This window comes from Oncorhynchus keta, chromosome 28, assembly GCF_023373465.1.
Source record: "Oncorhynchus keta strain PuntledgeMale-10-30-2019 chromosome 28, Oket_V2, whole genome shotgun sequence".
Classification (NCBI taxonomy): Eukaryota; Metazoa; Chordata; class Actinopteri; order Salmoniformes; family Salmonidae; genus Oncorhynchus; species Oncorhynchus keta.
This window is the reverse complement of record NC_068448.1, coordinates 17,173,307-17,317,485: the sequence shown is the minus strand read 5'-3', so window position 1 is coordinate 17,317,485 and position 144,179 is coordinate 17,173,307. Positions and strand designations below refer to the sequence as shown.

The window sequence follows — 144,179 nt, the reverse complement described above, 5'->3', positions numbered from 1 at the left end:
AGTACTAATGATGCCCTGAGTTTGTCAATTCACATACAGCGCTGTTTGACCAGGTAGCAGATAAATGCCCCACCATTGAACCCCTCTCCTACCACTCTTCAGCACTTAGTGATCCCAGACATGAAGAGGTACCAGGGAAACTGTGAGCCTTGACTGATCTGTCAGTTTCAGCCTGTCTGTCTGTCAGCCTCTAATAGTGCTCTCTTGGTGAAGTATGAAAGTCACAAAACTGAAAAAGGCAGATATTTTATGAATGTCCATGTAGATGCAGTACAAACAAATTCTCTTGACAGAACATCTTTGTGGGCCATGGTACAGTGTGAAACCACAAAGTGTAAGGTTTACATATACTGTATATACACATTTCTAGGTTATGCAATTTGCATACCAACTGTACTGTTCATGCTCCCCATAACCTTCCTTAAACAAACGGGGGAGCAACTCAGAGAGCTTTTATGGATGTAATTATAGCATCTAGATGCTGTTAGGGGGAGATTGACAGCCAGGCTAATGATCTTTCACAAAGTGGCATGGATGCAGACGAGCGGCCCTCTTCAAATGTGAGGGTGATCCCTGCTGACACAGGGGATGATAGCCCAACCACAGCGATCATTGTCTGAGCCACCCACACCAAGGCATTTGGAATTGAGAAGCTCCTATCCCCCTTGAGAAATAATCCACACATCATATCACACCTTCCAGTTCATTCCATTGAAGGGTGTAAGTTGACGCAGTTTCTCTTAACCCTGGTATTTATGTATAATTAGATTGATGAATCTCTATGTACCCCCTCCCCCATCTCTCTCTCTATCTCTTCCCCTATGTATCTCCCTATTTATCTCTCTCATTCTCTCTCCCCCTATGTATCTCCCTATTTCTCTCTCTCTCTCTCTTTTCCTCTCTTCTCTTCCCTTTCCTTTAATTTCCCTTCCCTTCCCTTCCCTTCCCTTCCCTTCCCTTCCCTTCATTTCTATTTCCCTTCCAATCCTTTCCTTCCCCTCACCATTTCCTTTCCACCTCTTTCCCTTCCCTTCCCTTTTCTTTCTTTTCCCTTCCCCTTTCCTTTCCCTTACTTTCCCTTCCTTTACGTTCTTTTCGGTCCCTTCCCTTCTCTTCCTTTCCTTTAATTTCCTTTCTCTTCCTTTCTGTTCTCTTCCTTTCCCTTCCCTTCTTCCCTTCCCCTTTCCTTTCAACCCCTTTCCCTTCCTTTCTCTTCCCTTCCTTTCTGTTCCATTCCCTTCCTTTCCATTCCTTTCTGTTACTTTCCCCTCCGTTCCCCCTCCTTCCTTTACTTTATCTTCCCTTCCTTCCCTTCCCTTGCCATGCCTTTCCCTTCTCTTCTTCCTTCTCTTCCTTCCCTTCCCCCTTCCCTCTACCTTCCCTTCCCGCTTCACGACTGTCTTGATAGGTTTCCCTTTACTTTACATTTCCCTTCCCTTCCCTTCTCTTTCCTTCCTACCTTCCTTCCCTTCCTTTCCTCCCCTTTAATTTCCTTTCCCTTCCCTTTCCTTTCCCTTAATTTCTGTAACCCTTTCCTTTCCACCCGTTCCCCTCCATTCCCTTCCTTTCCTTTCCTTTCCTTTCCTTTCCTTTCCCTTCCTTCCCTTCCCTTCCTCCCATTTCCTTCTCTTTACCATTTCCCTTCCCTTTCATTCCCTTTCATTCCCTTCCCTTCCTTTCTGTTCCATTCCCTTCCCTTCCCTTCCTTTATCTTTCCTTTCCCCTTTCCCTTCCCCTTCCCTTTCTGTTCTCTTCCTTTCCCTTCCCTTCCTTCCCTTTCCTTCTCCTTACCCTTTCCCTTCCCTTTCATTCCCTTTCATTCCCTTCCCTTCCTTTCTGTTCCATTTCATTCCCTTCCTCCCCTTTCCTTCTCCTTACCCTTTCCCTTCCCTTCCCTTCCTTCCTTCCCCTTCCTTTCCCTTTCTGTTCTCTTCCTTTCCCTTCCCTTCCTTCCCTTCCCTTTCCCTTCCCCTTCCTTTCCCTTCCCTTTCATTCCCTTCCTTCCTTCCCCTTCCTTTCCCTTTCTGTTCTCTTCCTTTCCCTTCCCTTTCCTTCTCCTTACCCTTTCCCTTCCCTTTCATTCCCTTCCTTTCCATTCCCTTTCTGTTATCTTCCTTTCCCTTCCCTTCCTCCCCTTTCCTTCTCCTTACCCTTTCCCTTCCCTTTCATTCCCTTTCATTCCATTCCCTTCCTTTCTGTTCCATTCCATTCCCTTCCCTTCCTTTCCTTTCTCTTTCCTTTCTCCTTTCCCTTCCCCTTCCCTTTCTGTTCTCTTCCTTTCCCTTCCCTTCCTTCCCTTTCATTCCCTTTCATTCCCTTCCCTTCCTTTCTGTTCCATTCCATTCCCTTCCCTTCCTTTCCTTTCTCTTTCCTTTCCCCTTTCCCTTCCCCTTCCTTTCCCTTCCCTTTCTGTTCTCTTCCTTTCCCTTCCCTTCCTTCCCTTTCATTCCCTTTCATTCCCTTCCCTTCCTTTCTGTTCCATTCCATTCCCTTCCCTTCCCTTCCTTTCCTTTCTCTTTCCTTTCCCCTCTCCTCCATTCACTTCCCTTCCCTTTTCTTCCCTTCCTTTCCTTTCCCTTCCCTTCCATTCTCTTCCCTTTCCCACCCTTTCTCTTTCCTTTCATTTGCCTTCCTTTCCGTTCCCTTCCCTTCACTTCCTTTCGCTTCCCTTCCTTTCTCTTCCTTTCCTTTTCATTCCCTTGTCTTCCCTTCCTTTCCTTTCTATTCCCTTCCTTTAATTTTCATTCACTTCCTTTCCTTTCCATTCCCTTCATTTAATCTTCCCTTCATTTCATCTTCCCTTCCCATCCCTTCATTTCCTTTCTCTTCCCTTCCTTTAATTTCCCTTAATTTCACATATCTTTCCCTTCCTTTAATTTCCCTTCCCTTTCCATTCCCTTCCTTTCCATTCCCTTCCTTTCCTTTCCTTTCCTTTCCTTTCCCTTCCCTTCCCTTCCCTTCCCTTCCCTTCCCTTCCCTTCCCTTCCCTTCCCTACCCTTCCTTTATCTTCTCTACCTTTCCTTTATCTTCCCTTCCTTTCCTTTCCGTTTCCTTCCTTTCACCTTTCCCTCTTCCTTTCCCTTTCTTGCCCTTCCCCTCATTCCCTTTGCTTCCCTTAATTTCCCTTCCCCAAATCCTGCAGGCAACAGGACACTCTTGTATAATAAATAAGAACTGTCACCCTGGGCAACTTGCAGCAGTGAAGTATTTATTCTGCCTCACATTTCCTGGCAATTAGAATTATTTCCTTCATGCCTGATAACCAAATTACAATATGGCAGGTTTCCCCGGAGTCACGGGATTGTTAGTGCCAGCTCACAACATACTTTCAACTGATGTGGCATTGCATGTACAGCTGCCAATCAAAGATGCGGCAGAAGGGAGAGATGTAAATGAGGGCGGGCCCGGCTGTGTTCAATTACCGCTCTGAGCCCTGCATAATCCCCCCATCCCTGCTACTGACTGACTGACTGACTGACTGACGGACGGACGGACAGCTGCACGTTTCCTAGGATTCCCAGTTTCTGCACCCAATTTCAATACCAATATTTTCACTTAGATAAAGACCAGGATTAGAAACAGCCACTGGAAGGACCTTGGAACACTGTGTCAATTTGGCATTTACTGTTGTAAAAATCTCACATTTATCCAAGTGTATCCACATTTATCCATTCATATTGCATTGTAATGTCCACACAACATAATAAGGTTCAGAAAAAGACTAGTCCATTTACTTGAATCATTCAAAATGACACAAGAGAAAACATGTTGTAATAATTCCAGAGTCTTTCACATTTTGGGTGAATATTTTGTGTATTCTGCATAATAGAAAAGGAGAGGTGCTGGATGATTGCAAGACATTGACATATTTAAAACCCCTATTTCAGTCTCAAGTAGGGGATGTCTTCTGAGCTGTCTGTTCAGCATCACCCTTTAGTAAATATTCAGATTTAGAAGATACATTAATAGAGTTGATCTTCCTTTATCTTGTGAAATGAAGCTTTTGAGTTTTCCCACTAATCGTTCTCTGAAAGGTAAGCCAGCTGAATGGCTTAAGCAATGTCCAGCAAGTGTGATTAAATGACTACGAAAATGTGTCAGCTAGAATTAAATATTCAAAAGACAACATACAGTACCAGTCAAAAGTTTGGACACACCTACTCATTCCAGCGTTTTTCTTTATTTTTTTACTATTTTCTACATTGTAGAATAATAGTGAAGACATCAAAACAATGAAATAACACACATGGAATCATGTAGTAACCAAAAAATTGTTAAACAAATCAAAATATATTTTATATTTGAAATTCTTCAAAGTAGCCACCGTTTGCCATGATGACAGCTTTGCATACTCTTGGCATTCTCTCAACCAGCTTCATGAGGAATGCTTTTCCAACAAAAAATAAAGAAAAAGCCTTGAGTGAGTAGTGTGTCCAAACTTTGGACTGGTACTGTATGTCACCAAGGAATGATTTTATAACATAATATATCACTGATGGACACAGTTTCAGGTTGCCTGACATTATTCCATTTTAATGAATGTGTTTTTTTTTCCATCTCTCCTGTCACCTAATTTCATGTCTGGTGTCTCCATTGTCTTACTTTCCTCCAACCGTCTCTTTTTTCTGTATGAAATTGCTGCTTTTGTTGCAATCCAAGAGGTTGATAAATCAATCCATCAAAAAATTCTGTGCGGTGAAACTCAATCAAGAAAAGGTCATGTCTGCGGGAAAAGAACAGATTAAATTAGCATTGAATTAGACATGGAAAGTGAGCTCTGTCAAAACCATCACTGTGCTCAGCACAATTAGAATATGTTAATTATGCATTTCATTAAGGGCCTATGCGCTCTTTGAATGTGAGATGAAATGTCACTGGTGTAGGCAGCCGAAAAATGGAAGAATGCCAGGCACAACTTTCTTTGTGCAATGTGTGACACCTTCATTAACATCAGGGATTGCTCGTCTGATTAGATTTTTTGTATTATTTTAAGCCTTTAGGCTTTCTGCGTTTTGATGTGGCAGTCTGTAAAAATCTGTCTCAGTTTCCTTGCAGATATTGTCTATTGGTTTGATTCTTTGTTGAAACATTTTCAAACGTAATGCCTTGGCACTGGATGGGTGTTCGATTAGCCTATGTGAGTAAGACCTTTAAACATGTTAACATTTACAAGGCCGCAGGGCCAGACGGATTACAAGAACGTGTACTCAGAGCATGAGCTAACCAGCTGGCAAGTGTCTTCACTGACATTTTCAACCTCTCCCTGACCTAGTCTGTAATACCTGCATGTTTCAAGCAGACCACCATAGTCCCTGTGCCCAAGAATGCCAAGATAACATGTCTAAATGACTATTGCCCCATAGCACACATCTGTAGCCATGAAAAATGCTTTGAAAGGCTGGGTATGGCTCACATCAACATCATCATCCCAGACACCCTGGACCCACTCCAATTATCATACCACCCCAAAAGATCCACAGATGATGCAGTCTCTATTGCACTCCACACTGCCCTTTCTCACTGGGACAAAAGGAACACCTACGTGAGAATGCTGTTCATTGACTACAGCTCAGTGTTCAACACAATAGTGCCCTTGAATCTCATCACTAAGCTAGGGTCACTGGGACTGAACACCTCCCTCTGCAACAGGATCCTGGACATCCTGTCATGCAGCCCTCATGTGGTGAGGGTAGGCAACACCACATCTGCCACTCTGACCCTCAACAAGGGGTGCGTGCTTAGTCCCCTACTATACTCCCTGTTCACCCACGACTGCGTGGCCGCGTACGACTCCAACACCATCATTAAGTTTGCCTGACAAGAAGCTGATTAAACAGCATGATCATTACACAGGCGCACCTTGTGCTGGGGACAATAAAGGCAACTCTAAAATGTGCAGTTTTGCCACAGATGTGTCAAGTTTTGAAGGAGAGTGCAATTTGCATGCTGACTGCAGGAATGTCCACCAGAGCTGTTTCCAGAGAATTTAAAGTTTCTCTACCATTGTCATTTTAATGTCATTTTAGAGAATTTGGCAGTACGTCCAACCATCCACACAACTGCAGACCAAGTGTCACCACGCCAGCCCGTGGCCTCCACATCCGGCTTCTTCACCTGCAGGATTGTCTGAGACAAGCCACCCAAACAGCTGATGAAACTGAGGAGTATTTCTGTCTGTAATAAAGCCCCTTTGTGGGGGAAAAACAATCCTGATTGGCTGGGCCTGGCTCCCAAGTGGGTGTGCCTGGCTCCCAAGTGGGTGGGCCTATGCCCTCCCAGCCCCCCCCATGGCTGCGTCCCTGCCCAGTTATGTGAAACCCATAGTGTTGGACCTAATGAATTTATTTCAATTGACTTATTTCCTTACATGAACTGTAACTCAGTAAAATCGTTGAAATTGTTGCATGTTGCATTTTTATTTTTGTTCAGTATATACAGTATGTAAAGTGCATAGCTACCTCAATTACCTCGTACCCCTGCACATCGACTCAGTATACAGCCATGTTATTTCCTCCTCCCTATATATAGCCATGTTATTTTTTACAAGTTATTTGTAGTTCACTGTGCCACTATTTCTGTTAGTCTATACCTATTGTCTATGAAACATGTTACAAATAGAGTGTGATTACATTTTTTTGTTGTTGATTTTGCATGGCTGACGACATCTGCCATGTCTTTGATGTTTATCGGATCAATTTCACTGCTTTCAATATCATTTCAGTAAGTAGCATTTGGTATACTATAGCCTATTAATTTATGAGTGGTTATTGAGTACATGCAGTTGTATCATGCTTGTTAGCATGAGCTCATGATAATGCATTTCAAGGTTTTTGGAAATGTGTCTGTTATAGTGATGATATGGCAATTTTATGAGGACATTCTGGGAGCATTATGGTTATGTTTTGGGTACTTTATGATGTTTTGGGGACAATATAGAAACATTATAGTAATGTTATGGGGACATTATAGGAACATTATGGGAACATTATGAGGATATTACGGGTACCTTATGGGAATGTTGTGATTTTATGGGAACATCAGTGACATTATGGTAATGTTATTGGAACATTATGGGGTCTTTATGGGAACATCCGTGACATTATGGTAATGTTATTGGAACATTATGGGGTCTTTAGGGGAACATCAGGGACATTATGGTAATGTTATTGGAACATTATGGGGTCTTTATGGGAACATCAGGGACATTATGGTAATGTTATTGGAACATTATGGGGTCTTTATGGGAACATCAGGGACATTATGGTAATGTTATTGGAACATTATGGGGTCTTTATGGGAACATCAGGGACATTATGGTAATGTTATTGGAACATTATGGGGTCTTTATGGGAACATCAGGGACATTATGGTAATGTTATTGGAACATTATGGGGTCTTTATGGGAACATCAGGGACATTATGGTAATGTTATTGGAACATTATGGGGTCTTTATGGGAATGTTATAGTGATGTTATGGGTACGTAATGAGAATGTTTTGCTGATGTTATGGGGTAGGCTTTGGAGAGGTTATGGGAAAGTTATGGAGATGTTATGGGGCAGTCTTGCTATATTTAAAATATGTTGTTGAGGTCTGTATGATGATGCATTGTTGCTAAGTCTACCTTTACATTAAATATTCAACACTTTCTTTTAATAGGAGAAAAGTCCCGTATATGAGAGTCACACAAAGAAGATAGAAAGAAAAACTTGGACTGGAACAGCTTACATTACAGATCAGTCAACTTCAGAAACGTCATTAAAACAAAACGCATGTACTTCCCAGAACACTTAAATTAAATAGAAATGCTTGGGAGAAGGATGATGAGAGCTCAGAGTGGGAGCTGTCTGACAAGTTGAGTGTTCACATTATTTTATGACATAAGATGATTATTTGTGCCGAAAGTGAAGCAAAGACATTATTGTATTTGGAGGCCTGCATCTCACAGTTATCATATAGGTGTCTTGAATGAGTGACTATACCAACAGGTCAGGTTATGTAGCTATTAGCTATAGTAGCTATTTACAGTAGCACAAATAGCATCTATTGTAGCAAGATCAAGGGTGTGGGGTTTCCATGTCACCAATTCACTAACAAGGAACCAGGAACCAGTAGCACAAATAAAATGCAAAGGGGAAGTTTATCAGGGATTTTCATACACGGGGAAAGAGGGGAGAATTCACCAATCACAATTCTCTTTTCCAGGGGTAATCCTCACACTCGGGTCCTCAGCCAATCCGGTCCGGTACACGGGGGGGGCTTAACTCCCTGGCTTAACGACTCACAGCCTTTCCTCGTTGGGGCAGGAAGTCCATATAAGGCTTGGGGGTGGAGCCAGCTACCTGCAAGATATCTCTCCTCAATTACCACTCCCCTCACCTCTAACTGCCGTCTGCCAGGCATAATAGTAGCCATGTAGCCGTAATAGTAAGTAATGTAGCCACCATTGTAGCTACAGTGCATTGAGAAAGTATTCAGAACCCTTGACGTTTTCCACATGACAGCCTTATTCTAAAATGTATTAAATAAAAAAACTCATCAATCTACACACAATACCCCATAATGTATTAAGAACAAAAAACAGAAATACCTTATTTGCATAAGTTTTCAGACCCTTTGCAACAGTATGAGATACAAAATTGATCTCAGTTGCATCCTGTTTCCATTGTTCATCATTGAGATGACTTGGACATGACTTGGAAGGACACACACCTGTCTACGTTGACAGTGCATGTCAGAGCAAAAGAAACAAGCCGTGAGTTCAAAGGAATAATCCGTAGAGCTCTGAGGCAGGATTGTGTCAAGGCACAGATCTGGGAAATGGTCAAAAAAAATCTGCAGGATTGAAGGTCCCCAAGAAATGAAAGAAGTTCGAAACCACCAAGACTCTTCCTAGAGCTGTCTGCCTGGCCAAACTGAGCAATCGGGGGAGAAGGGCCTTGGTCAGGGAGGTGACCAAGAACCCAAAGGTCACTCTCACAGAGCTCCAGAGTTCCTCTGTGGAGAAGGAAGAACCTTCCAGAAGGACAACCATCTCTGCAGCACTCCACCAATCAGGCGTTTATGATAGAGTAGCCAGACGAAAGCCACTTCTCAGTAAAAGGTACATGACAGCCCACTTGGAGTTTGCCAAAAGGCACCTAAAGAACTCTCAGACCATGAGAAACAAGATTCTCAGTCTGATGAAACCGAAATTGAACTCTTTGACCTGAATGCCAAGAGTCACCTCTGGGGGAATCCTGGCACCATCCCTACGGTGAAGCATGGTGGTGGCAGAATCATGCTGTGGGGATGTTCATCAGCAATAGGGACTGGGACACTAGTCAGGATCGAGGGAAAGATGAATTTAGCAAAGTCCAGAGAGATCCTTGATGAAAACCTGCTCTAGAGTGCTCAGGACTTCAGACTAGGGCAAAGGTTCACCTTCCAACAGGACAATAACCCTAAGCACATAGCCAAGACAATGCAGGAGTGGCTTCATCACAAGTCTCTGAATGTTCTTGAGAGGTCCAGCCAGAGCCCGAACATCACTGGAGAGACCTGAAAATAGCTGTGCAGCAATGCTCCCCATCCAACCTGACAGAGCTTGAGAGGATTTGCAGAGAATAATGGGAGAAACTCCCCAAACACAGGTGTGCCAAGCTTGTAGCGTCATACCCAAGAAGACTCGAGGGTGTAATTGCAACCAAAGGTGCTTCAACAAAGTACTGAGTAAAGGGTCTGAATAGTTATGTAAATGTAATATTTCACAAATCTATTTTTGCTTTGTCATTATGGGATAGTGTGTGTATATTGATAAAAAGAAAAATAATTTCATAAATTTTAGAATAAGGCAGTAACATATCAAACTGTCGAAAAAGTCAAGGGGTCTGAATATTTCCGAATGCACTGTATAATATATTTTTTTCACCTTTATTTAACCAGTTGAGAACAAGTTCTCATTTACAACTGCGACCTGGCCAAGATAAACCAAAGCAGTGCGACAAAAACAACAACACATAGTTACACATGGGATAAACAAACATACGGTCAAAAACACAATAGAGAAATCTGTATACAGTGTGTGCAAATTAAGTAAGGAGCTAAGGCAATGAATGGGCCATAGTGGCGAAGTAATTACAATTTAGCAATTAACACTGGAGTGATATATGTGCAGATGAGGATGTCCAAGTAGACATAACGGTGTGCAAAAGAGCAGAAAAACAAAAACAATTATGGGGATGAGGTAGGTAGCTGGTTGGATGGGCGATTTACAGATGGGATGTGTACAGCTGCAGCTGTAAGCTGCTCTGACAGCCGATGCTTAAAGTTAGTTAGGGAGATGTAATTCTCCAACTTCAGTGATTTTTGCAATTCGTTCCAGTCTTTGGCAGCAGAGAACTGGAAGGAAAGGCGTCCAAAGGAGGTGTTGGCTTTGGGCATGACCAGTGAAATGTACCTGCTGGAGCGCGTGCTATGGGTGGGTGCTGCTATGGTGACCAGTGAGCTGAGATAAGGCGGAGTTTTACCTAGCAGGGTCTTGTAGATGATCTGGAGCCGGTGAGTTTGGCGATGAATATGTAGCGAGGACCAGCCAACGAAAACATACAGGTCACAGTGGTGGGTAGTATATGGGGCTTTGGTGATAAAACGGATGGCACTGTGATAGACTACATCCAGTTTGCTGAGTACATCCAGTTTGCTGAGTAGAGTGTTGGGGGCTATGATGTAACTGACATGGCCAGAGGCTTTGTTGCCAAATAGGAAGACGATTCTATATTTAATTTTGGATTGGAGATGCTTAATGTGAGCTTGGAAGGACAGTTTACAGTCTAACCAGATACCTAGGTATTTGGAGTATTCCACATATTCTAGGTCAGAACTGTCCAGTGTAGTGATGGTAGTCGGGCGAGAGGGTGCGGGCAGCAATTGTTTGAAGAGCATGCACTTGGTTTTACTAGCATTTAAAAGTAGTTGGCCATGGAAGGAGTGTTGTATGGCGTTGAAGCTCATTTGGAGGTTTGTTAGCACAGTGTCCAAAGAAGGGTCAGATATATACAGAATGGTGTCATCTGCGTGGAGGTGGATCAGAGAGTCACCAGCAACAAGAGCGACATCATTGATATATACAGAGAAAAGAGTCGGCCCAAGAATTGAACCCTGTGGCACCCTCATAGATACTGCCAGAGGTCCGTACCACAGGCCCTCCGATTTGACACACTGAACTCTGTCTGAGAAGTAGTTGGTGAACGAGGCGAGGCAGTCATTTGAGAAGCCAAGTTTATTGAGTCTGCCAAAAAGAATGAGGTGATTGATAGAGTCAAAAGCATTGGCCAGGTCGATGAAGACGGCGCACAGTACTGTCTTTTATCGATGGCGTTTATGATATCGTTTAGGACCTTGAGCGTGGCTGAGGTGTACCCATGACCAACTCAGAATCCAGATTGCATATTGGAGAAGGTATGGTGGGATTCAAAATTGTCGGTGATCTGTTTATTAAAAACTTCTCAAGGATCGGGGTCCCGCTAGCGGGACAACTTCCGGTGAATCTGGAGGGCGCGCAATTCAAATAAATTATAATATATATATTAGATTTTAAACATTTAGGTACACATAAGTGTCCTATAAATCGGCTGAAAGCTTAAATTCATGTTAATCTAACTGCACTGTCTGATTTTCAGTAACTATTACATTTAAACATGCCATGTAATTGTTTGAGGACGGCGCCCCACATCAAAATATTTTTACACCGGCACAGGTTTCATACATTCACATATAAAGATGACATTTTCACTTACTTTTTGAAAATCTTCCTCTGATTTGTTGTCCAAATTGTCCCAGCCATAACATGTAGTGTCGTTTTGTTAGATAAAATCCTTCTTTATATCCTAAAAAGTCTGTTTAGTTCAACTTTCTATTGTGTTATTGACTGTACGCTTGTTTATTCCATGTGTAACTCTGTGTTGTTGTTTGTGTCGCACTGCTTTGCTTTATCTTGGCCAGGTCGCAGTTGTAAATGAGAACTTGTTCTCAACTAACCTACCTGGTTAAAAAAATATTAAATAAAAAAAATAAAAACATGCAGAGAAAGGAATCTGAAAATCTACCCCTAAACCTTGTTTTAACAAGTCAAAATATGTTCTATATACTCCTCAGATACCTTAAAATGTAATCAAACTATAATATTTCTTTCTGAAAGAAGTATGTTCAATAGGAAACCGATTTTAGCAGGTGAGCAATTTCTTCATGGCGTGCGCAAACACGGATTTCCAGGACTGGTGTCCTTCTACAAAAACTGTTATTTCTTATTAGTTTTTGAAGTTACAAGCCTGAAACCTTGAACATAGACTACTGACACCCTATGGAAGCCATATTTTATAATATGACCTTTCTCTTGCATTGCTAAGAAGATGATCTCTCAATTTTTTAAAAACCTGTTTTGCTTTTCTCAATATCTATTGTGTTATATTCTCCTCCTACAAACGTCAAAGTGTTAACTTCCAATGGCACCAATTATATGCATATCCTGGCTTCAGGGCCTGAGCTATTGGCAGTTTACTTTGGGCACGTCATTCAGGCGGAAATGGAGAAAAAAGGGGCCTAGCCCTAAGAAGTTGGCGTTCAAAGAGTTTAGAGAGGCAGGGCAGGATGGATATAGGTCTATAACAGTTTGGGTCCAGAGTGTCTCCCCCTTTGAAGAGGGGGATGGACTGCGGCAGCTTTCCAATCTTTCCAATTTCATTATAGTACAACGGTTTGATTTGTCTAATCTTAGCAATTTCTTCTTAGCTAGCTACATAGCCGTCTTTGTATCAAAGATAATTGCGTAATTATCGTATTTCGTCGTCCTAACGTAGTCTTCACTGCTCTGCCCAGCAGCTAGCCAGCTAGCAAACGTCCACCGATTAGCAGCACTGTAGAAACTATTACACTCAACTGAACGACTTGATTAGTGTAGTGTTAGCTAGCTACATAGCTGTCTTTGCTGTCTTCGTATCCAAGATAATTGTGTAGTCTTAGAGTGATTATCTTAATTTACCGAGGTTAGCTAGCCAGCTATTTGTCGTCCTTAACGTAGGAGACACTGCTAGCTAGCCAACAGCTAGCCAACGTCTTCCGAATAGAACTCAACAACCCGGTCGCATTCCGCTTCGCTCCACAGGTAGTATCACATTTTCATTTAATTTCATTACAGTACAACGGTTTGATTTGTTTGATCGTAGCTAGCTACATAGCTAGCTACATAGCAGTCTTTGTATCAAAGATAATTGTGTAGTCTAGAGCAATCTTCTAGGTTAGCTAGCCAGCTATTGTCGTTCTTTTAACGCAACGTAACGTAATCAACACTGCTAGCTAGCCAGCTAGCCCCCGAATAGCAGCACTGTAGAAACTATTACACTCAACGGAACGACTTGATTAGTGTAGTGTCAACAACGCAGCCACTGCCAGCTAGCCTACAAAGTCAACAACGCAGCCACTGCCAGCTAGCCTACTTCAGCAGTACTGTATCATTTTAATCATTTTAGTCAATAAGATTCTTGCTACGTAAGCTTAACTTTCTGAACATTCGAGACGTGTAGTCCACTTGTCATTCCAATCTCCTTTGCATTAGCGTAGCCTCTTCTGTAGCCTGTCAACTATGTGTCTGTCTATCCCTGTTCTCTCCTCTCTGCACAGACCATACAAATGCTCCACACCGCGTGGCCGCGGCCACCCTAATCTGGTGGTCCCAGCGCGCACGACCCACGTGGAGTTCCAGGTCTCCGGTAGCCTCTGGAACTGCCGATCTGCGGCCAACAAGGCAGAGTTCATCTCAGCCTATGCCTCCCTCCAGTCCCTCGACTTCTTGGCACTGACGGAAACATGGATCACCACAGATAACACTGCCACTCCTACTGCTCTCTCTTCGTCCGCCCACGTGTTCTCGCCCACCCCGAGAGCTTCTGGTCAGCGGGGTGGTGGCACCGGGATCCTCATCTCTCCCAAGTGGTCATTCTCTTTCTCCCTTACCCATCTGTCTATCGCCTCCTTTGAATTCCATGCTGTCACAGTTACCAGCCCTTTCAAGCTTAACATCCTTATCATTTATCGCCCTCCAGGTTCCTCGGAGAGTTCATCAATGAGCTTGATGCCTTGATAAGCTCCTTTCCTGAGGACGGCTCACCTCTCACAGTTCTGGGCGACTTTAACCTCCCCACGTCTACCTTTGACTCATTCCTCTCTGCCTCCTTCTTTCCACTCCTCTCCTCTTTTGACCTCACCCTCTCACCTTCCCCCTACTCACAAGGCAGGCAATACGCTCGACCTCATCTTTACTAGATGCTGTTCTTCCACTAACCTCATTGCAACTCCTCCAAGTCTCCGACCACTACCTTGTATCCTTTTCCCTCTCGCTCTCATCCAACACTTCCCACACTGCCCCTACTCGGATGGTATCGCGCCGTCCCAACCTTTGCTCTCTCTCCCCGCTACTCTCTCCTCTTCCATCCTATCATCTCTTCCCTCTGCTCAAACCTTCTCCAACCTATCTCCTGATTCTGCCTCCTCAACCCTCCTCTCCTCCCTTTCTGCATCCTTTGACTCTCTATGCCCCCTATCCTCCAGGCCGGCTCGGTCCTCCCCTCCCGCTCCGTGGCTCGACGACTCATTGCGAGCTCACAGAACAGGGCTCCGGGCAGCCGAGCGGAAATGGAGGAAAACTCGCCTCCCTGCGGACCTGGCATCCTTTCGCTCCCTCCTCTCTACATTTTCCTCTTCTGTCTCTGCTGCTAAAGCCACTTTCTACCACTCTAAATTCCAAGCTTCTGCCTCTAACCCTAGGAAGCTCTTTGCCACTTTCTCCTCCCTCCTGAATCCTCCTCCCTCTCCCCCCCTCCTCCCTCTCTGCAGATGACTTCGTCAACCATTTTGAAAAGAAGGTCGACGACATCCGATCCTCGTTTGCTAAGTCAAATGACACCGCTGGTTCTGCTCACACTGCCCTACCCTGTGCTCTGACCTCTTTCTCCCCTCTCTCTCCAGATGAAATCTTGCGTCTTGTGACGGCCGGCCGCCCATCAACCTGCCCGCTTGACCCTATCCCCTCCTCTCTTCTCCAGACCATTTCCGGAGACCTTCTCCCTTACCTCACCTCGCTCATCAACTCATCCCTGACCGCTGGCTACGTCCCTTCCGTCTTCAAGAGAGCGAGAGTTGCACCCCTTCTGAAAAAACCTACACTCGATCCCTCCGATGTCAACAACTACAGACCAGTATCCCTTCTTTCTTTTCTCTCCAAAACTCTTGAACGTGCCGTCCTTGGCCAGCTCTCCCGCTATCTCTCTCAGAATGACCTTCTTGATCCAAATCAGTCAGGTTTCAAGACTAGTCATTCAACTGAGACTGCTCTTCTCTGTATCACGGAGGTGCTCCGCACCGCTAAAGCTAACTCTCTCCTCTGCTCTCATCCTTCTAGACCTATCGGCTGCCTTCGATATTGTGAACCATCAGATCCTCCTCTCCACCCTCTCCGAGTTGGGCATCTCCGGCGCGGCCCACGCTTGATTGCGTCCTACCTGACAGGTCGCTCCTACCAGGTGGCGTGGCGAGAATCTGTCTCCTCACCACGCGCTCTCACCACTGGTGTCCCCCAGGGCTCTGTTCTAGGCCCTCTCCTATTCTCGCTATACACCAAGTCACTTGGCTCTGTCATAACCTCACATGGTCTCTCCTATCATTGCTATGCAGACGACACACAATTAATCTTCTCCTTTCCCCTTCTGATGACCAGGTGGCGAATCGCATCTCTGCATGTCTGGCAGACATATCAGTGTGGATGACGGATCACCACCTCAAGCTGAACCTCGGCAAGACGGAGCTGCTCTTCCTCCCGGGAAGGACTGCCCGTTCCATGATCTCGCCATCACGGTTGACAACTCCATTGTGTCCTCCTCCCAGAGCGCTAAGAACCTTGGCGTGATCCTGGACAACACCCTGTCGTTCTCAACTAACATCAAGGCGGTGGCCCGTTCCTGTAGGTTCATGCTCTACAACATCCGCAGAGTACGACCCTGCCTCACACAGGAAGCGGCGCAGGTCCTAATCCAGGCACTTGTCATCTCCCGTCTGGATTAGTGCAACTCGCTGTTGGCTGGGCTCCCTGCCTGTGCCATTAAACCCCTACAACTCATCCAGAACGCCGCAGCCCGTCTGGTGTTCAACCTTCCCAAGTTCTCTCACGTCACCCCGCTCCTCCGCTCCCTCCACTGGCTTCCAGTTGAAGCTCGCATCCGCTACAAGACCATGGTGCTTGCCTACGGAGCTGTGAGGGGAATGGCACCTCAGTACCTCCAGGCTCTGATCAGGCCCTACACCCAAACAAGGGCACTGCGTTCATCCACCTCTGGCCTGCTCGCCTCCCTACCACTGAGGAAGTACAGTTCCCGCTCAGCCCAGTCAAAACTGTTCGCTGCTCTGGCCCCCCAATGGTGGAACAAACTCCCTCACGACGCCAGGACAGCGGAGTCAACCACCACCTTCCGGAGACACCTGAAACCCCACCTCTTTAAGGAATACCTAGGATAGGATAAGTAATCCTTCTCACCCCCCTTTTAAGATTTAGATGCACTATTGTAAAGTGACTGTTCCACTGGATGTCATAAGGTGAATGCACCAATTTGTAAGTCGCTCTGGATAAGAGCGTCTGCTAAATGACTTAAATGTAATGTTAAATGTAAAATGTAAATGTCAGACGACACGAAAGAGAGGTTGAATAGGCTACTAATAAGGGTAGCAACAATTTCCACGGATACTTTTAGAAAGAGAGGGTCCAGATTGTCTAGCCCAGATGATTTTTAGGGATCCAGATGTTGCAGTTCTTTCAGATCATCAGCTATCTGGATTTGGGTGAATAAGAAGCAGCAGGGGGGGGCAAGTTGCTGCAGGGGGTGCTGAGATGTTGGCCAGGGTAGGGGTAGTCAGGTGGAAAGCATGGCCAGCTGTGGAAATATGCTTATTGAAATTATCGATTATCGTAGATTTAAAATCAAATCAAAGTTTATTTGTCACATGCGCCGAATACAACAGGTGTAAACCTTAGAGTGAAATGCTTACTTACAGGCTCTAACCAATGGTGTGGAAAAAAGGTATGTGTGTGTGTGTAGGTAAGTAAAGAAATAAAACAACAGTAAAAAGACATTTGAAAAAAGAGTAGCAAGGCTATAAACAGACACCTGTTAGTCAGGCTTATTGAGGTAGTATGTACATGTAGGTATCGTTAAAGTGATTATGCATATATGATGAACAGAGAGTAGCAGAAGCATAAAATGAGGGGTTGGCGGGTGGTGGGACACAATGCAGACAGCCCGGTTAGCCAATGTGCGGGAGCACTGGTTGGTCGGGCCAATTTAGGTAATATGTACATGAATGTATAGTTAAAGTGACTATGCATATAAGATAAACAGAGAGTAGCAGCAGCGTAAAATAGGGGTTGGGGTGAGTACACAATGCAAATAGTCCGGGTAACCATTTGGTTACCTGTTCAGGAGTCTTATGGCTTGGGGGTAAAAACTGTTGAGAAGCCTTTTTGTCCTAGACTTGGCACTCCGGTACCTCTTTCCATGCGGTAGTAGAGAGAACAGTCTATGACTGGGGTGGCTGGGGTCTTTGCCAATTCTTAGGGCCTTCCTCTGACACCGCCTGGTGTAGAGGTCCTGGATGGCAGGCAGCTTTGCCCCAGTGATGTACTGGGCCGTACGCACTACTCTCTGAAGTGCCTTGCGGTCGCAGGACGAGCAATTGCCGTACCAGGCAGTGATGCAACCGATCAGGATGCTCTCGATGTTGCAGCTGGTGACAGTGTTTCCTATCCTCAGTGCAGTGGGCAGCTGGGAGGAGGTGCTCTTATTCTCCATGGGCTTTACAGTGTCCTGATTTAAGACAGCAGAGGTGTATTTAGAGGGCAGGTTGGTCAGGATGATATCTAAGAGGGTGCCCATGGTTACGGATTTAGGGTTGTACCTGGTCGGTTCCTTGATGATTTGTGGGAGTTTGAGGGCATTTATCTTAGATTGTAGGACGGCCATGGCGTTAAGCATGTCCCAGTTTAGGTCACCTAACAGTACGATCAATTCACATATGGTGTCCAGGGCACAGCTGGGGGCCGAGTGGGGTCTATAACAAGCATAAACGGTATGAGACTTGTTTCTGGGAAGGTGGATTTTTAAAAGTAGAAGCTCGAATTGTTTTGGCACAGACCTGGATAGTATAACAGAACTCTGCAGGCTATCTCTGTGGTAGATTGCAACATTGCCCCCTTTGGCAGTTCTATCTTGTCGGAAAATGTTATAGTTAGGGATGGAATGCCAGGATTCAGACACGGCTAGGACATCCGGGTTGGCAGAGTGTGCTAAAGCAGTGAATAGAACAAACTTAGGGAGGAGGCTTCTAATGTTAACATGCATGAAACCAATTATTTTACGGTTCCAGAAGTCAACAAATGAGAGTGCCTGGGGAATGGGACTGGTTTAACTTCTACATCACCAGAGGAACAAAGGAGGAGTAGGATAAGGGTACGGCTAAAGACTAAAAGAACTGGTTGTGCTCGGAACAGAGAGTAAAAGGAGCAGGTATCTGGGCGCGAAATAATAGATTCAAGGCATAATGTACAGACAAGGTTATGGTAGGATATGAGTACAGTGGAGGTAAGCCTAGGCATTGAGTGACGATGAGAGAGGTTTTGTCTCTGGAGGCACCATTTAAGCCAGGTGCAGTCACCGCATGTGTGGGGGTGGAACATAAGGCATAGCTAAGGCTAGCTAAGGCATATTGAGCAGGGCTGGAGGCTCTACAGTGAAATAAGGCAAAAATTACTAACCAAAACAGCAATAGGCAAGGCATATTGACATTAGGGAGAGGCATGTGTAGCCGAGTGATCCTAGGACCCAGTAAGTAGCTAGGCGAGCTGGAGGCATGGCGATTCAGACAACTTGCAGGCCGGGGCTAGCAGATGGGCCTCAGGGGACATCGCAACAAGAGTCTGTTGAAACCCCTTCGGACAGTTACGTTGGCAGACCCGTCGTGATGGATCGGCTGGGCTCTGTTTCGGCAGCAAAGGGTCCAGGCCAATTGGCAGGAGATGTATTGAAGCCCAGGAATGATCTGATGGAATTCTTTGGCTAGCCTAGAGAAGGGCCTAGCTCGAGGCTAGCTCCAGGCTAACTGGTTCTTGCTTCGGGACAGAAACCCCCTCGGACGGTTACGTCGGTAGACCAGTCGTGATGGATCGGCGAGGCTCTGTGTTGGCAGCAAAGGGTCCAGGCCAATTGGCAAAAGAAGAAGAAGAAGAAGCCCAGGGATTGCTTGATGGAATCTCTTCAGCTAGCTGGCAGATGGGTCTAGAATGAGGCTAGCTCCAGGCTAACTACTAGCTAGTTAGCTGGCTAGCTTCAGAAGTGGGTTCGGGTTCAAAAGTGTAAAAATAGAAAGATCCATACCACATTGGGTGAGGCGGGTTGCAGGAGAGTATGTTTTGTCCGTAGATGAAAAATTTGATTTAAAAGAAATATATATATATACCAATATACATGAAATATTGTATATACGAAGAAAATCTATATATACAAGGGACGGGACAAGACAATCAAAACAGACATCCCCACTGCTACTCGATCTTGGTTGACAGTGAAGAGGCGACTTTGGGATGCTGGCCTTCTAGGCAGAGTTCCTCTGTCCAGTGTCGGACCAGTGTCTGTGTTCTTTTGCCCATCTTAATCTTAATCTTTTTATTGGCCAGTCTAATATATTGATTTGCAACTCTGCCTAGAAGACCAGCATCCCGGAGTCGCCTCTTCACTGTTGACGTTGAGACTGCTGTTTTGTGGGTACTATTTAATGAAGCTGCCAGTTGAAGACTAGTGAATTAAGCCCACATAATTATACCTACGGAGGTGCGGTTTCTTATAAAGGAACTTTGAATGTCTTTAAACTTCAGAGAGTTGGCTTAACTAACGTTTGACTGGAGCTAGCCCTTGATCATGACTCTCAGTTCCATTACATTACAAATAATGCTGCCTTTTCACGAGCAGAGCTAGCGAACAAGCTTGTGTGTGCAGAGCAGCACCAGAATTAAAATAAAAACACATCTTTACTTTTTGAAGTTAATCCAATGTGAAAGTGATAACTATAGTATCCTTAACTATAATTTAAAAAGTGAATCCGGTGTTCTCTAATTAAAAATCTCTCCCTAATTTCTGAATCACACCTATAACGTCAGTAGCTGCAGTAGACTATGCATGCTTTGGAGGGAGGGGAGGTGCAGGTAGCCTACACACATACACACTCGCAAAGTTTTTCAGCTGGCAGGCAGACAGACACTAGAATACGTTTCTTAGTGACAGTGAAGGCTTTGCATAGGCGCTCTGTTGCGTTTTTTGTGGGACTGGAAAAAAATGCTCAGAACATGAAAAGAAGTGTATTTACCAGTTCATGCTTTTAAAATAACGGTTCTGTTGGGGAAAAGAATAGATCACGTTCCTTCTCAATTCTGGTTCTGTTCCTTGAAAAATGTATTTATTTTCCAGTATTTGGTTCTGTTTCCTGAACCGTTTCAAACCCGTGCTCTAAATGTAAAACTGCTCTTGTGGGTCATGCACCTGTCCTGAGGCCAGTGGTTTCAGGCCATGGTGTGGTTAGTGAAGGCTGTTCTTTCGATTTGGGCCTGCTATGTGAACTCTGCCTGTGTTTACAGACTGAGAGAAATGGCTTAAATCTGCTGGCGTCAACCCTGATTCATGTCACTGTGAGTGATGGGTGACCTAGTAGCTGCTCGTCTGACAGTGAGACGGATTACAAGTGAGCACAACGCCAACAACCTCTGGCCTGCTGTGGGGCAACAGATGACAGGAGAGGAGGGCAGGAGGTGGAGAGAAAACACAGGGCCTGCATTCATCCTCCCATCCTTTTTATTTATCTCTGCATGCTCTTAGACAGCTTAGGCCTAATGTACAGAAGAGCGGTTGAAAAGCATCCTAAGGCCAAACCTTAATCTTTCTGTTTTTCATCAATCTAATAATAGACATATAATCATCAAGCATAAATAATTTGCTACAAATTATATATTTTGCTGAATAATTTCTGAAAAATCCATATAGTCGGAAGTTTACATACACTTAGGTTGGAGTCATTAAAACTTGTTTTTCAACCACTCCACAAATTTCTTGAAAACAAATTATAGTTTTGGCAAGCCGGTTAGGACATCTACTTTGTGCATGACACAAGTAATTTTTCCAACAATTGTTTACAGACAGATTATTTCACTGTATCACAATTCCAGTGGGTCAGAAGTTTACGTACACTAAGTTGACTGTGTGTCACGGTTTTCATATGGTGAAGGAGAGTCGGACCAAGCTGCAGCGTGTCGATTGCGATCCATGTTTATTTAAACAACGTAAACACGAATAAACACAAACTCAACAAAACAATAAACGTAGTGAAAACCGAAAACAGCCTATACTTGTGTCAACTAACACAGCACAAGGACATCAAGACACTCAGGACAATCACCCACGACAAACTCAAAGAATATGGCTGCCTAAATATGGTTCCCAATCAGAGACAACGATAAGCACCTGCCTCTGATTGAGAACCACTCCAGACAGCCATAGACTTTGCTAGATAACCCCACTAGCTACAATCCCAAATACATACACACCAAAACCCCAAGACAAAACACACCACAATACAAAAACTCCATGCCACACCCTGGCCTGACCCAATACATGAAGAAAAACACAAAATACTTAGACCAGGGCGTGACACTGTGCCTTTAAACAGCTTGGAAAATACCAGAAAATGATGTCATGGCTTCAGAAGCTTCTAATAGGCTAATTGACATCATTTGAGTCAATTGGAGGTGTACCTGTGGATGTATTTCAAAGCCTACCTTCAAATCAGTGCATCTTTGCTTGACATCATGGGAAAATCAAAAGAAATCAGCCAAGACCTCATAATTTTTGTAGACCTCCACAAGTCTGGTTCATCCTTGGGAGCAATTTCCAAATGCCTGAAGGTACCACATTCCTCTGTACGAACAATAGTATGCAAGTATAAACACCATGGGACCACGCAGCCGTCATACTGCTCAGGAATGAGACGCGTTGTCTCCTAGAGATGAACGTACTTTGGTGCAAAAAGTGCAAATCAATCCCAGAGCAATAGCAAAGGACCTTGTGAAGATGCTGGAGGAAACAGGTGCAAAAGTATCTATATCCACAGTAAAATGAGTCCTTTATCGACAACCTGGAAGGCTGCTCAACAAGGAAGAAGCCACTGCTCCAATACCGCCATAAAAAAGCCAGACTATGGTTTGCAACTGCACATGGGGACAAATATCATACTTTTTGGAAAAATGTCCTCTGGTCTGATGAAACAAAAATATAACTGTTTGGCCATAATGACCATCATTATGTTTGGAGGAAAAAGGGGGAGGCTTGCAAGCCTAAAAGCACCATCCCAACCATGAAGCACGAGGGTGGCAGCATTATGATGTGGGGGTGCTTTGCTGCAGGAGGGGCTGGTGCACTTCACAAAATAGATTGCCTCACGGGGAAAGAACATTATGTGGATATATTGAAGCAACATCTCAAGACATCAGTCAGGAAGTTAAAGCTTGGTCGCAAATGGGTCTTCCAAATGGACAATGACCCCAAGCATACTTCCAAAGTTGTGGCAAAATGGCTTAAGGACAACAAAGTCAAGGTATTGGAGTGGCCATCACAAATCCCTGACCTCAATCCTATCGAAAATGTTTGGGCAGAACTGAAAAAGCGTGTGCGAGCAAGGAGGCCTACAAACCTGACTCAGTTACACCAGCTCTGTCAGGAGGAATGGGCCAAAATTAACCCAATTTATTGTGGGAAGCTTGTGGAAGGCTACATGAAATGTTTGACCAAAGTTAAACAACTTCTGACCCATTGGGAATGTGATGAAAGAAATAAAAACTTAAATTAAATAATTCTCTCTTATATTATTCTGACATTTCACATTCCTAAAATAAAGTGGTGATCCTAACTGACCTAAGACATGGATTTTTTACTAGGATTAAATGTCAGGTATTGTGAAGAACTGAGTTTAAATGTATTTGGTGTATGTAAACTTCCGACTTCAACTGTAGGCTTTATAAAGTGTTTATAAAGACTTCATTAATGCATTGACAATTATATTTAGTTTAATGCTTTTGACCAAATACCATACAGACAATATAGCTACATTCAGAGTTGGTTTAGCACCCACACTGTCTTCCATCAAACAACCACATTTGATTTGACTGAACACAGACATTGTTGCAGATGTAAGCTCAATTTACATTTCAACCATGTATTTACCGAGGCAGAATCCTCCTCTCTCCCCTTACACATCTTTACAACTGTATTAAAGTCATCTGATAAGCATAGGTGTCACCCTCATCTCTGGCGTCCAGCCATTAGTGTTTGGTCTGTGAGTCTGAAGATGCTTGGGAGGCACAAGCAGCCAGTCGGCAGGAATTAGAGAGGCGTCCGTGATTGTGCTGATGTCTGCAAGGGGGCTAGGCTGCAGATTAGGCTCCAATAAAAATGTGTGATTTGTTGTGTTCATATTTGGGACATGTCAGCTTCAATTTGAGCCAGCATGGTGCCTTGTGTCAGGCTGGGTGACACATTTGAAGGATGCACTGATGAACTGCTGGCAATCAAGTGTTTGTTTTCTCCTCCAGTAAATGATGGCAATGAAAATGTTGGCCATGCATTCCTACGCTGAAATTCGTCCACATTTCTCTGTGGCAAACTCATCCTGTTTAAAAATAAACTTTGGAAGGGGAATACAGAAATGCTAAATGTGGACCTTAAACAATATTTGAATTAAGAGGATTTGAATAGATGGTCTATGTCTGGCTAAAAATAATCACACTATCCAAAGCAAATAGGAGAATATTGGATAAACGGGGGGGACTGTTTCACCTTAGCTACCTTATTGTCCTCTGAACTACTCAATTACCCCATGTCAGATATATATTTTTTAGATTGCCAAGTAAGTTAGTTTAACCACTACCTTGTAGTCATTATGGCCGAATTACTGACCGTGCACAGTGGCCCCTGACCTTCAGGGGGCCCCCATTAATTTTGTCAGTTACTCTCACTCAGATATCATCTGAAGATGGCTTAAGTCATGGAAAAATGTGTAGAACTGAAGGGCATTAGCTTTAAAACGGCTAAATGTTATCTCCATCCCATTGTAAAATGAGTAGAATCAGATGAAATTAGTTTTGATCACACTTTATTTGAATAGTCTGGGTGTTCCATCTGTAGATGCTCTACAGATGATCATACTATCAAAAAACTATATTTTAATAAGCAACTGCTTGCTAAGGTCAGGGTTAGTTTTAGTATAAGGGTAAGGGTTAAGTTTAGGGTTAGGATATTAATTAAGGTTATAGCTAGAGATAGGGTTAGTAGATAGGTAGTTGAAATGGTACTGATTGTCTGTAGAGCATCTACAGATGGACTATCCAAATAAAGTGTTGCCTTAGTTAACACTGCAACATTTTGTCTCTGACCCATGGACAAATGTGTAGAATTTGCAGAAAATGTGCTTTAAAACAGCAACATTTGATCTACGAACCATGGCAAAATGCAGGACATTCACATTCAAGCTGCACATTTTTCTCTACGCAGCTAAAATGCTTTTTTGTTGCTTTGGGGGTGTTTTTCTGCTAAGGGGACAGGGCAACTTCACCGCATCAAAGGGACGATGGACGGGGCCATGTACCGTCAAATCTTGGATGAGAACCTCCTTCCCTCAGCCAGGGCATTGAAAATGGGTCGTGGATGGGTATTCAAGCATGACAATGGCCCAAAACACACAGCCAAGGCAACAAAGGAGTGGCTCAAGAAGAAGGACATAAAGGTCCTGGAGTGGCCTAGCCAGTCTCCAGACCTTAATCCCATAGAAAATCTGTGGAGGGAGCTGAAGGTTTGAATTGCCAAACGTCAGCCTCGAAACCTTAATGACTTGGAGAAGATCTGCAAAGAGGAGTGGGACAAAAACCCTCCTGAGATGTGTGCAAACCTGGTGGCCAACTATATGAAACGTCTGATCTCTACTTGCCACCAAGTACTAAGTCAAATACTTATTTATAACATTTTTGACATGTGTTTTTCTGGATTTTTTTGTTATTGTTTTTGTTATTCTGTCTCTCACTGTTGAAATAAACCGACAATTAAAATTATAGACTGATAATTTGTTTGTCAGTGGGCAAACGTACAAAATCAGAAAATCAGAAATCTCTGTTTCCCTCACTGTAAGTGTTCATGATTCTTTATTTACTCAGAACACCAAACAAAACAACAAAAGAATAACGAACGTCACGTTCTGCAGGCTTCACAGAGCTAACCAAAAACAAGATCCCACAAACGCCAATAGGAGAATGACAACTTATATGTGATCCCCAATCAGAGACAATGATAAACAGCTGCCTCTGATTTGGAACCACACTCGGAAAAAAACTAAGAAATAGAAAACATAGAAATAAAGGAACTAGAATGCCCACCCTAGTCACACCCTGGCCTAACCAAAATAGAGAATAAAGACTCTCTATGGCCAGGGCGTGACAGAGTGAGGCCTAAGAGGGTTTTATAAATAAGAATCAACCAGAGATGACCATGGCCGAAAGGAAAATAACATCTAGCCGCTCGAGAGCACCCTTACCTGCCGATCTATAAATTATGTCTCCGTAATCGAGCAGGGGTAGGATGGTAATCTGAATCAGGGTTCGTTTGGCAGCTGGAGTGAAAGAGGAGCGATTACGATAGAGGAAACCAAGTCTAGATTTAACTTGAGCCTTCAGATTTGATATGTTCTGAGAGAAGGACAGTGTACCATCTAGCCATATCCCCCAAAGACTTGTATGAGGTGACTACCTCAAGCTCTAAACCCTCAGAGGTAGTAATCACACCTGTGGGAAGAGGGGCATTCTTATTACATGACCTTTGTTTGAGGTGTTCAGAACAAGGTTAAGGGTAGAGAAGGCTTTTTGGACACTAAGAAAGCTTTGTTGTAGAGCATTTAACACAAAATCCGGGGGAGGGGCCAGCTGAGTATAAGACTGTATCAGTGCAGTGGCTGTGACAGCAGATGTTCTGACTTTATACACTGCACTCTTTGAGAGAAGTACTTAGCAAACCAGGCCAAATACCCCTCAGAGACACCAATACTTAGCCGGCCCACAAGAATGGAATGGTCTACCGTATCAAAAGTCAATAAAAATAGCAGCACAATATTGCTTAGAATCAAGGGCAATGGTGACATCATTGAGGACCTTTAAGGTTGCAGTGACATATCCATAACCTGAGCGGAAACCAGGTTGCATACCCGAGAGAATACTATAGACATTAAGAAAGCCAGTCAGTTGATTATTGACAAGTTTTTCCAACAATTTTTTTATTAACAGGGCAAAATAGAAATAGGCCTATAACAGTTAGGATCAGCTTGATCTCCCCCTTTAAATAATGGACAAACCGTGGCTGCCTTCCAAGCAATGGGAACCTCCCCAGAAAGGAGAGACAGGTTAAAAGGTTGGAGATAGGCTTGGTGATGATAGGGCAGCAACTTTAAAGACAAAAGGGTCTAAACCTTCTGACCCAGATGTTTTTTGGGGGTCAAGTTTCAGGTGCTCCTTTAGCACCTCGGACTCAGTGACTCTCCCTGCAGGGAGAAACTTTGTAGCGGGGCAGGGGGAAAAAAGGGAGAAGCATCGGGGATAGTCGTATTAGAAAGGGTGGTAGATGAGGATATGTTGGATGGGCAAGGAGTCATGACTTAGTCAAATAGGAATCCTGACTTAATGAAGTGGTGAGTAAAGAGCTCAGCCATGTGCTTCTTGTCAGTAACAACCAAATCATCAACTTTAAGGGACATGGGCAGCTGTGTGGAGGAGGGTTTATTCTCCAGGTCTTTAACCATTTTCCAGAATATCTTGGGGTTAGACACACAGAGGGAGAACTGCTCCTTAAAGTAAATAACTTTGGCCTTCCAGATAGCCTGAGTGTACTTATTTCTCATTTGCCTGAACAATAGCCAGTCAGCCTGAGTATGCGTGTGCCGAGCCTTTCTCCAAATGCAATTCTTGAGGTGGAGTAACTCTGCAAGATCACGGTCAAACCAGGGGCTGAACCTGTTTTTAATTCTCATTTTGTTTATGGGGGTGTGTTTGGTAACAATACCACTGGTCCTAGCGTCTTCGACAGAGGGGATCAAGCTGATTCTATACCATTTTACAGAGGCCAGTTCATGAAGGAAGGCTTGCTCTTTAAAGTTTTTTAGCAAGCATCTATGACAATTCAGGACAGGTCATTTCAGTGAACAGCCATTACGAACACAGGCTGTAAAACAGTGATCACTAAGGTCATTACAGAAAACACCAGACTGATACATATCAGGATTATTTGTGAGGATTACATCAAGAAGAGTAGCCTTTTCTGGGTGTTTGGAGTTATACCTTGTGGGGTTGGTAATAATCAGATAAATATTTAGGGAGTCCCATTGCTTTAGGACTTGGTCAGGTGGTTTAAGCATGTATCAGTTTAGGTCACCTAGCAGGACAAATTCAGACTTGAAACGCCAATACCATCCTCCTCTCTTTCACGTTGACGAAATGGTCTATCACTACCACTATCTATCACTATCATACAGTACACATTTTCCTTTTTGTTGTCCTTGGCTACATGGCTAAATAGTTGTTCGCTAGCCTAACTTCCATACATGGGCAACATTAGCTAGTTAACATTAGCCTTCTACATCTAGCTACAAATTGAACTTCCATCCTCTCAGGCCAAGGGCACAACAATGTATGAATTAATGATTGGATCAAAATCGCCATTTTAATCATTGGCTAGTATGGCGAATAAATAAATAAAACCACAAGTCCAAATCCCGATCTCCATCCATGGCTAAATTAGGAAAGTGCCAATTTTATCTAGCTAGCCACCGGAGGACAACAACACAACGAGATGCAGCAATTCAAGTTTTTCTGTCAATGACGGATGCTCTCAATGGGATGTACAGTTGAGCTCGCTCAGTTTAGCTCAACGCAGATTGGCAAATTTTGTGTACTTTTTTTATCAAGGGAGCCCAAATGCTCTCTGGCTTCCCTTGCCTTCAATGCTACAGGTGGCAACAATGTCACACTCGTTTCGACAAGACAGCATCAGATAGATGGCCAAGATGTAGAGAGACAGAGGAGCACAGTTTCGCTTGCTCAGATGCTTTCTCCTGTGAGATACATTCAGCTCCTTGCAAATTGAAGGAAAATGATGAAATACAGAGATATGGAATATCTTTTTTTTATGACATTGGTACATTTTTGGCGGGAAACCTGGCCTCCCTTGGCATCCATGAATACATCCATGAATACATGAATACACCCCACTGCGTTGATAGTGCAACATACATCACTTCAAGAGGGAGGGAGACTCTTCAAATCTCCCTGACATCAGATTACTGACTGACACAATGGTGAACCCTTTCAAATGTTATTCTCCTCACAGAGAAGTAATGATATGACTCAATCATTGACTGGCCTATGTATTTCGCATTGAACAAGAAATGAAACAAAATTAATAATTAAGGACGACTATTATAAATTAAACCATAAGAGACAGACAGAGAAAGCACAAGGAAGAGAGGATGATTAGAAGAAAAGAGGGCAGAAATCATGAGTCGGCCTAAATTATGAAACAATGTTTGAACTATTATGATAGAACATTTTGTAGACTTCTAATGGAATACAGCACTGTTCCTGAGTTTTCACCTGTTCTCAACTACTTTATCAACCCTTATCTTTTCTTTTTAGAATCAGGTATCAGGTTACATGATTGATAAGACATGCATGTGCCATAATTGCTAAATAACAAGGAGTTTATAATGTATGATGCAAGATGAATATGCAGTATCATGCCACTTGATTGATGAAATGTTTTGAAGTATATTAATCAAGTGTTTGATATGATTAGCACATTTGTAACAACACAACAATCTAACGTAAATAACATGACAGATAGGCCAATTGAAGGAGGCGTAAAGGAGATGGCTACTAATTTTGACTACATCTATAGGTAAAATCTGTGCAATGAGCACTTTTATGTGAAAATTGCAATCCATTCTTAGCTCATGCAATACGTCATGTATATACAGTATTGGGACTGAAAATGGAGGCCTAGAAGTAAATGAGGTGTAATGGTATAAAATGGACATTACAAATCATAAAGATTTTAGGGAAGAAGAAATGATACTCAAGGGCTCGGTCTCTGTCCCTTATCTCTAACAGTTAATTATTTTCATGGTAATTCATTAAACAAATGAGATTCACTTATTATGATGATGTTGTGTGACAACCGTCTTTCAACCCTCTTTTCCTCTGTGATTCACAGAACATGCAGAAAACACATCCCTGTCTAACCCATAGAAAGAAACAAAGTCAGGCATATAGTTCATGTTTTGTGTGTATCCAAGCAGGCAAATTCCAATGTCCCATTACAGCACATCAACATCATAGCGGACCAAGCAATGGGCGTACACTTATCATTATTTGATATGTTTAATGGCAGATTGACAAAGGATTTGCAAATATGAGCTGGCATCAATTTTGCTAAGTTCGGTTTTCACGGCTGTGTCTGCAATGCTAGCATAGTTATGTGGATAATTCAATTTTTCTACTAAGCCTCTGGTACAGTTTTAAAAAGAATCTCCAAGCCCTAGCCTGTGTGGAGAGAGTAAGCTGTTTTGATGTTTCGGATCAATCAGACTGTGAATAATCAGAATCATGACATTTATAAACCTTAATAAGACAGTTTAAATGTTTCAAAAACAATTTTACAGCTAGACAAACCGCATCATGGTATAGGCAGGCTGTTACTTTTCATTGACTGCAAAACATTAGGCAATAATAATTTCTTAAACCCGATATGACTAAGACAGAGAATTTCACATCAGTACTAATATTTTTCCAAAGTTTATTTCATTTACTTTTCCTTCATTCAATTTCCATGGATGAGAGGAAATGTGATGACACATAACACAATCTAGCTTTAACAATTCACCACAACTGCTGGATTTACAGTACTGTGTATACTACGGTCTCTGCTAACCAGGGGTGTAACCCCCCAGTTGTATTATTTTATATAACCTTTATTTAACTAGGCAAGTCAGTAAAGAACAAATTCTTATTTGCAATGACGGCCTACACCAGTCAAACCCGGACCACGCTGGGCCAATTGTGTGCTGCTCTATGGGACTCCCAGGGTATGGTTCAATTCCAGACCCTGGAATCAAACCAGGGTCTGTAGTGACGCATCTAGCACAGAGATGCAGTGCAGCACCACTCGGGAGCCCAATTTTCTAATTGGAATGTGATACAAAACAAGGCAACGGTGTGCTTTAGGACCATACTGACACATCTGAGCGGTCGGGTAGGGTGTTTGGAGTGTTCATCGGACTGGATCAAAAAATGTACATAAAAAAAATAAAAAATCATGTCCCCCCCACCAAAGTTGCGCCCCTGCTGCTAACCATATATTTCAGTCCATGAAGTGCAGTAGAGATACAATACTACTACCTTCAGCCATTGCGGATGTGCCCAGTTATTTTGCAAATGAAAATCAAAAATCTGAATAATCATGCCAGGTGTACAAAGATTAACTGTATGGAAATGGCAACATTCCATATGAAAAATCATGAAGCCTGGATTGTTTAGCAACTCACTTACCAGAATCTGTGTTTTGTTTGATAAAATAGAATTTGAACCTTGTGGAATATTTGTTTTAGCTCATGGTCACATATACAGTACATATATTTTACTTATAGATTATACACTGAGTGCACAAAACATTAGGAACACCTTCCTAATATTGAGTTGCATCCCCTTTTGCCTTCAGAACAGCCTCAGTTCGTTGGGACATGGACTCTACAAGGTGTCAAAAGTGTTCCACAGGGATGCTGGCCCACGTTGCCGCCAATGCTTTCCACAGTTGTCTTAAGTTGGCTGGATGTCCTTTGGGTGGTGGACCATTCTTGATACACACGGGAAACGGTTGAGGGTGTAAAGCCGAGCAGCGTTACAGTTCTTGACACACTCAAACCGGTGCACATGGCACCTACTGCCATACCCTGTTCAAAGGCACTTAAATATTTTGACTTGCCTATTCATTCCCCCTCTGAATGGCACACACAATCCATGTCTCAATTGTCTCCAGGCTTAAAAATCCTTCTCTAACCTGTCTCCACCGCTTCATCTACAATGATTTAAGTGGATTTAACAAATGACATCAATAAGGGATCATAGCCTTGGATTTATCTGGTCAGTCTATGTGATGGAAAGAGCACATGTTCCGAAGTGTATCACTTCCCTGTACAGTAACAATAAATCACGAATGTGACTGACTTATTAGACCAAATTAAGGAACAATCCAGTTGATTGCATTGATGACAGCATTTTATCAATGGTAAGCCTTAACCTAATGTTGATCACTTGCATGCTATGCTGATAGAGCCAGACTACTATGTACGCTTGTTGTCCCACATCCAATACTGCAGTGAATTTCTACAGTAATTTCAAAGGATAAAGGAACTTAAGCAAAATTGTGACATTTTGAATGCTTACAACTTCAGCAGTACTGAGGCATATCTCCTCTTTAAGACAATTCAATCTCACATTTTAATTTCCATGAATAAACACAAATGATCTGAATATTGCAATCAGTTTTCCCACTATAATCTTCCCATATCTTAGATCATTTGTGCTGGTCTCAATTTAAAATAAGTTGCTGCTCTACAACATAATGGCTCTACAGACGAATTAGGGGAACCATTGGTGAGGCGAGGCATTACATAATTTATAGCTTTAATCTGCTCACTGAGGTGTGTGGTATATGACAGTAATTATAAATGCAAGAAGAAATTATAGCTGAATACTTTAACTGCATTAGGAGTCATCTGATGAACAATTGTGATTGCCTGCTCATTTCCAGCAGAGGGCAAGTTGGTGTCACAGTATTCAAATCACCATAGAGCCCATGTGCTTTTCTCCATTTGCCATCAAATGTCAGCCGCCTGGTATTAAACAGAGATTTGATGGTGGTGGTAATTGAGGGACTTGATTGCTGGAAAGAAGAGAGATTCATTGTGTAAAATGTATATGAATTTAGCAGGCAATTATATTTTATAGCTGTGAAATAAAAGAGCTGAAGAAAATGTCTATTTGTTATGAAGAACACAGTCATTCCCAACCACACATTGATCTACGCATATATTGTTAAGTTACAATATTTCAGAAGACGTACAGGAGACTCATGAAAACTTAAAATGAACACAGTCTGGTATCAAATGTTAATTCTTTATTTAAATTGGTAAAAAAAAGAAGGTGCAGGTATCATTTGTCTCACTGTCATCCTTTTAAAATGAAACACATTTATATTTGATTTTTCCTCGTTTCCAACCTGTCTATATTTGTTGGGTTCATGTACATAATCTGACTCTAAACTGGTGATTTAACATTTATTAAAGTGCTTTTCTGTTCTATCAATGAAACAAAACATTTTTACATAGCAATTCACTGTACAGTTCAATGTACAGTGCAATAGATGTGTTAACGTGTCTGGCTACCTGTTTAAAACAGCTGCATATTTTACAAAGGTGTAGCATTGGAGATGAACATTACAATTGATCCATTACATTGTCTTTGAAATAATACAATTGAAACTTGACATATTATTACAAATAAATAGTAGTCATAGCCAGAGCTATTGCATGCAAACGTTAGCAGTTATATTTCAAGCAGTAATACATTTCATTACTGGTGATGCATTTGAGAAGGGTGCAAAGGTATAAGTTGGTGTATTCTTTAACATTTTAGGGTTTAGTCTAGCCAGTGTGTCCATGTCATATTCAATTAAATGTTTTCAATGTCTTTATTCATACTACACAATGCTACTGGAAACATGGCTGAAATATCTAACCAGTGTTTCAAAAATGAACAACAACAAAAAAGGTAGCAAAAATGAGCAACTCCTACTCTTTATCCATTTCCACATATTGTGAATGGTTATCAGGTGATTTGCTGTGAGTTTTACTCAAGTGGAGTTTAACTGCATGGTTACTAGCAAATGTCCTACAACACAGCTTACATTTGAACTTAGTGTCAACATCCTCCTCTGTGACTAGCGTCTCTGTCGCACGGACACTGAGAGCCTTTAACAGTTCTGGCTCCTCTACCTTCGTCTGATGCTCAATAGGCAATTTGCGCATATCTTTGATTTGGAACCCTAGGTGTGATTCCAGGTGAGAGATGAATGCTGGTGGTGTCCTGAACTGGGAAGCACAGTCATTGCAGTAGAAGATCGGATGGCCAGTGTCCATGCTCTTCAGAAACTTGGTCCCCCCTGTTTTCCTAAGTTGGTATTTCACATTGGCCAACCAGTGGCTGATGGTTGTCATGGACAGTCCAGTAAACTTAGAGATGTGCATTCGTTCCTGAGGACCAAGATCTGAGAGTAAGTACTTGCCCTCAGAAGTCAGAAAGAGGCTGGAGACGAACTGGGCTTGGAGGATGATAAGATGTCGGGGGTTCCAGTTCGAATGCCTTCCCTTGCGCTTGTGAACCGAGTATACCTCAGCCGACACGTCCTCAGAGCGTCTCACGTCTGATTCCAGTTTCATGGTGGGTATCCTTGATGACATAGAGGCTTTTGGTGTGGTGGCTTTAGGAAGAACCTTGACCATGTCAGCAATGTCAGACAGAGCGTGTTTCTGTGGCATTGGGGCAAAGGTTTGTAGATGGGAGGAACTTTGCTTGTTAGGTTTATATTTTGTCAGGTCTATTGGCTGATCATTGCTAGAAAACAGGAAGGCAATGTTAGCGCTGTTCCTAGCAGGGGTAGCATGCACCACTGCTGGTTTATCCATACTCTGGTTGAGTTCAGCTAATATAGATTGAGAGCGAGCAGATGGTTTACTATTTTCAGATCTTGAATTGGTGGGCTTATTTGCTTTACCCAAATGGCTGTTCAGAACTGACTGCAGTGCACTTAGAGGGTTTATGCCAAGTATTTCCGGGGTGTCATTGACAAGCTCTGAAGTAGTGCTTCGTCCACTGGTGGCAGGAGGGCTTGGTGTCTTGCCTCTGTCTGAGAAATCTGGGCTCAACTTCCCTCTGATCACATCACTCCCTTCATTCAGACAGTCTGCATTGAGCTTTGAAGAGGTAGAGGAATCGTCCTGACAATCGCTGTCATTATTCTCCACCAGATCAAACTTAATATTCAGACGTTCTTTACCATCGCTAATGCCAATCTTTTCTTTCTTGGTGTCCGCTTTTCGATACGGTTGCTGTGGAGTGTCAACTCCCCCAGCACCCTGAAGAAACTTCCCCTTTGGGGCGATCGGTCTCAGCTTGTGGTTGAATGTGTGCTTTATCTGAATGGGGGGAGACGCTGAGAGATGAGTGCTGCTCTTGATGATCCCAGAGAGTTGATAGGAAGCATGGATACTGGGGTAGGCACTCCAGCTGGGGGTCCCAGTCTGAGCCTTGTTGATTGCAGAGGCGACCGTGTTGGCTAAAGACTTGAGGATATCCCCCCCACCACCTGACAATCCCTGTTGCTCCAGATCCTCCTCACGAAGATAGCGATATTTAATCACCCTGTTCCCTGCCTTTTGATCCTCACTGTCTGCCTTGTCATCTTTCACTTCACTTTCTTCCATTTTGTCCAATGTGTCATCCCTCTGGCTATCTTTCTCACTGACCCTTGGGGAATATGTTTTTGGAGACACTTTATCGCCATCAGTTTCGTTAGCAAGCGGCTCAGCTAATACCTGCATCTTCTCTATAACCAAGGGATCCAGAGCTAACTGTTTCCCTTTCTTAGAGGCTGAGTTTGTAACTTTCATGAAATGTCCAGTGACCATCATATGAGTGGTGAGTTGTTGCAGGGTATCGTGTGAGCTTCCACACTCCATGCATTTTAGAATCTGAGATTTGCATGTCTCAAACTGCCAAGTGTAGCTAGCCCCATTCTGATAACCATAGCGATTACTGTTAGCATTTGAAATAGCAGCGGACCGTTGGGCCTCGCTGTAGCCAGCTAACCCTGTGGTAGAATCAGGAGAACAAGGTCTGTTGGCCTCATAGGTCCGTTTCTTTCCTGGTGGCAGTAATTTCGGTGAGAGTACTGGAATAGGTTCTTTCAAAGGTACTTTTTGGTAATGCTTAGTTTTTATCATATGGACACTCAAGTCCTGGAGGGACTCAAAAGAATGGCCACAGAACATACACTTCAAAACTTTCTGTGCATCCTCTTTCCCTTCCATGTCTTGCAAATTTCGTTTCCTTGATTTGGAAGAGGATGTGGAGGCATTGCTTGGTTTGCCATGATTGTTGTCCTGGTAATGTCCACTCTTGTTCATGTGCACTGTCAAATCCACAATACTGTCATAGGATGCAATGCAGTCCTTACACTTGAAACGGCTGGCCCCTGTAAACACCGTCCCACCTGCTTTGCTGCTTTGTCTGTAGAGGTGGACCGAGCTGAAGAGGTTGGGTTTGGACACAGGCTTTGGGGAGTGTGTTTGCTGGAAGGTTTTGGATAGTGCATCCTGATGCCAGTCAAATTCACTCTTGGTGCTAACATTGGTGCTGTCACAGTTAGCCTCGCTGGGAGTTTTGCTAATTTTCAAGTCCATTCCGATCCCTGTGCAGTAGGAATCTGAGAGGAAGTTAGCATAGGCGGCCCTCATTTTTTCCAGGCTGCTGTGCATGTCATCCTTGTATTTCAAACCGCTGCTCCCCTCGTCCTTCTGGCTTTCAGGTGGTGAGGAACTTTTGAAGTCTGAGAGTGATAGTCTATCGCTGGCGTCGCTAAGGCGCGACTCCAACTCGGCTTCTTGATGGGAAAGGACACTGACGGGGGAGTCCTGGTAGCTGTAGCTGCTTTTGTTGTCCATCTCTTTGTCCTCTGAGGCCTTGGGACTCGTCTTTTCTTCAGATGGAGTGTCATTCTCTCCGTCATCCTCAGGGATGGTCTCTCGCATGACGCCATGTTCATCAGGCTCGTATACTGAAAAAGAAGGAGAGATACAATTTAGAGGCCTTTGTTATTACGCTTCACATAATCTCGTTCCCAGACACTTCCGTCCAATGAAAATCTGGTGGACCAACGCTTCAAACTGTGTCTTCGTTAGACAATAAAGAAAGACCGGGAGAAACTCCCGGTGCATAGGCATTGGCTTAATCTACAACATCTTCCTTGTAACCCTCCCCACGCCTCACAGTCATGATGACAAATACTTGACTCAGTAGGCAACTCCCATAGTGGGAGTGACCATAGAATTCTAAGGCCAAGTTTGAATCGTTGATATCCCAGGCTTATATGCCCAATAGCCTGGGGACGAGGTTATTCATTACAAGACCCCTATCTCTGTTTAGACTACATAATAGTAAGAAATCACCATAGGAGAGGGAAATTAGTTGAGTTGCAATCACTTCTGAGCATTTGAAATATTTCCAAGAGTGGAAAAATATGCAAAGTATGTCAAAACAAGAGGTTTTGTTTGTTCTGTTTTCAGAGAAACTGTGAAATCCACACAAGGCTACATGCACAATGCAGGCCTGAGCTACATGAGAGGATCAACAGTGTGGATGTCACATGCCTTTTTTAACAAACTACTAGAGGTCAAGCAGCTCCTTGTGATTCACGGCGGGCCATTGACTTCTTCCTCTGTGTCAAAGGTTTCCCTGCCTCATGTTGAAATGTTTACAACAATCGTTGGCCAATGACAGGCAAAATGCAATTGATTTCTTTGTAGGGTTTTACTAAGTGTTATTGCAAGTGGCCTATTCCAAAGTGATTATGATTATCTCCAAACTGCAATGAACTTGCAATGAAAAAACTGAAGCTTTCTCAGTTGGATAATATCTTCCCATGCTTGGATCCACCAGATTGTGTTGCACCAAATTACAAAGACTGAGCGATATTCTAATATTCCACAAGTGTTCTATGAATAAATGAAAAAGCCTGAGCCTTGCAAGATGAGAGGGGTTTACTTACATTTCAGATTTCAAAATGAGATTAAATGTATCCTGTCTCCATTAAGTGGTTACAGAGTGAGACAGTCTTTCTTGACAGTGAAATTTTAATTCTTTATGAAAATGTAAACCTAAATCTGGATAATTATTAACACATGAATCACAGCACAACCAAGAACCAGTAAATTGTTGAAAATATATGTATTTATCATAAGATCATTAACTAACATTTCTAGAAGTTGTTGGCAATCTGTCACATTGTTATATTGTCCTTGACAGTCTCATAAACAGCAATTATCCATTTCATTATTCACTTGTTTGTTCACACTCATAGGGCTCAATGTTATTGCATCAATTAACTGATAATGAAACAACCATTTTTCTAATTGACATATTTAACATAATCTAATTTGCATTACTTGTGATACAGCATATTAAGCCATTTTGAACAGGGCTGGAGGATCAGATATTCATACAGTAAATGAATCAGGAAAACTATTATCAATACAAAACAATAAAACTCTTCTCTGTTGAATTAAGGTCCCTCTCAAATTTAGCCAGTCTACAATATGAAAACAAACTACTTAAAAAAATACTTTTGAAGAGACATCTTGCAGTATGTTCTCTTATTCATGTTGGAAAATTTGCATTTTGGGAGAAGTTATGGCAGATGTGCTTTTAGATAAACATGAGAAGGACACAATGGCCTTGTTTAGGAACCTATGGATCTAATGTGGGTAATATTTCACCTTTGATTTAGGGGCAATCTATGGAATGAGGAATGTAAGGAGCACTCCAAGTACTACAGAACACTGGGTCAGCCCATAGAATGAAGAATGTCATCCTCCTTCGCATTTGGAAAAAAAGTGTTTTTTTAAATCAGTATTTCACAAGTGCCCCAGGACACGCTCTAGAGGTTGCCAGCTAATGGATGAAGATGGTCATGGGACACAAAACTTCAAAAAAAACATGGAGAACAAGGAGCCACACAGCACACCAGAGATTCCCGAATGTGCTATGACCCTCAACCACAAGAGAAACTTCTGGATTGGGCAACTGAGATCATTGATGGCCTTCAAAACACCCTCTTTCCCCCCATGCAAGAGAGGGAGTGTTGTCAGAGTACAGAGACATGTTTTATTGATTGTTTTATACATACAGTTGGAGTCAGAAGTTTACATACACTTAGGTTGGAACCATTAAAACCATTTTTTCAACAACTCCACAAATTTCTTGTTTAAGTTGGTTAGGACATCTACTTTGTGCATGACAAGTAATTTTTCCAACAATTGTTTACAGACAGATTATTTCACTTATAATTCACTGTATCACAATTCCAGTGGGTCAGACGTTTACGTACACTAAGTTGACTGTGCCTTTAAACAGCTTGGAAAATACCAGAAAATGATGTCATGGCTTCAGAAGCTTCTAATAGGCTAATTGACATCCTTTGAGTCAATTGGAGGTGTACCCGTGGATGTATTTCAAAGCCTACCTTCAAATCAGTGCATCTTTGCTTGACATCATGGGAAAATCAAAAGAAATCAGCCAAGACCTCAGAATTTTTGTAGACCTCCACAAGTCTGGTTCATCCTTGGGAGCAATTTCCAAATGCCTGAAAGTACCACATTCCTCTGTACGAACAATAGTATGCAAGTATAAACACCATGGGACCACGCAGCCGTCATACTGCTCAGGAATGAGACGCGTTGTCTCCTAGAGATGAACGTACTTTGGTGCAAAAAGTGCAAATCAATCCCAGAGCAATAGCAAAGGACCTTGTGAAGATGCTGGAGGAAACAGGTGCAAAAGTATCTATATCCACAGTAAAACTAGTCCTTTATCGACAACCTGGAAGGCTGCTCAACAAGGAAGAAGCCACTGCTCCAATACCGCCATAAAAAAGCCAGACTATGGTTTGCAACTGCACATGGGGACAAATATCGTACTTTTTGGAGAAATGTCCTCTGGTCTGATGAAACAAAAATATAACTGTTTGGCCATAATGACCATCATTATGTTTGGAGGAAAAAGGGGGAGGCTTGCAAGCCTAAAAGCACCATCCCAACCATGAAGCACGAGGGTGGCAGCATTATGATGTGGGGGTGCTTTGCTGCAGGAGGGGCTGGTGCACTTCACAAAATAGATTGCCTCACGGGGAAAGAACATTATGTGGATATATTGAAGCAACATCTCAAGACATCAGTCAGGAAGTTAAAGCTTGGTCGCAAATGGGTCTTCCAAATGGACAATGACCCCAAGCATACTTCCAAAGTTGTGGCAAAATGGCTTAAGGACAACAAAGTCAAGGTATTGGAGTGGCCATCACAAAGCCCTGACCTCAATCCTATAGAAAATATGTGGGCAGAACTGAAAAAGTGTGTGCGAGCAAGGAGGCCTACAAACCTGACTCAGGTACACCAGCTCTGTCAGGAGGAATGGGCCAAAATTCACCCAACTTACTGTGGGATGCTTATGGAAAGCTACCCAAAACATTTGACCCAAGTCAAGCAATTTAAATGCAATGCTACCAAATACTCATTGAGTGTATGTAAACTTCTGACCCACTGGGAATGTGATGAAAGTAATAAACGCTGAAATTAAATCATTCTCTCTACTATTATTCTGACATTTCACATTCTTAAAATAAAGTGGTGATCCTAACTGACCTAAAACAGGGAATTTTTACTAGGATTAAATGTCAGGAATTGTGAAAAACTGAGTTTAAATGTATTTGGCTAAGGTGTATGTAAACTTCCAACTTCAACTGTAGTTATCACAGATAAACAAGAACACTATCACCTATGACAAGCTTCTAGTTAATGTCTTCTAGTTTGAAAGTCTTGATAGAGACTATGGACAGAATTATAGCACATTGCTTTTTTGGCAAATTCAAATTACCGTAGAACCTTTCACTTATATCGACCATCACCAAATATTGATTGATAAAAGAGCCTTTTCAAGTAGAAGTTTCAAGGATTGTCTGGTGACATATTGCAGATATAGCAAAACAGCTTTACTTAGCCTACTTCATGCAGATAGTGAACCTTCTAACTAATTCATGGATTAGGAATTAGCATTAATAAATATTTCACTAAGACATTTAGCAATCATACCGCAATGGAGCTGACATGCATCCAATAAATTGTTATTTCATGGCAATTAGATGATACAATTTACTATGTTCAAGTAGCTTTATCTACACTGCCATAGAGCACTATCACACTCAGCATGGCTATTTAATGAAACAAAAACGTATTAAGATAACTTAATTATAAGGAATTAAAATCCTAAAGTAAGAGAATGTGAGAACAGTCTACATTCAGTATATTTTGTATTTCCAGACGAAATTGAGAGAAATTATCAGCAGCATTTCCTGCCCATTTGGTCAGAAGTAATATCAGTCAAAAAGATGTGACGCGAGAAGTTCCACTCCCGTCCATGCGGGAATACAGACCGCCTGCCTTCCCACATTTGCGACAACCACTCCCATAGTTAGGGCGGAGACAAGACCATCTCGTCATTATATACAGTATCTTTGGTTATCAACATCCAAAGGCACCAGGCAGGGGTGACGCCAAGATGACCAGGGGTGACCCACATGTCTACTTCCACTTCTCACACTCTTTGTAACTCCATTTTTCCAACCCTTGGTTGATGCCAATTAGCAATATCAAATGCAAGGGCAGAGCCTTCTCTGATGCTACTTAGGGACATTGTAGTCTACATCTCCGATACAAATGTATGATCATAATTTGATCACCTGTTGCAGAATAACTTTCCAGGGAGGCAGGAAATGTAACACTTGTAGTCTATTTGAGGCTTGAAAAGGCTTCTGAAGATTGTAATTTCCACTCATTTTCAAATTTCAGACTTGAATTTCTCTTACAAAAAATGTAGAAACTCCTACATCGATGTCCATTAAGCATAATCCACATAATAATTCACATTTCCTGGATTATTTTCCTGCTGTAGCAAACAGTCTCAAATTAAGATCCTAAAACTTTAAGATGACAAAATGTGTCAATGCGATACTGGAACACTCCACCCTAGTAGTAAATTGTCAACTGAATACCTGTAGTTTACAATTGCTACAACTGTCAAAATACAGTACAAGATTAAACAAGATGCAATAATACTGAGGATGTAATCATTTCAGTGATCATCAACTTTTATGAATGTTTCCTAAATTACAAAGTAGACCTTCTGAGGAAATGTTGTGCCTTTTAGTCTGGTATAGGCAGCATTCAGTCTAACTAGGCTTGTAAAATGAGAGGGTTGGCATGCCAGGGCTGAGATTTATCATGTCATAAACCCCTGCAAAGCCTCAAATCTGTGTCACTACAAATGTCTATCTTCAGACAGGGATATGCAAAGGTAAAAAAACCTACGGTGTCCATCATAAAACAGCTACTTGAGGTGTTTATAACATGAATCCGTTAGAACAGACCCCTGGCACAACAATGCCTGAATATCCAGGAGAAGCAGTCACTTTCTGAGCCAAGGCAATTTTAGAACACAGCCTAGTGAATGTGTAGTGGTAGACGTAGTATAAGAAATCATATTCTCACACTTACAGGAATTATTTCCCCCCCCAGTTAAAACAATACTGAATGGGTATTAAACACATCAGAATACAGAAATACAAACATTTAAAAATGTATGACAATCTTGGCATTTTCCAAGTTAGCATGCTGAAATTAGTCTGTTTTTCCCCAGTAACAGTATTGAACTTCCACTATTAGCCTGTTAGTATTAACTTTGTAATGGTAAAGATATCAACATTTATCCCATGGAAGGTCAACATTTCCCTCATTAAAGTGACAAGGCAGTCAGTGAGCAGCCTGACAGGGTTAGCTAATGGACAGCTGCCTGCAATATCCCAGGTAATACTATCTTCACAGAAAATTGGGTAATTCATAGGTGCCAGTGACAGGTCTGCATGTCTGTGCCACTTTCCTGAACTGCTCTCCGGTTGTCTCAAGCTACAGTTTTCGCAGCTCACAAATCAATATCCCTTTTTACTTCACATTGATTGCCTGGAAGTGGGACCGACCTAAGCAGGACTGTTATGACATTTCTAGATTTCCCCCTGTCCTTGGAACAATCAATTACACACTCATAGCAATCAAAACCTCTTTGAAAAATGATCCTGCTCCATGACATTTTCATCTCCCGGATTTATGGCACGCTAAATAGAAAAAAATAAAACAGCAGGCCCGTCCGTCCGTCCGTCCGTCTAGGCTGTCCGTTCGTCTAGGCTGTCCGTCGGTCTAGGCTGTCCGTCCGTCTAGGCTGTCCGTCCGTCTATGGTGTCCCACATAAGAATACAGCTTCTAGAGTCTACATGTTAATAAAACAGGTCTGGCAAATAAAGCAATCTACAGACTGTCTTCTGGAGTCAAATTTTCTCCCTAACTTCTGCAAGACTTTTGTTGATATATTGTTGTAAATGAGCAGTTTCATGTTGTCGTCACTATAGATTTCAGTTCTATAATAAGGTAAGTGAGATAGATATGTTGTAGGTTCCTCTCCAGAGCCCTCTATGGAGTTGGAGTCCTTGTAGTGTGAAGGGAGACATCTCAAAGAGGCTGTGGGGGGCTGACGCACTGTACTGTAATTTTGATCAAATATCTACTAAAACTATACTTTTGTTGTTGACTTCATAGTGTCTGCAAGATGGCTACACATTTTATAGTGGTTAGTCATCATTATGTACAGTATTAACTTACGCTTAATGCACAAGCCTGTCATAAGACCGAGAGACATACCAGCTATGTAATATTTGACAGAGATGCACTATCTGACAGACGTCAGTCAGTTGAAGTCAGGTTACAGTATGCTGTTTATCTAGATCAATCTGAGACTGGATACATGGCTGACATTGCATGAGTTAATTTTTAATCCGGGCCAATAGTTTACTGTAAACTCAATAATCATTGCTTTATTTTACAGATAGTATAAAAGACAAACCAGTCTAATATACTGTCTCGAAGAAATGAAGGGACATGTTTACAGGGTTCACAAACTGCCTAGCCTATGTGATCCAGTTAACTATTCCTGGAAGGTAATAGACAAGACACAAAATATCTGTATTTTTAAAAATGGTAAATTAAGTAGGCCTAAATAACTTTGACAATCTTTCTCACACTCCACCTATAGCCTAGATGGTTTATTTGGCTTGATACAGTACATCACCCCCACAGTCATAAATATACCCAGAACACTTGTTACCAGCAACAATAAGATGAACTCAGAATGCAGTGGTTGCAGAAATCAAATTTCAAATAGTTCGCCTAATTTCAGTTTATGTAACAAAACAAGCAAGTATAGTGTAGAGAATCATTGTACCATCTAAACCGCTGTGAAATATATTTTTCATAACCAAACATTTTATTTTCAGCTGTTTGAAACTGGTATACTAAACCGAAAGTAAAAGATGCAAAAACAAAAAACTTAAGCATGGGAATCATAGAAATAATGCACACAGAACAGATCTTCTGCTTCTTAGACTTGCTTTCAACGAGAATGACATATCTATAACTCACATTTCTATGTCGCCCAAAAAGTTACATATTGCAGCTTTAAGATCTGAGGGTTCTGCTGCAGTGTGAAACCATGTGACAGAGTTTAGTGTACATTTTTGTATGCATGAATGGGATGATACTTAAAGCGCATTACCTACTTCACTAAACAGGGGCTATTCATGCAGATAAATGCCTTGCTTTCATACACCGGCACATTCAATATTTCATAGTCTAATATGATCAAATAAAGAACATCAACATTTCAAAGCAGACAATGTGGACAATGTGAAGAAAGGCAGATTGTGAATTGTGCTAAATGCAGCACAATGTAGCTACTGGGATGGACAGATTTATATGATCACAAATATGACGCCAGACCATACCCTACCATCTGATGGTTGATTTGGGCAAAAATCACAATAATTTTGGCAATCAAAACAATATTTCCACATTCACAACCAACATGTTGGTTAGTGAATGAAGGTAAAACATTGAAAACCTTACTAACCTACACCATTGACACTTGATCTTGAAACAGCTACAATATGTTTCAAGACTAAGACTAAAAAGGAGCTGAATCTATTTGGAGATTTTAATCTTTCCGATTTGGGGATTTTCATGTTCAAAATAAAAATGCTGTCAATCGTCAGTGTCCCTGTTTCTTCATCAATACTAATCACAATTCTCACCTAGTCACATTAAGCTGTGGCTGCCATCCTACTGTAGCTCCAGGAGTTCCTTCCCCTCCCTCCCTCAATGATGTCACTGAGCGACATTGCTCTTTTTGATGCCTGGCTGCTAGAAGATCCTGCTCTGAGACGCATCACTCGGCCCGCTGCCTAATTGGAAGTGAATAGCAGGAGAGCAATGCAATTTGCACTCTAGCACCCAAGTCATCACGTAAGCGTGCCACCGTGCTAACGCCAGCCGCCATGACGCCTGCCTGCCACCGCCTCACTTGCAGTACTGTTGCCTCGTGTTGCATCTCACCAGAAGAGGAGGGCACTGCTTTTAGGGCTGGCCGGGAACATTCTACACACCCTTCCAAAAAATATGGATGGAACCACGAGAATATTGCCTCACTGTAAGTGGCACTACAGTCCATTGTTAAGTTCAAGGATTTTGTTTCTGGCAAATGCAACAAATACTTTCTTAGAAAAAGGAAAACAGTACATTTAAATCATGAACAGCAAATACTACTGTCAATATAATTTAAAAACATTTTTATCTGAGAGAGACACACAGCGAGAGGGCGAGAGACACACAGCGAGAGGGCGAGAGGCACACAGCGAGAGGGCGAGAGGCACACAGCGAGAGGGCGAGAGGCACACAGCGAGAGGGCGAGAGACACACAGCGAGAGGGCGAGAGACACACAGCGAGAGGGCGAGAGACACACAGCGAGAGGACACACAGCGAGAGACACACAGCGAGAGGGCGAGAGACACACAGCGAGAGGGCGAGACACACAGCAGGGCGAGAGGGCGAGAGACACACAGCGAGAGGGCGAGAGACACACAGCGAGAGGGCGAGAGACACACAGCGAGAGGGCGAGAGACACACAGCGAGAGGGAGAGACACACAGCGAGAGGGCGAGACACACAGCGAGAGGGCGAGAGACACACAGCGAGAGGGCGAGAGACACACAGCGAGAGGGCGAGAGGCGAGGGCGAGAGACACACAGCGAGAGGGCGAGAGACACACAGCGAGAGGGCGAGAGACACACAGCGAGAGGGCGAGAGACACACAGCGAGAGGGCGAGAGAGACACACAGCGAGAGGGCGAGAGACACACAGCGAGAGGGCGAGAGACACACAGCGAGAGGGCGAGAGACACACAGCGAGAGGGCGAGAGACACACAGCGAGAGGGCGAGAGACACACAGCGAGAGGGCGAGAGACACACAGCGAGAGGGGAGAGACACACAGCGAGAGGGCGAGAGACACACAGCGAGAGGGCGAGAGACACACAGCGAGAGGGCGAGAGACACACAGCGAGAGGGCGAGAGACACACAGCGAGAGGGCGAGAGACACACAGCGAGAGGGCGAGAGACACACAGCGAGAGGGCGAGAGACACACAGCGAGAGGGCGAGAGACACACAGCGAGAGGGCGAGAGACACACAGCGAGAGGGCGAGAGACACACAGCGAGAGGGCGAGAGACACACAGCGAGAGGGCGAGAGACACACAGCGAGAGGGCGAGAGACACACAGCGAGAGGGCGAGAGACACACAGGAGGCGAGAGACACACAGAGGGCGAGAGACACACAGAGGGCGAGAGACACACAGAGAGAGGGCGAGAGACACACAGAGAGAGAGACACACAGAGAGAGAGAGACACACAGAGAGAGAGGGAGAGAGACACACAGAGAGAGAGGGAGAGAGACACACAGAGAGAGAGGGAGAGAGACACACAGAGAGAGAGGGAGAGAGACACACAGAGAGAGAGGGAGAGAGACACACAGAGAGAGAGGGAGAGAGACACACAGAGAGAGAGGGAGAGAGACACACAGAGAGAGAGGGAGAGAGACACACAGAGAGAGGGAGAGAGACACACAGAGAGAGGGAGAGAGACACACAGAGAGAGGGAGAGAGACACACAGAGAGAGGGAGAGAGACACACAGAGAGAGGGAGAGAGACACACAGAGAGAGGGAGAGAGACACACAGAGAGAGGGAGAGAGACACACAGAGAGAGGGAGAGAGACACACAGAGAGAGGGAGAGAGACACACAGAGAGAGGGAGAGACACACAGAGAGAGGGAGAGAGACACACAGAGAGAGGGAGACAGAGAGACATAGAGAGAGAGAGACAGAGAGACATAGAGAGAGAGAGACAGACATAGACAGAGACAAGGGGACAGAGAGACAGAGCTGCTACTCAGTACAGCCCAGCGTGCTGCTGCTTGCTCCTGTCTGTCACTTGGTTTTTGAAGAGCTTGTGACATGGCTCTCCAGGAGCGACGTGATGAGGTCTGATGATTCCTTTCTGCAGAATAGCAGTTTACCCCTCATTCACCCTTATCAGAGAGAACCCATCATCTTACTGTACGCCACCCATCCAAACTGTGCATATTGGAGCTGACCAGTCAAGCAAACAGAGGTACTATTAAAAGACCATCTTGCTTCGGTTCAAATTTCTCTGATTGAATGTCAGTCAGGAATGTTTGCGTGGTTTGGCAGGCAGGGTAGGGGAAAGTGGGCCATCATTTAAAGGACCACTGCCTCGCACAGATTAGGTCTTTGTTCAAAGCTTTTATGAGCCACAGGCTGGGAAGAGGAGGATGGGACAATTATTCTACACTTGTCTGACCGGACTGGGATTTTATGATGCCTAGTAGTTCTGCCACATACAGACTAATAAAACAAATGCATTATACATTTACCAGGTAATTTGATTGCAAATAGAGATTTTTATTTAATTAGATTTTGCTATATTCTTATTTTACAAAGTGAAAGTGGTTGAATTGAATCTTTTAGAGAAAATTCCTAAATGAATTAAAAAACCTATACATTATATTTTGGTATAACACATTGTGTTGTGACAATAAGCTATTACACATCATAGTGTATTTGATGTAATATACACTGAACATAAATATAAACGCAACATACTACAATTTCAAAGATTTTACTGAGTTACAGTTCATATAAGGAAATCAGTCATTTGAAATAAATTCATTAGGCCATAATTTCACATGACTGGGAATACAGATATGCATCAGTTGGTCACAGATAGATTTTTTGTTAAAGTAGGGGCGTGGATCAGAAAACCAGCCAGTATCTGGTATGACAACCATTTACCTCATGCAGTGTATAGAGTTGATAAGGCTTTTGAAACATGAGGTGATGGTAGTGGATGAATGGTATGACAATGGGCCTCAGGATCTCTTCACGGTATCTCTGTACATTAAAATAAAAATATAATGCAATTGTGTTCATTGTCTGTAGCTTATGCCTGACCATACCATAACTCCACTGCCCCATGGGGCACTCCGTTCACAACATTGACATCAGCAAACCGCTCGCTCACAGAGTGCCATACACGCCATCTGCCCGGTACAGTTGAAACCAGTATTCATTAGTGAAGAGCACACTTCTCCAGCGTGCCAGTGGCCATCGAAGGTGAGCATTTACCCACTGAAGTCGGTTACGACAATGAACTGCAGTCAGGGCAAGACCCTGATGAGGACAACGAGCACGCAGATGAGCTTCCCTGAGACATTTTCTGACGGTTTGCTCAAATCTTCAGTTGTGCAACCTCACAGTTTCATCAGCTGTCCAGGTGGCTGGTCTCAGATGATTCCGCAGGTGAAGACGCCAGATGTGGAGGTCCTGGGCTGGCATGGTTACACGTATTCTGCAGTTGTGAGGCCCGTTGGACGTACTGCCAAATTCTCTAGGCGTCTTATTCTTGGAGGCGGCTTATGGTAGAGAAACTAACATCCAATTCTCTGGCAACAGCTCTGGTGGACATTCCTGCAGTCAGCATGACAATTGCATGCTCCCTCGAAACTGTACATTTTAGAGTGGCCTTTTATTGTCCCCAGCACAAGTTGCACCTGTATAATGATCATGCTGTTTAATCAACTTCTTGATATGCCGCACCGGTCAGGTGGATGGATTATCTTGGCAAAGGAGAAATAATCACTAACAGATTCAGAAAACTTTAATGTCTTCAGAGGCAATTCATAAAACATAGCACATATAAAAAATAAAAATAAAATAGCAAAGGATGTTTACAAGCATTTAGGCAGGGTAGTGCAATTTCAGTGCAAGTGCTAATGTGCAATTAGTCCAACATTTTGTTAAGTTGCATAATTGCATTTGGAATAAAAGAGTACTCCCTTTGACCTGCGGCCAGAGGGAAGGAGCTGGAATTTGGAGTGGAGTGGGTTGGAAGAGTCAACCTCTATTTTATTTGCCTTCTGTAGGGCTCTGCCCAGGGATGTAAACAAATTTGTGCACAACATGAGCACATTAGTCTTCTATTTCAACTCATGAAACATGGGATCAACACTTTACATGGTGCATTTATATTTTTGTTCAGTGTACAACATGAAATATAAAGGCTGCTGGTGGTCCACCTCTGTCACTACATGGTTCACTGTTTCACTTACATTTCCTCTTCTCCGAGATAAGTGAATGTATATAGTCACAGCATCATGAACTTCACAAAAATGCTGGCCATCATGAATCTGATACTGCAGCTGCCTGGTGAAGTGTGTATTCTATTAAAACAATCTGCATTTCACTAACTCTCCCTCCCTCTTCTGGCTCTATGGATCTTTCATTCGAATCTGGACGGGAATCCAGAAGAGGCTTTCCCTATATAAGCAGTTTTGTGCCATTTTCAGCAAAGGAGGGCATTTTTTATATTCCAAATTCATTAATAGTAGATTGCTGCTTTTTCCCTTCATTAAATACAACAGAGGTGTGGTACTGTCAGATGGTTTCTTGTGGGACCAAAGGCTGTTTCATGGCAAGTGTAGAGCGGAGAAGCAGACCCGCCAAACCTGCAGCAGCTTTGGGGGACGAGACAAGCTAAAAAGTAAGAAAGGCAGAAATGCTTCAAAACAACCCAGCCTCCCTCCCATTTATTTTAATGGCAAATTTGCTGTCAAATTTCCTTCTGCAAAAATGATTAGGGCTCGCAGTTTTTCTGAAAAGCGCAAACTTCTGTATTTGCCTGGCGCTGCATTGTCACTGACAGCCCGTTCTGAGAACAATGGTTGCCCAAATAGTGAAATGTGTTGGCACCAAATTTCTGAAAGTTGCCCCTCAATACTGTGGCTCATGGCTTCTTTCCGCTGTTCGTGGATATTCTGTAGCGTTGATACCTAGATGTGGATTAGAATGATAAAAGAAAGAAGCTAGTGAATTGAAGCTTCCTGCGGCGGCGCATCATCTTTTGTTAACAGATTGACATTCACTCTATTGAGTCAATGTTTCAGTTCATAAAAACCTTTTTCTATAAGATCTGGTTAAAGTGTACAGTCATTGTGTCATTGTAAGCCTCTGTTTGTAAAGCATTAACGTTTCCAGTAAAGCAATATAATTTAGTGGAAGGGCCCACCACAAATACTGGTTTGAAAGTACAGAGTAACTTTATAACCCTGGCTACAAATAACAAAATCCTTGTGATGATATTCCTTTAGTTTGTTAGGTTATTCAATCCATAGATTTACATAGTATATGTATGTAACGGAGTAAAACAATTATGTTTTCTATGTGCTACTACCTCAATTACGCTGAGCTTTTCAGCAGTGACATTTCTGTGGTGTTATGCTGCATTCGTAACCAAGTATGAGGTGGGAACTTACCCATTGTAAATACCAGTTGGATGCATTCATGTGCTTTGAACTTGTTGAGAAACACAAATTATAGCATTCAAAAACCATATTAATAAATTGCTTTTTTATAAATAAAGTTTTGATGTTGCATTTAACTGCTGAAAATGCTGTTATCAAGGTAATTTCCTTAGTAGGCAATGTCAGAGGTCACCATGTAGGAGAAGTGGGGGCTTAGGATGATATGCTGTGTTCATATACTAGTCGGAACTAGGAAACTAAAATGTCTGACTTGTTAATTGGTTGTAGTTATACAGGTGCTGCGTTCAACCAATTAGGAAGTTGGACATTTGAGTTTCCTAGTCCCGACTAGCGCGTGAACGTGGCAATAGACCGGTTTCCAACTAGTAATTATCAGGTGGAGGGCTGCTTATGTGGATTTGTCCCAGTCATATGTGGTAAATTCCCACTTCCCACTTGGTTATGAAAGCAGTATTAATGTAATGGAGGAGTAGGAGCTGCCTGCCTGCCTGACGAGTAAAGGGCCTTTTTATTCATTTGTAAAGAAGGTAGGCGGACGGACGGGGCAGCGAAACGGAACTGATACCCTGTAGGTTGTGCATTAAGGGGGAGGAAAAGGAGGGAGGGAAGGAGGAAAAAAAAAAAGAGAGGTTGAGGAAGCCGCAGACCAGAGCGACAGAGGAGGGGTTAATGGTAATGAGTGACAGGCTTTCAGAATGATTTACAACGGGTGGCGCGGCGGCAGAGCCGGAACTTGATGGATGATCCTGAAAGACTGAGACAAACCATAAATCATGTCTTTGAATCATTGACAGAGATAAAGGAGGGGGAGCAGAAGCAATGGCATTGACGTTCATTCTTCCAATAATGTACATTGACGAGTTACACTACGGAGCCTTAATTAAAAAGTGAACATGGCGGGTCCTCGCTTTCTATCCCCTCCCTCCTTCTGCTCCTCTATCCTCTCCTCTTGCCTCTCTCTCGCTGTGGCAATATCAACGATAATTAAATATGCAGTAGCATCCACAGCCCGTCCCTGTCCCCTCTCTCTGCTTCTGTCCCGTAGCCGCTTCCTCTGGCTTCCCAAAGCACAGCAGACGGATTAGATAAGTGCACTGCTTAAAGATAGTCACTCCTCAACAATATCAATGAGGGCCTAGTCTGCAAACAGACCCGACAGCACAAACTGATAAAAGCATACAGCGGGCCTACACACAAGTGATAACATAGCCATGCAAATAGTAAACCATGTTTGAATGAGGCCTATTCAATAGAGTAACACATCAGTTCAGTTTTTTGATAACAGAAGTTGGTTGTATTTAAGATAACAGTCTATTTAACCTTTTTCTTTGGATACAAATCCCACTTGTGGAGATTATGGCCTGAGAAGTGGGTTAGAGCTACTCTGTCCAGTACAAATGGCTCTATGGAAAAAAGGCTAGAAAAGCCCTGGGGTAGCAAGGAGGCTGAATGAGTGGCATTCCACATCAGCTAAGCTCTGTTAAAGTGCAAACAAGGTGAAAGTAATCCTAAACATCTGTCTTATGTGTCCTACACACGCTGTTTGTTCAAGTTCTAGGAAAGACATTAGCAAGCAGAGGAAGAAGAGGGAGAGAGAAAGAGGGATATGTCATTTCATGTCCTAGCTTTCCAAAGAGATTTGGCATGCAAAAGGTTATTTTGTTGTGTGTTGCGTCACTGCTCAGTCAAACAAAATGGAAATGACTGCTCTAATGGTAACACTGATTTTTCAATATTAAAAGCCTATGGGGTGCTCTACATCTCTGTTTGCATATGGATGCTTTGACATATTGTGACATTAAGCAGCCTACAGAATGGACTGCACCCAGGGGCATTAGTGGGTGGGCTGTTTAAGCAATAAGGCATGAGAACCTGGGAATTATCATGCGATAACTCACGACTAGGGGCAGTTATTAGGCCAGAGGCAAAGCCAAGGGCTGGTGAAACAGCCCTTAGGATGGAGTTATCACACAATAATTCCTGGGTTTGAGGAACTTATTGCTTTCATGAACCGGTTGCCAACATATAAAAAAAAGATTAATGACATGTTTTCAGTAGCCTTTTACACTCGTTCCCGTATACAGGTTGAAAATGGCTGATTTGGGCACTAATAAGCACCTAAATTGGCTCTACAGTAACATGCTATACATGATGTGAGAGCTCTGGCTCTGCACTTCACAGCACTCTATGGGTTTTGACTGAACTGAAGCGTGTGACAAGTTGCCCCCATTCTTCCCAGTAATTGGTCAACTTGCAACAAAAAATAAAAATGTCTGAGTGAGGGAAACGCTATAAATTAAGATGACTCACTGTACTTTCAAAGGTGAGACGTTAAGGATTATAATAAATACTGCTTTGATTTCAAACAAGCAAACGTGCACTTTCCAAATCATATACAGTGTCACTATGTTTGATGTAGAGTTACAAGATGACATGGCATCATACCCTGGGTTGTTCTGAACAGAATGAGCCGGTCTCTGTTAATTGTGAAGAAAATTTGCCGGGGCACAAGCACCTGAACGCACTCAAGTTCTTTCTATGCTCACCAAAATTACAAAAACGGTTTCACTGAATTGCATTGTGAAAGCCTAAGAGTAAGATTATATTTTATAATTTATGTTGCCAATAGAACAAGCTTTCAAATTATGCCCACCTAACCCAGATTTATAATGGACCGTTTATTTTATTGTATAAACAGCAACAGTAATTGTGTGATGGCGGGGATGCAAGGTTGTGTTTCAAATGAAACAACAAGTGTGCTTGCTCTAGACCCTCAATGGCACAGCTAGAAGAGCTACAAAAATACCTTATAAGACAGTCATAAAAGTGCATTGAAATTGCTTAGGAATTGTGCACACTTTGGAGAGGTGTGTGGCCTCTTGAAGACACCAGTTAGTCCTCTCACTGAGACCCGTGTCATGTTTTTGTCTTATGTTGCAGCTACCCCACATTTTCCAGGATTAGTTTTACATTACTGAATGTATCCAGATTTTCAGATTTCAATGTAAAATGCACATAATGTAAACATTTTTTGGATACAGTACTGTGTCAGGTGAACTGTTGTGTACTCACATTTGGTCTAATAATTTTCCCATTATCTCCAAACTGTTCCCTTTAAATTCCTACCGTTGTTATGCATACTGTATGCTTTTCAATTTAGCCTTATCCATATAGGCCAATTCCCACGAGTGTAAAGGGTTAAAAACAAGTATATTGAGTAAATTCCACCATACAAAATAATCTGTGCAAAAAACAATCGTTAGTTTGGAGATTCTGATGTTGATATCCAAATGGGCTGGTTGTTCTCATGTTTTGACCCAGTTGTTAATTATATTTATTCCATGTTGCTATGCTAAACAAATCACTGGCATGAAGCTTGTTAGCTAGCTATACAGTTTGCTAGCGAGCAGAGATAAAATTATGAGAGACAAGAACTTAAATAATTAATGACTTAAAGACATGTTCCCAGAACTTTGGCAACTAGCAAGTATTTTTTAAACCTCAGACTTTGGGCTGGATTTATCAATGTGTAGTTCATACATGCTTAATGAGCAGAATTACTGTCTTACCTCAATTAGTCACGAAATCCCTAGTTTTAAAGCAACTGTTTTCCAGAAGCTGTGAGCTTCAGTGCCTCACCATTTGACTGACAGCTAGCCATATGCAGAGGCAGAGAGGCAGAGAGGCACAGAGAAGACGTGCACATATGTGATATAGTACACAATCAATTTTTGGGGACCACTTTTGTCTTGTGAGCACTACTTTCAGAACTCCTGACTAAAAAGTATACAATAGTAACAAAGAATCACTTTAATAAATTAATAAATAAATACATATAGTAAATGGTTGGCCAGTCCATATTATAGCAAGCTAGTAGTTGGTGATGTTGATATGAACAGCAACTTGTTAGCTAGCTAGCCAACTTGTGCTAATTTAGTCACATCAAACATTGCACTGGAATGACAGTACACTAGCTGGATTTATTTGTTTTAGCTTTTTCTATTGGTATTTAATTGGATATATCCATGATAATGATGTTGATGTGTGATTTCGCTTGGCTCAGAAAAATGTCTCGTCTGGGCACCGTTCACTCGTAGAGGGCAGATTGGAACTTAAAAGTGAAACGTTGTTTCCGAGGTCAGATAGTCAGACAGTGAGGCTTACATTAACCCCCACTGTACCAAACCAAATGCTAGGTAAGAAGCATGGGGAAATAATTTCTAGACGCCCCCCTCCCGAGGGCATTTGAAGTTTAATTGCCTGGCTGGGGTGCGGGACAGTGGATACATATTGATACTTGAAAAGAAGTTATGCCATTACAGCATCTTTGCATTTTTCAGGAATTATTGTGTGTTATCTCCCTGCTATCAACCAATCAGCATCCAGGATCCAAGGAACCAGGTTTTATAATGTCCTAACTGTCCTATATTCGATGGCCGTAGAGGGAGACTGGGGACATCTGAGACACAAACAGCGTTTTGTGGGATATTCTCCGTTGTTGCTGAACGACAGCAAAAGCACACTCATTCCAGCTGGGAAAATACATTTTGTCAGTCTAAAATGCAACTGAAGACACAATGGCCATCTAGAATTGAAACTCTGTGGCAGTGGAATACCATGGATATTGAATGCAGAAGCTCACATGCACACTGACATAAACAGCTTTTCAAATACAGTAGTAATCATTTTCAGGTGAGATTTGATGCTGTATATCAATCATCTTTGATTCAACAATGGATCAAAACAGTTTGATGGACAACTGAAGTAATTGCTTGCCATTCATCTGTTTCAGTTTTTATTTCTCCGTTTTCTTATTGTTGTCACAACTCGTATAATTATTTTTCAAATTCAAACCGAGGGAGATCTCAGAAGTAACACAAATAGCATATCCGCTTTAAATGAAAATAAGAATTTGTCATAACACCGGTGGTATGTTTATTCTGTACAGAAATAAACAAAAAAAGACAAGCATGTCAAAGAAGAAGTGCTCCTCAAGTTGAATGAATGAGCTTAATGAACATCTGAGTCTGTTGAAGTAGTCATTACTTGACTGTGACTCTGGGCACTGTGATCTTAAATGGTCTTAAAATATGATCCATACAGTAACGAAGCGAGTGCTCATGTTGGCTCCAAGCCCAAAGTGGAACATTATCAAAGTAGAATCACAGGGATACTACTGTAGCTTTGACTACTAAACAGTGTTCCTAGTAGTGTTGCTCTTCCAATTGACGAAAATGGACAAAACAACATGCATATTTATATTCAACATATCCTGAATATTTGTATTTAAACAGGCAAATGCATTCCAAGTCCATAGACCAGCAGACTGCAGTCAAGTGTACTGCGCCTACGCATATGCAGCATCTAACTATTGCTCAGCTCGGACCACCCTGTTCGCTGTGTGGTTGCAGCTGCACATGACACGACGATGCTACTCAGTCCTTGGATCCATCACATACTTTTTCTTGGATAGTGGTGAAAGCAAATAGAAGCTAAAAGGACCCAGCACTTGCAGTAAAAAAAAAAAAAACCTGTGGAGTCATTCATCAAAGCATCAGACAATTCGCTATTTCCCAAACTCCTTACCTCCCACCCCTCCAAGGCATGCCATCTCCCCCCACTCTGGGCTTTTAACTAGGACTCCACATAACTATAGAAATGACCAATTATACTTATAAACACTACCGTTCAAAAGTTTGGGGTCACTTAGAGATGTCCTTGTTTTAGAAAGAAAAGCATTTTTTTTGTCCATTAAAATAACATCAAATTGATCAGAAATACAGTGTAGACATTGTTAATGTTGTTGTAGCTGGAAACGGCAGACTTGTTAAGGAATATCTACATAGATGTACAGAGGCCCAATATCAGCAACCATCACTCCTGTGTTCCAATGGCACGTTGTGTTAACTAATCCAAGTTTATCATTTTAAAAGGCTAATTGATCATTAGAAAACCCTTTTGCAATTATGTTAGCACAGTTGAAAACTGTCGTGCTGACTAAAGAAGCAATAAAACTGGCCTTATTTAGACTAGTTGAGTATCTGGAGCGTCAGCATTTGGGGGTATGATTACAGGCTCAAAAGGGCTAGAAACAAAGACCTTTCTTCTGAAACTCGTCAGTCTATTCTTGTTCTGAGAAATGCGCAAACTGGCCCTAACCAGAATAGAAAGAGTGGGAGGCCCCGGTGCACAACTGAGCAAGAGGACAAGTACATTAGAGTGTCAAGTCCTCAACTGGCAGCTTCATTAAAAACTACCCGCAAAACACCATTCTCAACAGTGAAAAGGCGACTCCGGGATGCTGGCCTTCTAGACAGGGTTCGTCCAGTGACTGTTTTTTTGCCCATCTTAATATTTTTATTGGCCAGTCTGAGATATGGCTTTTTCTTTGCATTTCTGCCTAGAAGTTCATCACAGAAGTGATGGTTGCTGATAATGGGCCTCTGTACGCCTCTATAGATAGACCATAAAAATCATCAGTTTCCAGCTACAATACTCATTTACAACATTAACAATGTCTACACTGTATTTCTGATCAATTTGATGTTATTTTAATAGACAAAACAATAAAAACAAAGACATTTCTAAGTGCCCCAAAACTTTTGAACGGTAGTATATATATCTTCCCAGTGCCGAATAAACAAGCATGCAAAACAACTATCCATCTTGAGAGGTATTGACAGTAGTGGTTCAGTAGAGAAGATCTTCGTGGATTTATTCAAAAGTAAGATGTAGAGGGAGCGAGACAGTACACACTGTACATTCCCTTATAAATTACAAATATTGAATGGTAGTTTAAAACCAGCCGTTGATGCCAACAGAAAAACAACGGCAGCAGTCTATCTAGAAGAGCCAGGATGTAAAACATACCAATGCAACGTGTCCTCCTTCATCCCACTAAACAAGGATGACCGACTATCCATCCATTTGTGGAAATATGTGTGACCTGCTGAACTGGGATAGGGGTTATTTTGACAGGAGCACTTGTACGTGTTTACATGGCATTTTGGAATATGAGCTGATGGCTGCTGTAAGGGCCCCTCTCCTCTCCGGGCCTGTATCAGAGAAGCAGCTGACAGATAGCACTTCAGCCCAGCTTTAGCTGCAGCTCCCCTTGAGGGCCTGTGATTGATGATCACACGGCCACCTAGATCCACTTTTCTGCACAATCTGGCTACTCTACCTCAGCTAGCCTAGCTAGCGGATACAAATAGTCTGTTTTTTCCTCTTTTCCCTTGTGTCAACATTCTTACTTGTTAGATATTACTACACTGTTGGAGCTAGAAACACAAGCATTTTGCTACACCCACAATAACATCTGATAAACACTTGTATGTGACCAATAAAATTTGATCTGAAGACGGGTTGTTTTAGTTTTACAAATACCGTCACTGGAAAAGATCTAGGTTGAACACATTAAGTAGGTGGAGTTTAGGAGGACTTATTTCAAATCATGATCTCAAACAGCACTGCAGGATGTTAAGAACAACAACAATACCATTAGTACTTAAAATGTTTGGACCTCAGACCCCTGCAGGTCTAAAGGCATTTAAGAACACTTCGCTTAGCCATCTGGTAGACAATTACACAGGAACAAACACTCCGCCTCAGCAAATAAGGCTTGGGTCATCAATCACGTTGGATACAGAAGTTCAGCTGCTATTGCTCTACTGATTTTAATAACCACATGAACTGCAGTGCTCTCCTCGTCTCTCCTCTCCCTATCTATCTACAACTAAATTTCACTCAGCTGAAGAGGAACACAAAAATAAAAAATAAACATTTAATGGGGGTTTGATTTTAAAAGAAAGCTGTAAATTACAGTTTCTTAATTTTTCTATTATGATACCATAGTATCAGCTATCCTTAACATAATTATGTTTAATAGCAATATTTTTCAAAATGAAGCCATTTGTTTTAGACACAGGGACTATAATGAGTATGCCAGTGAAATAAAGCTCTATTATTATCTTAATGGGCAACAGGCAACAAAGATAAAATGGAAGTTAAATTGTAGCACAGAGTCAAGGAATTTCAAGCATTCATTGTTTCCCGTTTCAAGTAGTTTACTTAATTAAAATTTGGCCCATGCTTTTTAATTGCAATCATGGTTCCCTTAGGGACTCATATAGGGGCTGTTCAGTAATTGTGAATGCTGATATGAGTTCGTGACAGTATCAACCCTCCATGGTGAATTTTCAGAGTAGAAAACAGATAGGCCAGCAGGTTGATTAGTCATGCCTGTCTACGGAACATCACTACACTGGATGACAGGAAGAATATGCTCTGTGTTTCCATTCTTTCCACTGCAATAATGCTAAGTTAATATGCACAAGAACAATAGAACATATTGTTATAGAAACATTTTACCCAGGATACCACATATAGGTTACTGTAGTAAGATGCCTTTTATCATCATACTGTACACTCTTAGAAAAAAGGGTTCTTCGGGTGTCCTCATAGGATAACAGTGAGTTCCAGGTAGAACCCTTTTGTGTTCAATGTAGAACCCTTTCCACAGATGGTTCTACCTGGAAACAAAAAGGGTTCTACCTTGAACCAAAAAGGGTTTTCCTATGGGGGACAGCCAAAGAACCCTTTTGGAACCCTTTTTACGAAGAGTGTAAGTTAGATAATGGTTTAATGCTGTAAAGACTGTGGCAAAATGTTGCATAAACCCTTTAAAACCCCCTAGATTCAATGTCTGCACCCTGAGGAAATCTAATTAGCATATTAACAAAGCTAGCGACATTGATTTTTTTTTGCATTGGATGTGTCTTAATCCACCAATGTTGTACTTCCGCATCTGCGGTAAAAAGGTGAGAGCGGTATATGTCAGACCATGAGCCCCCCCCCCCCCCCAAAAAAAAGGTCTTCTCACAAAATTGTCTGTAGCGTCGGAGCGGTTTGGCCTAAAACCTATTATGACCACTCTATGGAAAGATGAGACTTGAACACGATGGTGTTCTCAGTTCTGCCCCCCCCCTCCCAGTTTAGACAGGGCCTAGTCTGTAGAAGATTAACCCACCTCAATGCATGCAGGTCATGCTTTATACAGGTGTGTTTCTGAAACAAGACAAATGGATTCATTGGGTTGTGGCACTGGCCTGCATGGAGACAGAAGAAGAAGTAGGCCACCACCACGGTACAGTCTCTAGTGTAGATCTCCTCTCCTCTGGTACATGTGCCACCTGCCTGCTTGCTCGCCTGCCTGCCCATGTGGCCCAGTTGAGACATGACTTGAGCAGGTCTGGCAAGAACCAAATGTTTTCATTTACCTCAGGGGCAGCTACACTCTCCTTCAGCAGGCAGTGGCAGCCTTACATGTCAAGATACTGGCTCCAGACTCTATTGCTACTGAAAAAGGTCATGCACTCCGAGTTGGGTTTAGAAAACACCCCAACACACCTCTGCTCTACCATGCACTCAGTGAGAGTGAAGGAGAAATGGGGGAGGCTTGGGCGAGTTGTGTGGGGGGTGCAGGGTGGAAGGGTAGCCAGGTGGAAAGCATGGCCAGCCGTAGAAAAATGCATATTGAAATTGTCTATCATCGTGGATTTATCGGTGGTGACAGTGTTTCCTAGCCTCAGTGCAGTGGGCAGCTGGGAGGAGGTGCTCTTATTCTCCCTGGACTTTACAGTGTCCCAGATCGTTTTTGAGTTTTTGCTACAGGATGCAAATTTGTGTTTGACTTGCCTAGTTAAATAAAGGTTAAACAAAATATTACAGCTGGTAGTTAATGATTATGTTAATGAATACTCAATGGTTGCCATGTGTCAATTAAACAAAATACACCACAGAAACCACTGGATATCAACACAGGTTACAGATATCAGTTAAAGTAATAAAAAAAAAATAGCTCTATTTGATCACTAATCAGAATTCAACACACCTGGACGTTTTCACACTCAACAAGGTACTTCAACGATAGCTTCAATTATAAGCAGTTATAAGCAAATGTTACTAAATTATTAATGACACACACACACATTTGGGAGAACAAGTATTTGATACACTGCCGAAAATCATACAATGTGATTTTCTGGATTTTTGTTTTAGATTCCATCTCTCACAGTTGAAGTGTACCTATGATAACAATTACAGACCTCTACATGCTTTGTAAGTAGGGAAACCTGCAAAATCGGCAGTGTATCAAATACTTGTTCTCCCCACTGTATATGCATGTGTTTGTGTGTATATGTACACACACATACATATACACACATACACACACACGTACAGTTGTGACCAAAAGTTTTGAGAATGACAAATATTAATTTTCAGTCTGCTGCCTCAGTTTCTATGACGGCAAATTTGCATATACTCCAGAATGTTATGAAGAGTGATCAGATGATTTGCAATTAATTGCAAAGACCCTCTTTGCCATGCAAATGAACTGAATCCCATAAAAACATTTCCACTGCATTTCAGCACTGCTACAAAAGGACCATTGACATCATGTCAGTGATTCTCTTGTTAACACAGGTGTGAGTGTTGACGAGGACAAGGCTGGAGATCACTCTGTCATGCTGATTGACTTCAGATTAGACTGGAAGCTTCAAAAAGGAGGGTGGTGCTTGGAATCATTGTTCATCTTCTGGCAACCATGGTTACCTGCAAGGAAACACGTGCCGTCATCATTGCTTTGCACAAAAAGGGCTTCACAGGCAAGGATATTGCTCCCAGTAAGATTGTACCTAAATCAACCATTTATCCGATCATCAAGACCTTCAAGGAGAGCGGTTCAATTGTTGTGAAGTAGGCTTCAGGACACCAAAGAAAATCCAGCAAGCGCCAGGACCGTCTCCTCTAGTTGATTCGGCTGCGGGATCGAGTAACCACCTGTACAGAGCTTGCTCAGGAATGGCAGCAGGCAGGTGTGAGTGCATCTGCACGCACAGTGAGGCGAATACTTTGAGGATGGCCTGGTGTCAAGAAGGGCAGCAAAGAAGCCACTTATCTTCAGGAAAAACATCAGGGACAAACTGATATTCTGCAAAAGTTACAGGGATTGGACTGCTGAGGACTGGGGTAAAGTCATTTTCTCTGAAGACTCCCCTATCCGATTGTTTGGGGCATCCGGAAAAAAGCTTGTCCGGAGAAGGTGAGCGCGACCATCAGTCCTGTGTCATGCCAACAGTAAAGCATCCTGAGACCATTCATGTGTGGGGTTGCTTCACATCCAAGGGAGTGGGCACTCCACAATTTCAACACATCCTCCGAGGGCAACTTCTCCCAACCATCCAGGAACCGTTTGGTGACGAACAATGCCTTTTCCAGCATGATGGAGCACTTTGCCATAAGGCAAAAGTGATAACTAAGTGGCTCGGGGAACAAAACATTGATATTTTGGGTCCATGGCCAGGGAACTCCCCAGAACTTAATCCCATTCAGAACTTGTGGTCAATCCTCAAGAGGCAGGTGGACAAACAAAACCCCACAAATTCTGACAAACTCCAAGCATTGATTATGCAAGAATGGGCTGCCATCAGTCAGGATGTGGCCCAGAAGTTAATTCACAGCATGCCAGGGCGGATTTGCCGAAGTCTTGAAAAAGAAGGGTCAACACTGCAAATATTGACTCTTTGCATCAACTTCATGTAATTTTCAATAAAAGCCTTTGACACGTATGAAATGCTTGTAATTATACTTCAGTATTCCATAGTAGCATCTGACAAAAATATCTAAAGACACTGAAGCAGCAGACTTTGTGAAAACAAATATTTGTGTCATTCTCAAAACTTTTGTGCACGCACGACTGACTGACTGTATGTATGTATACGTCCATACATACACTTTTGCAGACCTATATGTGACACATATTAATGCCAAAATAACATGCAAAACAGGCAACAACTACAATAAATATATTTTATAATGTTTTTAGGCTAAACAGTTTGGGGCTTGAATGACGGGTCGCCACTGATCATAATGCTATAGATTGCCAACCAAATAAATACTGCAATGTCTATTAATGAACGTACCAGTAGGTTTAAAATAACACTGCTAACGACATGTCCCAATTTTTCTGTTATCATCGCCATACGAAACCATCTAAATCTCATTTTTCTGACACAATGAGTGATAGAGCCAAGCAATACAACAGGGCACAAAGTAACATCTAGACGAGGTGCTACTTATATCCCCGCTTGAAAATCTCCAGCATTTAATCATCCTCCACTAAGGAGAATCCACACACCTCAGGAAAAAAATCTAATCCCTTTTCCCACAGCCTCTTTCAACCTGTATGATAAATGACACCCTTCATTATGCCGTTGCCAAACAGCACAGAGGGGATTTGTACTGATATATGATTTGCAAGAACAGGAAATAAACTCTCCCTTCCTCTATTGCAGCGTCTCTTACCAAGTGGGACAGACCTGGACAGTGTCAATGCTCAGGCCGAAAGTTTAGCAAGGACTGAGGCACTGGCTGACTAAACCTAAAAAGGAATAGACAATGGTTTCAATACATGAACTCTAACCTTTCTCAAATGCCTGAGCTGCTACTGACTGATGATGAAATGCAAGGGTCATTATGGAAAAAACAAACATAAAAGAATCAAATCAAATTGTATTTGTCACATGCATCGGTGTAGACTAACAGTGACCATTGCCCTGTCGTCAGAAAACTTAATCATGCGCAGTCATGGGTGAACAGTGAGTACAGGAGGGGTCAGAGTGGCGGATGTGTTGTTGCCTACCCTCACCATCTGGGGGCGGCCAGTCAGGAAGTCCAGGATCCAGTTGCAGAGGGAGGTGTTCAGTCCCTGGGACCCCACAGGGACCATATGTACATATCCCAACCAGAAGTATGGAGCTTAGCAATGAGCATGGAAGGAACTATGGTGTTGATATGGAGTTGATATGGAGTTGTAGTCAATGAACAGAATTATGCCATAGGTGTTCCAATTGTCCAGGTGGGAGAGGGCAGTGTGGAGTGCAAGAGAGATAATCTGTGGATCTGTTGAGGCGGTATGCAAATTGAAGTGGGTCCAGAGTTTCTTGGATGATGGTGTTGATGTGAGCCATGACCAGCATGTCAAAACATTTCATGGCTACAGAAGTGAGTGCTACAGGGCGATAATCATTTAGACAGGTTACTTTGGCGTTCTTGGGCAGGCTGGTTTGCTTGAAACATGTAGTTATTACAGACTGGGTCAGGGAGAGGTTGAAAATGTCAGTGAAGACTCTTGCCAGCTGGTTAGCGCATGTTCTGAGTGCACGTCCTGGTAATCCGTCTGGCCTCACGACACTGAGAACGTTACCCTATTTAAAGGTCTTACATCGGCTACGGAGAGCAAAATCTCACAGTCAACCGTAACAGCTGGTGCTCTCATGCAGGGTTCAGTGTTGCTTACCTCGAAGCAAGCATAGAAGGCATTTAGCTAGTCTGGTAGGTGTGTGACACTGGGAAGCTCATGGCTGGGTTCCCCTTTGTAATCCGTGATAGTTTGCAAGTCCTGCCACATCAAACAAGCATTAGAGCCAGTTAGTAGGATTCAACCTTAGTCCTGTACTGATTCATTGCCTGTTTGATGGTTCATCGAAGGTCGTAGCGGGATATCTTATAAGCATTTGGATTAGTGTCCCGCTCCTTGAAAGCAGCAGCTCTAGCCTTTAGGTCAGTACAGATGTTGCCTGTAATCCATGGCTTCCGGTTGGGATATGTACGTACAGTTACTGTGGGGAAGACGTTGCCGATGCACTTATTACTGAAACCGGTGACTGATGTGGTAAACTCCTCAATGTTATCGGATGAATCCAGGAACATATTCCACTTTGTGCTAGCGAAACAGTCCTTTAGTTTATCATCCTCTTCATCTGACCACTTCCGTATTGAGTGCATCACTGGTACTTCCTGTGAGTTTTTGCTTGTAAGCAGGAATCAGGAGGATAGAGTTATGTTCAGATTTTCCTTAGGGAGGGCGAGAAAGAGCCTTTTGTGTTTCAGTGTGTGGAGTAAAGGTGATCTGTAGTTTTGTCGCCTCTAGTTGCATAGGTGACATGCTGGTAAATAAATGTTTTAAAATGGATTTCAGTTTTCCCCCATTAAAATTACTGGCCACAAGAAGCGCAGCCTCTGGATGTGCATTTTTTTGTTTGCTTATGGCCCTATATAGCTCGTTAAATGCGGTCTTAGTGTCAGCCTCAGTTTGTGGTGGTAAATAGACAGCTACAAAAAAATAGATGAAAACTCTTGGTAAATAAGTATGGTCTGCAGCTTATCATGAGTTTTCTAACGAAGGTGATCAAAAACTTGAGACTTCAGAGATTGCACACCAGCTGTTGTTTCGCTTACCCGAGGCTGCCGACCTGTCTGGTCCTTCTGTAGCTCAGTTGGTAGAGCATGGCGCTTGTAACGCCAGGGTAGTGGGTTCGATTCCCGGGACCACCCATACGTAGAATGTATGCACACATGACTGTAAGTCGCTTTGGATAAAAGCGTCTGCTAAATGGCATATATTATTATTATATTATATTATTATATTATTGACGTTGCATTGAAAAAGAAACATAAAAATTACAGTTCAGGTCCCGTTGATAGGATAGTCTCGAACCAAGCTTGTCCAGGTTGTTCTCTAGTGACTGTAAGTTCGAGGGTAAAAGTGATTTATTTGCTTGCCAACGTAGTCTCGTCAGGATGCCGGCTCGCCTGCCTCTCTTGCGCCGTCGCTTCCTCTTTCGAATCCAAGGGATTCGGGCCTGGTTGAAAGTAATCATAACGTCCAGAGCTGCGAACTTGTTGAAATAGAAATTGTCATTCTAATTGAGGTTTGTGATGGCTCTTTTCGGTCATAGGAAATCATGGCGAAGACACAATGTACAAAACAGTTAATTTCAGTCTAAAAAAACACAAACAGCCAAATTGGTCAGGAGCCCATAAAATGGCTGCTATCCACTTCAGCTGGACGAGTTGAGGAAAAGATTGAAGGAAAAAAGCTGGCTTTAGCAACCTAAAGTACATAATTATCAGAAAGAAAAGAAAAACAGAGAAAGATCAACATCCTCCTGCCCCCAATTACCATGAAGCAAGTCAGGCTAATTACCGCTCCTTGATTATCTCAGATTCCTGTGAGAGTGAGTGATAGACAGACAGGAGGGAGAGAGAGGGCTTGATAGAGAGATGAAGAGAAAGAGGGGAGAGAAAGAGAGCAAGAGGTGAGAGAGAGCGAGAGAGAGGGGGATATTCCTATTTGAAGTTAACGGCAGGGCACACAATACTGTATTGATAATGTTACAGTACTTAAGGAGCCCGCATGCTTCCCAGCCGAAACCGCTCAGAAGAGTTTGTGTATATACTATGATGACATTTTGTGGCGTTTTTGTTTGGACGTTGGTGAGTTTATTTGGGGCTGTTCCGGCACACAAACATTTTTCTATGCCCTTCCGTTGGTGACTGGTCAACATTAGGAATTTAGGAATTCTTCGTTGTCATTCAACGAGGGACATTTGTTTTTATTGAGAAACCCTGCACCAAATTTCTTGAGATATTTTAGATTAATTCTGATTATTTTGAGGAAGTGAATGCTGGCCATGGTGTCTCAAAATGTACAAACAGTACTATTGAATCTTTTAAGGGAGTATTGCGAGCATACTAGTTCGGTTCGCCTAGCCGCCAGCCAAAATGAAGTCTGCTGACGCCTTTAGGAGGTTACGTGAAGACACATTTATCACATGATCTACCCCCCATAAATTGTATGTTTTTCTACTACAATAAAAACAATTTAGCACACCAAGTTTCACATTTCATAAATTAATGTATGTTTCTCCCCACAGATGTAGGCCTACGAGACAATACCTCATTCACACTGTGTTCACGGTATAGCTGGCTGCACTGCAAGTGTTCCTTTGTCTTTGGTCTGAAAGGGAGAAAGGGTCTTTGCAGCTTTTATGCTGTGTGTGTAGCTGTATGTCTGCGACTGATCGGCCTGCGTTAGTAGAAGAGCCCCCTCAGGCCAGCCAGCCGAGTGCTCTGCTCAGCGGTAGGCCTCCCATTTGGGTGCTGAGTACAGGGATGTGCCCAGGGCCAGGATCAGGAGCACTCAATCACTCAGACAGCAACATCCTTTCGCCATCACCATCAGAGGGGCCCCTATGGGGGAGGGGATATTTATGAGTAGCGCGTTCACACACACACGCCCATGCGGCTGCGATTTCGGTGATATACTACCGTCTGGACTGTGGGATGGAGCCATATAGTTCATCTCACCCCATCCCAGAGTCAGACCCCTGGGAGACCTGCAGGTTGGACCTGATGCAGGGAGGAAACGCATGACTCACACCCACCATATGTAAATCTGATCAGGATATGTAATTAGAAATGTCTGACGAGAATTTGTTTGGTGGTTATCGCAAATTTTTCGGATCGTTATCATTTACAGTGCTTTAAAAAGTTGTAGCTATGTACCCTATACTTGAAAATAAGAATATGTTCTTAACTGACTTGCCTGGTTAAATAAAGGTAAAATAAATAAATAAAAATACTTCTGTTTTCAAAGGATTTTCCATTTTTGGTACAGTTCATGATCAGCAAGAGCCATTTTTAGTTGATGGTATCAATGTAAAGACAGACAACTAATACGATAGATTTACCTCAGAGTTATCTTTCTTTACCTCATTTCAGTTAGTAGAGTAATTGTATCGGAAGCCCTGTAAAGCCGGCTGACAGATAAGGGAATTAATTGGAAATGGCTTCAAATTATCTCTTAAAAGTAAAGAGGCTACTTCGCACCACAAGGGTTTTCTTGCCTCTGGGCGGGAGGGTTGAGGGACAAAAAGAAGGCAATAAAAGGTCTCTAATGGCATCCGTAATGTTTCACCACCATTAAAATAAAGAGAAATATATTCTTAGCATTTTTCACTCTTGCTACTCATTTGTCTTCCTAACTATATTTGTGTGCCTTGATTTAAATGCTCTCTCTGTTTAAAAAAAATGACAAGAAAAAGTTGCTTATATAAACTTAAACAGATGAATGTTTTTTTTAAAAACTCTGTTTATTCAGTTTTACATACAGGACAATACAAAACAATATAAATAATATACTCAACTAGAAAAAATACAAATAAAAAAGAATAGCTTTAAAGATAACGTACTTTGGACAAGTTAAACACATCGGGCAGAAGTCTACCAAGGTTAAAGGGGACAGAGCAGACACCTCAACTTTGTTCCTGAAAACAGACCAGGGATAGGGGTGAAGAAATGCAGACAGTCATGGACACAGAGCGACCATCCACTGGACCAAAAAAAAAAATATAAAGTTTACAATGCTTTCAACAACAACAAAAATGATGATAATTTTATGTAAGAGTGGGGGGGAGGGAAAAACAAGCTCACATATTAGTCTCTGACAAGGCAAGGTGAAAAAGGCACCCGCAGGACACATTCAATAAGAATCAATAGGAACATCAACCTTAATAGTATTAGTCGTCTAGCTAAAAGAGTTGTATAAGCAAGTGTCCAACTGAAATCTTGACAGGGGGTACCTATGTGCAGTACTCCAGTAAGGGCTGTAAGGGGAGACGGATCAAGAACAGTGTCATATACACTGCTCAAAAAAATAAAGGGAACACTAAAATAACACATCCAAGATCTGAATGAAATATTCTTAAATACTTTTTTCTTTACATAGTTGAATGTGCCGACAACAAAATCACACAAAAATGTTCAATGGAAATCAAATGTATCAACCCATTGAGGTCTGGATTTGGAGTCACATTCAAAATTAAAGTGGAAAACCACACTACAGGCTGATCCACCTTTGATGTAATGTCCTTAAAACAAGTCAAAATGAGGCTCAGTAGTGTGTGTGGCCTCCACGTGCCTGTATGACCTCCCTACAATGCCTGGGCATGCTCCTGATGAGGTGGTGGATGGTCTCCTGATGGATCTCCTCCCAGACCTTAACTAAAGCATCCGCCAACTCCTGGACAGTCTGTGGTGCAACTTGGCGTTGGTGGATGGAGCGAGACATGCTGTCCCAGATGTGCTCAATTGGATTCAGGTCTGGGGAACGGGCAGGCCAGTCCATAGCATCAATACCTTCCTATTGCAGGAACTGCTGACACACTCCAGCCACAGGAGGTCTAGCATAGTCTTGCACTAGGAGGAACCCAGGGCCAACCGCACAAGCATATGGTCTCACACGGGGTCTGAGGATCTCATCTTGTTACCTAATGGCAGTCAGGCTACCTCTGGCGAGCACATGGAGGGCTGTGCGACCCCCAAAATAAATGCCACCCCACACCATGACTGACCCACTGCCAAACCGGTCATGCTGGAGGATGTTGCAGGCAGCAGAACATTCTCCACGGCGTCTCCAGACTCTGTCACGTCTGTCACGTGCTCAGTGTGAACCTGCTTTCATCTGTGAAGAACACAGGGCGCCAGTGGCGAATTTGCCAATCTTGGTGTTCTCTGGCAAATGCCAAACGTCCTGCACGGTGTTGGGCTGCAAGCACAACCCGCACCTGTGGACATCGGGCCCTCATACCACCCTCATGGAGTCTGTTTCTGACCGTTTGAGCAGACATGTACATTTGTGGCCTGCTGGAGGTCATTTTGCAGGGCTCTGGCAGTGCTTCTCCTGCTCCTCCTTGCACAAAGGCGGAGGTAGCGATCCTGCTGCTGGGTTGTTGCCCTCCACGTCTCCTGATAGCGCCTCCATGCTCTGGACACTACGCTGACAGACACAGCAAACCTTCTTGCCACAGCTCGCATTGATGTCCCATCCTGGATGAGCTGCACTACCTGAGCCACTTGTGTGGGTTGTAGACTCAGTCTCATGCTACCACTAGAGTGAAAGCACCGCCAGCATTCAAAAGTGACCAAAACATCAGCCAGGAAGCATAGGAACTGAGAAGTGGTCTGTGGTCCCCACCTGCAGAACCACTCCTTTATTGGGGGTGTCTTGCTAATTGCCTATAATTTCCACATGTTCTCTATTCCATTTGCACAACAGCATGTGACATTTATTGTCAATCAGTGTTGCTTCCTAAGTGGACAGTTTGATTTCACAGAAGTGTGATTGACTTGGAGTTACATTGTGTTGTTTAAGTGTTCCCTTTATTTTTTTGAGCAGTGTATATACAGTGGAGAGAACAAGTATTTGATAACCTGCAAAATCGTCAGTGTTTCCTACTTACAAAGTATGTAAGGTCTGTAATTTTTATCATAGGTACACTTCAACTGTGAGAGACGGAATCGAAAACAAAAATCACATTGTATGATTTTTAAGTAATGAATTTGCATTTTATTGCATGACATAAGTATTTGATAAATCAGAAAAGCATAACTTAATATTTGGTACAGAAACCTTTGTTTGCAATTACAGAGATAATACGTTTCCTGTAGTTCTTGACCAGGTTTGCACACACTGCAGCAGGGGTTTTGGCCCACTCCTTCATACAGACCTTCTCCAGATCCTTCAGGTTTCGGGGCTGTCGCTGGGCAATATGGACTTTCAGCTCCCTCCAAAGATTTTCCATTGGGTTCAGGTCTGGAGACTGGCTAGGCCACTCCAGGACCTTGAGATGCTTCTTACGGAGCCACTCCTTAGTTGCCCTGGCTGTGTGTTCCGGGTCGTTGTCATGCTGGAAGACCCAGCTACGACCCATCTTCAATGCTCTTACTGAGGGAAGGAGGTTGTTGGCCAAGATCTCGCAATAAATGGCCCCATCCATCCTCCCCTCAATACGGTGTAGTTGTCCTGTCCCCTTTGCAGAAAAGCATCCCAAAGAATGATGTTTCCACCTCCATGCTTCACGGTTGGGATGGTGTTCTTGGGGTTGTACTCATCCTTCTTCCTCCAAACACTGCGAGTGGAGTTTAGACCCAAACCTCTATTTTGTCTCATCAGACCACATGACCTTCTCCCATTCTTCCTCTGGATGATCCAGATGGTCATTGGCAAACATCAGATGGGCCTGGACATGCGCTGGCTTGAGCAGGTGGACATTGCGTGCGCTGCAGGATTTTAATCCGTGACGGCTTAGTGTGTTACTAATGGTTTTCTTTGAGACTGTGGTCCCAGCTCTCTTCCGGGTCATTGACCAGGTCCTGCCATGTAGTTCTGGGCTGATCCCTCACCATCATGATCATTGATGCCCCACGAGGTGAGATCTTGCATGGAGCCCCAGACCGAGGGTGATTGACCATCATCTTGAACTTCTTCCATTTTCTAATAATTGCGCCAACAGTTGTTGCCTTCTCACCAAGCTGCTTGCCTATTGTCCTGTAACCCATCCCAGCCTTGTGCAGGTTTACAATTTTACCCGGATGTCCCTACACAGCTCTCTGGTCTGGGTCATTGTGGAGAGGTTGGAGTCTGTTTGATTGAGTGTGTGGACAGGTGTCTTTTATACAGGTAACGAGTTCAAACAGGTGCAGTTAATACAGGTAATGAGTGGAGAACAGGAGTGCTTCTTAAAGAAAAACTAACAGGTCTGTGAGAGACTGACTTTTTACTGGTTGGTAGGTGATCAAATACTTGTGTCATGCAATAAAACGCAAATGAAAATCATACAATGTGATTTTCTGGACTTTTGTTTTAGATTCTGTCTCTCACAGTTGAAGTGTACCTATGATAAAAGTTGACCTCTACATGCTTTGTAAGTAGGTAAACCTGCAAAATCAGCAGTGTATCAAATGCGTGTTCTGCCCACTGTATATATAGAGAAACATTTAAATATTAATTCCCAGAAACCTGACAGTTTGTGACAGCCGCAAAACATAATCCCGTGTGGCTGATTCCGTTTTACATCGGACACAGGTAGAAGCAAAATCAGAGAATATTATTCCAAGTTTGGCCCCAGACCAGTGGATACGGTGAACCACCTTGAATTGAATGAGGCGGTGTCTGGTGCTAAGAGAGGATGAATGCACCCTGTGCAGCACAGATTCCCTGGTATCTTCCCCAAGTTCCTCCCCCAAATCCTTTTCCCATTGAGTCTTTGAAGGCACCAAAGAAGGGTTCTGCAAGTCATTAATGATTGCATATAGACCTGAAATTGCGCCCCTAGGAAGCTTGTTCGGCTCAAATATGCTCTTCTAAAGCTGTATTCGCAGGCCTATGGGGAAATTCAGGTGTGTTAGCAATGACAAAGTTTCTAGTCTGGAGATGGCGGAAAAAGTGGGATTGGGGGAGGTTGAACTGTTCCTGTAGCTGAGCAAGTGAAGCAAATGTATCATAGAATAATTGGCTAGTGAGGAGAGGCCTAGTGAGTGCCAGATGCCAAAAGCCCCACCATTTAAGAGACTGCTTTACAATTGGGTTGACACACCTTTTGCCTAGGGACACTGGGAGAGACGAGCACAACACAGAAGTAGGTGCAGCAGATTTACACGATACAGACTCCATCTGGACCCAGAGTGGTCTAGGGCCAGTAGGGTCAGTCTGCAGCCAGTACAAAAGGGCTCTGAAATTTGCAGCCCAATAGTATGTCTAATGCTTTTGTAGAGCTAAACCACCCAATGCTTTAGGCTTCTGTAAATGTTTTATACCAATCCGTCGTAACTTGCCATCCCAAATAAAATACATGAATGTTTGATCCAGTGAATTCAAAAATGATTTTTGAATAAAAATGGGTAAACATTGAAATAAATAAACATTTGGGCAACAGTAATTTTATAGACATTAATCCTTCCAATAAGACAAAGCGGTAGCGAATTCCAAAAAGTAAAAGATAGTTTCAAACTGTCTGCTAGAACAACAATGTTTTCCTGAAAGAAATTTAAATATTTCCTTGTTACTTTAACTCCCAAGTAGGTGAATTGATCCTGGATAATCCTAAACTGAAAACTTGTAAAAGAGCACGTTAAAGCAGCCATATTTACTGGAAAAAGCTCACGCTTTCCTAGATTCAGCTTGTACCCTGAGACTGATCCAAACTTTTTAAGAACAGATAAGGCATGGGGCAATGAGGTATCAGGGTTGGAGATAAACAAAAAGAGGTTGTCAGCGTATAGAAAGTCTTTCTGCTCTAAGCTGGTCCTGATTATACCTTAAATGGCATCAAAATGATCATATTACTCCACTGCTAGCCTCTACACTGGTTTCCTGTTAACTTCTTGCATCGAGCCAACCCAGATCCGGGATCATGACTACAGCCTCAAGCCCATTACCATAACGCAATGTTAACTATTCATGAAAATTGCAAATGAAATTAAATCAATATGCTAGCTCTCATGCTTAGCCTTTTGTTAACAACACTGTCATCTCAGATTTTCAAAAATATGCTTCTCTACCATAGCAAAACTAGCATTTAGCATTTAGCATTAGCATTTAGCGTTAGCATCACAAGGCAACATTTTCACAAAAAACAGCAAAAACATTCAATAAATCATTTACCTTTGAAGAACTTCGGATGTTTGCAATGAGGAGACTCAGATAGCAAATGTTCAGTTTTCCTGAAAGATTATTTGTGCAGGAGAAATAACTCCATAATATCGACTGAAACATGGCAAACGTTGTTTAGAATCAATCCTCAAGGTGTTTTTCTACATATCTCTTCAATGATGTATCGTTCCTGGAAGTGTGCTTCTCCCTCTGTATCACATGGTAAAATGAGTGCCACTGACAATTGCGCACCAATTTAGACAAAGGACACCGGGCGGACACCTGGCAAATCTTCCAATGATATGCCTACAAATACGTCACAATGCTGCAGACATCTTGGACAAACGGCAGAGAGCATAAGCTCGTTCACAGCACATTCACAGCCATATAAGGAGACGATAGTAAAACAGAGCTTCAAAAATTCAGCTCATTTCCTGTTTGAGGTTTCATCTTGGTTTCGCCTGAAGCATCAGTTCTGGGGCACTCACAGATAAGATCTTTGCAGTTTTGAAAACGTCAGAGTGTTTTCTTTCCAAAGCTGCCAATTATATGCATAGTAGAGCATCTTTTCGTGACAAAATATTGCGCTTAAAACGGGCACGTTTTTTTTATCCAATAATGACATAGCACCCCCATAGGTTGAAGAGGTTAAGTCAAGATCCGATTTAAAGGTTTTATTCCTAACCTACAAAGCTCCTACTTATGTTTCCGATTTGGTCCTGCTGTACATACCTACACGTATGCTATGGTCACAAGACGCAGACCTCCTAACTGTCCATAGAATTTCTAAGCAAACAGCTGGAGGCAGGGCTTTCTATTATAGAGCTCAATTTTTATGGAATGGTCTGCCTACCCATGTGAGAGACGCAGACTTGGTTTCAACCTTTAAGTCGTTATTGAAGACTCTCTTCAGTGGGTCCTATGATTGAGTGTAGTCTGGCACAGGAGTGTGAAGGTGAACGGAAAGGCACTGGAGCAACGAACCGCCCTTGCTGTCTGGCCGGTCCCCCTCTCTCCACTGGGATTCTCTGCCTCTAACCCTATTACAGGGGCTGAGTCACTGGCTTACTCGTGCTCTTTCATGCCGTCCCTAGGAGGGGTGAGTCACTTGAATGGGTTGAGTCACTGATGTGATCTTCCTGTCTGGGTTGGCGCTCCCCTTGGGTTGTGCCGTTGCGGAGATCTTTGTGGGCTATACTCGGCCTCGTCTCAGGATGGCAAGTTGGTGGTTGAAGATATCCCTCTAGTGGTATGGGGGCTGTGCTTTGGCAAAGTGGGTGGGGTTAGATCCTGCCTGTTTGGCCCTGTCCGGGGGTATCGTCGGATGGGGACACAGTGTCTCCCGACCCTTCCTGTCTCAGCCTCCAGTATCTATGCTGCAGTATTTTATGTGTCGGGGGGCAAGGGTCAGTCTGTTATATCTGGAATATTTCTCCTGTGTTATCCGGTGTCCTGTGTGAATTTAAGTATGCTCTCTCTTTTTCTCTCTCTCTCGGAAGACCTGAGCCCTAGGACCATGCCTCAGGACTACCTGGCCTGATGACTACTTTCTGTCCCCAGTCCACCTGGCCATGCTGCTTCTCCAGTTTCAACTGTTCTGCCTGCGGCTATGGAACCCTGACCTGTTCACCAGACATGCTACCTGTCCCAGATCTGCTACTTTCAACTCTCTAGAGACAGCAGGAGTGGTAGAGATACTCTGAATGATCAGCTATGAAAAGCCAACTGACATTTACTCCTGAGGTGCTTACCTGTTGCACCCTCGACAACCACCATTATTATTTGACCTGCTGGTCATCTATGAACATTTGAACCTCTTGGCCATGTTCTGTTATAATCGCCACCCGGCACAGCCAGAAGAGGACTGGCCACCCCTCATAGGAAGAAACCTAGAGGAACCAGGCTAGGTTCTGGCCTTTCTAGGTGGTTTTTCCTACCACCGTGAATCTACACCTGCATTGCTTGCTGTTTGGGGTTCTAGGCTGGGCTTTTCTACAGCACTTTGAGATATCAGCTGATGTAAGAAGGGCTTTATAAATAATTTTGATTTGATCAGTTTGCAGATGGCCCTACAGTGGTAGGCTTGATTACAAACAATGACGAGACGGCCTACAGGGAGGAAGTAAGGCCCTCGGAATGTGCCGTCAGGAAAATATCCTCACACTCAACGTCAACAAAACAAAGGAGATGATCGTGGACTTCAGGAAACAGCAGAGGGAGCACCCCCCTTTCCACATCGACGGGACAATAGTGGAGAAGGTGGAAAGTTAAGTTCCTCGACATACACATCACAGACAGAGTGGTGAAGAAGGCGCAGCAGCGCCTATTCAACCTCAGGAGGCTGAAGAAATTTGGTTTGTTACCAAAAACACTCACATTTTTACAGATGCACAACCGAGAGCATTCACCGCCTGGTACGGCAACTGCTCCGCCCACAGTCGCAAGCCTCTCCAGAGGGTAGTGAAGTCTACCTGCCCTCCAGGACACCTGCACCACCAGATGTCACAAGAAGGCCAAAAAGATCATCAAGGACAACAACCACCTGAGCCACTGCCTGTTCACCCAGCTATCATCCAGAAGGCGAGGTCAGTACAGGTGCATCAAAGCTGGGCCCGAGAGACAGAAAAACAGCTTCTATCTCAAGGCCAAACTGTTAAACAGCCATCACTAACATTGAGTGGCTGCTGCCAAAATACTGACTCAATCTCTAGCCACTTTAATAATTAAAATTGCATGTAATAAATGTATCACTAGTCACTAAACAATGCCACTTTATATAATGTTTACATACCCTACATTACTCATCTCATATGTTCATATGTATATACTGTACTCTATACCATCTACTGCATCTTGCCTATGCTGTTCAGCCATCGCTCATCCATATATTTATATGTACATATTCTTATTCATTCCTTTACACTTGTGTGTATAAGGCAGTTGTTATGAAATTGTTAGATTACTTGTTATTACTGCATGGTCGGAACTAGAAGCACAAGTATTTCACTACACTCACATTAACATCTGCTAACCATGTGTATGTGACCAATAAAATGTGATTTGATTTGAAATGTATGTCAATTGTAAAGCCTTTTTGTCTGTAATTAATTTTTCATTATGTGTCGACCCCAGGATGGCGTCATTATGTGTTGCCATTTGCGTCGGCTAATGGGGATCCTTATAAAAATAAGTTATTTTCTCTCTCTCCTCCTACTAAAATACAGCATGTATAAAGCTTTGCATTCACATATATACCCAGGTCACATAATAGGAGCCAGTGTTGAGTTAACACATTGACGGCTTTATGGCTGGCCTTTAACCGTCAATTATAGCAGCTGCCTGCCTGCCTGCCTGCCTGCCTGTCTGCCTGTCTGCCTGTCTGCCTGTCTGCCTGTCTGCCTGTCTGCCTGTCTGCCTGTCTGCCTGTCTGCCTGTCTGTCTGTCGAAATCCAGGCCCAGCAGTAATCTTTTCCCTGCTAGCCTTTAATAAACCACAGGCTGCTTTATTAGCCTGCACTCAAAGTGATTGATTGCTGCCAGTCAAAGAAACCCCCATCCTACCTCTCCTCTCCCTCAACCCACAAAGTAAGCTACCTTTTCAGCTACCACCCATCACACTATTAAAGGAGAGTATTCACAGGGAGCCAGAGAGGGGAGTGGCATCAGCTCTCTAACATGGGCAATGTAACAGTGATGTTTTTGTTCAAACGCTTGAGTCAAAATCAATTTATGGGATGTGTATACAGCCTATGTATATTAGATTTTTTATGAGTTCACATTATGTTTTGGCACATGAGTAAAGATGAGAAAATGATCCAATGAGAGGGTTCAACAATGAGCTGTTCATTCTACTACTGTATGTTCCATTATTTATATACTGGATTCTTGACATAGCTCACTGCAATATACTGCATCTACCGGTATACATATCATTCTTAGTATACAGTTGAAGTCCGAAGTTTACATACACCTTAGCCAAATACATTTAAACTCAGTTTTTCACAATTCCTGACATTTAATCCTTGTAAAAAGTCCCTGTCTTAGGTCAGTTAGGATCACCACTTTATTTTAAGAATATGAAATGTCAGAATAATTAGTAGAAATATTTATTTCAGCTTTTATTTCTTTCATCACAGAAGTTTGCATACACTCAATGAGTACTTGGTACCATTGCCTTTAAATTGTTAAACTTGGGTCAAGTGTTTCTGGTAGCCTTCCACAAGCTTCCCACAATAAGTTGGGTGAATTTTGGCCCATTCCTCCTGACAGAGCCAGTGTAACTGAGTCAGGATGTAGGCCTCCTTGTTCACTCATGCTTTTTCAGTTCTGGCCACAAATGTTCTATGGGATTGAGGTCTTCCAAATGGAAGGCTGAATAATTTTGCACGCCCAATTTTTCAGTTTTTGATTTGTTAAAAAAGTTTGAAATATCCAATAAATGTCGTTCCACTTCATGATTGTGTCCCACTTGTTGTTGATTCTTCACAAAAAAATAGTTTTATATCTTTATGTTTGAAGCCTGAAATGTGGCAAAAGGTCGCAAAGTTCAAGGGGGCCGAATACTTTCGCAAGGCACTGTACGTAAAGAATGCATTTGGACTACTTGGGTTGTTAATTCGATTTGTTAAGACATTTCTTGATTTTGTTCAATTTAATTTAAAAAATTAAATGTTTTTTTTGTACTTGTTTGAAATGTTACTGCATTGTTAGGAGCTAGGAACATTAGCAACCCGCGGAACCCGCTAAAACATCTGCTACACCGTCTACACAACCAATAAAGTTTAATAAAAAAGACGATTGAAAATGCATCATGATTGGTAGAGAACCTGTTTGCTTTAGTAGGGAAGGTTTTTGTAGATTTAAATACATTTTGTTTTTGCTTTATAGCTTAACAACAACTCATACATCATGATCTCATTTGTAATCCTTTGTAGTCCTTGGTACAAATTGTTATTGTTTGTGTAAAGTAAAATCATTAATTTCAGAAACATTCTTATTTTTTTTGTGGTTCATTACATTCTACATTTTAGTAATTTAGCAGACACTCGTCCAGAGCGACGTACAGTAGTGAGTGCATACATTTTCATATTTTGTTTGTACTGGTCCCCCTTAGGAATCGAACCACCATGCTGTACCAACTGAACCACACGTTTGCCTTTTTAGTCCGGACTACTAGAAGGCAAACATAAAACAAGCCAACTCAAATGTTAATGGCTCTTTCCACCAATTCATTGCCTTTTAAGAAGTGAAACTTTGTCAAAAAAACTTTTGATTTCAACTCATTTTAACATTGACAATAAGAACACATATTCAACTTCATAAAAAAACTAGTTTTCCAATCTCAAGAGTTAAATAAATAAAATAAAAGTGAGCGGCAATAAGTGAGTGTTTGTTTGTTTGTACTCTCGTGTAATATTGTATTTTTCGTATTTTTTGTATATGTATTTCAAATTTATTTTCAATCTCTTTTCGATTTTTAATTCCATTATACCTTCCGGTAACCTGCCTCACCCAATGTGATACGGAATCGTTAATATTTTAAATGTTAGAACACATTCAAGAACCTCCAGAAGCTAACCAGCTAATTAGCTACAAGCTATTTAGTCATTGTTCCCTACTGCTAGCGGCTTTTACCTTCTGCACAGATACCCGCCCTGTTTTTAGCATGGATAATACTCGCTAGTCTACCAGTATCGGACTGTCTCTACAACAACTCCGGATTCCTGCCATAATCCCTAGACCACTACTTCTGATCTTCACAGCTAGCTAGCTCACAGCTTGCAGCTAGCTAGCTCACAGCTAGCTTGCACTCACCATGGTACCCAGTACCGAAGCTATCCGAGGCCCACCTCCCGGCCTACTCAGCTGTTCACCCGAACCCCAATCATACACGGCTAGTGCCCAATACTACACCGGATCCTTGCTGTAAGCTCTGGACCTTGGCACCGGATCACCGCTGCTACCAATTGGATTTAGTGGCTAACGCCACTGCCACGAAGCTAGCAGCAGTTAGCCGTGAGCCAGGCACATCTCCCGGCTAGCAAACTAAATTCCACAATACCTCTTTCGCCATCTGGCTTGGATTCTCTGTCGACGCGGCGCCCCGCCACACCACCACGACTGGTCTGCCGACAAATACTCCATCCCCTGTGCCTTCATCCAGTCTCCGTCGGAGCAGACGCTACTACTAGCCCAGGGCTACTAACTTTAAACGCTGTGTCGCTAGCGTAGTGGCGGCTTCCCTGTTCCATCTACTGTTGCCCCCTGGACACTATGATCACTTGGCTACATAGCGGATGCCTGCTGGACTGTCCATTAATCACGGTACTCCATTCTGTTTATTTATTTTTTTATCTGTCGGCCCCAGCCTCGAACTCAGGCTCTGTGTGTAGTTAAATCAGACCCTCTCTGCCTAGTCATCGCAATTTTTCCTGCTGTTGTTGTGTTAGCTGATTAGCTGTTGTTGTCTCACCTGTTGTTTTAGCTAGCTCTCCCAATCAACACCTGCGATTACTTTATGCCTCGCTGCATGTCTCTCTCAAATGTCAATATGATTTGTATACATACTGTTGTTCAGGCTAGTTGTCATTGTTTTAGTTTACAATGGAGCCCCTCGTTCCACTCTTCATAGCTCTGATACCTCCTTTGTCCCACCTCCCACACATGCGGTGACCTCACCCATTACAACCAGCATGTCCAGAGATACAACCTCTCATTATGCCCTGAATATATTCTACCACGCCCAGAAATCTGCTCCTTTTATTCTTTGTCCCAAACGCTCTAGGCGACCAGTTGATTGCCTTTAACCGCACGCTCATCCTACTCCTCCTCTGTTCCGCGGGTGATGTGGAGGTAAACCCAGGCCCTACATGTCCCCAGGCACCCTCATTTGTTGACTTCTTTGATTGAAAAAGCCTTGGTTTCATGCATGTCAACATCAGAAGCCTCCTCCCTAAGTTTGTTTTACTCACTGCTTTAGCACACTCTGCCAACCCTGATGTCCTTGCCGTGTCTGAATCCTGGCTTAGGAAGGCATTTTCCGTCAAGATAGAACTGCCAAAGGGGGAGGAGTTGCAGTCTACTGCAGAGATAGCCTGCAAAGTGATGTCATACGTTCTAGGTCCATACCCAAACAGTTCGAACTTCTAATTTTAAAAATTAATCTCTCCAGAAATAAGTCTCTCACTGTTGCCGCCTGCTACCGACCCCCCCTCTCAGCTGCCAGCTGTGCCCTGGACACCATTTGTGAATTGATCGCCCCCCATCTAGCTTCAGAGTTTGTTCTGTTAGGAGACCTAAACTGGAATATGCTTAACACCCCGGGCAATCCTACAATCTAAGCTAGATGCCCTCAAGCCCACACAAATCATCAAGGAACCCACCAGATACAACCCTAAATCTGTAAACAAGGGCACCCTCATAGACGTTATCTTGACCAATTGGCCCTCCAAATACAACTCCGCTGTCTTCAATCAGGATCTCAGCCTCATTGCCTGTATCCGCTACGGGTCCGCAGTCAAACGAGCACCCCTAATCACTGTCAAGCACTCCCTAAAACACTTCTGCGAGCAGGCCTTTCTAATTGACCTGGCCCTGGTCATTCTTTAAAAGTGACTTTCTCACCATCTTAGATAAGCATGCCCTGTCAAAAACAAATGCAGAACTAAGAACAGATATAGCCCCTGGTTCACTCCAGAACTGACTGCCCTCAACCAGCACAAAAACATCCTGTGGCGGACTGCAATAGCGTCGAATAGTCCCCGCGATATGCAACTGTTCAGGGAAGTCAGGAACCAATACACGCAGTCAGTCAGGAAAGCAAAGGCCAGCTTTTTCAAGCAGAAATTTGCATCCTGTAGCTCTAACTCCCAAAATTTCTGGGACACTAAAGTCCATGGAGAACAAGAGCACCTCCTACCAGCTGCCCACTGCACTGAGGCTAGGTAACATGGTCACCACCGATAAATCCATGATAATCGAAAACTTAAACAAGCATTTCTCAACGGCTGGCCATGCCTTCCTCCTGGCTACTCCAACCTCGGCCAACAGCTCCGCACCCCCCGCAGTTACTCGCCCAAGCCTCCCCAGCTTCTCCTTTACCCAAATCCAGATAGCAGATGTTCTGAAAGAGCTGCAAAACCTGGACCCGTACAAATCAGCTGGGCTTGACAATCTGGACCCTCTATTTCTGAAACTATCCTCCGCCATTGTCGCAACCCCTATTACCAGCCTGTTCAACCTCTTTCATATCGTCTGAGATCCCAAAGGACTGGAAAGCTGCCGTGGTCATCCCCCTCTTCAAAGGGGGAAACACCCTGGACCCAAACTGTTACAGACCTATATCCATCCTGTCCTGCCCATCTAAGGTCTTCGAAAGCCAAGTCAACAAACAGATCACTGACCATCTCGAATCCCACCGTACCTTCTCCGCTGTGCAATCTGGTTTCTAAGCCGGTCACGGGTGCACCTCAGCCACGCACAAGGTACTAAACTATATCATAACCGCCATCAATAAAAGACAGTACTGTGCAGCCGTCTTCATCGACCTGGCCAAGGCTTTCGACTCTGTCAACCACCATATTCTTATCGGCAGACTCAGTAGCCTCGGTTTTTCTAATGACTGCCTTGCCTGGTTCACCAACTACTTTGCAGACAGAGTTCAGTGTGTCAAATTGGAGGGCATGTTGTCCGGTCATCTGGCAGTCTCGATGAGGGTGCCACAGGGTTCAATTCTCGGGCAGACTCTTTTCTCTGTATATATCAATGATGTTGCTCTTGCTGCGGGCAATTCCGTGATCCACCTCTACGCAGACGACACCAATCTGTATACTTCTGGCCCTTCCTTGGACACTGTGCTATCTAACCTCCAAACGAGCTTCAATGCCATACAACACTCCTTCCGTGGCCTCCAACTGCTCTTAAACGCTAGTAAAACCAATTGCATGGAACAAATTACAAAAATCGTTGAAGTTGTAGACTTATCTCCCTCACCAACTTTAAACATCTGCCATCTGCTGCAGCTGTACATAGTCCATCGGTAAATAGCCCACCCAATTTACCTACCTCATCCCCATACTGTTTTTATTTATTTACTTTTCTGCTCTTTTGCACACCAGTATCTCTACCTGCACATGACCATCTGATCATTTATCACTCCAGTGTTAATCTGCTAAATTGTAATTATTCGCCTACCTCCTCATGCCTTTTGCACACAATGTATATAGATCCCCCATCCAGGCCTCACCCCCTCAACCCCTCTGGTACAGTACATCCCCTTCATCCACCTATAGGGGGAATGGAATCTTATGTGCAACAGGGAGTGGTAACTGAATGAAACCTTCACAACAGAGAAATTGTTAAAAACATTTCTAGCCTATGTGTAACAGTGGTATGCTAGACCAGCTCAGTTTCCCACCAAAAACACCAGAAGATTGCCAGAGTGGAACCAGCTCACCTGGTTTTACTCTATGATTTGACTACTAGATGTTCAAATGTGTCTTTTGAAAAGTATATATTTTAAAATGAATAGTTTCACAATATTAAAATGAGAGTTCAGTTCACGTAACAGTGTTGACCTTAAAATGCGGGTCAGATGTAAATGAATCACGTTAAATAAATAATCATATTCAGAGATGATTTTGTCAAAGCAACAAAATAACTAGTGCTTTACAATGGTGAAATTTTGGGAGTGCAACTACAGTAATGTACAAGAGGACCAGGAAACTGGAAAACAATTTCTGACATTATTACATCAGTAATAGGATACACGCATGGGTAATAAGACATTATGTATGGTGACTTTTCATCCTCCTATTCTGTATTGTACTTAAGTAATGTTTAAAATCTTTGCTTTGGTAATATCTCAAATGTATGGGCCATGTAAACCTTCACAATAGTGTTCAATAGAGGAATAGAGAGATACTGAGGGGAAAGGTGCTAGATGGTGTTCAGCTGCAGTAATATCGCTATCTCACTCTCCTCTCCCCAGAATTGCTATAAACCCAATTACGAAAATTGCACCCATATATTTGTGGGAGACAGTTAGCTCATCTTGGTGACAGTGCAAACTTTTAGGGTGAATTATGCCTGTGTCATTCAGGAGTTTACCAGAGCAAGTCAATTACTCACAGGCTGGAATCTCAGCGAGCCCATATACAGTATAGGCTGCCCATACAGCCTCCCTCTCACACACCCACACAAAAAGTATGTGGAAATAAGATAATGAACAACCTTGGCAATTTTTGTTTCAGTTTCCATTTCGTTATCCACATTTGAATCACACCACCTATTACAAGAAGTAGGTGTCTTTACAGTAACTGTAGTTAAGGCCTATCTACTAAAAAAAGTTGTTTCTGTTACTCAGATCAAAACACAAACACACTGTTCCGCTCTCACTAGAATAAGCATAAAACTTCCGATGACTTTTTGTCATGAATAACGATCAATGTGGGCTGTTTGAAGACTGCAGACACATTCTGCTCAATGTGCCTGTAGGCGAGAGGGAGGCAGAGAGCAGGGAGCACATTCCTCACTGACAGAACAGAGCCGAGAGAGACCCCTCATGATCTGAGCCAGAGGTGGAGATCATCCTCTCAAAGCTAAAGGTGCTGCAGTTGTGTGTATGTGTTTAGAGTTGACATGGCAACCATACAGACTACAGCCTACAGAGTCACAGAGCTATAGCTAAGCTACCCCACCCAGGCCTGCATATTTAGAGGAAGGATACTTAATATTGTGCAAATGATGAGGTGGAAGGTAGCCTAGCGATTAAGAGCGTTGGGCTCACTTGGTGAAAAATATGTCAATGTGCCCTTGAGCAAGGCACTTAGTCCTAATTGTTCCCGTAAGTCGTTCTGGATAAGATGTAATGATACCTGAGTTTTGGATAAATAGGTAGATGTGTATGCTGTCTGTATCATATAGCAACATCAAAGTACGCCAGTAATTAAAGGGTTGAGTTACATGACTGACTTATTTTCATTACCATTAATTTACTCAACGTCCTCAGTAAGAAAATAAATATACAGCCAGCAGTCTAATCATAGTAATTTATTTCAAATCTCTATATCATTGGACACTAATAACTTAATTTAGAGGGGTTTTTTCAGTTTAGGATGAGAAACACATCTTTAAGATGACACAAAAGTGTACTGGTATATGAAGCAACTAAGATATGGATATCTGGAGTGATGAATGTCATTAAAAAAAACACCCAACAAAGAGGTCACTAACACTACACTCAGTTATCACAGATCCAAACATGGAGCTTTCCTTCATCCTACCCTCTGACATGGCATAACAATCATTAACAGTCTAGGGTCTAAATCAAATGGGAATGTATAAGCTGGAACTGGAAGCCTAAGTATTGTTTGTTGTCCATTACTTTACTTCAATTAGAGGAGGGGTGGTAGGGTTAGGGGGAAATAATACATTTAAAAAATACAAACAAATTCAATGTGAATGAGTGTGCAGGTTCGTGTTGTAAGTAATGCAGGCAGGAAATAAGAGTGGGGGGGAAGAAACTCGCCTTTTATCATTTCCCCCAAATCAGAGGAGGAAATGAATATGAATGCCCTCCGGCAGGCGAGAGGGGGGGGTTCAGGACCTGATGAGGTCCTTTTAAAAGGATGCGTCTGGACACTGCCGGAACCTTCTCAGTTGGGTCCATGCCAGAATGGTGGGGCTGCCATAGTACATGTAGGGAACATGCAAAAATAAACACATACAGTATGTACGCACAAACAAGTGTGCAAACACATGTCACTGACACAATGTATAAGGACTGCAATTGCGAATGTACAGTGGAGCACAAGACATACATGCAAACACACTACAAAACAACAACATAAGGATAAGCGATTTTCTAAGACAATGTATAGCAGCTGTTATTTTGGCCATAGTACACGTGTCCTGACAGCTGCATGAGTCTCTTAGATTGACACGGTATGAGTCATAACTCAGTGCTTCTGGATCCACCTCTTTTGTGTTTCAGAAAATGGAAGTGGCGGCAAATAGGGTTAGGGGTTCAGAGTCAAAGTTATTCTGGGGGGGTCAGGGTGTTGTCAAAATACGAAGGAAATGCACTTAACATTTAACAATGTTTACAAACACAAAGTCAAATCTATATAAAATACATCAAATGTGTTCCCAAAACACTTCACTCCTTGACTGATATAAGTGTTAAATAGACATCAGAAATGAATCCGCTTACATCCTCCATATGACATCTGATATACAGTTTCATCGAACAGCCAATCACTAAGTCCCTTTTCAAATTGAATCAATCCCTGTCTCCAAGCCTTGTTCAGCCAGCCTGTGGATGAATGCATATACTGATAGAGGAGCAGATTGTTTGGATGTATGTTTCCAGTAGATATGAAGAGATATGCAGTACCCTGTCCAGCTGACAAAGAGCCTGTCCAGTGTTAATGTCATGGCTCTGGGCAACGTGCTTTGATCTATGTGTGACCTCTTTTACGTTGTCGTGGATGTGATGATCTTCCCACAGCCCTGAGCTCTGGTTATGTCACTCAGACTCACAGACAGAGGATTGCTGTGGCTTATTATGGCCAAGGGGACGACTGGCTCGTGGTTCACTCCCAACATGATAACTTTCACCTCCAGACAATGGCTTCCCTCTTATCCAAACACTACACCACAGACGTCATGGAGAAAATGGCTGTGATTTACTTCACAAAATTACCTGAGGGGACTGTGAGATAATTCAAATCAAATTGTATTTGTCACATGCTTCGTAAACAACAGGTGTAGACTAACAGTGAAACGCTTACAGAAAGGTCCTTTTCCAAAAATGCAGAGTTAAAGATTTAAAAAAATATAAAACTAATGAACTTTGATCAAAACAAAAAGGAAATGCTGAGTCAGCATGTTTTGCAGGATATGAGAGGGAGGGGAAAAAGTATTGTCTTTTACAGCTAAAATGGCTTTTGGACTCATTTTAACGTTCCTTCTGAATGTGAAGACTTCCCACCAGTACCTGATCACATCACTGTTAGCTCAATAAGTATTGATATTTCCCTTTTCCACTTTCCATTTTATTGAAAAACAGTAAGGGACAAATAAATATGTACACTGTATGCTCAGGGAACAACAGTGGAAACGCCTGAGAACATTAAAGTCTGGTTTCCACTGAAATGCATATTGTCGTTTTACCGCAGAATTAATTTGACTGCAGTATGATGTGGAACAGGATCCTGCTGACCGTTAATGACTCCCCCTGGCAATGTAATGGCATGTATTACACTGCTGATCCCCCAAAGCCCTGCCCCACACACACACACACCCACCCACCCCCCAGGGTTTTCTTTAGGAAAATGTGGCGCCAGACAATTGACCGGGAACATTTAAATTGACCGGTCAGTTGAGAAATGTACCTGACCCATATGCATTGGGTGTGTAACCTGATTAGGGCATCCACCCAGTGTTCAGAATGACAGAAATCTCATTTAGATTATGCTATTAATATTAAACAGAACATGCAAGTCGAGGTTGCAAAGATGTGCGGTCCTTCTTACCAAATTCTGATGCGCACTTTGAAGATGTTAGAATAACTTTACAAATGTACTTTTTTCTCACCCAACAAGACAACAAACAGCAAAATCACTTACCTGTCAATCTACTATCCCCCATAATAGAAAAGTTTACCTATGCCATCAGTCAACTTGTCAAGAAATAAATAGCCTATTTCAAACAGACTCAGACAGTTGTGGGACGATAGATCACAAATTCATACTAATGTACCAGTAGGCCCCAAAAAATACATAATAATTGCATAGGTTGCTAGTATAACTAAGATTGTGCCTTTGGCTATTTAACAATAAAAGATAGTTCATATAGTAATAAGGCCCGAGGAGGTGTTGTATATGGCCAATACACCACGGCTAAGGGCTGTTCTTATTGCAAGACGCAATGCGGAGTGCTTGAATACAGGCCTTAGCTGTGGTATATTGGCCATATACAGTTGAAGTTTGTGACCAAGCTTTAACTTCCTGACTGATGTCTTGAGATGTTCCTTCCTCATGATGCCATCTATTTTGTGAAGTGCACCAGTCCCTCCTGCAGCAAAGCACCCCCACCACATAATGCTGCCACCCCTATGCTTTACAGTTGGGATGGTGTTCTTCGGCTTACTAGCCTCCCCATTTTTCCTCCGAACATAACGATGGTCATTATGGACAAACAGTTCTATTTCTGTTTCATCAGACCAGAGGACATTTCTCCAAAAAATGTGATCTTTGTCCCCATGTGCAGTTGCAAACCGTAGTCTGGCTTTTTTATGGCGGTTTTGGAGCAGTGGCTTCTTCCTTGCTGAGTGGCCTTTCAGGTTATGTCGATATAGGACTCGTTTTACTGTGGATATAAATACTTTTGTACCCGTTTCCTCCAGCATCATCACAAGGTCCTTTGCTGCTGTTCTGGGATGGATTTGCACTTTTCGCACCAAAGTATGTTCATCTCTAGGAGACAGAATGCATCTCCTTCCTGGGCGGTATGACAGCTGCGTGGTCCCATGGTGGTTATACTTGCGTACTATTATTTGTACAGATGATACCTTCAGGCGTTTGGAAATTGCTCCAAAGGATGAACCAGACTTGTAGAGGTCTACAATTCTTTATCTGAGGTCTTAGCCGATTTCTTTTGATTTTCCCATGTTGTCAAGCAAAGAACCACTGAATATGAAGGTAAGCCTTGAAATAAATCCACAGGTACACCTCCAATTGACTCAAATGATGTCAATTAGCCTATCAGAAGCTTCTGACATCATTTTCTGGAATTTTCGAAGCTGTTTATAGGCACAGTCAACTTAGTGTATGTAAACTTCTGAGTTGTGATACAGTAATTTTCCCAACAATTGTTTACAGACAGATTATTTCACTTATAAGTGAATAAGTATTGATATTTCCGACCTAACCGACTTGCCAAAACTATAGTTTGTTAACAAGAACTTTGTGGAGTGGTTGAAAAACAAGTTTTAATGAATCCAACCTAAATGCATGTAACCTTCCGACTTCAACTGTATCAAACCCCCAGGGTGCATTATTGCTATTATAAACTGGTTACCAATGTAATTAGAGTATTCAAATTAAATGTTTTGTCATACCTGTGGTATACGGTCTGATATACCACAGCTGCCCGCAAATCAGCATTCAGGTCTTAAACCACCCAGTTTATAATATAAAATAATTGCCTCAACAGAGTTGGTCTGAATTTGGCTAGGCTACTTTGAAGCAAGGTAAGACATGCCTCATAATATGTAGTAAAATGTTCAGGTTTCAAAGGAAGTACACACTACCGGTCAAAAGTTTTAGAACACCTACTCATCCAAGGGTTTTTCTTTATTTTGAATCATTTCTACATTGTAGAATAATAGTGAAGACATCAAAGCTTTGAATTAACACATATGGAATCATGTCAAAATCAAAAAAGTGTTAAACAATTCAAATGATATTTCATATTTGAGATTCTTCAAACAGCTACTCTTTGCCTTGATGACAGCTTTGCACACTCTTGCATTCTCTCAACCAGCTTCATGAGGTACTGTTGTCACCTGGAATGCATTTAAATTAACAGGTGTGCCTCGTTAAAAATTGTGAAATGTCGTTCCTTCTTAATGCATTTGAGTCAATCAGTTGTGTTGTGACAAGGTAGGGGTGGTATACAGAAGATAGCCCTATTTGGTAAAAGACCAAGTCCATATTACGGCAAGAACAGCTCAAATAAGCAAAGATAAACGACAGTCCATCATTACTTTAAGACATGAAGGTCAGTCAATGAGGAGCATTTCAAGAACTTTGAATGTTTCTTCAAGTGCAGTCGCAAAACCATCAAGAGCTATGATGAAACTGGCTGTCATGAGGACAGTCAAAGGAATGGAAGACCCAGAGTTACTTCTTTTTCAGAGGATAAGTTCATTAGAGTTACCAGCCTCAGAAATTGCAGCCCAAATAAATGCTTCACAGAGTTCAAGGAACAGACATCTCAACATCAACTGTTCAGTGTAAATCAGGCCTTCATGGTCGAATTGCTGCAAAGAAACCACTACTAAAGGACACAAATAAGAAGGGACTTGCTTGGGTCAAGAAACACAAGCAATGGACATTAGACCAGTGTAAATTTGTCCTTTGGTCTGGAGTCCAAATTGGAGATTTTTGTTTCCAACCGCCATGTGAGACACAGTGTGGGGGTGCTTTGTTGGTGACACTGTCTGCTTATTTAGAATTCAAGGCACTGTCGTGGAAGATTCAGAATTTGTTGGTAACATATGTAAGATGTTTTATATTCATCAAATGTGTGTAAGTTACTTCTCATCAGAATGGTATTTTTGTATAATACTGTGGCGAGGTTGCAGTTATCTGTTCTATGTCAAGACTAAGTTGCATGGGCCGTGGAGAGGGGAGAATGTCAAAGTGTCATCATGTGTAAACATATCTTTTACTCCCTTCCGTTTTTCTAGTGGGGAAAGGAGGGTGACAGTGTCTGGAATCATTCTCATGCTCCCTTTTATCTTAACCTATAGCCTCACTCTCCTCTCAGTGAGCTTGTCCAGGATTGGTTGTATTTAGAGTTGGTTGTATCTAAATGACAAGTTGATATATGCCTGTTGATATGGAGGATTGGTTTATGGTTCTGGGGTTTGAGTAAGGAGACAAAGCTGAACGACTTATTATGTCTATGCTGTCTGACTATGTGTGTTCTTTGCTATTAAAGGATCTCAGTTGCATTGTAAGGGGGCTCTCAGAGAATTCATTGAGACACTGAATTTATCTGAGAGTCACAGGATTGTGATAGAGCTCATATAATAAAAGATGGACTTTTATAACTAACTCTGACTTGTGTGTGTGGTTTGCTCCCATGATTTGGTAAATCGAGGACATTTCCACAACAGCACACTTAACCAGCATGGCTACCATAGCATTCTGCAGTGATCGGCCATCCCATTTGGTTTGTGCTTAGTGGGACTATCACCTGTTTTTTTAACAGGACAATGACTCAACACAACTCCAGGCTGTGTAACGGTTATTTTAATCCAAGATGGCGGAGCAGTCGGACGTGGATGTTTGTCTTTTCCCGTGTACAGTCGGGCAAAAAAGTATTTAGTCAGCCACCAATTGTGCAAGTTCTCCCACGTAAAAAGATGAGGCCCGTAATTTTCATCATAGGTACACTTCAACTATGACAGACAAAATGAGGGGGAAAAAAAATCCAGATTTTTTTTTTTTTTTAAATCACATTTTAAAAATCCACCTTTCCAGAATCAAGTCTCTCACAGCTGCCGCTTGTTATAAACCCCCTTCAGCCCCCAGCTGTGGACACCATATGTGAATTGATTGCCCCCCCGTTTATCTTCAGAGTTCGTACTGTTAGGTGACCTAAACTGGGATATGCTTAACCCCCGGCCATCCTACAATCTAAGATGCCCTCAATCTCACACAAATTATTAAAGAAACAGACCAGGTACAACCATAAATAAGTAACCATGGGTACCTTCTTAGATATCATCCTGACCAACTTGCCCTCTAAATACACCTCTGCTGTCTTCAACCAGGATCTCCGCGATCACTGCCTCATTGCCTGTGTGCGTAATAGGTCTGTGGTCAAACGACCACCTCTTATCACTGTCAAATGCTCCCTCAAACACTTCAACGAGCAGGCCTTTCTAATCGACCTGGCCCGGGTATCCTGGAAGGATATTGACCTCATCCCATCAGTAGAGGATGGCTGGTTATTCTTTAAAAGTGCTTTCCTCGCCATCATAAATGAGCATGCCCCATTCAATAAAATAAAAAAAACTAAGAACAGATATAGCCCTTGGTTCACCCCAGACTTGACTGCCCTTGACCAGCACAAAAACAGCCCGTGGCATTCTGCATTAGCATCGAATATACTAATCGATAATTTCAATAAGCATTTTTCTACGATTGGCTATGCTTTCCACCTGACTACCACTACCCCAGGCCAACAGCTCAGCACCCCCTGCAGCAACTTGCCCAAGCCCCCCATTTCTCCTTAACCCAAATCCAGACAGCGGATGTTCTGAAATAGCTGAAAAATCTGAATCCCTACAAACCAGCTGGGCGAGACAGTCTGGACCCTCTCTAAAATTATCCGGCAAATCTTTGCAACCCCTATTACTAGCCTGTTCAACCTCTTTCAAATCGAGATCCCCAAAGATTGGAAAGCCGCCGCGGTCATCCCTCTCTTCAAAGGGGGAGACACTCTAAACCCAAACTGCTACAGACCTATATCCATCCTGACCTGCCTTTCTAAAATCTTCAAAAAACAAGTTAACAAACAGATCACCGATCATCTCAAATCCCACCGTACCTTCTCCACTATGCAATCTGGTTTCCGAGCTGGTCATGGGTGCACCTCAGCCACTCTCAAGGTCCAAAACAATATAACTGCCATCGATAAAAGACCGCACTGTGCAGCCGTATTCATCGACCTGGCCAAGGCTTTCGACTCTGTCAATCACCGTATTCTCATTGGCAGACTCAATGGCCTTGGTTTCTCAAATGACTGCATCGCCTGGTTCACCAACTACTTCTCAGATAGAGTTCAGTATGTCAAATTGGAGGGCCTATGGTACGGACCTCTGGCAGTCTATGGGGGTGCCACAGGGTTCTACTCTCAGGCCAACTTTTTTCTCTGTATATATCAATGATGTCGCTCTTGTTGCTGGTGATTCTGATCCACCTCTACACAGACGACACCATTCTGTATACATCTGGCCCTTCTTTGGACACTGTTACCAAACCTCCAAACGAGCTTCAATGCCATACAACACGTCTTCCATGGCCTCCAACTGCTCTTAAATGCTAGTAAAACTAAATACATGCTCTTCAACCGATTGTTGCCCTCCCCCCCACATTAAGCATCTCTAATCCAAAATGAAATATAGAATCAGCTTCCTATTTCGCAACAAAGCATCCTTCACTCATGCTGCCAAACATACCCTCATAAAATGGACTATCCTACCGATCCTTGACTTCGGCGATGTCATTTACAAAATAGACTCCAACACTCTACTCAGCAAATTGGATGCAGTCTATCACAGTGCCAACCGTTTTGTCACCAAAGCCTCATATACTACCCACCACTGCGATCTGTATGCTTGGCTGGCCCTCACTACATGTTCGTCACCAAACCCACTGGCTCCAGGTCATCTATAAGTCTTTACAGGGTAAAGCCCCGCCTTATCTCAGCTCTCTGGTCCCCATAGCAACACCCACCCATAGCACGCATTCCAGCAGGTATATTTCACTGGTCATCCCAAAAGCCAATTCCTTCTTTTGCTGCCTTTCCTTTCAGTTCTCTGCTGCCAATGACTGGAACGATTTACAAAAAAATTATAATAATAAATAAAAAAATAATAATAAAAATAAATTTTAAAAAATCACTGAAGCTGGAGTCATATCTCCCTCTCTAACTTTAAGATGCTCTGACAGCTGATGCTTAACGATCACTGTACACAGCCAATCTGTAAATAGCACACCACAACTACCCCTTCCCCATATTGTTATTTATCTTCTTGATCTTTTGCACCCCAGTATCTCTACTTGCACATCATCATGTGCACATCTATCACTCCAGTGTTAATGCTAAATTGTAATTATTTTTCCTCTATGGCGTATTTATTGCCTTACCTCCCTACTCTTCTACATTTGCACACATTGTACATAGATTTTTCTACTGGCCTACCTGGCTAAATAAATCAATAAAATAAAATTGACTTGGCCTCCACAATCCCCTGACCTCAACTAAATGGAGATGGTTTGGGATGAGTCAGACAGAGTGAAGGAAAAGCAGCCAACAAGTGCTCAGCATATGTGGGAACTCCTTCAAGAATGTTGGAAATGCATTCCAGGTGAAGCTGGTTGACAGAATGCCAAGTGTGTGCAAAGCTGTCAAGGCAAAGGGTGGCTACATTGAAGAAACTAAAATATATTTTGATTTGTTTAACACTTTTTTTGTTTGCTAGATGATTCCATGTGTGTTATTTCATAGTTTTGATGTCTTCACTATTATTTTACAATGTAGAAAAAAGTCCAAATAAAGAAAAGCCATTGAATGAGTAGATGTTCTAACACTTTTGACCGGTAGTGTATGTATTCAAAATGCATACTGCGGCAGCAGTATCTGAATGCTGTACTCGTGTGATAAATAAGATACATAACGCATATACTGTGTACACACGCACCATTTTAATTCCACTAAATTATGCAAATTAACCTATAGACCGAATAGCATTACCAGTCAAATGTATTTAAATCAACTGGTATTTACATCAAAGAGTCTAAAACGCATTATTTTGCAACAGGATTTCTTATTTTCCCGGACAATTGGTCGGCACCAATTTAATTTCTCGCCCAAAATAATTATAATAAAACGCCAAAAGCCGGCTATTACCGGAAACCCTCACAAACACACACACACACATACACACACCTCTCTGCCTTTCAACTAACAACATTTCTTTGGAAAAAGTTGCCTGGGTGCTCTTTAGAATTGTGTGGAAATGCCAGAAATGCATTTGTCCAATCAGTCATGAAACATTTGCGGTCTCTAAAATCTCATCTGTGACATCATCACAGCATCTAACACCCACGTGAACCTTTCATGATTAGTCATGTCACTTCATACAGGAAGCCTTTGGCATCATGTTGTTTTCTTTCACTTAGATACACTTGGCCCACAATTAGATGTAGCTCTTTCCTGTACAAAGCCCTCCCTGCCTACTATTAATCATGGGAGGACAAAATTATTGAGCTTTAGATCCATCTCCTTCGGAAAACGCGCACCCTTTTCATGATCTTAAAAATGGTGAAAAGGACTTGTGTAGTTTAATCAGATGTCTGCAATCTGAGATCATACATGGGCCAAGTACTGGAATCTGCAATGATTCATGTTCTTAAGTACAGGATGATCTGAGTTAATGGTAAAAGAGGGGGGGGGGGCTAAAGAAGAAAAAGTGGGCTAAGAAATGGATTCAATTTTGAAAATATTTGTGTAGCCTCCTCGTCTTCATACACACACTATCAAATTTACATTGTCCATACATCATTTGTGTTACTACCAGACTATAACAATGTTAGAAAATACCTAATGATTAACTGCCGATCATACATTTCCTGGTATATTAAGCAGAATTAGTGAATCTTCATGGCGAATAAGAAATGCAACAGAACCATTATTTCTTTGGTCTGCCCGCATTCATTTCCTTTCCCTAAATTATACCATTCGTCATCCTCTCATTACAAGGACAGACAATTTTGAACAAATTCCAATTGCCTTTTATTGCTAGCTTAGATGATACAGGACGCATATTTTTCATAACTCAGTCTACTACGGACTCTGTTATTGAAGCTAAGATCATATATTTTTGCCCTGCATGAATAAATGCAACAGTAAAATGAAAATGATTCACATTGAGTTGCATGCAAACTGTCCTGTTACTGTATAGTACGTTGTTGTTGTGCATGTTGAGTTTCCAAGGTAACACTGTTCCAGTAGAATAACAAAGTACCACGCTATTACAAGATAACATACTACAAGATATTACATGCATATGAACTCATGCAGTAATTGTCTAAGATGCTCAATTATTTGTTTAGTATTGTATTTTCCTGGAAAATGAGAATGTAAGTACTAATAGGCACGTACGGTGCATTCGGAAAGTATTCAGACCCACTTTTTTCCACATTTTGTTACGTTACAGCATTGTCCTAAAATTGATTAAAATGTTTCCTACACCCCATAATGATAAATATTTTTTAATACATTTTTTGCAAATGTATATCAAATAAAATACTAGATTTACAAAAGTAATTAGACCCTTTAGTCAGTACTTTGTTGAAGCACCTTTGGCAGCGATTAGTGAGTCGTCTTGGGTATGACACAACAATCTTGGCACACCTGTGTTTGGGGATTTTCTCATATTCTTCTCTGCAGTTCCTCTCAAGCTCTATGAGGTTGGATGGGGAGCGTCGCTGCACAGCTATTTACATGTCTCTCCAGAGATGTTTGATCGGGTTCAAGTCCGGGATCTGGCTGGGCCACTCAAGGACATTCAGAGACTTGTCCCAAAGCCATTCCTGCATTGTCTTGGCTGTGTTCTTAGGGTCATTGTTCTGTTGGAAGGTGAACCGTCGCCCCAGTCTGAGGTCCTGAGTGCTCTGGAGCAGGTTTGCAACAAGGATCTCTGTACTTTTCTCTGTTCATCTTTCCCTCGATCCTTCTCCCAGTCCCTGCCACTGAAAACATCCCCATGAGCATGATGCTGCCAACACCGTAGGGATGATACCAAGACTCCTCCAGACGTGACGCTTGGCATTCAGGCCAAAGAGGTCAATTTTGGTTTCATCAGACCAGAGAATCTTGTTTCTTATAGTCAGAGTCCTTTTAGGTGCCTGTCACGTGCCTTCTACTGAGTGGCTTTGACAGAGTGACCATCAGGTTCTTGGTCACCTCCCTGACCAAGGCCCTTTCCCACAATTGCTCAGTTTGGCAGGGCGGCCAGCTCTAGGAGTCTTGGTGGTTCCAAACTTATTCTGTTTAAGAATGAGGGAGTCCACTGTGTTCTTGGGAACCTTTAATGCTGCAAACATTTGGTGGTACCCTTCCCCAGATCTGTACCGTGATACAATCCTGCCTCAGAGCTCTACCAACAATTCCTTCGACTTCATGGCTAGGTTGTTACTCTGACATGCACTGCCAACTGTGGGACCTTGTATAGACAGGTGTGCCTTTCCAAATCATGTCCAATCAATTGAATTTACCACAGGCGGACTCCAATCAAGGTGTAGAAACATCAAGTATAATCAATTGAAACAGGATGCACCTGAGCTCAATTTCACGTCGCATAGGAAAAGATCTGAATACTTAAGTTTATTTTTATTTTTTATGTTGATACATATGCAAACATTTTTAAACACCTGTTTTCACGTTGTCAGTGTGCTGTGTGTAGATTGAGGAGGAAAAACAGAAAACAAAATGTGGAAAAGGGTCAAAGGGGTCTAAATAACTTCTGAATGCACTGTAAGTAACATAACTGTTACCTAGTAAGTACATGCCTGGTAAAAAGTCATTAAACAGGTTATTCCCTTTAATGATTGACTTAATTTTCCATACCAGAGTAAACCAAGGCATACAATAATATGTTCTCTTGAATCCTCTTAATCAAGTTGCAAGCACAGCAGAATTACTCTATATTCAACAAAAACACCCAAGCTGTCAGTTCTATTTAATGAGATTCAATTAAGATGTTGGTTTCAAAAGACTGGCTCAGCACATGCAGGCAAATAACTCAAGGCTTGAAATGCACACCAATGGAAAGTGAAGAGCGAAAACAGTCTGATTTGAGTAACCACACTACATTTGCTGTATTGAATTTTAGGAATATTGTTCAGTATGAATGTTTATTGCAATATGTTACTAAGAGGCCCATCAACTGACATTATATATATCTGTATATCTGATATTTTGCTATCATAGCAAAATTGTTTTAAATGCCCAAAATCAGAAGAAACCGATATACGGTTCTGTTTAGTCCATTGATTGATCAATGAATTGATTGTCAAATACAGTAATTGACATTGAAAATACCATTATTTTTTTTGCCCACTTTGTATTCCTGAATAGTTAAATACTAAGAGGTTAATGTACAAGAGTCGTTCTTTCAAGACACGAAATGTGATTGAATTGGTGAAATTCTTTCAAACGTAAAAGCCTCCATTTGACCCCAGTCTAGAGAATGGAGAGCATAGGCCAGGGAGGTCAGCTTTTTGGTTCCAGGTAGAATCATTTGCACAGAGGGTTCTACATTAAACTCAAAAAGGTTCTACCTGAAAAGAAAAATTGTTCTTTAAAAGTTACTCATATGGGGACAACTGAAGAATGCTTTTGGAACCCTTTTTTCTAAGAATGTATGCTAAAATATGAACAACATTTAAATGCAAATGAAACTGCCTTTTGACCTCTAGGAAAAGCATAGAGCCACAGTATGAAGTCAGCTTACCTTTGTAAATTGTAACAGATCACACCATTAGCACAATATTGTCCTAGCTCCTGCAAACAGTAACTGCTGAGAGTTAATTTGCATAATACATCTTAATTTAAGCCTATTAAGGGTTTGATTAGAAGCAAATCAGGTACACCGCAGATAACTTCAGATTAATGTTTTCACTGCGTTTTAGATTTTTTTGCATTCAGTGGCACTGAGCAATTAACCAAAATGTTGATTATTTTTTGTTAAAAACAACTAATTGACCGAATCAGTTCTATTATGCGTCTGTTTTTTCAGTGAGCTTAATGTGCACTTTGCACAGTTTCTCTAAAGATAAATCAGATCACTACTGCGAACTGTGTGATGTTGTAACTTCCAACAGACCTATAATTCTACATAATTTACCGCATTGTCTGCGCTAAACTAACTACAATGACCATAATCCATTGCACGCCTACTTGTCTGGTCTGTGTTTCTTTTACGCCTGCCACATTAGGTTAGTGTTGGGAAGAAAAGGAAAGAGAGAGGAGACAGAAGAATGTGTGATGGAAAGGGATAGAGAGCAGTTAATTTGCGAGGTCTCTACCTGAAAATACCCAATCTAAGTGATTGATAGTAGGTATTCAGCAGTCATAAAAGTAAGCCTTATTTACTTTGAAGAAATACTAAAATGATGTTTGTCAGACAGTATAGGCAGCAGCTCTATAGTGATGAGTTGATGACTTGAGAATAAAATAATCAAGTAATCAAATGTAATATACACAACTACTGAAATATTTGATTAAAGTAATGGGAATAAATTATGGGTAATAACCAATTAGCAGTAATGGGCAGACACTAACAATTGGACTGGTATTAAATTGTTATTATGTATTGTTAGAGCAGTCAACCCACATTATGTGTAAAGAAATTACAAAAAATGAATTAATCAAAACCCCCCAAAAATAAAAAAAGATTCAAAACAACCTCAAAAGCACTAAATTGCTCAAATGTTGTATAGTTTTTCGAGGTGCTGTCGTCAAATTTGAAATTTCGCTATGCTAATCTTACACACAACTACTTTTTATTTATTTCACAATTTAAGTAACGTACAATATGATGTGGCGTACACAATATGATGTGTATACAACTAAAATGAGAGAACATCATATATACAACACAGGATATTCTTCTGTGAATTGGGTCAAATAGAACAGATATGGATTTCTTTGGATGTATGCATTTGAGAGGCATATGGCGCTAGATACCGGATCCAGCACTGCGTTCAGAGCCATATGTCCAAAAAGTAGGTCTACAACCATACATTTCATTCAACAATTGTCAGGTAGTCCTTGTCTTTCCTGTGTTGGAGTAAACTGTATTTTATAAGGTGATGTACAGGGTAAATGTGCTTATTGCATACTTACAAGAATGCAGTGCTCTTGGCAAGTGGAAATCCACTGTACTTCGTCATATACAAACATCCTTCACACAGCAGGAAGTGTTTTATTACATTATCTCTACTAATCCTTCCCCATTTTCATCTTCAAAGTACATTTAGATGAACAGCCCTTACTCTTCAGTCTTTTCCCCATTTCGGTCTTTAAACCATTGTATCTGGAACCTGGACAAAGCACAGTGCTGTGGCATAATGTCCTTGATCCTTGAGATTTAGCCTGCTTACAATAAACTCTCCCAATATTCTAGTTATTGTCTGCCTTAATTTGGAACAAAAATATAACAAAGCATTTTTCTGCTACGATGATCACATGGACACATGAATCACCCAGCCGAATGGCATATCAAATTGTGTAATTTGCCTGGAAACTAGCACAGGTCTCAGAGGGAACACAAGGTGAATGAGCAGTTGCAAGCTGCAGTTGTAGGCTGCAGTCTCGTTGTGACTGAGGAGGTAAGGTGCAACACTGCACAGGCAGTCAGGCACTCGCCTTGAGACCAATCATAACAGTCTGTTTTCCACACAGGAGAGATCAGTCCGCTGGAGGGCATAGGAGTCTTGGTTCTTATCACATAGATAGCAGGGGGGGCGCACTGACTCCCTCTCAGACTATTACCTATCCACACCTGCTGTCACCTCACCTCACTGTCGTGAAATGTAATGAGATCTCTATAGCTTAGCTGGTAGAGCATGGTGCTTGCAATGTCAAGATTGTGGGTTGAATCCTGCTGGGTCCACCCACTTGAAAAATGTATGCACGCATGACTAAGTCTCTTTGGATAAAAAAAACATTTGCTAAACGGCATTTATCATTCCAAAAATCACACAACACACCCCATATTACTCTTATACCAAATATGACGACAACTCAATATGAGAGCAAAACTAAGCCATCAAGACCTTTGACAAAGTCAACACTTTTTGGTACAAAACACAATAATTAGCAAAGGTTATAATCTTCTACAGAAAAATAGGACAGAAAATGTATCACTTCTATATTTGGTGGTGCCCTTACCTTTCACCTTTCAAATCAAACTGCTACTCTGGACATCCTTTTCTTTTTACATGAACTAGAATGGTCCTTCTGTAGCTCAGTTGGTAGAGCATGGCGCTTGTAACGCCAGGGTAGTGGGTTCGATCCCTGGGACCACCCATACGTAGAATGTATGCACACATGACTGTAAGTCGCTTTGGATAAAAGCGTCTGCTAAATGGCATATATTATTATTATTATTAGAATAAACAACATCTGCCTTGATGATAAGATGTTTCCAGAACAAAATCACTTTCAGCTTGCCAATCCCCACAAGCTACTGTCACTCACGTACTGTCACTGCAACACTTAAAGCCTTTGTTTGTTGTTCAATGTATCTTGTTTAAAAGCAAATTGGGCTAACGGTTTGAGGCACAGCTAGAGCTACAGTATTTAGTCCAGTCATAGGGTTGCATGTCTGCAACATATGAAACAAAACACTGAAATGCTTTCCTATACTCCATCCCATATTCCTTGGTGCCAGGAAGGAATTGTAACTTTAAGTCACCCTTACGTTCAATGAATGATGAGCAAATCTAATACTGTAACTGAAATACGCATGAATGTCTGTCGCCTCAAAAAAAAATGTCCCATAAATTAATTGGCTGTAGCTGAGGACATTCTCTTCATTACACCTTCAAAATCACATTTTCACTGAGGTATAGGCCTACTACATCTGCACAAAAAAATAAAAACTAATCCTTGCATCTCTTATTTCAATAGCCCTCTCTCCCGGTTCCCATCCACACATCATTAAACATATTATTATAACATGACTGTCAGCCCGTGTCTCTCTTCGCACCATTCTTGCTCTGCCAGGTAATCAATTTGTCGTCACTCTCTGTAACCCCAGTAAAGTCATCAAGCGAAATGAGTTACAGCTGCAAAGAGCCTTCAAGAATACAGAGGGGGAAAAAAGCGAGTGAGAAAAATGACAACAACGCCCAGGAATATTCAGCTGCCTGCTAGCACATCCCAGGTCTTGAAGATGAAATATTAATACACAATTTGTTTATCTGCAGGCCAACATCTCTCCGGTGCCGAGCTGTTAATTTTCTATCGGCACAGACAACGGATCAGTCAGTCATGAACTCTTCACAACCATTACCGGGAGACATTTTGATTAAGTATTCCTAATGTAGTGGATAGGAAAGAATGGAAACACTCTGCCTGCCAACTTTTGATTGACCATTAAGCCACTGATGAATGTGCCTGTCAAAGAGGAGACAATTACCTCAACAATGAAGAAACTCTTCAGGAAGGCTTATTTCTCTAAAGGGCTGACACATTTACCAGATTACAGACGAGGCAGCTGAGAGCGTGTAAAGGGAACTTAGGCATCTTTTCAAAAGTTCCCAGGATAATAGTGGGTTGGGGACACATTGTTTTTAAGAAAATGGATTTTTGTGGGACAAAAATACTGGGTGTGTGAATAATAATAACAATAATAATAAATACCCAGTGCATATGGAAAGCATTTATACCCCTTGGACTTTTAACATTTTGTTGTTACAGCCTTATTATATAATGGATTAAATAAAAAAAAATATTCCTCATCAATATACACACACAATACAAAGTGAAAACAGGTTTTTAGAAATGTTGGCCAATTTATAAATAATAAAAAACAGATACCTTATTTACATAAGATTTCTGACCCTTTACTATGAAGCTCAGGTGCATCCTGTATCCATTGATCATCCTTGAGATGTTTCTACAATGATTGGACTCCACCTGTGGTAAATTCATTTGATTGGACATGATTTGGAAAGGCACAAACCTGCATAAGGTCCCTCAGTTGACAGTGCATGTCAGAGCAAAAACCATGCCATAAGGGCAAAGGAATCGTCCGTGGAACTCCGAGACAGGATTGTGTAGAGGCACAGATCTGGGGAAAGGTACCAACACATTTCAGCAACATTGAAGGTCCCCAAGAACACAGTAGCCTCCATCATTCTTAAATGGAAGAAGTTTGGAACCACCAAGACTCTTCCTGGAGCTGGCCGCCTGGCCAAACTGAGCAATCTGGGAAGAAAGGCCTTGGCCAGAGAGGTGGTCAAGAACCCGACAGGCGACACTCTGACAGGGCTCTAGAGTTCCTCTGTGGAGATGGGAGAACATTCCAGAAGGACAACCATCTCTGCAGCACTCCAACAATCAGGCCTTTATGGTACAGTTGCTAGATGAAAGCCACTCCTCTGCAAAAGGCAAATGACAACCCACTTGGAGTTAGTCAGTCATTTAGGTGCCTTTTGGCTATGAGAAACAAGATTCTCTGGTCTGATGAAACCAAGATAGAACTCTTTGGTCTGAATGCCAAGGGTCACGTCAGGAGGAAACCTGGCACCATCACTACGGTGAAGCATGGTGGTGGCAGCATGTTTTTCAGTGGCAGGGACAGGGAGACTAGTTAGGATCAAGGCAAAGATTAACGGAGCAGAGTAAAGAGAGATCCTTGATGAAAACCTGCTCCAGAACTCTCAGGACCGCAGACTGAAGCGAAGGTTCACCTTCTAAAAGGACAACAATCCTAATCACACAGCCAATTCAATGCAGGAGTGGCTTCGGGAAAAGTGTCTGAATGTCCTTGAGTAGCCCAGTCAGAGCTCGGACTTGAACCCGATCGAACATCTCTGGAGAGACATGAAAATAGCTGTCAAGCAAAACTCCCATTCCACCCTGACAGAGCTTGAGAGGATCTGCAGAGAATAATGGGAGAAATTCCCCAAATACAGGTGTGCCAGGCTTGTAGCATCATACCCAAGAAGACTCAGTTTAAATGTATTTGACTAAGGTATGTAAACTTCTGACTTCAACTGTGTGTGTGTGATATACACTGCTCAAAAAAATAAATGGAACACTTAAACAACACAATGTAACTCCAAGTCAATCACACTTCTGTGAAATCAAACTGTCCAGTTAGGAAGCAACACTGATTGACAATAAATTTCACATGCTGTTGTGCAAATGGAATAGACAACATGTGGAAATTATAGGCAATTAGCAAGACACCCCCAATAAAGGAGTGGTTCTGCAGGTGGGGACCACAGACCACTTCTCAGTTCCTATGCTTCCTGGCTGATGTTTTGGTCACTTTTGAATGCTGGCGAAGCTTTCACTCTAGTGGTAGCATGAGACGGAGTCTACAACCCACAAAAGTGGCTCAGGTAGTGCAGCTCATCCAGGATGGCACATCAATGCGAGCTGTGGCAAAAAGGTTTGCTGTGTCTGTCAGCGTAGTGTCCAGAGCATGGAGGCCCTACCAGGAGACAGGCCAGTACATCAGGAGACATAGAGGAGGCCGTAGGAGGGCAACAACCCAGCAGGAGGACCGTTACCTCCGCCTTTGTGCAAGGAGGAGCACTATCAGAGCCCTGCAAAATGACCTCCAGCAGGCCACAAATGTGCATGTGTCTGCTCAAACGGTCAGAAACAGACTCCATGAGGGTGGAATGAGGGCCCGACGTCCACAGGTGGGGGTTGTGCTTACAGCCCAACACCGTGCAGGACGTTTTCATTTGCCAGAGTACACCAAGATTGGCAAATTCGCCACTGGCGCCCTGTGCTCTTCACAGATGAAAGCAGGTTCACACTGAGCACGTGACAGACGTGACAGTCTGGAGACGCCGTGGAGAACATTCTGCTGCCTGCAACATCCTCCAGCATGACCGGTTTGGTGGTGGGTCAGTCATGGTGTGGCATTTCTTTGGGGGGCCGCACAGCCCTCCATGTGCTCGCCAGAGGTAGCCTGACTGCCATTAGGTAACAAGATGAGATCCTCAGACCACTTGTGAGACCATATACTGGTGCGGTTGGCCCTGGGATCCTCCTAATGCAAGACAATGCTAGACTTCATGTGGCTGGAGTGTGTCGGCACTCCAGAAACATCTCAAGACATCAGTCAGGAAGTTAAAGCTTGGTTGCAAATGGATCTTCCAAATGGACAATGACCCCAAGCATACTTCCAGAGTTGTGGCAACATGGCTTATGGACAACAAAGTCAAGTTATTGGTGTGGCCATCACAAAGCCCTGACCTCAATCCTATAGAAGATTTGTTGGCAGAACTGAAAAAGCATATGCGAGCAAGGAGGTCCACAAACCTGACTCAGTTACACCAGCTCTGTTGGGAGGAATGGGCCAAAATTCACCCAACTTATTGTGGGAAGCTTGTAGAAGGCCACCCGAAATTGAAAGGCAATGCTACCAAATACGCATTGAGTGTATGTAAACATCTGACCCACTGGGAATGTGATGAAAGAAAGAAATCTGAAATAAATAATTCTGACATTTCACATTCTTAAAATAAAGTGGTGATCCTAACTGACCTATGTTAATTGTGAAAAACGGAGTTTAAATGGATTTGGCTACGGTATACGTAAATTTCCGACTTCAACTATATATATATATATATATGTGTGTGTACACTACCGTTCAGAAGTTTGGGGTCACTTAGAAATGTCCTTGTTTTCTAAAGAAAAGCACATTTTTTTGTCCATTAAAATAACATAAAATGGATCAGAAATACAGTGTTGACATTGATAATGTTGTAAATGACTATTATCCCTGGAAACAGCAGATTTTTTATGGAATATCTACATAGGTGTACAGAGGCCCATTATCAGCAACCATCACTCCTGTGTTCAAATGACACGTTGTGTTAGCTAATCCAAGTTTATCATTTTAAAAAGGTTAATTGCTCATTAGAAAAACATTTTGCAATCATGTTAGCACAGGTGAAAACTGTGGTTCTGATTAAAGAAGCAATAAAACTGGCCTTCTTTAGACTAGTTGAGTATCTGGAGCATCATCATTTGTGGGTTCGATTACAGGCTCAAAATGACTAGAAACAAAGACCTTTCTTCCGAAACTCAGCAGTCTATTCTTGTTCTGAGAAATGAAGGCTATTCCATGTGAGAAATTTCCAAGAAATTGAAGATCTCGCACAACACTGAGTACTACTCCCTTCACAGAACAGCACAAACGGTCTCTAACCAGAATAGAAAAGAGGAGCGGGAGGCCCCAGTGCACAACTGAGCAAGAGGACAAGTACATTAAAGTGTCCAGTTTGAGAAACAGACACCTCACAAGTCCTCAACTGGCAGCTTCATTAAATAGTAACCGTAAAACACCAGTCTCAACGTGAACAGGCGACTCCGGGATGTTGGCTTTCAAGGCAGAGTTCCTCTGTCCAGTGTCTGTGTTCTTTCGGCTATCTTAATTCTTACATTTTATTGGTCAGCCTGAGGTATGTTTTTTTCTTTGCAACTCTGCCAAGAAGGCCAGCATCCTGGACTCGCCTCGTCGCTGTTGACGTTGAGACTGGTGTTTTGTGTAAGTAGGCATGTACATTACAATGCAGTCGGAAAGTATTCAGACCCCTTGACGTTTTGTACATTTTGTTACGTTAAAGCTTTATTCTAAAATGTATTAAATAATTTCCCCCCCACAATTTACACACAATACACCATGACAAAGCAAAAACTGGTTTTTAGACATTTTTGCAAATGCATAAAAAATATAATTAAAAAAATAAAATATTTAATTGACATAAGTATTCAGACACTTTCCTCAGTACTTTGTTGACGCACGTTTGGCAGCGATTACAGCCGTCTTGGGTATGGCAGTTCAAGCTTGCCACACCTGTATTTGGAGAGTTTCTCCCATTCTTCTCTGCAGATCTTCTCAAGCTCTGTCAGGGTAGATTGGGAGTGTTGCTGGACAGCTATTTTCATGTCTCTCCAGAGATGTTCGATCGGATTCAAGTCCGGGCTCTTGCTGGACCACTCAAACACATTCAAGGACTTGTCCCGAAGCCACTCCTGCATTGTCTTGGCTGTGTGCTTAGGGGCGTGGTTGCGTTGGAAGGTGAACCTTTGCCCCAGTCTGAGGTCCTGAGCACTCTGGATCAGGTTTTCATCAAGGATCTCTCTGTACTTTGCACCGTTCATCTTTCCCTCAATCCCGACTAGTCTCCCAGTCCCTGCCGCTGAAATACAACCCCACAGCATGATGCCATGACTACCATCCTTCACCGTACGGATGGTGCCAGGTTTCCTCCAGACATTACGTTTGGCATTCATGACAAAAAGTTCAATCTTGGTTTCATCAGACCATAGGATCTTCTTTCTCATGGTCTGGGAGTCTTTAGGTGCCTTTTGGCAAACTCCAAGCGGACTGTCATGTGCCATTTATTGAGGAGTGGCTTCAGTCTGGCCACTCTACCATAAAGGCCTGATTGGTGGAGTGCTGCAGAGATGGTTGTCCTTCTGGAAGGTTCTCCCATCTCCACAGAGGAAATCTAGAGCTCCGTCAGAGTGACCATCAGGTTCTTGGTCACCTCTTTGACCAAGGGCTTTCTCCCCCGATTGCTCAACTCTAGGAACAGTCTTGGTGGTTCCAAACTTATTCAATTTAAGAATGATGGGAGGCCACTTTTCTTCGGGACCTTCAATGCTGCAGATATTTTTTGGTACCCTTCCCAAGATCTGTGCTTTGACAACACCATCACGGAACTCCAGGGACAATTCCTTTGACCTCATGGCTATGTTTTTGCTCTGACATGCACGGTCAACTGTGGGACCTTACATAGATAGCTATGTGCCTTTCCAATCAAGTTCTCAAAACACATCTCAAATATGATCAACGGAAACAGAACGCACCTGAGCTCAATTTCGAGTCTCACAGCAAAGGGTCTGACTATTGATGTAATAAATTATATTTTTATTATTAATAAATAAACAGAAGTTTTTTTTTTTTTTTAGTTTTCGCTTTGTCATTATGGGGTATTGTGTGTAGTGCTTTTTTAAATTATTTTTACTATCCATTTTAGAATAAGGCTGTAACGTAACAAAATGTGATAAAAGTCAAGGGGTCTGAATACTTTCCGAAGGCACTGTGTGTGTATATAAGGGTGAGTGTGTGTGTTTGGAGGTGCTTTTCTGTCGGTCTGTGTGTGTGTGTCCATACACTTGAGTGGGTGTCTATTAGATAAGGGTTTCACGATCTTAAGCGACTATATTGATCTGCCATTACTGGCAGAGAACAACCACCATCGGATGCCTACATCCGCAATCATAAAAAGGAGTGACAACTTCGAAACCCACTGAACTGCAGGGTCGGTATAATTTGTGGAACGTTCCAACAGGAATCTGCTCCACAAACTTCATAAAGTGCAAGGTCGCCAACAAACAACGCATACAAAGTAGCATGATCAATTCACCTAGCTAACTAGCTGCCGAATAGGCATCAACTCACCAACGTAGCTTATTCTTAATCTTTGTCCATAGGCTACCAGAGACATTTTTCTGAATAAACGTGGTGAGTGAAAACTATGAAATAGCTCACTCCCTACCCGGTATCTTATTCGGCCGCTATCCAACTTTGTATGCGTTGTTTGTTGGCAACCTTGTTATTTCTGAAGTTTTTAGAACAGATTCCTGTTGGAACGCTGCACAAATTATACCCACCCCATCCTGCCACCTCCACTGACAATACCTTTTATCAATCAATTCATATCCATCATCTCAAATATTTTCAGTCCCTATTTTAATAAAGCCACTGGTCTGCACTACAGTGCGTTATTACAATGGTGGAAACACTGTCAAAGAACAAGGTTAAGGTTAATCATACAGGTGATGTATATGGCCTGAATTACTGAGCATTAACACCAATTATTTAGCAGAGTGAGGTAACAAAGGATGAAAGAAGGAGTAGGACAGCCTGATGGTTTTGGTAATGATCGAACTGGCTTAAGTAACCCGTTTAGTAAACACTAAAATTAGTTGGTCACCATAACAAACCAAGTATTGGCACACTGATGACCTTTAGCACTACAGTACTTTTTGTCATGAAGAAAGGCCACACTGAGAAATATGCTTAAGTACACACACAAAAAACTAAGGGCAACACAAACTCTAGCCTTATTTGAGAGATGTGCATGTATTTTTTCTGATGACCCATAACACCTACATTTAGGCAACAGAGCTTTGTTCATATTTTACACCTTGCACTGTAGATGATGTAGGCCTACTGTACGTATTCAGTTTACTGGGTGACAGTCAGGTATAACTATTTATATAACATTTGCATTACACTGTTAGTGGTTGTCAATGATTGTCTCAGGTGTTCTCCATCTTGTTTGAACACATTAGAACACAGTAGACACACACACACACCAAAAAGTACTCTGTTCTCCATTTGTCCGTGATATCAAATAATAAGAGTTCTTTGTAAGTTAAACTGTTTCAGACAGCCTACTCGAAGCACACATCTGAAATGTACTTTTACACACGTCTTAATCGTTTATGGTAATACACACAACTTTTGCTTTTTAGTAAAACTATTTTCGAATGACTTGGACTCAATTATAAACCCTAAAGTAGACTAATTCAATGAAATTACCCCCACATATGTGCGCATAATAGCCTATGCATCTCTCTTATTCAAAAACAAAAAACTTTAACTTATTATTTAAAAAAAGACTCGAGTATATTTGAATAAATTGCACCTTTGTCATATCGTATTACCGTCACTTTGATATTCGCTTTGGGTCAGTAAAGAGGCTATATCAGTTTGATAAGAATAACATCTAATATTGTTCAATACCAATATACGTGTGAATGTCCTCTTACCCGTAGACCTTTTCGGCGCCTGCTGTTTCCTCCTTGGCATTTTTTAACTCGTAGTTCACGTAGCTCACTCTGTCCAGGTGAAATCAGTATGCAGTCTAATAAACTAGTCCATGCAGAGCGAGCGACTCTATTTTGCTCTCAGAGTAGGCTACTTCTTTCCTCTTACTATATAACCCAGAGTCAGAAAACGTTGCCTGGGCAATGCAGGTGTCAAAGCAATTCTTCTTCTTTCACGGTTCCTAGATCATATAGGGCGGATTGTCTTCTCCTTTTCTTTCCGTTTCGGTCCAACAAAGCCATAGGACGACGTCCGTCAGATAGATAGATGCCAGTCAGGTTCCGAGAGCACCCTGTATTAAATAGCATATATAGAAGGAAGAGCGTAAAACGTTTGGGTAATGGTACAGTAGGCTATATCACGCAAGGAGCAGGCAGGGTGAGGCGATGCCAGCAAACATCGATACATAGTACAAACTGAACATTAAAAACTCCTCCCTCCTCGCCTGGACTTGATGATGGCAGTCAGACATTTGGTCGTCACTAGCCACAAAGTCATAATTATGTCTAAACCCCGCCCATTTCTAAAATGTGTCTTATGAATGTTTTATATTAAACCTAACCTTAACCGTAACACTGCTAACCTTAAAGTAAGACCAAAAAGCGACTTTATTTTGTGCCAATTTTCGTTTTATGGCTAGTGGAAACCATACATTTGTTACGCTCAATAACTTATTAAAGGGACAGGGGCTAGAGAAAATACCAGGATATGACCCGGTAGAAACTTTTTTTTAAAGAAGGTACTATACGTCATCGATTTAAATTACCTTTTGTTTTCACAATGTTTTGCTGAGGTGTTGAAAGCAAGAAAGAAATAGGTATTTCAAAACTGAAATGACTTCCAAACATAGTAAATGATATGAGGTTATAGAGTTGTATAAGAAGTATACAACACCTGTTTATGTCTTTGTAATCTGTGAATCAGTCTTGCGTAGCATCATGTTCATCAACTTAATAATAATAATAATATATGCCATTTAGCAGACGCTTTTATCCAAAGCGACTTACAGTCATGTGTGCATACATTCTACGTATGGGTGGTCCCAGGGATCGAACCCACTACCCTGGCGTTACAAGCGCCATGCTCTACCAACTGAGCTACATTCACCCTCACAAAAACACGTTTTGTGCTGTAATATTGTGCTCTAATATTTTAGAAATATCTTATACAGTGATAATTATGTCTAATCCCCGCCCATTTCTACAATTTCTGTTTGAGAATTGCAATGCTGCAGGAGAACTTGACCAACTGCTTCACCAGAAATGTCCTTACTAGATTATTGAGGTAAGTAGGAGTTTTGACAAATTGTGTTCCTATTACATAGAGAAGCTACTCATGACATAATCAGAAACTAGGTTTAGGTAATATGATGGATGACTTCGGTGGTCCTCACAGTGCAACATGATCTCACAAACCCTTTCGGAGAAACTGGTTTGCCCTGGCCAGTCCGTCCCTACATTACAAATGGCTTCATAATAATATTCCATCATGCCATTGATGTGGATATCAGTCATCTTATCCGCAATGCCAGCGACCTCCCCTGAACTCGGCCTGAACCGGTGTGATCAATCACGGCTTAGATGCAACCCCAGCCATACCTGTCTGACAGCTTTTAACACCCACCCCGGTCCCGGCTGTGTGTTTCAAAAGAAGCATGTGTGTGTGTACACCGCCACCCAGCTCCCCTCAGTTCAGGGGTGTGTGTTCTTATGTGTGTGTGTGTGTGTGTGTGTGTGTGTGTGTGTGTGTGTGTGTGTGTGTGTGTGTGTGTGTGTGTGTGTGTGTGTGTGTGTGTGTGTGTGTGTGTGTGTGTGTGTGTGTGTGTGTGTGTGCGTGCGTGTGCGTGCGTGTGTGTGTGCATGCGTGAATCATGCATTGATGTCTATGGGATATCTCTGCTATACACTGAGTGTACAAACGCCTTTGTCGGGTCATGGACTCTACAAGGTGTCGAAAGTGTTCCACAGGGATGTTGGCCCATGTTGACTCCACCACCCAAAGGACATCCAGCCAACTTGACACACACAAGGAGCTGTTGAGCGTGAAAAACTCTGCAGTTTTGCAGTTCTTGACACACTCAAACCGGTGCGCCTGGCACCTACTACCATACCCCATTCAAAGGTACTTAAATATTGTCTTGCCCATTCACTCCTTGAATGGCACACATACACAATCCATGTCTCAATTGTTTCACGGCTTAAAAATCCATATTTAACCTGTCTCCTTCCCTTAAGTGGATTTAACAAGGGACATCAATTAGGGATCATAGCTTTTACCTGGATTCACCTAGTCAATCTATGTCATGGAAAGAGCATGTGTTCCTAATGTTTGGTACAATCAGTGTATATACAGTATATTGTATATTGCTACTAGTCTATGCTATAGTACAATTTCACATCTTTATGTCAAGCATTTCTTTCTTACTTGGCTGCTTATGGATTTTCCACCACATAGCTGATGATCCACAACCATAACATATGTTAACAAAGCAGTTTTAGTGGGATTATGTTCCTAACTGTGGACACTTGTGGCTTCAAGCTTCCAAAATGTTCAGTGTTGCAGCAATTAGATGCATTGTGTTGCCTGCATGCTGAGAAGGCCGTAAACAAAGACACACTGATGTGTGTATACTTAGTTAGAATTTTGTCTGAGGATATCAAAGCCCCAACATTATACAATCATATAACATATTCCAATTACAAATGATGTTGCTCACATGTACTCATTCAATGATGAAACATGTAATCGATGTTCGCTAAACACAAGAAAGGCACAAACATGCACTTTGACATCAATCAGTCACATTTTTTTGTAAAAAAATCTCTCAAATGTCTCTGTAAAAAAATAAAAATAATGTTGGAAATGTTGGGAACCTTCCCAAGTTCTCTCACGTCACCCCGCTCCTCCGCTCTCTCCACTGGCTTCCAGTTGAAGCTCGCATCCGCTACAAGACCATGGTGCTTGCCTACGGAGCTGTGAGGGGAACGGCACCTCAGTACCTCCAGGCTCTGATCAGGCCCTACACCCAAACAAGGGCACTGCGTTCATCCACCTCTGGCCTGCTCGCCTCCCTACCACTGAGGAAGTACAGTTCCCGCTCAGCCCAGTCAAAACTGTTCGCTGCTCTGGCCCCCCAATGGTGGAACAAACTCCCTCACGACGCCAGGACAGCGGAGTCAATCACCACCTTCCGGAGACACCTGAAACCCCACCTCTTCAAGGAATACCTAGGATAGGGTAAGTAAGGGTAAGTAATCCTTCTCACCCCCCAAAAAAAGATTTAGATGCAAGTGGCTGTTCCACTGGATGTCATAAGGTGTATGCACCAATTTGTAAGTCGCTCTGGATAAGAGCGTCTGCTAAATGACTTAAATGTAAATGTAAATGTTGGAAAGGCAGCATCCTATGACAGTGCCAATTTGAAAGTCACTGAGCTCTTCAGTAAGGCCATTCTACTGCCAATGTTTGTTTATGGCGATTGCATGGCAATGGGCTCGATTTAATACACCCGTCAGCAACGGCCATGGCTGAAATAGCCAAATCCACCAATTTGAAGGGGTGTCCACATACTTTTGTATATATAGTGTATGTGAAACAAAATATTTCTTATTTAAGGAAATCAGTGTTCTGGAATTCACTAAGAGCAGTTAGTTTCACCTCCTCGTGACTGTTTCCAATGTTGCAACAACCCAACAACCCAGTACTCATTTGCATCTTTGGTTCAACTATTTAGTTACGCAGGTTGGCTACAAAGCCGAGCAGCATAGCCAGTCTAATTAAAATATACTAGCCATTGTCGTGTCTTTGGCTATGCCGGATTAAGTGATAAGACATGCTATTCTATAAAATCCTTTCTCTGTAATTAATATTACCTGATTGAGCTAATCATGTAAATGTAATTAACTAGAAAGTCGGGGCACCACAAAATAATATTTATAGAGTAGTTATCCTTAGAATAAACTCTTAAAGACCTGGTAATATTTTACATCAATAGCAGTCAATATTAATCGTTACCTTATTTCAGTCTCATCTGAAAGTTGTACATTCTTGGTTATCTTCACAAACCCTGGCTAACAAGTTGAATCAGCAATACAAACTTGGGTTTAATTATTTATTTACTAAATACCCAACTAATCACACAGAATTACATATACACAGAATGAACCATACATTGATTACAAATGATTTCATAAAGGAAAACGTCCGTAGCGGATGGAACAGATATGACAGTTGGTTAGAGACAGAGAAAAGGGGGTTGGGTTTGAGTGAAAGAGCGGGAAGACTGAAGAACAAAGGGAGAAGCGATATCTCTATTGGGCCATAGGCAGCTACTCTATCGTAAATACAGGATCTTATGCATTCTAAATTATAGCCCATTTGGAAAAGGAAAATGCAATGAATATTTACTCTGAGCTGCGCTTCAATAGGTTGGTGGTAGATGGAAGGCTGAGTTGCCCATGAGTTATTCCATCCTTTGAAGAGCGTCTCTGGTGGTAAACTGTACTCGTTTTAGTAACGTCGTTGTGTGGTAGACGGTATACTCTGTCTGTCCTTTCCCAGTCCACGCTTGGTGGCTGGAGTGAATCAGAGTTCAAAGTTCATACCCCGTTGCCATGCTTATATGCTCATGCTATATTCTGGCTGGTATTGTCGAAATTCATCATATTCGACGTGTCGATCGTCCTCTTCACGTGGGAATTCAATGCTAATTTCGTTAGGTAGCTGAGATTGGCTTTGCTCTGTAGGTGTCACCTGTCCTTGTAACGTCAAGACCGTCGCCTTAATGTCCCCAGAACATGAAGTTATATTGTCTTCAAGGCTTTATATAGGAAGGGAGAGGAGGGTGTGTTTCATAGTTTATAACCAATGTCTCTTCACGTGGGCGGGCCACTGAGTCAGGCCTAATTCACTCATGAAAACCCAATTCTCACATTTTAGAAGCGAAAATCACATTTCATCCCCTCACAAATAATTTCATATTCAAACATTTAAATTGCACAACAATTCCATGTGGATTTGATAACTATAATGTGTTGACTTTCCACTGGACAGTTTATGTCATTTTATCATTGATGAGAATGTCTCAGATGACAACCAAACTGACATATTCATTAAGTACCAACGCAAGTACCAATGTTCAACTGGTTGGATTACCAAAATATGGCTCATTTCCCCCCACCTTCTGATGTTCCCAGAATCTCTATGTTAACCAAGGGATTTTCAATAGTCACATCAGTAGGGTAGAAAGAGGGGAAAAAAGGGGGAGAGGTATTTATGACTGTCATAAACCTACCCCTAAGCCAGCATCATGACACCACGATGAAAGAAGGAAGGCCTAGGGAATCCAAACCTGTTTTTGATTCAAAGCTGAAATTTCATGTGAGACGGACAGCCAGTGATCCATCTTGAGAGTCATAGGTTACAAAGTAGAACAACAACATATGCATACTGTTAACAGCAGATGCCCATTTCAAAATCAAATATAGAAACCAGTTTGGGGAAAAAACTAGTCAAAAGAACTAAGAGCCTCAATAAAATATCAAACTATATTACAATTAGTTGCATGAGAACTTTGTATATTAATTTGGAGTAATTTGAAATGCACATATTTATGACAATGACTAACACAATGGTTTTACTGTTTTATGCTCTGATTGCTAACCTTGAAGCAAACGCTCCACTGTGAGAAATCCTTGTCAAAGTTTGCCAGGACTAACATGTTAGAGAATGACATTGCTCAATGTCCAAGAATATTGTATTTGGATCTAAATATCTCTGTTGTTTTTAATTCTAAATTTGGTGTCTATTATCTAAGTTGACTAAACAATGGCCTTGATATCTTTAGGATAATATTTAAGCAATAAGGCCCGAGGAGGTGTGGTATATGGCCAATATACCACGGCTAAGGGCTGTTTTTAAGCGCGACGCAACGTGGTGCCTGGTGGTATATTGGCCATATATCACAAACCCTGAGGTGCCTTATTGCTATTATAAACTGGTTACCAACGTAGTTAGAGCAGTAAAACAAAATGTTGTGTGATACCTGTGGTATAACATGGCTTTCAGCCAATCAGAATTCAGGACTCAAACCACCCAGTTTATCAATCCTAATATATCAGTTTTGGCATAGGCTACCATCGAGTCGCTTGACCTATTTCCTCTCCTGTAATATATCGTTAAGGAAGCCTTGTGAAATTAATTAATTATTCATGCTTGATTTCAAAATGAAGCGCTTTAAGAACATGGATCCACTGGAGGATTGACACATGCAACGGTGTTCTTACAAGAACACACACTGAGGCACACTGGGACTAAGCAGCAGGGCTGTTTAAAAACACCAATTGGGTTCAGGGAGTGTGTGTGTGTGTGTGTGTGTGTGTGTGTGTGTGTGTGTGTGTGTGTGTGTGTGTGTGTGTGTGTGTGTGTGTGTGTGTGTGTGTGTGTGTGTGTGTGTGTGTGTGTGTGTGTGTGTGTGTGTGTGTGTGTGTGTGTGTGTGTGTGTGTGTCGGTATGTGTCTGTGTCGGTGTGTATGTTGTGCACTTGAGGCAGTAAAGCAGGAGTGAAGATAAATGCCCTGTCAGTGTCTTTAATGATTTATCTCAAACATTTCACTTGATCCTATAAGGTTCACCCTGTGGCAGGTAATTGCTTAAATAGAAAAAGAGCATTTGTTTGTTAAAGTACTGAACATTGAACACGCTGTCTAGTGCTCTACATCTTACCTAGTCTATGTCAATGTATTGCACATGTTAGTGAACTGTAGGCCTGCTGTTAGTACATCGTTTTGCCTTTCCCTGAGTTTCTGCAGTTTAAACCTTTGTGATGGCCTATATGTATCTTTAGGGTAGGGTATTTAGGGTATTTAAAATAATGTGTGTGTGTGTGTGTGTGTGTGTGTGTGTGTGTGTGTGTGTGTGTGTGTGTGTGTGTGTGTGTGTGTGTGTGTGTGTGTGTGTGTGTGTGTGTGTGTGTGTGTGTGTGTGTGTGTGTGTGTGTGTGTGTGTGTGTGTGTGTGTGTGTGAGCATGAGAGCATTCACTCCGTGTGCCTATTTCTGCCTCCCTGTTTGCATGTGGGCCTACTGCAGTGGGCACTTAGGTAAGGCATCAAAGCAACCTGTCACTTGTCTCTTGGCATTGCTTTAGTCTGTGTCGACAGTGTGTCCACCCTGGGTTTGTCAGTGTCTGTTCAGACCTGAGCTGTCTTGTTCAGCACATGGCACTGGCTAAAGGATGCTGATGGACATTTCCAGTGCTCCTTCTCCGTGTCCATCACCCAGCCCAGGAAGTATGGCAGGATGCATCCCTGACGCATCTTGTTGACAGCTACAGAGGGTGGTCTGCTGTTCTGCCACCCTCAATTATGGGAGATCTGATCTGATTCTAACTTGAGAAGTTTAGGTTGGTGGTTGCCTGCTGTGCAAACATTTGCCTGATGGTAGCCAATCAATATTTTTCTAATTGACTCTGAAAATAGAAAGTAATTTGATTTGATCTCATGATCTCATAATTATGCATGCATAATGAAGATATGACTCAGTTGATATAGTAGTATCATACAAACGCAATCATAAGTCTTAATTGATATTTGATTTACATTTGTCCAGTTTTTATGTCTGAATTATTTTGTATAGATCTCTTAAAATGGTCAACATATTTTATGGGAGTTGGAAATTAATCCCAACTCCTTTTCTATTGAGGTCATTGACTATAATGAATCCCAACTCCTTTTCTAATGAAGACAGTAGAGACAATGAATCCCAACTCCTTTTCTAATGAAGACAGTGGAGACAATGAATCCCAACTCCTTTTCTAATAAAGACAGTGGAGACAATGAATCCCAACTCCCTTTCTAAAGAAGACAGTGGAGACAATGAATCCCAACTCCTTTTCTAATGAAGACAGTGGAGACAATGAATCCCATCTCCTTTTCTAATGAAGTCAGTGGAGACAATGAATCCCACCTATTTTTCTAATGAAGACAGTGGAGACAATAAATCCCAAATTATTTCCTAATAAAGACAGTGGAGACAATTAATCCCAATTCCTTTTCTAATGAAGACAGTGGAGACAATGAATCCCAACTCCCTTTCTAATGAAGACAGTGGAGACAATGAATCCCATCTCATTTTCTAATGAAGTCATTGGAGACAATGAATCCCAACTCCTTTTCTAATGAAGTCAGTGTAGACAATGAATCCCAACTCCCTTTCTAATGAAGACAGTGGAGACAATGAATCCCAACTCCTTTTCTAATGAAGACAGTGGAGACAATGAATCCCCTCTCCTTTTCTAATGAAGTCAGTGGAAACAATGAATCCCAACTCCTTTTCTAATGAAGACAGTGGAGACAATAAATCCCTAATTATTTTCTAATAAAGACAGTGGAGACAATGAATCCCATCTCATTTTCTAATGAAGTCATTGGAGACAATGAATCCCAACTCCATTTCTAATGAAGTCAGTGTAGACAATGAATCCCAACTCCCTTTCTAATGAAGACAGTGGAGACAATGAATCCCAACTCCTTTTCTAATGAAGACAGTGGAGACAATGAATCCCCTCTCCTTTTCTAATGAAGTCAGTGGAAACAATGAATCCCAACTCCTTTTCTATTGAGGTCATTGACTATAATGAATCCCAACTCCTTTTCTAATGAAGACAGTAGAGACAATGAATCCCAACTCCTTTTCTAATGAAGACAGTGGAGACAATGAATCCCAACTCCTTTTCTAATAAAGACAGTGGAGACAATGAATCCCAACTCCCTTTCTAAAGAAGACAGTGGAGACAATGAATCCCAACTCCTTTTCTAATGAAGACAGTGGAGACAATGAATCCCATCTCCTTTTCTAATGAAGTCAGTGGAGACAATGAATCCCACCTATTTTTCTAATGAAGACAGTGGAGACAATAAATCCCAAATTATTTCCTAATAAAGACAGTGGAGACAATTAATCCCAATTCCTTTTCTAATGAAGACAGTGGAGACAATGAATCCCAACTCCCTTTCTAATGAAGACAGTGGAGACAATGAATCCCATCTCATTTTCTAATGAAGTCATTGGAGACAATGAATCCCAACTCCTTTTCTAATGAAGTCAGTGTAGACAATGAATCCCAACTCCCTTTCTAATGAAGACAGTGGAGACAATGAATCCCAACTCCTTTTCTAATGAAGACAGTGGAGACAATGAATCCCCTCTCCTTTTCTAATGAAGTCAGTGGAAACAATGAATCCCAACTCCTTTTCTAATGAAGACAGTGGAGACAATAAATCCCTAATTATTTTCTAATAAAGACAGTGGAGACAATGAATCCCATCTCATTTTCTAATGAAGTCATTGGAGACAATGAATCCCAACTCCATTTCTAATGAAGTCAGTGTAGACAATGAATCCCAACTCCCTTTCTAATGAAGACAGTGGAGACAATGAATCCCAACTCCTTTTCTAATGAAGACAGTGGAGACAATGAATCCCCTCTCCTTTTCTAATGAAGTCAGTGGAAACAATGAATCCCAACTCCTTTTCTAATGAAGACAGTGGAGACAATAAATCCCTAATTATTTTCTAATAAAGACAGTGGAGACAATGAATCCCATCTCATTTTCTAATGAAGTCATTGGAGACAATGAATCCCAACTCCATTTCTAATGAAGTCAGTGTAGACAATGAATCCCAACTCCCTTTCTAATGAAGACAGTGGAGACAATTAATCCCAATTCCTTTTCTAATGAAGACAGTGGAGACAATGAATCCCAACTCCTTTTCTAATGAAGACAGTGGAGACAATGAATCCCATCTCCTTTTCTAATGAAGTCAGTGGAGACAATGAATCCCACCTCTTTTTCTAATGAAGACAGTGGAGACCGTGAATCCCAACTCCCCTTCTAAAGAAGACAGTAGAGACAATGAATCCCAACTCCTTTTCTAATGAAGACAGTGGAGACAATGAATCCCAAATCCTTTTCTAATGAAGACAGTGGAGACAATGAATCCCAACTCCCTTTCTAATGAAGACAGTGGAGACAATGAATCCCAACTCCCTTTCTAAAGAAGACAGTGGAAACAATGAATCCCAACTCCTTTTCTAATGAAGACAGTGGAGACAATAAATCCCAAATTATTTTCGAATAAAGACAGTGGAGACAATGAATCCCTACTCCTTTTCTAATGATGAGAGTGGAGAGAATAAATCCCAAATTATTTTCAAATAAAGACAGTGGAGACAATGAATCCCATCTCATTTTCTAATGACGTCAGTGGAGACAATGAATCCCAACTCATTTTCTAATAAAGACAGTGGAGACAATGAATCCCATCTAATTTTCTAATGAAGTCAGTGGAGACAATGAATCCCAACTCCTTTTCTAGTGAAGACAGTGGAGACAATGAATCCCAACTCCTTTTCTAATGAAGACAGTGGAGACAATGAATCTCAAATCCTTTTTAATGAAGTTAGTGGAGACAATGAATCCCATCTCCTTTTCTAATGAAGAGAGTGGAGAGAATAAATCCCAAATTATTTTCTAATGAAGACAGTGGAGACAATGAATCCCAACTCCTTTTCTAATGAAGACAGTGGAGACAATGAATCCCCTCTCCTTTTCTAATGAAGTCAGTGGAAACAATGAATCCCAACTCCTTTTCTAATGAAGACAGTGGAGACAATAAATCCCTAATTATTTTCTAATAAAGACAGTAGAGACAATGAATCCCATCTCATTTTCTAACGAAGACAGTGGAGACAATGAATCCCACCTCCTTTTCTAATGAAGACAGTGGAGACAATGAATCCCATCTCCTTTTCTAATGAAGTCAGTGGAGACAATGAATCCCACCTATTTTTCTAATGAAGACAGTGATGACAATACATCCCAAATTATTTCCTAATAAAGACAGTGGAGACAATGAATCCCAATTCCTTTTCTAGTGAAGGCAGTGGAGACAATTAATCCCAACTCCTTTTCTAATGAAGTCAGTGTAGACAATGAATCCCAACTCCCTTTCTAATGAAGACAGTGGAGACAATGAATCCCAACTCCTTTTCTAATGAAGACAGTGGATACAATGAATCCCAACTCCTTTTCTAATGAAGTCAGTGGAGACAATGAATCCCAACTCCTTTTCTAATGAAGACAGTGGAGACAATGAATCCCAACAACCTTTCTAATGAAGACAGTGGAGACAATGAATCCCAACTCCCTTTCTAAAGAAGACAGTGGAAACAATGAATCCCAACTCCTTTTCTAATGAAGACAGCTTAGACAATAAATCCCAAATTATTTTCGAATAAAGACAGTGGAGACAATGAATCCCATCTCATTTTCTAATGAAGTCATTGGAGACAATGAATCCCAACTCCTTTTCTAATGAAGTCAGTGGAGACAATGAATCCCAACTCCCTTTCTAATGAAGACAGTGGAGACAATGAATCCCAACTCCTTTTCTAATGAAGACAGTGGAGACAATGAATCCCAACTCCTTTTCTAATGAAGTCAGTGGAGACAATGAATCCCAACTCCCTTTCTAATGAAGACAGTGGAGACAATAAATCCCAAATTATTTTCTAATAAAGACAGTGGAGACAATGAATCCCAACTCCCTTTCTAATGAAGACAGTGGAGACAATGAATCCCAACTCCTTTTCTAATGAAGACAGTGGATACAATGAATCCCAACTCCTTTTCTAATGAAGTCAGTGGAGACAATGAATCCCAACTCCTTTTCTAATGAAGACAGTGGAGACAATGAATCCCAACAACCTTTCTAATGAAGACAGTGGAGACAATGAATCCCAACTCCCTTTCTAAAGAAGACAGTGGAAACAATGAATCCCAACTCCTTTTCTAATGAAGACAGCTTAGACAATAAATCCCAAATTATTTTCGAATAAAGACAGTGGAGACAATGAATCCCATCTCATTTTCTAATGAAGTCATTGGAGACAATGAATCCCAACTCCTTTTCTAATGAAGTCAGTGGAGACAATGAATCCCAACTCCCTTTCTAATGAAGACAGTGGAGACAATGAATCCCAACTCCTTTTCTAATGAAGACAGTGGAGACAATGAATCCCAACTCCTTTTCTAATGAAGTCAGTGGAGACAATGAATCCCAACTCCCTTTCTAATGAAGACAGTGGAGACAATAAATCCCAAATTATTTTCTAATAAAGACAGTGGAGACAATGAATCCCATCTCATTTTCTAACGAAGACAGTGGAGACAATGAATCCCAACTCCCTTTCTAAAGAAGACAGTGGAGACAATGAATCCCAACTCCTTTTCTAATGAAGACAGTGGAGACAATGAATCCCATCTCCTTTTCTAATGAAGTCAGTGGAGACAATGAATCCCACCTATTTTTCTAATGAAGACAGTGAAGACAATAAATCCCAAATTATTTCCTAATAAAGACAGTGGAGACAATTAATCCCAATTCCTTTTCTAGTGAAGGCAGTGGAGACAATGAATCCCAACTCCTTTTCTAATGAAGACAGTGGAGACAATGAATCCCTACTCCTTTTCTAATGATGAGAGTGGAGAGAATAAATCCCAAATGATTTTCAAATAAAGACAGTGGAGACAATGAATCCCAACTCCTTTTCTAATGAAGACAGTGGAGACAATGAATCCCAACTCCTTTTCTAATGAAGACAGTGGAGACAATGAATCCCAACTCTTTTTTAATAAAGACAATGGTGACAATGAATCCCAACTCCTTTTCTAATGAAGACAGTGGAGACAATGAATCCCAACTCCTTTTCTAATGAAGACAGTGGAGACAATGAATCCCATCTCCTTTTCTAATGAAGTCAGTGGAGACAATGAGTCCCAACTCATTTTCTAATGAAGACAGTGGAGACAATGAATCCCAACTCCTTTTCTAATGAAGACAGTGGAGACAATGAATCCCATCTCATTTTCTAATGAAGTCAGTGGAGACAATGAATCCCAACTCCTTTTCTAATGAAGACAGTGGAGACAATGAATCCCAACTCCTTTTCTAATGAAGACAGTGGAGACAATGAATCCCAAATCCTTTTTAATGAAGTTAGTGGAGATCTCCTTTTCAATGGAAAGAATAAATCCCATCTCATTTTCTAATGAAGTCAGTGGAGACAATGAATCCCAACTCCTTTTCTAATAAAGACAGTGGAGACAATGAATCCCATCTCATTTTCTAATGAAGTCTGTGGAGACAATGAATCCCAACTCCTTTTCTAATGAAGTCAGTGGAGACAAGGAATACCAACTGCTTTTCTAATGAAGACAGTGGAGACAATCCGATCACAGACAGACATTGCCACCAATACTTTATATTTCTTTCCTTTTCTTGAAGAGGACAACAACTTCAGCTTTTAATAAACATGTTATAAGAACGAAAACAGCTGGCAGCAGCCGCACAGATGGCTCCGTTCCTGGCATTTCCAAGGAGGAGACCACACATGCAGTCTCATTATTCCAGCATTTGGTTATGCATATTGCTCAACATTTTATTCCAATGCTTAACAACCAGTATAAGCAATACAGGTGTTACTATTTTTCACATGGCTGAGGCTCTGAGTCCACTGCACAGTAACAATTTGGGACCTGGATTTTGCTTTGGTCATAAGGCTAGCAATGGTGCAGATCAGTTGCTATGTGTCTTATGTACCAGCAGCCTTTTACTTGTATACATTTTTCAGTCCCTGCTGTCTCTGTTTGTGATTATGAGGTATGCTCTGTTAAATCTTCAGTAAGGGAATGATTCATTGGCGAAATGGCTGTCAATCTATTTCTGATTGCGACTTAGGCTCAAGCAGAGCTGCACGTTGTGTCGTTAGGGCAGTTGTGTCGTTAGGGCAGAGCTGCACATTGTGTCGTTAGTTCAGAGCTGCACGTTGTGTCGTGAGGGCTGAGCTGAGAGCTGCACATTGTGTCGTTAGGGCAGCACACAGATATTTCAGCCAAGCATCCATTTCTTAAGACAGGATGGAAGGTATTGATTACAAAGAGCAATAGCCAAACATGTCAGCTATAGCCAGATGTGAGCCTAGTGATTTCTGGCCTTAACCTTGACCTAATGTAAAATGGTATTCACACCATAGACAGATAAGCCATCTACATGCGTTTAAGCCTGAATATACCCATAATATTATATGTATACACTTCAGTAACGTTATAAATTGTGTTACTAGGAAAAACGTAATCTGAATTAAAACAAGGCAAAGATGGAGTCCCATGAGAAAAATGTGTTTTTGGTTTAAGTTTGTTCTATTTAGGTTGAATGTTTTAAATTACATATGCTCTCTAATTGGCCGCGCAGGCATGGTCAAATAAAACCATGCTAATGAGGCATTGCATTAATTTGCTTACTTCCTTTCAAGTCTCTCTCTCCCTCTTAGCAAAAGTCTGCTACTCGCACACTTATACAGGCTTCTCCGGACAGGGTAGTTGACAGACAATTGCGCCTGCAATGAATATGTAGATATACTACATTCTAGAAACATAATAAATAAGACCTCCAAATGTACATGATGACCAGACAATATCATGAAGGAAAGATGAATTAGCCGGTATGAACTGTTCGTTGACTGTTCCTGCATGATGCAGAATACTGATGACCCCTGGCAGGTTTCAAACCTTCTAGTTCAGAAAGACAGTAGTGAAAATCAAAAGGGCATTTTCACATTTTAACACAGCACAGCATCTCCATGAGGCACAGCATCTCCATGTTATGTCTATTATGTCTTATGTAATGAACTGGTTAAAATACTTCTCTCTCTCTGTTGAATTTGATGATTAAGTGTCTGCTACTCACAAAGAAGGAAGGAGAGATCTTTCGAGGTCTGTCTACGTCTGTCCCTAAAAGATCCAAGGGATTTTCCTTCAGACTTGACACTACATATATGCTCAAGCTGTCTGATTTAATTTATAACAGCAGGCTACGTGACCTTTATCCCAGCTATAACTATAATGCACTTTAGCACATGTCAGTCTGAAGTGTCATATGGTTTGTTTTGTACGTAATGCAATCAGCAGGGACAGCCATGGATTTGGTTGGTGTTTCAACCTAACCAACTTGGTAACACTTAAAGATGGACAATGCAGAAATCGCTCCACCATTTCCTGATTGCTTAAATTCAAATAGTTCTCCTAATTTCAGTTAGTGACAAAACAAGCAAATATAGTGTAGAGATGCACTGTACCATCTAAACCAATGGGAAACATATTTTCCATAACAGAAAATAGTTTATAATCAGCTTTTTAAAGCTGGTGTACAAAACCGAAAGTAAAAGATGCAAAAACAAAACTTTACATTTTCCAAAACACTTCATCAAGTGAGTCTGCCATCTCAATATGGATGTCATCCAGTAAATATGTATGTCTCCAAGGGAACCTGATACTTTTAAAGTGACAACAACGATGACCTTGAAATGTATTTTTGTCAGACTCAAAACTGTCTCCCTCAGCAGTGAGAGATGTGTGTCTGTCCAGATGGTTTTGTGTGGCACTGTCTTGCTGATCGTCAGCGATGCCATCAAAGAGACGAAGCAGACCTGACAACATACCTAAAATTAGAGCCGAAAGACATGCAACCGTTATTTTGTGAAGCTTACCTATGCTATAATGAAAACGCCAACTTACACTCCTGAATTTTTCACTTGTATGCCCCAAAGACATTAATGATATTATACTCACCACTTCTTTATATGATGGTACTGTTCTATTAGCATCTAAATAAAGACTCATCCTGTAGTACATCAACGCTCATTTACAGTATCGGCAGGGCTGTGACGGTCATGGATTTAAAAAAAATATGCACATTTTCTCCTCTCCTCCGCTCCTGGCTGCATGTGCTGCCATAGAAATGGAATGAATAAAACCGGCGTCCCCATTCAAGTCAATGATGGCATAATGGGTGGACTGGCGGACATTGCGAGTAGCAAAGCAGGAAGTAAAACCAGGAAGTGTAACCATCAATATGTGCTGGGATTTGTTGATTCAACTCAACTGACATTACAAACAATAGATTCCATTGCATGTGCCAGCCACATCAGTTAAAATCATTTGAATAAACATTCTATATTACCATGGAAAATAGTGACTCACAATACCATGCAGCCACTGCGAGTGTACCCATGAATTTACCAGTCAAATTGCCAGGGTTAGAGGTTTCAAGCCCGCTCTATCCATTATATTTCTATATGTGCTGCTGCAGGTAGGGGTGCATTGTCTAGGCAACTGAAGACTCGTTTGCTACAACAACCTTGCTTGTTTTAGCAAGGAGCAACAAAGTTTCATCACGTTGTTAAGAGTCCATTTACTGCAGAAACACACTCAACCACATTAATTGCCTGGTCATCCCGTCTTCAGTCACCTGGTCACCCCTCCTCTCCAGAAAAAATAATAATATATGCATACACTTGTGATGGTTATTTTATTTTCATGACAGTCTTCATTCATAACTGTCGGTTACACAGTTATGCAGTAATTGTGCCCGCCCCAAGTTGTCATGACGTTGGCCTGGGGGTAGGTTTATGACAGTCATAAATACCTTCCCCCCTTTTTCCTCTGTCTACCCTACTGACGTTACATTTGCAAACCCCTTGGTTAACATAGAGATTCTGGGAACATCAGAAGGTGGGGGGAAATTAACTATATTCTGGTAATCCAACCAATTGAACATATGCGGTGGTACTTAATGAATATGATGTCAGTTCGGTTGTCATCTGAGACATTCTCATCAATGATAAGATGACATAAACTCTAGAGTGGAAAGTCTACACATCAGAGTTATCAGATTCACATGGAATGGTTGTTCAATTTAAATGTTTGAATATGAAATTATTCGTGAGGGGATGAAATGTGATTTTAGCTTCTAAAATGTGAGAATTTTCATAAGGTTAGGGCTCTGCTCAATCATTGGCTGTGAAGAGTCATGGGTTATAAAACCTTTCAGACACACCCTTCTCGCTCCACTATATAAAGCCTTGACGAAAATGTAACCTCCTGTTCCGAGGATGTGAGGACGACGGTCCGATGTCAGAATGGTTCAGATAATAACTACATAACGAAGCCAACATCAGCGTGAGCTTTGGTTGCGAATGGTATGAACTTTGAACTCTTATTGACTACAGAAGTGATACCTCCTAGCCGTTGAGTTAGCTACAGCAGCTGCAAACGCGGGCTAGTAAAGGACAGACAGAGTATCCCGTCTACCACACAACGACATTACTACAATGTATCCAATTGACCACCAGAGACATTCTTCAAAGGACAAAGGACTCGGTTTGGCAACACAGCCTTCCATCTACCACCAACCTACCGAAGCGCAGCTCAGAGAAAATATTCATTGCATTTTCCTTTTCCAAATGGGTGGTAATTTAGAATGCATAAGATACAGTATTTATGATAGCACAGCTTCTTCCTTTGTCCCTCAGTCTTCCCGCTCTTTCACTCAAACCCAGCCCCTTTTCTTTTGTGTAACCAGCTGTCATATCTGTTCCGCCCGCTAGGGACGTTTTCCTTTATGACGTAAATTGTAATCAAGGTATAATTCATTCTTTGTATATGTAATTCTGTGTGATTAGTTAGGTATTTAGTAAATAAATAATTAAACCCAATTTTGCATTGCTGATTCAACTTGTTAGCCAGGGTTCGTGAAGATAACCAAGAATTTACAACTTTCAGATGAGACTGAATTAAGGTGACAATTAATATTGTCTGCTATTGATGTAAAATATGACTAGGTCTTTAAGAGTTTATTCGGAAGATAACAGCTCTATAAATATGATTTTGTGGTGCCCCAACTCTCTAGTTAATTACATTTACATGATTAGCTCAATCAGGTAATATTAATTACGAAGAAATTATTTTATAGAATAGCATGTCATATCACTTAATCCGGCATAGCCAAAGACACGACAAAGTATAAGGCTTTATTTGCTGTAAATGGTTAACACATTATTTGAAGTACATGTGCCACGTTCAACCAGTTAACAAGTCGGAAATTCCAGAGACACCCATTCATATGCAGTACAACTAAATAAATATTTAAAAAATCATTAAAGCTGCAGTATTGAACTTTTTAGGAGACTCGACCAAATTTCACATAGAAATGTAATCTGTCATTCTCATTGAAAGCAAGTCTAAGAAGTGGTAGATCTGTTCTATGTGCGCTATTTATATGCTTCCCGTTCTTAATAACCTCTACGGGATCGGTGTCCCCTATACCGGGACGGTTGAGCTAGTGTACGCTAATATGATTAGCATGACATTGTAAGTAACAATAATCTTTGCAGGACATAGACATGTTTTATATGGGCAGAAATCTTAAATTATTGTTAATCTAACTGCACTGTCCAATTTACAGTAGCTATTACAGTGGAAAAACACCATGCTATTGTCTGAGGAGAGTGCAAAACAACAACAACAAAAAATCACGGCAACTGGTTTGATACGTTCATCTCTGAAGGTAAATACTGTACTTACATTCAGTAATCTTTCTCTAATTTGTCATCCTGAGGGTCCCAGAGATGAAAATGTAGCATAGTTTTGTTTGATAAAATCAATTTTTATATTGAAATGTAGGAACTGGGTTCTACAGTTTGAACCCCTGATTTCTCTGGCTCCACACCCACCCTGCCCAGCCATCTAGGTGTGTGAAAGTTAGTGTATAAGCTAATGATCCATCCTGTATGACATTTCTGGAACTGTGTAAACGTACATTTTGTATTACCATATCATGTTTGTATGTTCTTTATAGTTATGTACTTGGAAATGAATCAATTGACAAATTCAGCACATTTGGGCAGACTTGATACAAAATGTTGTCCAGTATTGCAATGCTTCACTGGATCAATCTGAAACTTTGTTCACACACATCTAGTGGCCAAAATCTAAATTGTGCCTAAACTGCAATATTATATTATGGCCTTTCTCTTGCATTTCAAAGACGATGGGAAAAAAAAGAAAATGTATGTTTTCTGTTTGTATTATCTTTTACCAGATCTAATGTGTTATATTCTCCTCCATTAATTTCACAATTCCACAAACTTCAAAGTGTTTCCTTTCAAAGGGTATCAAGAATATGCATATCCTTGTTTCAGGTCCTGAGCTACATTTACATTACATTTAAGTCATTTAGCAGACGCTCTTATCCAGAGCGACTTACAAGCAGTTAGATTTGGGTATGTCATTTTAGGCAATTTAAAAAAAAAAAAGGGGGTCAGTTAAAACCTCTTTGGGATAGGGGGCAGCATTTTCACTTTCGGGTGAAAAGCGTGCCCAGAGTAAACTTCCTGCTACTCAGGCCCAGAAGGTAATATATGCATGTTATTAGTAGTATTGGATATAAAACACTCTGAAGTTTCTAAAACTGTTTGAATGATGTCTGTGAGTATAACAGACATCATATGGCAGGCAAAAACCTGAGAAAAATCCAACCAGGAAGTGGGAAATCTGAGGTTCTGAGACATGGAAGCCAGACGAGTCAGCTGAGGCAAGTACAGGGAGTGAATATTTAATAAATAACGGACATGAAACAAAACAAGGACAGCATCTGGACAAGGGAAACAAAACGACATTAATGCAGACACGGGGAATATATTGAGGAAGTGACAGATATAGGGGAGACAATCAAAAAGTTAAGAGTCCAGGTGAGTCCCATGAAGTGCTGATGCGCGTAACGATGGTGACAGGTGTGCGTAATTATGGGCTGCCTGGCGTCCTCGAGTGCCAGAGAGGGGGAGCGAGAGCAAGCGTGACAGAATGTCCTTTGGGTGGTGGAGCATTCTTGATACAGAATAGTTGGCGTGGAAAACCCAGCAGCGTTGCAGTTCTTGACACACTCAATCCGGTGCACCTGGCACCTAGTACCATACCCCGTTCAAAGGCACGTAAACATTTTGTCTTGCCCATTCAACCTCTGAATGGCACACATACACAATCAATGTTTCAATTGTCTCAAGGCTTATAAATCTTTATTCAACCTGTCTTCTCCCTTTTATCTACACTTATTGAAGTGAATTTAACAAGTGGCTTAACTTTCACTTGGATTTAATCAGTCTATGTCATGGAAAGAGAAAGTGTTCTTAATGTTTTGTATACTCTGTATACTCTGTGCACTCTGTGCATATCTATAATCTGTGCTTTTACACAGTTACCATAACCAATAGATTAATTCATAAATACACCTACAGTAGATACATACAGTCCATATAGATAGAAATATATGTGGGACAGTGATATTGACACATTGGACCTGTTCCAGGCCTGGTTGATGAATGAGTGTTGGCTCTAGGCAGTAAGAGAGACACTGGGTTGCTCAGGGGTCAGAAGCCTCCAGGAAATGAGGCCTTGGCAGCTTTACTACCATTCAAACTATGATAGACCAGGCTTGTCATCTTTCTCTCTGGGAGCACACTCAGAAAAGCCATCAATTATCAGTAGGGGCGGGAAATTGATTTCCATCTTTTCCGTACGCAGCAAATGTTCCCCATAAATACACAGTGCTTTGACATACCTCTTTGTACTAAACATGTGCAAACAAAGGACTGGTGTATTAGAATCATAGTGAGATGTACAAGATGATTAGCGTGACATGTCTTTAGGTATCTAATAGCCAAATCAGTAAAAAATTAGCAGAAACTGACCAGTAAAACCCTAAAACGTATGCAAATTCATGAAATTCATACTTCATAGGAGGCCTGTGCTGCTAAAAATGACTGTCCTTTACCTTGGCCTGGCCTGCAGTACTGTATGGTTTACTCATATACATAATGTGTGTACTCTGTGTACTCAAGCAGGACTGGTGTGGAACACAGGCTCCAGAGTGTCATGGAGACAGAGTTATCCTTCACTACTGGCTGATGCTGGCATTATTCTCATGGGCATTGTTTGACTAATAAGCATTTTCACTTCACTGTGAAGTGCTGGCTCCAGTCAATGCCGCGCCGTTCTGGATTTTTAGAGGACACCTTGTTGGAGGAAAAGGTGGCCAACACCATTAAATGCAACCACTGATCTGGAAAACACACTGTGATTTCATTAGGAAAATCATAAAACGGTCTAAAACATTATAACGGAGTTGCGCTTTGTCTTAAAAAAAACTGTAGTGTATTATGCCAAATGCAATAACTTCCTCTGTCAGGAAATGTTTTGATGATTTAACGTTGAGTAAGGCTTGCAGTGGACAGTAAAGGATTGTTGTTTGGGTTTTTGGGCAGGTTGCCCAACAGACACTTAGCATTATAAGCCATCGAAATGCAGCATTGTTGTCAAATCAGTGACAAGAACGATGTGAAGTCTCTATCTCAGAGTGGTTCTGGGAACATATGAGCAGCTGCCTCATCCAATGTAACAGTGGTTGTATTGTCCACATATAATTGGTGATATTCTCACTAAAATGTGCTGTTCCTCCGTAAAACCTGCAGTCAAGAGATCTCCTGCTGGTTGCTGAGATCTTTACAATCCGAGTGCATCCAACAGAAGTGGAACTCCCAGCAGACTCATGAGACTCCTAATGTCATGGAGATTTCTTCAATCAGATTGTGTAGAGGATTCAATAGTCTCTCATGGTTTCGGTAAAGGTTCAACACACATGGGACGGCGTCATTTGAAAAACATCTGTCACTCTGACAATAATAAGTGCACTGGTCCCCTGGGGAAAAAGAAGTGCAAGCTACATATTTTATGTTCTGTGTGTGTGATGCCAAGGCTGCTGTGTGTGTGTGTGTGTGTGTGTGTGTGTGTGTGTGTGTGTGTGTGTGTGTGTGTGTGTGTGTGTGTGTGTGTGTGTGTGTGTGTGTGTGTGTGTGTGTGTGTGTGTGTGTGTGTGTGTGTGTGTGTGTGTGTGTGTGTGTGTGTGTGTGTGTGGTGATCTGCACTTTATTTCTAATAGAAGACAACTGCCATTTTAAGGCCATTGTGCTTGATCGAGAAACCTGGACAAATAAATATAGTAGGCAGAATGACATGAGGAATGAAAACGATTTGTATTTGCTTGATCTTACAATATACATGTTACAATGTTATGTCTAAAATAAATCCCATATGAATACCTATGTATGTAAACATTTAGCCCTGTTCCAGCCTATATTACTGTATGTACAAATTTAGACCTGTTTCAGCCTATGTATGTACATATTTATCCCTGTTTCAGTCTATGTATGTACATATTTATCCCTGTTTCAGCCTATGTAAGGACATATGTTCGCTTACGTGACCCAAGGCCTATGTACAGTGCATTCCGAAATAATTCAGACCCCTCGACTTTTTCCACATTGTGTTACGTTACAGCCTTATTCTAAAATGGATTAAATCGATTTTTTCCTCATCAATCTACACACAATACCCCATAATGACAAAGCAAAAACAGATTTTGGGGAATTTTTACTAATGCACAGCTATTTTCAGGTCTCTTCAGACATGTTTGATTGGGTTCAAGTCTGGGCTCTGGCTGGGCCACTCAAGGACATTGAGAGACATTTCCAAGTCACTCCTGCGTTGTCTTGGCTGTGTGCTTAGGGTTGTTGTCCTGTTGGAAGGTGAACCTTCGCCACAATTTGAGGTCCTGAGTGCGTTGGAGCAGGTTTTAATCAAGGATCTCACTGTACCTTGCTCCATTCATCTTTCCTTCAATCCTGACTAGTCTCCCTGGTGCTGAAAAACATCCCCACAGCATGATTCTGCCAACTATCATACTTCAAATAAAAATCAAACCAAATCAAATCAAATGTATTTATATAGCCCTTCGTACATCAGCTGATATCTCAAAGTGCTGTACAGAAACCCAGCCTAAAACCCCAAACAGCAAGCATTGCAGGTGTAGAACCACGGCGGCTAGGAAAAACTCCCTAGAAAGGCCAAAACCTAGGAAGAAACCTAGAGAGGAACCAGGCTATGTGGGGTGGCCAGTCCTCTTCTGGCTGTGCCGGGTGGAGATTATAACAGAACATGGCCAAGATGTTCAAATGTTCATAAATGACCAGCATGGTCGAATAATAACAAGGCAGAACAGTTGAAACTGGAGCAGCAGCATGGCCAGGTGGACTGGGGACAGCAAGGAGTCATCATGTCAGGTAGTCCTGGGGCACGGTCCTAGGGCTCAGGTCCTCCGAGAGAGAGAAAGAAAGAAAGAAAGAATTAGAGAGAGCATATGTGGGGTGGCCCGTCCTCTTCTGGCTGTGCCGGGTGGAGATTATAACAGAACATGGCCAAGAACATGGCCAAGATGTTCACAGAGGAACTCTGGAGCTCTGTCAGAGTGACCATTGCGTTCATGGTCACCACCCAGACAAAGGCCCTTCTCCCCCATTTGCTCAGTTTGGCTGGGTGGCCAGCTCTAGAAAGAGTCTTGGTAGTTCCAAACTTCTTCCATTTAAGAATGATGGAGGCCACTGTGTTCTTCAATGTTGTAGAACATTTTTGGTACCCTTCCCCAGATCTGTGCCTGACATGCATTGTCAACAATGGGACCTTATGTAGAGAGGTCTGTGCCTTTCCAAATCATGTCCAATCAATTGAATTTACCACAGGTGTACTCCAATCAATTTGAAGAAACATCTTTAGGATGATCAATGGAAACCAGGTGCACCTGAGCTCAATTTCGAGTGTCATAGCAAAGGGTCGGAATACTTATTTAAATAATGTATTTCTGTTTTTTTTTTTAACTGTTTTTGATTTGTCATTTTGGGGTACTGTGCATATTGATGAGGATTTAAAAAAAATCCATTTTAGAATAAGGCTGTAACATAACAAAATGTGGAAAAAGTCAACGGTTCTGAATATTTTCTGAATGCACTGTATCAGGTATCTTTCCCTTGGGTCCTAGCAAAGCCAATACAGCACCGCACTCCACTGCAGTGCTCTCATCCTCTATTTCTCCACAGTTCCTCCTGCCTTAATTGAGAATTTGAACAAACAAATTAATCATTTCAGCCCATAAAAATGACAGGATTCATGCAGTAGCATTCTTCATTTTCTGTAATTTGTTGTGTGTTGTCGTCGTCCCTCTCACCCTGCTCCCCTCTGCCATCCCTTTCTTAAACCCACACAGCATTTTTTATGCTGAATCTGCTATAGTTTTCCCCCCTTATGAAAATTACAAATACTTGTCAAGGTTAACGAGTTAATATTATCATTTAATATTTATTTTACGGGCAAGAGAGAGAGCATCTCCCTTTAGCGCGTCGTCCTCTTGCAGAGGCGTTCTCTTAATCAATATGACAAGGACAGTGTCCTTTTGATAATCCCCTGAATCATCGAGAATAAAAAAAATATAGAACTTTATTAATCAGCGAACTCTGATTAATTGTTATGAAGTGTTGCTTGTCCATTTCCCCCTGCATTTCCATAATTTCCACAGAAGCCTAACAATCTCCCCAATGATTTGAAGCCTTTTGGGCTGCATGCTTGGCATTGCACTCAGCAGCACGGCAATAAAACGCTGGGCTACACATTTAGCCTTAGCTGTGGGTATGCATAATGTAGTTGAAAATACAATTATTTTATATCTTGTGTATTTTATGTCTGATGACACAGAATCTACAGCCCATAATGCGGAAGAAATCTAAAGAAAAGTTAATAACAACATTGACTATATCACGGTTCAAAAGTTTGATAGAATTTATGTTTAATTGCATCTGAGATATTAAAGATGTTTTATTATTGTCACATACCCCGGATATATGCACACCGGATATATGCAGGGAAATGTGGAATTCTACAGGGTCAGCTGAAGTCGTATGGCACCCCTGGAGAAAATGTTGGTTAAGTGCCTTGTCCACGGTCACATCAACACTTATCAGCTTGGGGATTCAAACCAGCAACCTTTTGGTTACTGGCCCAATGCTCTAACTGCTAGGCTACCTGCCACTCTACATGAAAGTGGTTGGTCACTGAAGTCAATTAGGTAAGGTTCAAATGGACATGTTAGAAAATGTTGTCTAGATATGAACTTTTAGAGAAGATACATGGTTTGGGGGAAAATTATGATTTGAACACACATGTATATAGTATGAAGTGTGATCCCAAAACTCTCCAACCGACCATCTTTAAGATTTTTAAATAAGTAGGGCAATTAATACTGCATCTATTGAATGTTTTATAATGAATATATGAAATGAAATGCCTTTTGCATAGCGGACGGGCTCAAGGTTGGGGTTCTAATCTAATCTAATTTACATGAGCATGTCAGATGTGTGGTGCTCATTTTCTCTGAAGTTCTGTCCATGAAACAGAATACAGTATACAAGCTAGGAAAGTTTCATATCTTAAGGGTCTATCTTTTCTTTCTTTCTATCTCTTCAATGCTTATTATTACTGGAGGAGGCCATCAGACCTTAATTTACTGTGTGTATCTACTGTAGCCTACCAAATATCTGATACAATTCATTTCAGCGTCCAAAGCGATGTTTACATAATAGTGTTAGTATAAAATTGCTATTATTTTCGGTTTTGCAGCAAATGAGCCTATAAAATCCTGAAAACGCTTCAAAGTAAATGAATGGGTGTTGGCTATGCAGTGATTGCAGTATCTGCCCTATCAGTAGTTTTCAGAGGGTGCTGGTGGCTCATATGCAATTAATTGTGGAGGTGTTTTATCCATCAGCATGAATAATTTAAAGGAAGTGTTAATAGGTGGGCCAGACTAGGCTTGTGGAAGAGAGAAAAGCGTTGTTGAAGGACTTATCATGACTTTTCTCTCAGATCAGGCACTTCCTACAGTCTCCTGGGTCATTTGTGGCGTTGCAGAGATCGGATGGAAAAACAAACGGCACACTACTACTAATTCATACATTCATAAGAAGGTAAATAAACTGTAAAATGATGAGATATTCTGTATTGTTTACAATACAGTGTACTGTATATTCCCCTTAAGGTCTAATGGTATTTACAGTGACATGGAAGTCAATAAACTTGAGAACATGATGAAAACATTGCTTGTTCAATAATTCCTTACGAGGAAAAGAAGAACAAACTTTTTTTAAATTAACATAAAGTAAATGTTTAAACATTTCAACAGGAAAACAGAATAACGGTATCTGAATCAAAAGAATCAATTTGTCACAGACTGCTTTGCCATACAATGGCTGAGGTTGAGCAGCATCTCAAACAAAAGCCATTGTGCATGGTGAAAAGTCAAAGATTCCAATGAAGCTAAATATTGTTCATGACTTCATATATTGTTCATGATCTCTTCCAAATTGTTTAATATTAGTGTGCTGTGAGTTCCATTTGTTACACAGACTGCTGAAACATAAAACTACGTGAAAATAACTCATCTATAAAATAAAAAAATCTGAATTTTTCATCATGATCCGCCAAAATGATTGTGTCCACAAACACAATCATCTTGGCCTGAATGACTGTTTCCCAAAAACACACTTCAAATCATCATCAGTCATTCAGTGATGATGGCCAAAGTTTATTGTTTGACTAAATATCTTAGTTTAGTAGTTGGAACTCCCACATGCAGAGAACAGATGAAGACACTGAAAAAGTAATCTGTCAGATGCAGTAAAAAGAAGACCAGAGGTACATACTTCCCCATCCTTCACACAGTTGTATACATCACTCCAAGACATACATTAGCTAAGGTGATTATTCCTTTTTATTAACCATTCAGGACAAAGAAAGACATCTGGACAAATAGGAATATTTACTGTCATAATATATCAATATTATATATATGCAATCCTTCCTCAACCAGACATGTTTAGAACAGAACAGGGATTTCAATCTTCCATGTTGTTTTTAGACTTGAGAAAACCTCCTGAGAAAACCTTCAAAACGATGTCATGATGATTATATTTACAACTCACATTGACTGCACAATGTGATACCAAATGGCATACAGTTTATCTAACACGTACTGTAGATGGACATTATATTGCATACAAACATACATTTTTATCAGGAACATACATTTCCTCGTTGTATATTTGTTGACTTTGGGAGGATCATTTCCCACAAAAGATTTCACCATTGCATATCAGTCCTCGTGTACAGTCAGTCGATTTCCATGTTGATCTATGAGTTCTGGGGAAAAAGACACTCCTTCAATGACATGTGGAGAGTACATCAGTCCTGTCCCTTTTCAAGTAATTTCAGCCCTGGCTATTCAGGGTTTGCCCTGTGGCAAAGACTCGGCACTTAATTCTCCAGAAATAGCCATAGCTCATCCTTCACAAGGACTCAGGTAGCCTTGTCATGGAGAACGAGGTTCATTTTAATTTCTGTGTTTCTGTCTCTTCAATGAAACTGGCGATCATAATGCTTGGTTAATATTGAAGTTTAGGGAGCACTTGGTGTTCCCCTCCCCCAGGGCCCATACTGTAGCATGCAGAAGGAGCACGTAACTTGTCATCAAACATCTTATCACATAACGGTATCTGCCAACAATGGCCGACATTTGCGTTCCCCCACCTTGCAAAGCTGATGATCCTCAGACTTGTAGATTCTCTATTTGTCCTCTAATATCTATTTGCTTAGATGCAATATAATCACTGTGTTTATCTCTTGGAATCAGGAAAGAAGTATAGTATAGTATGATAAAAATATTAACATAAGTCTACACAGTAATTGACCCTTATCACAATTTTGCTCTAGTGGCTTCCTGTTTATTTGTTGTCCAGTGGAATGGAGTGTATAATGTCCATATAGATTTTACATTCCCTCTGCCCCCTTTAAATAATTCACCATAAAATAATATTGCTTATCCAGTTTATCCAATATAGCCTACTTGCAAGTGTGCCACGATTACATACACACTCAAATCTGTTTTTGAAAATTAAATATGCATGGAAAAAAATCCACACAAAAAGAATCTCATCATCTGAAAAGAAAGGCATTTTGATACATTTCAGATAAAAGGTAAGACTGTCATTTCTCCCATGACATATTTGTTCTTTAACAACAAATCAATGGCAGTGGAAGCTTGGCACCTGAATACAGAATAATGAAGGTAATGAAGCAAAGATTGTCTTCATTAGGCACATTAATATTCATAGACGTAGATAATCTGACACCACAGAGGACTTGGTAACCTTTTCTTATATTAGATTATTTTCTTTTTTTACTTCTTAACACAATTAAAGTCCAGCAATGACTTCATTAATTCCGCTTTCTGTCAGCTGCTTTAAAGAACTGTCAATTTGGCCCCGGCCTGCCTGTCAGTGTGGAAGAGAGACAGTCATCCCACTCTTTCTGGAAGACAGTTGGAATCACAGTGCTGTATGAAGTCACATTCCCAGACACCTTGCCAAATTGATTCTTTTAAGGTCTTTCTCTTGTATAATTTTTTCCCCTGTCTCTTCTTCATGTGAAGAGTGTCAAATCTAGGCGTCGGTTTTAGCCATTATCAATGTCTCCTGTTTTGCTCTGTTTTAATAGCATTTTCTGGAATGATAGGCTACATTACATTCTAATACTGCTTTCTGTCAGTGATGACGGCAACTAACATAGCTAATAGCTAAAGTAGCCTATATAATGTTGTCCTTCATCATACTCTCCCAAAATATAAATACTTTAATGTCTGGGTAGTGTGCTTCTTGACAAATCAGCATCTTCACAGACACACTATACGATAGGATGAGATTAAGGGTGCTTCCCAAGTAGCACATTCCCTATATAGTGTACTACTTTTGACCAGATCAACACGGGCCCTGATAAAAAAGTAGTGTCCTATAAAGGGCACATTTCCTGGAGAGCCACAGCCATCGTGATGTGAGATCCGCAAGCTGTCAGTGTAAATGGCTGCCTGTGTTTTGATACAATAGCTTCTGCTAGCTGGGGATAGGCTACGCTGGGGTGGCTGCGTAGCCTAGTGGTTAGAGTGTTGGACTAGCAACCGGAAATTGCGTGTTCAAACCCCTGAGCTAACAAGGTACAAATCTATCGTTCTGCCCCTGAACAGGCAGTTAACCCAGGCCGTCATTGAAAATAAGAATATGTTCTTAACTGACTTGCCTGGTTAAATAAAAGGTAAAATATGGCAGTGGCCAGAATTGTACCAGATCAGCCTATTCTTAGTGAACAAATTCTTATTTACAATTACAGCCTACCATGGCCAAACCCTAACCCAGGGCCAATTGTGTACCACCCTATGGGACTCCCAATAACAGCCAGTTGTGATACAGCCTTGGATTTGAAACAGGGCCTGTAGTGACACCTGTAGTGACACACTGAGATGCAGTGCACCACTCAGGAGACAGGATGTCATTCAAAATCTAATACTAATTTCAGTCGATCCATATTCTTTTGAGAATACCATCTTATTGTAAGAAAGGAGGCATTCAACACATTAAACCTGTGGTGGCACGTAACCTCCATGAACCTGTAGTCTATAATTACAATTCTAGAAAATAATATTCAATTCGCATATGAATTTTCACAGGTGTGACCTAAGGGATGTGTATATTCCTCTCCTCTGGAATAATAAACCAATACCTGTTTACTATGTGTAATTCGCCAGGTGCTGGCTTATACAGGGAAAACAGTCTGGGCTCCATTATAATAATAATATAATATATGCCATTTAGCAGATGCTTTTATCCAAAGCGACTTACAGCGACTTACAGTCATGTGTGCATACATTCTACGTATGGGTGGTCCCGGGAATCAAACCCACTACCCTGGCGTTACAAGCGCCATGCTCTACCAACTGTGCTACAGAAGGACCACATTCACTGCTGTACCTAATACAATGGTATCTGAGGCTTCATATGTTGGTAATGATGCAATAGTCTGAGAAGAAGGCCTAATTGGAATGATACTAGAACAGGCAGAGAGCTCATTAAAAGACGTGAACGCTACCTCATGGTAAACAGTCACTTTAAGGGCTGGCACTAATGTGATGAGGCAAAGGCTTGATATCTCAATTTCCAATGAACACATTTAATGTTTAAGCTCCTTATATTCCCTCAGAGGTAGCAGCTGCAGGAGCAGTGCAGTTTGGAATGTATAAAGGCTCCTAATTGCCACTGGAAATGAGTCAGATGCTTGTAGAGCTATTGAGGATGCAACGGCGCTGAGAGATTCATTATATTGTCAAGGTACTTTAGTATGACTTTGCCTTTGCTTCTCATGACCGGTTACAGGCTAATATAGTTTTATGTTCTTGATTGACAAATGTTATATTTCTGGTACAGTACAGAAATGACCAGGTAAGTACATGGTCTTAGGGTATTAACTAGGGCTGCCAAACGATAAAAAAGTAAAATATAATTAAGTTAACTTGCAGGAGTTGCTGCATTTCTTTGTAATAAATAACACATTCTGAACATGCTACATTTTTGTAATTTAAGATATTTCATGCAAATATTACAAGAATATTGACGTCTTCCCATCAAACAAAAATTGATTCTGTGAAAGTTCCCAGGAGATTGGTTAGATCGCAGCAAATGTTCTAATAACTCAAACGGTCTAGTCATGCTGATGATTATAGAATGTTTGTAGAACATTCCTAGACCATATTTAAACTAAAGGTTCCCAGAATGTTTCATTAGGTTGTGGGAACAGTCTGGTGGGAACATTGTGGGGACATCACAAAATATATGTTCCCAAAACACAAAAACTGTATAGTTGTTTGTACAATTCTACAATGCAAAAAAACCATTCACCTGGTGTTACAAGAACCTTCCCAGAACACATTTAGTATGTTCTTTAAAAGTTCCCATAATATTTATTATTGGGGCGGCAGCGTAGCCTAGTGGTTAGAGCGTTGGACTAGTAACCGGAAGGTTGCGAGTTCAAACCCCCGAGCTGACAAGGTACAAATCTGTCGTTCTGCCCCTGAACACTGTTCCCAGGCCGTCATTGAAAATAAGAATATGTTCTTAACTGACTTGCCTGGTTAAATAAAATGAAAAAAATGAAATGAAAAAAGTAAAATGAAATGAAAATTTAGGTTGTGGGAACATTGTGCGGATACTGTATACCAAGAGATAGGTTCCAAAAACACTAAAACAGTGCTGTTGTGCTGATATTCAGATAATATTTGTGTCAGGGTGCACAAAACATTCCTTTGATGTTGCGAGAATGTTGACATAACATTTTATTAGGTTGTGGGAACAATGTGGGTACATCGGTTCCTACAACAGAAAATATGCTCAGTTGTGATGACATTCATACAATGATTAAGTTGGGTTGCACAGGACATTCCTAGCATGTAAGCAGATCACCTGGTCTAAGTTGTTTAAAGGTTCTCAGAACATTTAATTTAGTTATGGGAGTTGTCTGGGATGTTGCAAGAATATTCTTGTGAAATTCTCATAGGTTGCACAGAACATTCCCACAATGTTACACATTCCACCATTTCCATATAAGTCAGGTTTTATGACGTTCATAGCATATTCGTTTTAGGTTTAACATAATATTTATTGATCTTCATACAATATACACTACAGTTCAAAGTTTGGGGTCACTTAGAAATGTCCTTGTTTTTGAAAGAAAAGCATTAAAATAACATCAAATTAATCAGAAAAACAGTGTAGACATGGTTCATGTTGTAAATAACTATTGTAGCTGGAAACTGCTGATTTGTTATGGAATATCTACATACGTAGGTGTACAGAGGCCCATTATCAGCAACCATCACTCCTGTGTTCCAACATGTTGTGTTAGCTAATCCAAGTTTATAATTTTAAAAGGTTAATTGATCATTAGAAAACCCTTTTGCAATTATGTTAGCACAGGTGAAAACTGTTGTGCTGATTAAAGAAGCAATAAAACTGGCCTTCTTTAGACTAGTTGAGTATCTGGAGCATCATCATTTGTGGGTTCGATTACAGGATCAAAATGACTAGAAACAAAGACCTTTCTTCCGAAACTCGGCAGTCTATTCTTGCTCTGAGAAATGAAGGCTATTCCATGCGAGAAATTGCCAAGAAACTGAAGATCTCGCACAACGCTGTGTACTACTCCCTTCACAGAACAGCGCAAACTGGCCCTAACCAGAATATAAATAGAAATGTGAGGCTCCGGTGCACAACTAAGCAAGAGGACAAGTACATTAGTGTCTAGTTTGAGAAACAGATGCCTCATAAGTCCTGAACTTAAATAGTACCCACAAAACAGCAGTCTCGACGTCAACAGTAAAGAGGCGACTCCGGGTGTAATGGTTTTCTTCATCTGAACGAGAGGCGGACCAAAGCGCAGCGTGGTTGTTTTGATTCATGCTTTAATAAATCACTTCACATGAACAAACTAACAAAAACAAGAAATGTGAAAACTCAAACCAGTCCTATCTGGTGCACACACAGAGACAGGAACAATCACCCACAAACACACAGTGAAACCCAGGCTACCTAAGTATGATTCTCAATCAGAGACAACTAATGACACCTGCCTCTGATTGAGAACCATACTAGGCCGAAACATAGAAACACCCAAAACCTAGAAAAACAAACATAGACTTCCCACCCAACTCACGCCCTGACCATACTAAATAAATACAAAAGAAAGGAAATAAAGGTCAGAATGTGACACCGGGATGCTGGCCTTCTAGGCAGAGTTGCAAAGAAAAATACATATCTCAGACTGGCCAATAAAAAGAACAGATTAAGATGGGCAAAATAACACTGGAAAGAGAAAGATGGGAAAAAGTGTTATGGACAGACGAATCAAAGTTTGAGAGGTTCGCATCACAAAGAAGAACGTTTGTGAGATGCAGAAAAAATGAAAAGATGTTGGAGGAGTGCTTGACGCCATCTGTCAAGCATGGTGGAGGCAATGTGATGGTCTGGGTGTGCTTTGGTGGTGGTAAAGTGGGAGATTTGTACAGGGTAAAAGGGATCTTGAAGAAGGAAGGCTATCACTCAATTTTTCAATGTCATGCCATACCCTGTGAACGGTGCTTAATTGGAGCCAATTTCCTCCTACAACAGGACAATGACCCAAAGCACAGCTCCAAACTATGCTAGAACTATTTAGGGAAGAAGCAGTCAGCTGGTATTCTGTCTATGAATATAGTGGCCAACACAGTCACCGGATCTCAACCCTATTGAGCTGTTGTGGGAGCAGCTTGACCGTATGGTACGTAAGAAGTGCCCATCAAGCCAATCCAACTGGTGGGAGGTGCTTCAGGAAGCATGGGGTGAAATCTCTTTCAGAAGAACTAGAAGGCCAAAGGTCTGCAAGGCTGTAATTGCTACCAATGGAGGATTCTTTGACAAAAGCCAAGTCTGAAGGACACAATTATTATTTCAATTAAAAATAATTATTTCTAACCTTGTCAACGTCTTGACTATGTTTCCGATTCATTTTGCAACTCATTTCATGTATGTTTTCATGGAAAGCAAGGACATTTCTAAGTGAACCAAAACTTTTGAACCACAATATTTTGAGCATGCAAAACTGTAGCTCCTTAAAGCATAGGACAACAGATTGGAATAGATCCTAATTACATTTCTCTCGCCATTTAATGACAATTCATATTTGAGGACTGTATGTGATATACAGACACATGACATTTTAATTGTATTTATAAGACATTTGAACAGCATTCAATCCTACAAATATTTTGTTTTTTTACATGTTGTCCATCTGCACATATGGGGTGTGAACCTGCAGTGATTGGTTCCAAAGTCAAGGCTTTTAAACTCTGCACCACCAGGGAAGCTCTTTTACATCTTATTGTTTCAGTATTTACAGTAGCTATGGCAGTATGGTCAATCAGGAATTCCATGCTTTTTAGTGTTCTTAGATATAACTAACTTATTCACTAGCACTCCACCCATCCTTTTTATATGCTATGTACTTCTGGGCCCATATTTACAAACCAAGACAATGAGTGTGGATTTAGGGTCACTTTTGCTTTTCAGATCATGAAAAATAAGACAGGGGGGACCATATCAAGTGCAGTGCAACTGAAGCACACAATGAGTCTGATGCCAAGCAGAAATTACCAGCATCACCCTGTTCATTAGGGCATTAGGGGCAGCGCCCCACTTGTGATTGATCGACAACAAAAAAACGTGGGCACATAGGCCGTGTAAACATTACTTGGATTGTTTTGCCAGCTATTTGCTATGAGGGAGAACTGCCCCAATAAAATCACAGGATTTCATAGCAAAATTATAACAGCACAAAGTAAATGGACCATCCTGGGGTGCTCAAATATTTGTCCATTAAGTCATAACTTCTAGGTCTGCTCTACTCTCCCTCTCAATGAGTCTCACGCGCCAGACGGCTTACTTCCTCATGTGAGACTAGATCAGGTGCAGATTGTGACAAAGCAAAAAGCAAATTGTAATTAACTTGTAAATAAATAATCATAACAGTTACGGGAGCCTGGGACCTGATAAACCAGACATTTACATCCAACAGGAGTCGAAAGACAGAGGGATACACTAGCTAAAACCTCATTGTACATCTGGTAGGGCAAAAAAGCATGGCCAATTTTGTTTCCCCCCATGTTATTCATCAGGTTCTACTGTAGGTGACAGGGCAATGTGTGGAATAAAACAGCATAAAACTAGGTGAATCACAATGCATTATCAAATTAATTAGCCAGCTACAGTAATTTTGAGAAACATTGAGAAATAGTTTGGGTGATGTTTTGCTCAAATTAACAGTAATCTACAGTACCAGTCAAAAGTTTGGACAAGAGTGTGCAAAGCTATCATCAAGGCAAATGGTGGCTACTTTGAAGAATCTCAAATGTAAAATATTTGTTGAAATTCCATGTGTAATTTCATAGTTTTGATGCCTGCACTATTATTCTACAATGTAGAAAATAGTGAACATAAAGAAAAACCCTTGAATGAGTAGGTGTGTCCAAACTTATGACTAGTACTGCACCTTTGATAAGCAACTAGATAGCTATATCTAGCTGGTTGCTTGCCAGCTAATTACCATGCCAATTTCAAGTCTTTCTCATATCTGCCTCAGAAATATGAAGTTATTTCATAATAAAAGTGAACTGGCTAGCGCAACATGCTTTCTGACATTATGTTAGCTAGCTATCCCCAGTTAGATCATATGTTTTCACCTATTGCATCTGCATGCTTTTGCGTTCTCCCTGGTTTCCACAAGCAAAAACAAAACATTTGCTATATAGTCAAAATTCCAGATTTTTTTTGTTTTGTTTGTGTTTTTAAAATCCTCAATAGTCTTAATAGTCTATTGACACACCCACGCATCAATCTAATAACATCATTAAAAAAAATACCCATCAAAATCTGTCAGTTTAAGCTAAAGATATCATTGGCTGTATCTCAATCCATCACATCCACCTATGTCGCCATTCCGCATCAGCGATGGAAAGTGTCAGACCAGGAGACATCCTGAAAATTGGTCTTCTCACGAAAAGGTCTGTAGCTTGAGAAAGGTTGGGCCCACTAACTACAATGTCACGGGACTCATCTGCAGGTTAACCATACACATTTATGGAAGGATGGAGGTAGTTTTGTGACAACAAAGAAAATTGTATTAAAGGCCAAATTCAATATTCTATGAACATTCTTTTTATATACTTTTTTTTATACATACAGGGGTCCTAAAATTCCACATTAAATAGCTTAATGATCCATGGTATGACCATCTTAAAACAATTCCATAAGTTAGCTTAGTAGTGTGGTAACTAGTGACAACCATTTTTCCTGATGCACATGTTTGTTTGTGAGCTGACCTCTCATTCTAAATAGTATAATCTAATATGTTCAAAACAGTGGCAGCATGTGCATCAGTACTCATTTTGTTTTTGACATGCAAAAGTGAAATAGGTGTATTTATGCTGTTGTTAAAATACACAGATCACTTTATAATTCTTCTCAAAGAAACTACCGGTAGTTAGAAACCTTGGCATCATATTTCTTTCATGCTGCTTTGTTGACAACTCCAACCACCTCGCTCCCTGGGTATTCAGCCAATCAGCGGCTGCTGCTGGAGATTACAATAACAAGCAGTTTATAAAACGCAGCAAAGATATTTCTGTGTTTTTTTTTTTTCTGCATGGAAAATGCAACCCTATCACAGCACAACTAGCTCCATGACAAATCATATGCTTATTAAGCACAAAGGAATGTTCTCGGAGGCGGCCAAGCAGCAGACATATTGCTGGTGACATGTCTAGTGAGTATGCAGGCCATTGATAAAATGCAATTGTGTTCATTGTCAGAAGTTTATGCCTGCCCATACCATAACCCCACTACCACCATGGGGCACTTTGTTAACAATGTTGACATCAGCAAACAGCTCTCCCACACAACGCCATACATGCTTGTGTGCCATTTCCCCGGTACAGTTGAAACAGGGCTTCATCCGTGAAGAGCACACTTCTCCAGCATAACAGTGGCCATCGAAGGTAAGCATTTTCCCACTGAAGTCGGTTACAACTCCGAACTAAATCCACAGTTTCATCAGCTGTCCGGGTGGCTAGTCTCAGACTATCGTGCAGGTGAAGAAGCACATGTTGTCTGCAGTTGTGAGTTTATTTTTTGTGATGTCCGCACAATGTTCCCAGCAGACTATTCCCTCAACCTAATTAAACATTTTGGGAACCTTTAAAGAACAGACTAAATGTGTTCTGGGAATGTTCTTGTAACATCTGGTGAATGTTTTTTATTCCCTAAAATATATTTTTGAGTTATTTGCACAACTGGACAGTTGTGTTTTGGGAACATATATTTTGTGTTGTCCCCACAATATTCCAGACTTTTCCCACAACAAAAGGAAACATTCTGGGAGCCTTTAAAGAACAAACAAAATGTGTTGTGTGAACATCCTTGCAACATCATGCAAATGTTTT

General features: G+C 41.6%; 1 protein-coding gene across 1 annotated transcript; it reads right to left on the bottom strand.

Annotated features, from left to right (window-relative positions):
• Positions 1-32,363: 32,363 nt before the first annotated feature.
• LOC118360738 (teashirt homolog 2-like) lies at positions 32,364-107,908 on the bottom strand. The gene is made up of 2 exons (XM_035740090.2): positions 107,383-107,908; positions 32,364-36,095 (listed from the first exon to the last, which is right to left on the bottom strand). The coding sequence occupies exons 1-2, from the start codon at positions 107,420-107,422 to the stop codon at positions 33,052-33,054; spliced, it is 3,084 nt and encodes a 1,027-aa protein (XP_035595983.1). The 5' UTR covers positions 107,423-107,908; the 3' UTR covers positions 32,364-33,051.
• Between the last annotated feature and the right edge of the window lie 36,271 nt (positions 107,909-144,179).

Excerpts from the sequence above, each read along its gene's own strand:
- LOC118360738 (XM_035740090.2), bottom strand. The coding sequence starts at position 107,422 with ATGCCAAGGAGGAAACAGCAGGCGCCGAAAAGGTCTACGG. Across the intron at positions 36,096-107,382 it reads GGCGCCGAAAAGGTCTACGG|TATACGAGCCTGATGAACAT; the intron begins GTAAGAGGACAT and ends CTTCTTTTTCAG.